Raw genomic sequence first — 144179 nt, forward strand, 5'->3', positions numbered from 1 at the left:
GGCACGGCTGGGCGAAATGTTATGCAATTCCCGCTGCTCGCCAGTGCAGATCACCGTCGGGCTCCCGCAATCGTGGCTGACAGACACTGAGAACAGAGACCTGTGTGTGTAAACAGCTTCCGGTTCTCTGAGGGGAGAACAGCTCGCCTGTTCAGCGATCTGTCATCTCCCCTACACAGTCCCCTCCCCCCTTCAGTTAGAATCACCTCCCAGGGAACACAATTAACCCCTTGATCACCCCCTAGTGTTAACCCCTTCCCTGCCACATTGTTTACAGTAATACATGCATTTTCATAGCACTGATTGCTGTATAAATGCCAATGGTCCCATAAATGTGTCAAAATTGTCTGATGTGTCCACCATAATGTCTCAGTCCCGATATAAATATATATATATTTTTTTTATAATAAAAATGCCATAAAAACTACCCCCCTATCCTCTTATTTTGTAGATGCTATAACTTTTGCACAAACCAAACGCTTATTGCGATTTTTACCAAAAATATGTAGAAGAATACATATTGGCCTAAACTGAGGGAATTTTTTTTAATACATTTTTGGGGGCTATTATAGCAAAAAGTAAAAAATACCGCAAAAAAGAAAGCTCCATTTGTGGAAAAAAAAACCCCCAAAAAAAGTCAAATTCTGTTTGGGTGCAACGTCACACGACCGCACAACTGTCAGTTAAAGCGACGCAGTGCCAAATCGCAAAAAGTGCTCTGGTCAGGAAGGGGATTAAATCTTCCGGGGCTGAAGTGGTTAAACCAATTAAGGATGCAAGAACAAGCCTGAATATTCAATAAATTAAAAAAAAAAAATGCATAAAGTACAGTTAAATATATTTTTTTATTTTAGGAAGGACAATTTCAAAGGAAACAAAAAAAAAAAAAAACTCCTTCTGCAAAATCTAACCATGAATGGTGAAAACATCTGTAACTAGTGGCTCTGCTTTGTACCACCAATATGTAATAAATCACTGCATGGAAAGCATGACTACATCCTCTCACTTGTAAAACAAGAGAAAAATAAAATAAAAATATCCATCTTCACTGAAAATATTTTAGTTTGTTAGATTCACACAAATCATTTTCAAAAAAAAAAAAAAAAAAAAAAAAAAAAAAGGATTTCTGATGAACCCAATTTATTTTTATTTCCTAGTGTAATTTTGATGTGGAACCCAAAACAAAAGTTTATATATATTTATATATATATTTACACATATTAACAGAACAAGATTAGATCCATTATCTATACACAACAGGGAAAATTAACTTTCGATAAAGAAGGGGTTTTACTTTCAACAAGAAAAGGAAAAACTTCAACCTTTAGGATCGTAGATAAGCAGGGTCTTCCCCACTGAAGATTTGTTGAGCAGTCGTTCCCTGCGTGTGTTAGGAAGTCAGCGGGGATACTCCAAGCCTGCGCTCATCAGTGGAAAGGATTTTCATGTTACATTTTAGAGAGGGCATTGTGTATAGCTCACCACCCCTCGCCTCCTCTTTACACTGCCTGAGCCCTCGCTTAAAAAAAAAAAAAAAAAAAAAAAAGAGAGAAGGGCTCCTCAGCATTGAGAGCATACAGCATGACCTCCTTATGTGACCATGCTCAGGGCTAAAGCGTCAGTTACTAGACCAGTGATGGTGAACCTTGACACTCCAGATGTTTTAGAACTACATTTCCCATGATGCTCACCAAACTGCAGAGGAGCATCATGGGAAATGTAGTTCCAAGGTTCACCATCACTGCACTAGACCCGAGCTTGATCACATGGAGGGTGCCATGCTGTCATCTGTCTAAACCAGCCAGTCTCAACCTTTTCAACACACAGGAACCCTTGAAATAGTTCTCCGGTGTCAGGGAATCCCTTCTAAAAATTAGAAATTTACAACTCATGATACATTAGTGTGATGGTCAGTGGGAAGAATGGTCCTTACACCTGTGGTCATTGGGAAGAATTACCTCCTTACAGGTAGCTAAAAAGATCAATGGTGTCGGTGGGAACTTATCTGAGAGGCAGAAATTGCCCAATGCTGAGGGAACCCCTAGCAACCTCTGGAGGAACCCTGGTTGAGAATCACTGGTCTAAACCATCACCCAAGCTTAGACAGACGGGGATGCTGAAGTAGGGAGGCAGCGAGGGAACATGCCTAGATAAGCCAACATGCCTGGTGCTGGCCCAAAATAGGTAATGCGTCTCTAAATGTGGCACCCCTAGGAGATGTCTGGCACCTTTCTAGTTAGCCAATTAAATTAGATTTTATAAACCCCCAAATTTTTATACCTATGATTTACGGGTCTCCTTTTCTGCTGTAAAACACAAAGGCCAATTTATGAAAATTTTGGTTATTACGCATGGCGTCCAATCACCTGGTAACAAGTTCCACTTGGGTTTCAGTTTTCACAAGTCATAATCTGTAGAGATACCTTGAATCCAAAAAGACTTTGGTTCGGTTCACACTGGAACCAGCTGCGGATCGCTGTGCGGCCCTGTTCCCACGTTTCAGGGACAAATCTATGCCTGAATTCGGCCCTGAAACTGAGCCAAAGACGCACAGCCTTTCTGTGCAGTGCGTTCTGCAGCCGCAATGGAGATATGTGAACCAGCTTCATAGGGAGCCAGTCACATTCTCCTGCTAGGCAAATTGGATGCGGAGAAACCTGCATCTAATCCGCATAAGTGTGAACACGGCCTAAGAGCTGAATTGCCATACACAAAGGTCCTCCAATTCCATATAGCCATGGCCAGTCATGTATCTTGATTACAGGCTCGCTATTATTAAAGTGTTCCCAAACCCAGGACTTGGCTTTCACTGCCGTATACCTGGTCTCCCACAGTACACAGAACATGGAAATGCAATTATTTAAATTAAATATAAAACCGCTAAATACCTTTTCACACCAGCATATAGCAGTCTTGTGACCCATCAGTGTCTGGTTAAAGCTTGCAGGAGTTTTCATTCTACTCTGACTGTCCTATGAGGCTGCAGGAAAAACCCTGAGCTGGACAGTGCCGATTGGCCCTGTGCTGATCACATGCACCCTCCCAGGGGGGGTGGAGAAACCTCCAATACACAATCGGAGCATGTGCAGTGACTACAAAGGCTTTGTCTTATCAGAAGGTGAGTGGGGGAGAGTGGAAGGGGAAAAACAGAGCAGACAGGATCAAACAGCCTTTTTACACAATGCACAGGATTAACCCCTTAGGTTCCACAGTGAGTATAACAAGCATGCTTTACTGCATATAGACCGATTTTAATGTTGAGGGTTTAGTAACACTTTAATGTTCAGCTTCACCCAAAACTTTATTTTTATTTTTTATGGTATCTGTACTGCAAGTCATCTCAAAGTGACTCCACTGACAAAATACCAGAGAATTCCCATTTCAACAGACCTGCTGCAGTCATATAGGTCAGACATTGGTGGCAGTTATGTTGGCCAAAAGAAGCCATCTTGAATTAAGCATGCCACCTTTTGTTTTTCATATAAGTGTTTAATAGAGCCCACATGGTTGGGGGTAAAATAAATACATGGGAAATTAAAATTTCAAGACCTGGGGGGGTGGGGGTTAGGGGGCAGAAAGGGCATAAACCAAAATTTCTTGCGTATATTTTAATGCTGGATGCTGTCGGATTGCTTTTGTTCCAATGTAGGGTCAATAGGGTGATGCCTATAATGACCCCAGAAGCTCCCCAACTTAAGTTATTTAAGACAGAATCTGCATTGATGATTTGAGGGAGCTGCAGACTTCCATATGCAGACCAATACCGGAACATTTTAAAGGCTTATGGTCTCTACTAAGAACTTTTGGTTTATAGCTTTAGCTCTTCCCTACGCTCAAAATTTAAGAGCCTAGAACAGATAGGATATGTGAATCCTTTGTTTTAGTACATCTCTACTTAATTCTAGGATCAAAAAGGAACCAGGACTACAATTGGACCTAGAGCAGAAAAATCAATCAAGTGGTCAAAGATAACAGGGCATCCTGTTATGCAAATATTGGAGAATTTGAGCAAAATCAGTTTGCAGCCCCTCCACACATGAACAGAAGAGGAGTACCCTACAAATGCAGCTTCTAGAACCTGGATGAAGAGCAGACATCTCCAGGTTCCAAGGTGAGATCTGCATTTGTTGCACAACCATGGCTTGACTATGGCTGCAAGAACTCCTTTAAATATAATCCTCAATAGCCATAATGGATATAAAACGTCAGTGTACACCAAATACCTTTGCATAACCAGATACTACTTTGTTAAAGTAGCAGTGATATCATCCTTAGGCTACACACAGCCTGAGCTGTTAGAGGGTGGATCTTCTGGGTCATCCAACATGGGGGTGGATACAAGACCAGTCATCCTGCACAAGGCGGCAGCAGGGACTGGCATTCAATACAGAAAACTGCAGGAGTTCCATCATGTTGGATTATTGCACAAGTCTGGTGAGAATAAACAAAGGATACCATAATTCATGTTTGTTTAGCCTCGATTTTATCTTTAAACCTTTCCTGCCGACCCACGGGTTCTTTAAAAAAAAACAAAAAAAAACGGGGAGGTAGCCATTTGGGTTGTGACTGCTGTGATCTCCGATCGCTAGTATGCATCAGGGGCTTTCTGGTAGCCACCGGCTACAGTGCTGGGAGCATGCTTTCAGTACGGCAAGTGGCTTACACAGGGCTGCAAACATGTGACTGGTCGGCATTAAGGTCCACACACCGAGGGGCCGCATATGTGTGTGCAGTCAGAGTGAAGAGGTTAAAAGACTTTAGCCTACTAAGCACCGTAGGCGACAACAGAACAAGGTGCCCCAGTGTTCTATACACTGGGACTCTAGAAGGCCAGAACCTGAGTGTTAGGGTGACAAATAAGGAAAACTAGAAAAGAGCTCAACATATACACCATAAATTAATTCTGTAGAACACACAGCTCACCTCCTTATGAAGCCAGTACAATTCAGTCAACTGCCATATTGTGTTGTTGCCCCCTCCCTCCCCCCGCAGGCACAGCTTGGCCATTCTAACTATACAAAAAAGAAAAAAAGCATAATGTAGACCCATTTACTATGCTTACATTATATCATGCCCTAGAAAGAGAATAACCGTGCTCATGTACTGGTACTGCAAGTACAACAAGCAGAATAAATTTAACGATAAACACTGCAGAAAAAAAAAAAAAAAAAAAAACCCATACATAACATTTTTCCCACTGCGAAACATAGGAGCCGGAGACTACAGCGCCTTCATGATTAAATACTGAACTATGCACTTGCAGAACAGATAGGCTTGACAGAAAGAACGCCAGGTTGAAACGATTTCCTTGGATTTTGCGGCTCCTAAAGCACTCCTTTTAGTGGCAATATTTAAAGGATTGTTTCGATAAAGTGCATCTGACATTTTGTAGCAGACATGCCATAAAAAGTGGGCAATGATTGCCGCCTTCTTTTCCCTGCTCTAAATGTTTTCCACTATGGAAGTATAAAGCGTAATGCTTTCAAAAGACCAGGGGAGATGGCATGGTTCAACCCCCTCCAGGTTTCTACTTTAGGTCCAGAAAGTCAGCGGGGGTAATCCTTCAGACCCCCCCGCCCCCCCGTGCGAGTTTAGCTTTTTGGTGGTCCAGCATTCTCACCCATTGACTACTGGGTGCAGGACACATGTTGCATTATCTCTCTTCAGAGGAATACAGTATCTCAGGCTAGGGGCAACAGTAGTTAAACTGAAAAAGCTAAGATAAGATGATCACATTAGTGGGGGTAAATCCTTCATCCCATGGATGAATTTAGCTTTTTGGTTGCCCAGCATAGACCTGGATTCTCACCCATTTAACTAGTGGGTGCAGGGCATATGTTGCATCATCTCTAGTGGATTCTTCAGAGGAATACAGGATCTCAAGCTAGGGGCAACAGAAGCTTAGTTGAAAAAGCCAAGATAAGACTATTACTGCAATGTCGACAGCCCAACCAGCTGAATATACTTGCCTTCACTACCCTACTACTTTGTTCTACCGCCAGAAGCAAAAGGAAAAAATACTCACTTCCCTTCCTCCCATGTGACAGCACTGGTGCTTGATCACTGGCAGATCCAGCACCACCACATGGATGGTGAAGACGGGCCTTGGCCCTGTAAAAAGATCCATGACCAATCTTTTGGCTTTTTCTGCATTTCTAGCTGGTGAAAAGATCAACAGGAGAGAGAAAGGAAATTATATGCAGTAGCTGGGTCCACCGTTACCGTAAATGTATTGCTTTGCATTGCAACAGCAAAGCCAGGAATCCACAAGATTACTAAAACGAAGTTCTCCGACTTCCTTTCTGCTGCTTAAATTTCTCCTTTCAAGGTGACCCTTGGGAATAACAGCTATGCACACAACCCAAGCTAAACCTGAACTTTGACTTCCTGCACAGAAGGGTACATCCCACACGGGCAGGAGCAATGCCTATTGTCTAGCATTTATCCCTCACGGGGTGTGATGTCAATAAGGCAGTTGTGTCAGGCCAACTTTAGCTTCTCACATACGAACTCCCCAGGGCTGCTAAAAGGAACTAGAATAAGGTTTTATTTTCAATAGGACACAATCAGACCATGGACTTGGTGCTTCTAAATACAGACCAACATCTTCACAACAGCAGCAGCCAGGGACAGGATCGGTCTTCCCTACCACTCCTTTATAGCATTCGGTCCACTGCTAAATGACAGGTGCTCTTTTATGACTCTATTACCCATCTTACAGATGTAGAAATGAACTCAACAGCACATTTCTGCACTCTACTGAAAAAGTAAAAAAAAAAAAAAGAAAAAAAAAAAAAAAAAGAGCCAACAAAATGAATGACTGTTTAGGACAACAAAAAGAATTTACAAAAGAAGGGGAAAAAAATATAAAACAAAAAACACAATTGATACAAGCCTCATTACTACATTCGAGTACGATTCTAGCCTGTTATCAGTCAGTATTAACATTTTGCTCATTTCATGTTGAGCAAAATTTTAAGCCTCCCTCCCGCACAGCAGTGTGTGTGTCCACAGCACATGCAGTCCACATGCTACTCAAGGATCTGCGGTGCCGGAGGCCTCGATTCCTTTTTTTTTGGAGCGGTTTCCTTTTCCAGCTCCAGTCTCTTCAAGTTGAACATAGAGCAATTTGCTCCACTTTGCCAAGGTCCATAAGAAGCTGTTTGATCCGGTGTTTAAGCTGAGGAAGCCTTGCGAGAGGTTCTGGGGGCTCCAATTCCCCGGTGTAATCCAAGAAGCTTTCTAGGACTGTAAAGAAGTAAAGAGCATGCTGGTCAGACAAGCGTTTAACACTTACACAGCCATTTTTATTTTACATTTTTCTTAGACATGTTAAAATGCACATTTTAGGCCTGATGATTAAAAGGATAAATTCACCTCTTTTTTTTTCCCCCCAAAACAAATAAACGCACATTTTTTGCAGGTTTAAAAAAATAAATAAATATATTATATATAAGCAATATTCTGAGTCTGTAGACTCTTTAGAATTACTGTCTGCACATACATCGAACGGGCAGGCATGCAGCTACTTGAGAGCACGAAGAATCAATGAGCTACCTAGAGCACTCACCAGTGACCTTACGAACTACAAGCAGTCAGCCGTAATGGCTGGCCTTACTTATAGGCATTCATTCACAGGAAACTGAACGAATGACATGCTGCATATTTAACAAGATTGAAAATGTAAATAGAATATTAAAATGTAATTTTAGTGATTGCGTTTTCATCTCCAGTAATCTTTACCAAACTACGTAGAGTCGTTTTTCTATTTGCCTAGATAACCGATTAAATTGCGACTTACAATTTGAGCATGTGATTGGAGCCTAGCTTCTTACCATCAAGTTCTTTCTCTATTAGATCCATTCTGTGTGTGACTTCATCCTGCAGCGATTCTAGATGAGACAAGAGATTGAGCTGCCACTGCAGCTGTGAACTAACTGTAGCATCTCCATTGTCCATGGGCTGTGTGTGAGGAGATTCTTGGGGTGGATTCCTCTTTGATAAGCATTCTCTGACCTAAAAAGAAAAAAAAATTAGACTATACTTGTCCATATTTCCAAACAAAGAACCTTGTTAAAACTTAAAGACGACATTTGGTTACTCTGCAACATAATCTAGCTGTAGAGATGATTACATTGTGGGTTTAAAGGGGTTGTAAAGTTATTTATAAAAACACACACACCAAACATGTTATACTTACCTCCACTGTGCAGCTCGTTTTGCACAGAGTGGCCCCGAACCTGGTCTTCTGGGGTCTCTCGGCTCCCTCCCACAAGTACTTCTCACATTCATGCGAGCTCCCTCGCATGGTGAGGAGTACTTGTGGGCGTGCTCCCGTGACACAGCTGGCGGCTATAGCCGTTCACTGTATCACTTGCACCCCCCCCCCCCGGTCATTGGATGTGATTGAAAGCAGCGGGAGCCAATGGCTGCGCTGCTTTCAAACTATCCACTCTAGCCAATCAGCGGCCAGGCTGAGCGGCGAAGAGGACGTCAGGGGCGAGCGCGGGACTTTCGAAGGGTCAGGCAAGTATAAAAACGGGGGGACAGGGGGCGCCGGCACTGTGAGATGTTTTTTCACCTTAATGCATTAAAGGTGAAAAAATATTTACCTGTACAACCCCTTTAAAGGGAAACCACCTTTCTCAGGCTAAGTGTCACATATATACATACATATATATATATATATATATATATACATATACACACACACACATACCATATTTTAGCAGTCTATTTGGATATCAACCAGATCAGAATTTTAGTTTAAACCCTTCATGACGGAGGGCAAAACAAACCTAATGGCCATATCAAAATTTAGACAAGCGTTCGTAAAACCGTACATATGATCGCAACTGTATCCAGGTAGATTATACTGTGTTTTTAGGACAAATTGGGCTTTCAACTGATGGTAAATGATAATGGATAGGAACACTGGCCCAATATATATATATATATATATATATACACACACACATATATATACACTATATACACACACACACATTATATATATATATATATATATATATATATATATATATATATATATATATATATATATATATATATATATATATATATATATATATATATATACACACACACACACACACACACACACACACACACACATACATACATATATATACACACACACACACACACACATATACACATACATACACAATTTTTTTTTTATATTACAGTAAAACCTTGGATTGTGAGCATAATTCTTTCCAGAAACATGATTATAGTAATGTGGCCAGGTTGTGTAACCATAAAATGTCCATCCACAAGGGGATTAGAAACAAAATCCAGCAGGGGCTACAGAGTATAAAAGAGAAGAGAGGTGCCTCTAAGTGTAGCAATATGTTGCTAAATGTACTTTCATTAAATGTAACCATATTGCTACACTTATGCCACTTACACACGACCAGACTTTCTGCCAGAAAAGGTCAGATGGAATAATTTCAACGGATATTCGATTGTGTGTGGGCTCCAGCAGACTTTCAAAAATTCTGATGGACCTAGAAATATAAAGTAACACGTTCACACCCCCCCGTGCACACCTATGAGCACACGAGCATCATTAGCTAAATCGTCTAGCATCACCAAATCGGGGGGCCAATTAGACATTTTAGGTCCTCCGGGAACAACACCAATTTTGTCTGCATCTGCTCCTTCACTTCCCTTAATTAGAGGGGATGAGAGCATCACTGAGCCAATTTTTCGCAAGGCCCCGATCTTCACACAAACCCTTCACGATGGGAAGAAAGCATTGGATCCCAATCTCACTCAGCCCAAATCTCTCAAGAGCACTTCGAAGTAGTTAATTTATCCTCTTATTCACTAACCGAAGCAGTTATCAGTTTTAAGTTTGGGCCTGACCTTTTGTCCGACCCAGGTCACTGATGAATTTGAGTTGGTTAAAGATATCAACTTGTTTGCACGAAAACTTATGTTCCGGGTTCTTTGCGACAAACCTCAATTAGAGATTGATGCTCATAAACTTGCCAATCCGCAGTGGCAGGGAATGAGCCTTAATGACATAAAAGCCATGGAGGAGCTTATGGAGCTATGGGAGGAAGGACACATTGACGAGACTGACTTATTGGAGGCAGAGGCTCTATCTGCCTCCTCTTTGCCTGTTCGTCCGCCTGTCCCTCCTCCCTTGGCTCCTGTGGCTAAAACATACAAACCCAAATCTACTAATTTTCCGGCCCTGCGGGGGAATCCCAACATTTGGGCTTTCACCCAGCAGGTGATCGGTGAAATTAGAAAGACTCATTGGCATAAACCTGGTATATCCAACCTTACGGTTGAACAAAAAGAAGCTCTCCGTTCCTTACAATCACAAACACAAATCACTATTAAGCCGTCGGACAAGGGGGGCAATTTGGTGGTTTTGGACAACCGGCAATATGAAGATATGGTGATTCAATTATCATCTAACAGGGTGTGGTACAAAAAAATTCCTGACAGTCATGTCAAATATACCACTGATAGATTTAGGCAGCTATTAAATTCAACTTATCAAGGACTGATCACTAAATAGACCTGGGAATTTTTGAGTCCCAGAGAACCCAAAACTCCCACTCTTTACGCATTGCCAAAGATTCATAAGCATGCCACCAGACCGCCTGGACGCCCTATTGTGTCTGGCAATGACTGCTTGACCGAGAAGGCCAGTGAGCTCGTGGACGATTTTCTTCGCCCTCATGTTGAGCGACTGGCCTCCTATTTACAAGATACGTTAGACTTACTGAAAGCCTTGGATGGGATATCAGTTCCTCAGGGTACATGGCTTGTTGCCCTCGATGTTGAAGCCCTCTACAACTCTATACCCCACGAGTTGGGGATGCGAGTTGTGGAGGGCTTCATTTCCGAGGGTGGCAACTGCACTCCTGAATAATCTAATTTTGTTTTGAGTCTCCTTAAATTTATTTTGGAGAACAACATCTTTATGTTTGGTGGCTCCCACTACCTCCAGGTGCAGGGGGTTGCGATGGGGACTAAATGTGCCCCATCTTATGCCAACCTGTACCTGGGGGGGTGGGAGCGACACCTTTTAGCACAGGAGAATCTACAGGGTGCCTTTGACCAGGTCCCGATTTGGAGGCGCTACATAGATTTTTTTTTTGTTTGGACGGGATCTGAGGAGGACCTTCTGGCCTTCTTCGAGAATTTAAAGATTAACGAGTTTAATCTAAAATTCACGTTGGAGAAGAGCCAAACTTATCTCACCTTTTTAGATCTTCAAATTTTTGTTAATACCGATGGCAGTCTGGGGTCTATGCTCTTTCGTAAGCCCTCAGCGGCAAATACGGTATTACATGCCACCAGTTCTCATCCTCCACCTCTGGTCTCTAGCATACCCTACAGTCAGTACCTCCGATTGAGGAACTGTAGTGATGATGTATTCTTTGAAAAGGAAGCAAAGTTACTAAAGGAGCGTTTGCGACAACGTGGCTACAGCCATAGGTGCCTCAAGCGCTCTTATCTTCGAGCCAAAAAGCAGGACAGACTTACTCTGATTCATGGTAATAAGATCCCTAAGGAGGATTTCTTTACCAGAGTAATTACTTGTTTTTCGGGACAGCACCAGCAGATACTTGGTATTTTGAACAAATATTGGTATCTGCTACTTGCAGATCCCAAAATATCCAAGTTTGTAGGTGATTGCCCATCAATTACGTATAGACGGTCTCAATTGCTCCGTGACAAATTGGTCCGTAGTCATTATGCCCCGGCAGTTAAAACAAAGATCAAAGAAACCGGCAATAAACCTTGTCATAGGTGCAACTTTTGTCGCTTTCTCTTTGCATCTAGGCATATTTTGTTACCTAATGGCCAAACATAGACCCAAATTCTTGGCAACATGTCAGTCTATTGGAATAGTCTATATAATGATATGCAACTGTGGGGCCTATTATATAGGGAAGACCAAGTGTCCCTTTTTTTGCTGCATCAGGGATCATGTATCCCTGGTGCGAGCTAAAAAAATGGAGACACCAATAAGTAGACATATGGACCTCTTTCATGCTTTTGATGAGACCTGTATGCATTTTTTTGCACTAGAATCAAATCCTCCAGGTGAGAGAGGCGGGAACTATGATCGTATATTTTTACAGAAAGAGGCACGATGGATTTACACTCTAAGAGCTACATGTGCTCCTGGGTTAAATGATTCAATGAGTTATAAACCTTTTCTCTGATGTTTTTTTTATTTTCTCAATAAATAAGCACTATGTTATTTTGTATATATCTTATTTACAAAATGGTCGAGGGATCGAGGGGCTGAAATATCCACCAATACTTGCTATACCAGTTTTGTATTTGTTTAATTCCAAAAAAAACCTTTTTTTTCAATTCATTTTGAAGAGCCTCTTTAACCACTTTCAGACCGGACCATTTTGCTGGTAAATGACCAGAGGTCTTTTTACAATTTGGCACTGCGCTGCTTTAACTGGTAATAGCGCGGTCATGCAATGTTGTACCCAAACAAAATTTGCGTCCTTTTCTTCCCACAAATAGAGCTTTCTTTTGATGGTATTTGATTGCCTCTGCGATTTTTATTTTTTGCGATATAAATGGAAAAAGACTGCAAATTTTGAAAAAAAAATGATATTTTCTACTTTTTGTTATTAGAAAAATCCAATAAATTCAATTTTAGTCATACATTTAGGCCAAAATGTATTCAGCCACATGTCTTTGGTAAAAAAAAAAGTCAATAACTGTATATTTATTGGTTTGCGCAAAAGTTGTCACATCTACAAACTAAGGTACGTTTTCTGGAATTTACGCAGCTTTTAGTTTACGACTGCCTATCTCAGTTCTTGAGGTGCTAAAATGGCAGGGCAGTACAAAACCCCCCCAAATGACCCCATTTTGGAAAGTAGACCCCCTAAGGAAATTGATAAGTGGCATGTTGAGCCCATCGAATATTTTATTTTTTTGCCTCAAGCGATTGAATGACAAAAAAATAATTTTTTTTATTTTTTTTATACAAAGTTGTCACTAAATGATATATTGCTCACACATGCTATGGGCATATGTGAAATGACACCCCAAAATAAATTCTGCTGCTTCTCCTGAGTACGGGGATACCACACGTGTGGGATTTTTTGGGAGCCTAGCCGCGTACGGGGCCCCGAAAGCCAAGAACCGCCTTCAGGTTTTCTAAGGGCGTAAATATTTGACTTCACTCCTCACTACCTATTACAGTTTTGAAGGCCATAAAATGCCAAGATGGCACAAAACCTCCACAAATTACCCCATTTTAGAAAGTAGACACCCCAAGCTATTTGCTGAGAGGCATTTTGAGTCCATGGAATATTTTATATTTTGCCACAAGTTGCGGGAAAATTACAAACTTTAATTTTTTTTTATTTTTTTTTCACAAAGTTGTCACTAAATGATATATTGCTCACACATGCCATGGGCATATGTGAAATGACACCCCAAAATAAATTCTGCTGCTTCTCCTGAGTACGGGGATACCACATATGTGGGACTTTTTGGGAGCCTAGCCACGTACGGGGCCCCGAAAACCAAGAACCGCCTTCAGGTTTTCTAAGGGCGTAAATATTTTACTTCACTCCTCACTACCTATTACAGTTTTGAAGGCCATAAAATGCCAAGATGGCACAAAACCCCCACAAATGACCCCATTTTAGAAAGTAGACACCCCAAGCTATTTGCTGAGAGGCATGTTGAGTCCATGAAATATTTTATATTTTGCCACAAGTTGCGGGAAAATTACAAACTTTTTTTTTTTTTTTCCACAAAGTTGTCACTAAATGATATATTGCTCACGCATGCCATGGGCATATGTGAAATGACACCCCAAAATAAATTCTGCTGCTTCTCCTGAGTACGGGGATACCACATATGTGGGACTTTTTGGGAGCCTAGCCGCGTACGGGGCCCCGAAAACCAAGCACCGCCTTCAGGCTTTCTAAGGGCGTTACAGTTTTGAAGGCCATAAAATGCCAAGATAGCCCCCACTAAAGGGGGCTAACCCTAACTGCCCTAACAGTTATTACAGTCACAAATGACACCAATGCAAAAAAAAATAAAAAAATAAAAAGCAATTGGTGTCACTGTGACTGGGGGGGCAGGGGTAATTGGGGGATGATCGGGGGGTAAAGGGGGGGTGTGAGTGTGCCTGGCATGTTCTACTGTATGTGTGGTGTGTTGGTGCAACTCACCGAACCTCTCTCCTCGGTGCCAGAACGAAAAATACCGACACGGAGGAGAGAATACATCACTTCCTCTCCTGTGTTTACATTACAGGAGAGGAAGTGATGTCACGGAGGATTTCCATTCGTCGAGAGCGATCGCGAGGGGGTGGCCATGAATGAATGGCCGCTCCCTCATCCCGGATCGCTCTCGAAGGAATGCCGACCGCCGCAGGCACCGGGGGGGGGCCCGATCGGGCCCCCCACCCGCGGGCAGGCAGGGACTTATATATACGCCCATATGCCTGCCCGTGCCATTCTGCCGACGTATATCGTCGTGCGGCGGTCGGCAAGTGGTTAAATTATAGAGCAAAATGGTTTTTTGCCTTTTTTCTTCTCTGTTACTTATTATTATTATGGGGCACCTCTGGACCAAGCGTGCATGGGCCCTTGGGGCTTTAATATGATTTCGCATTATCTAATCAATTTCTGCGTAGTTGTATTTATGCAAGTCCCTCCCTTTTCCCCGGCATCCGATTGGCCTATAACGCCATATAATTAGGATTTTCTCACCTTCACCTCGGAGCGCCAAATACGCTCTTCGGTGAAGGTAGACTTGATCCTTTTCTAAGTGTGTTCTGGGTTGAGGTTTGTCCTCAGGCATTCATCTCGCCCGCCAGGTTCGCCTTGCTGGTTAGATGTAATGCAATCTTTATGCCTGTCTCCTCCCCTCCTTTTTTTCCATTCCCAGCCCACACACAGTATATTGTGGGCTTTCCCTCAGTTAATATGGCGTTTTCTATGCTGTTCTATCATCTAACGCAGGAGTTGTAATATTGGAATCCTCCTCTTTGCCATCACTGTGGATGGCCGTAGGACTTTCCAAAATGGCCGCCGTGCGCGGGTGACGACGGTCTACGTCACGACGCGCATGCGCGGAATGCTCCTCGGTCCCTTCCGAGATCGAATGTCGGGGCACTTCCACCTGCCATCCGGCGGCGTTCCCAGACGCCGCTGTGATGAGGGAGACATTTATAAGGCAGTGCTCCAGTGCCTTTTACTCTCTCTGTGGAGGACTTGGTGCACAGAAGGTCCATATGTCTGCATTAGTAAGGTAGGCAGCTGACTGTCTCCGTTGTAAACAGCTTGGCTATTGATTCTAATGGATTTATTCATTAAGGTATTACCAGAGCTAACTTTTTGTTTTTGCTTCTGGTCTGTTTTCCGTTTTTTACTTTTATTAGATCAGATATGTCTTTTGCACTGTGAAGTGAATCTGATTCTGGGTCTGAGCGGCTGGGGAATATCTTTTTCTCCTTACGAAGCCGCAGATTAGCTACGGTTGCCCCTGACCCCTTCTTTTGGGTTTATCTATTCAATTGATTCTATTAGGTAATAATTATTTTGCATATATTCTGGTAAATCGCTAAATCTGTGATTTTAAACAGGAGTACTATCCTTTATAAATTATAGGTTTTTTCTTTTTTGATTTTGTATCTAGACTGATACTATGAAGAGTTTCCCTGCAAGCATTTTTGGCCCGGATGTTTCCCCATTTATTTATCACTGAGGCTCTCCATTTTGGCTATTATTTTATTCGGCTATTTTTGATCGAATTACTCTGTGTATGTACAGTAGTTGAGTATGTGATCTTCCAGCCCTTTTGATCCTGAACGACCTAGATGCCCCATTTGATATGCATGTATGTGTATATATATATATATATATATGTATATATATATATATATATGTATATATATATATATGTGTATATATATATATATATATATGTATATATATGTGTATATATATATGTGTGTGTGTGTGTGTGTGTGTGTGTGTGTGTGTGTGTGTGTGTGTGTGTGTGTGTGTGTGTGTGTGTGTGTGTGTGTGTATATATATATATATATATATATATATATATATATATATATATATATATATATATTTTTTGTAGTAATTATATCTATTTTTGGTTTCTCTTTGAAACCATGGATTATGATATGGTATATGCACCTTATATCTAATAATTCTTATGTGTCTATCCATACAGTATTACATTTGTCAATGATATTTAAAGCTCCTGAAGAAACTCGTCTATGAGTGAAACATGTTGAACATCATATCACACTGACAGTTCGAAAATGATTCTTCAAAATCTTCATGTACTGTATGGATTTGTATCTGTGCTGGTGTTTTAGCAAAATCTGTTATTTTTGTTTATAATAAATTTCTAAGAATTTTTTATTCAAAGCTCATTCTGAGTGATTACTATGCGATTTTCTTTATTACATGTAATTTTCGATACCGTTAAAATTCCCGTGAGGTTGGTTACCTCTTCCCATGTTCTATACTTCTTAAATATTTGGGATGTGGTATCGTTACGTTTCGGTGTCTTCACTTCATTATTTAAACACGTTTTAAATCTTTCCGCCAGACAGTCTGTATGCTGGTCCGTTGGACCAAAAACGATGCAAGGGCAGCTATTGAGCCTTCCTTTTTCTAATCCCGTTGTACGTCTTCACGTTCTAAACGAGTGGACTTTGGTGTGATCTTGTGTAGGCAAGTCTGTTTCAGCGCAAAACTCCTAGGAAAGTCCATCAGAGTTTGTTCTGACGGAAAAGCCGGTCCTGTGTACGAGGCACCTCTCTTCTCTTATACTCAGTTGTAATGTGACGCTACTTGTATATCAAGACAACATGTATTCAAAAAAAAAAAAAAAAGTTGCTGGTCTTGCAAAATGCTCTCAAACCAAGTTACTCTCAAACCAAGGTTTTACTGTATTTCTTGTCTAGTGCACCAAACTTAAAATTTTGGTGCAGAAAATTCAGGATGCACTTGGCCGAAACTGACAGTTTAGAATATAAGATATAAAAGAGTTTTCAATTCGACTTTTTAATTAATATCACAAATTTAAATTGATGTGAATTTGTCGCCCATTATCAGCCCAAGAAAAATTAAAACGAAAAACCTTTAAAATTTTTATTATACAGGCTTTATATAGTACCAACAGTTTATGCAGCGCTTTGAGTTCTATGTATGTTTTCACACTGGTCTGCTTCTATTGTGTTAAAAATCTTGCGTGCTGCATTTGTGATCAGAAAAAAAAAAAAAAAAAAAAAACGCACCTCCCCATTAGCGGCACTTTTTTCTCTATTGACAATATGCCCAAAACACCAATTTCGGCCACCAAAATTTCGGTGCATCTCAAATTATTATTATTTTTTTTTAAGTTCAACTGTATATTTTTTGTGAACATCCCAAAACATACATACTGGTATCACTGCGATCATCGGGAGAAAGGGGAATTGTTTGTTGTACGTACCCGTAAATAGGGCCCAATAACTTTAGGTAGGATACAAAAAGCAAAATGCGCACTATAAACACACAGACACCAATTTAAAAAAAATACCTTTAAAATCCTACCTAAAAATATATTAAAGCGGGATTTCACTGTGGAAAAAAAATTAAAAGCCAGCAGCTACAAATACTGCAGCTGCTGACTTAATAAATGGACACTCACCTGTCCCGGGGTCCAGCGCTGCGGCTTCACTTCCCGGTTCCCTACTGCGCATTCGCGAGTCGCGCAGCGCAATAGGAATTGTCCGAGCTGTCTCTGGGACCCGTGTGTGTCCCAGCAGACAGCGCGCAGGGACAGGAAGAGGCATAGACTCCCGTGGGAGTCTATGCCCAGAAGTGGGTGTAAATACCTGTCTTTGACAGGTATCTGCACCCCCCTCCCCCCTGAAAGGTGCCAATTGTGACACCGGAGGGGGGGGGGGGGGGGGGGTTCCAATCAGCGGAAGTTCCACTTTAGGGTGGAACCCCCGCTTTAACCTTTGAGCCTGACCTCGATCGAAAAAACCCTGATCTAGCTCTTTTTTGCACCCACTTGCTTGTTTACATATTTCTCCCCTGCAAGGAGAGAAAGATACAAATTTCTCTCACTCCGTTCTGAGAAAGAAAACACATGGGCAGGCTACACCGTGACAGCCAATCAGAGGTCATCACAGCGATCAGGTGACCAGGAACCAGAAGGGGTTAAAATGGATTGAAGATTTGCTTTAAAACACAAGTGTTCATAGGAAAGCCTATATCATTTGATAAACACCCCCCCCCCCCCCCCGCCAATTGCCCCCACTTTATCCATCGGGAGTCACAGCATGTGGTGCCAGGTACAATATAGTCTCACCTTACAATAATTATGTTTGGATTCGCTCTCCGATTTCAACAGTTCTCTGTCCAATTCCCACCCGAGTCTCTCTGCTATGGAGTCTTCCCTGCTCTGCCGTATCCGGTCCACCCCTCCGTCCAAGGACGAGCTTCTTGTTTCTACAACCAGTCTCTGTTCCACTGCAGGGTAATAGGTCCGAGGTTTTTGATAACAGTGCTCACTGGTGATATAAGACTCCTCCACGGAAGGAATGGGAGGAGGTTTATCTGCGGCACCATTGTAAGTCCTGTAGTTCATGGAATCTTCTTTACACGAGTTCTCCTCTACATTACGTCTGATGTAACATTTATCGCTCACCATGTGCTGTTTCCATGGTTGGCCCCAAAACTTTAAGTCCGGGTGTTCCTTGCTCCTGTTTTAAGTGAGAGAATTATTCAGTTACGAGACTACTTCTTAGTAACAAAGCTGTCGTGAAGGTTATATTACATACTCACTCCCCTACCGGTACTACTGCAGTCCAGTTAATACAGAACACCATCGCTTTAGCTTTAAGCATGAACTCTGGCAGCAAACATTTACATTTTAAGTGTTATGAAACCCAGGACCCTGCATTCACTATATCTCGTCTCCCACAGTACACAGAACATGAAAATGCAATAGTTTTAGTAAATATGAATTGCTAAATACCCTTTCTCATCAGCAGTAAATAGCAGTCTTGTGACTTCTATCAGTGTCTGGTTAAAGCTTGTTGGAGGAGTTTTCATTCTTCCCCGACTGTCCTATGAGGATGCAGGAGCCCTGTCCCGATAGTGCCAATTGGCCCTGTGCTGATCACATGCACCCTCCCAAGAAAAAAAAAAAAAAACCTCTCTAGCAACACACACCTAACCGAGCATGTTCAGCTTGTCCCCTAGCCTCTTGTACTATCCGGAGATGGTTTGGGGACTGTGGAAGAAGAGGAGGAGAAGACAGGCTCAAAACAGCCTTTTTACACAATGCATCGGATTAACCCCTGAAGTTCCACAGTGCGTATAACAAGCATGCTTTACTGCATATACAGACAGATATTACCGTTGTGGGTTTAGTAACACTTTAAGACTCTTACACTGAGAACCGAGCAATCAAACATTGCGGATCGCTCAGTTCTCACAGCTCCATGAACAGAGAGCTGGCGACTGAGTCACCATCGCTCTGCTCCCCCCACGCTCACTGGAGTGCTGGGCTGTGGAGGGGATAGGAGCGACCATCTCAGGCTCTAAGCAGCTCGCTGAGAGGCTGAGCCTGGTGCCGGTCCAGGGATGTGGGCGGATCCAGACCATATGGTCGCTATCTTACACGAGCCTGGAGCAGCTCTGACAGACAGCGGACTTCAGCCCGCTGTCTGCTGCAAAACGGGTCACAGGTGTGAAGATCCACAGAAGTACAGCCAAATGAGCTTTGGCTGTACTTCTCCTTTAATGATTTGATGGCTAGCCTCACGTCTGGAATAAAGTATTGCTTTTCTGACACTTAAATGACACTTCTTTTCACTATTAATATTATGGATCCTGCAAGGAACAGTAACTTGCCATAACTGGTGTAATTCAAGTTAGAGGTCCTGAGCGCTGTGTGTCTTTTGATTTACAGAAACTTGACCATAGACCCCAGGGACATAAAGAGGCACACACACAAAACCCTGATGAAATGATTTCATACGTATTGGGTCGGATCATGTGAGGATACTCACTGTAATATACTCATTTTCAGTTGCAAACCATGCAAAACCTCAATTACTCGCTGCACATCTCCCAAGAGCTGGTGGGTGGCCACGATTTTCTTTGCATTCTGATGAGAATAATTTTCTTCTAAAAAGGACAAGCCAGGCATGTGGCCCTCGTTTAACCAATCCTTATCGTACCAGTACTTCAGACTCAAACGCTGGCCTGTAAGGAAGCAATCATTCGTCAATTCACCTACTTATTAAAAACACAAAGTACAAATCTTAAAAAACACAGCACACAAGAGATCGTTTGACATATCTATGGAGACTCACTTTATGGCATTCACAATTATGTTTTTTCAACTCAGACTAACAAATTGATTTGCTACTACACTAGTGCAAAAAGAAATTCAGACATGTTTGTGCTCAAAAGAAAAGAAAATAGATATCGTCATTATGAGAACTTGAACAAAAACTATCAGGTGCAGTCAAACATTGCTTTACCTGGAGGATCCTGGCAAATATAGCAGGTATATTTCTCAGGAACGCTGTCTTCTAACAAGCCCATACAGACACCATGCTGCCAGCACAAGCACTGTTCACACTGAAAAAGAAAAAACAACATCCATGTAAACATTACATAATCCCTGGTCCCCTTCCCACGCCCATCTGTTATATTTATACCTGAATCATGAAATCATTTTCCTCCTGCACCTCACACATGCAGCGCACAATTGCACAGTCACCATCCTCCTCGTCATCGATATCATCATCCGCATGCGTGACATCAATTTCTTCGTTGTAGTCCTCATCACTCCAAAGTAAGCTTTCCGTGCAAGAGTCGCTGAGCGTCTCCTCGTCTGCTCAGAAGAAAACCAGAAATGAAAACCTTAGACATGTACATTCTGCTTTATACCAGCACTAACACACATTTGGTAAACGAAGCTGGATGACTTTTGTATTTATCATTCTGCACCCTTGAATCCGTCCCCGTTTTAGGTTTTATGCTCAAAGTCAGCAAAAATATCCTATAGTTGCTAGTCTGGGAGATGCAAGATAACAGAAACTAGCAGACAATTAAATGCTCTTCAAAAAGAAAGAGAAGGGACAATCAGGTATAAGCCATGATACACTGGGCCCCAAGCTACCCACCCACCACCCAAAAGATAAACAAAATATGTGGTGTGATCCATCTCCTCCCCGCTGCTATAGCTGTAATATTACTAATGAGAAAAATCCTGTAATCTCCTCATACAGGTAGCTAGAACGTGCAGTATTTAAATCATTCTGCAAAATGCCTGATTTACAGCACCGCCTGGCACTCACGTGACCTCCTGCAGCTCTCCTGGCTGTCAGCGGCAAATCTCAGCCCCTCCCGCTGTATCGCTTGGATCGGGAAAGGAAAGCGCCAGCAGGTCACGCGAGTGCCCAGCGACGCTGTAAATTAAAGGTATTTTATGGAAGATTTTTTTTTTTAAAAAACACTGATACTGCACATTATATCGTCCTGTAAGAGGTGTATTCCAGAATTTCTCAGTAGTGACTTTACAACCTCTTTAAGCAGGCTTTAGACCAGTGATGGGGAACCTTGGCAACCCAGATGTTTTGCAACTACATTTCCCATTATGATGCTCAGGCACTCTGCAGTGTAGTTGAGCATCATGGAAAATGTAGTTCCAAAACATCTGGAGTGCCAAGGTTCACCCTCACTGCCATAGACTGTTCAAATCTGGGTCGTTTCAGCAGGGACCTGCGGATATTCAACCCATGTATAGGCAGGCGGATTGTACTTTAGTTGATGGATCGATCAACTTGGGTACAACCACCCTGTCAGATTTTTCATGCAAATCTTCCAGCCGCTAGCAAAAATCCCTGTGTGCCTCCTGGCTAAGAAAACTTCCCCCGGTGAACAAAATAGCTCAGTGGAAGGGATTCCCCCATCAATACGGACTGTGTTGACGGGAGAATCAAGCGATTTTCCTCCATGCAGCCATGGGTTGCAGGAAATAAAACTGCTCCATTTATGACCGACTTAAGTGGTTCTGCAATGCTTACAACCTGCCAATAGGATTATTAGTGAATATGAATAGGAAGAACAGAAGAAATACAACACAAAGCCATCTAACCAACAAGATAGGATTACTAATAGTATAAAACAAGGACAAAATAAGTATTAAAAAAAACCAAACACACACACGTACCACTTAGTCTTGTATCTGGTCGGCGGCCATGATCGCTGCTTTTACCGGAACACGGGACCTTATAATCACTGACAAGCTTTAAAGGTATTTTTTTGGGCGAGAGCTCCTTAGAAATCTCTATGCTCTCTTCACTGCCAGACAGCTCTGTTAGTAAAAACACATCACAGGTTATTCTTTTGGACTTACAACAATAAATTTAGAAGTCTTTAAAAGCAAAAAGGAAATTCTGATAAAGACATCTGCCATGTCTTGTTATACCAAGTCAGGGATAGTAAACCTGGTTCTAGGAATACACATTCCAGATCCTGCCAGAGTCTGGATTTACCTAAACATAATGGCAAAATGACTAATAACTGTTCTACAGGATCTTTGATTATATAGTGAGAATATCATTTTGGGGGACTTTAGTAAATTTTTTCATACAAGTCACATGTGCATGAAAAAAAGAAATAAAAATAAAAAAAGAAGGCCTTGCAGCAAAATTAGACTGGAATAGAAGCAAATAAGGAAGTAGAATTTCAGCAGCCATTTTTTCCCCAATAGTTATCAGATAGCAAGTATAATATCCAATTTAGGACACACAACCAAGATGCTGAAAATAGGATTTTTGCTTGCAGCTTTTCTTTAAGACCAGGTTAATGGATACCGATTTTTAAACCAGAACCACAATTTTCTGCACAGCACTATCAATAGAATTGTAGTAAAGTTTTGAATGTTAAATGGACCTCCAACAGAACAGGGTGACAGAGCCATGGAACACAATACTGGATCCTGCAAGTAGCATGGGGGCTGTACTGTACAGGAAGGATTTGTTTTCTTTGAATATTACCTGACTTTGCTTTCTTTTTCTTCTTTTTCTTTGACTTCAGACTCAAGAAATCTTTGAACTTCTCTCTTACTTTTTCTTTAGCTATGGAAAAAAAAAATGAATAACAGTTTTTCTTTAAACTCTAGTCCAAGTTTAAAGTAGTTGTAAATGCAGATTTATCTTGATGTATACTATGCATGAAGATTGAAAAAAAAAAAAAACACACACACACCTTTGAGCAGCCCCCCCCCCCCTCATACTTACCAAAGCCCCATCTCAAATAGAGAGATGTTGCACTAGTGACTCGGCTGTCTGGTACTCTCCCTCCTGATTGGCTGAGACACACAGTGGGCACCATTGGCTCCCGCTGCTGTCAAAGACAGTGAGTCAAGGAGGAGAGCGAGGGGGGCAGAGTAGTGGCTCGGCTGCCCCCATAGCAAGCTTGGCGGGAGGGAGGGGCCAGGAGAGCCAATGAGGGACCCGAAAAGAGGCTTGGGGTTGCTCTGCGCAAAACCACTACACAGAGCAAGTATAACAAGACTGTAGTATCACTTTAAAACAGGGGTTGACAAATTTGCTTGGAATCTAGGAGCCAGCTTAAAAAGTTAGGAGCCAGGTCCGTGACGGCGATCCGGACCTGTCCCTGGCCTGACATGGAGACGAGTGAGGGGAAGATAGCAGCGCCGTCGCTAACCCCCCCACCCCCCCCCCCCCCATCTCCAAGTCATTGCCCATAGCTCTTAGAGGGACATTTTATTTTTTTCAAATGACAATTTTTTTTCAATTGCATTTTAGTGTAAATATGAGATCCGAGGTCTCTCTGACCCCAGATCTCATATTTAAGAGGACCTGTCATGCTTTTTCTATTACAAGGGATTTTTACATTCCTTGTAATAAGAATAAAAGTGACACATTTTTTTTAAAAGAACAGTGGAAAAAAAAAAAAGTTAAAATAAGCAGAAAAAATAATAATTTTTAAACGCGCCCTGTCCTGCCCGCATATAAAATCGGTGTTCGAACCACACATAGGAGGTAGCGCCGTGATCGGTAGAGCGAGAGCAATAATTCTAGCCCCAGACCTCCTCTGTAACTCAAAACGTGCAACCTGTAGAATTTTTTTTAAACGTCGCCTATGGAGATTTTAAAGGGTAAAAGTTTGTCGCCATTCCATGAGCGGGTGCAATTTTGAAGCGTGACATGTTGGGTATCAATTTACTCGGCGTAACAATATCTTTCACAATATAAAAAATAATTGGGCTAACTTTACTGTTGTCTTATTTTTTTATTAACTAAATTATTTTTCCCAACAAAAGTGCGCTTGTAAGTCCGCTGCACAAATACGGTGTGACAGACAGTATTGCAACAACCACCATTTTATTCTCTAGGGTGTTAGAATAAAAAATATATATAATGTTTAGGGGGTTCTAAATAAAGGGAAGAAAAGGCAGGTAATATAAAACAGGCAGAGGAAACTTCATTAACATTGCTGGTTTGTCATACCAACGGCGACCACAAGAGGGCGCCAGATTCCATAAGGAATCATAGGACCGCAGAAGGCCTCAAAGCCGCGGCCTAAATTTTCGGCCGCCGGCGGAACGGCCCGACGCGATCACGCTGGGGGGGTCCACAGAGACAGGATACCCCCAGCTGTGCTGCCCCAGGCGCGAGGTCGCTATTTCTAGTCGCCAATGCGACCTGGCGCCCGGGTTTTGTCGAGCCCTGCTTTAAAAGAAAAGTACTGTTTTCTAAAATACAGACTGCATGTCTGTGTCCATCTAATTGTCATCCAATCCGCTGGCTAGATGGCGAACATTTCGCCATACGTCTATTTTCAGTGGATTTTGTCAGATCGGATGCCAGGTATGTGTCAGCAAGCACATGCCTGCTGACATCCACCTCCCCATGATGGCCGATCGCGCCCGCCTGAAAAAGGGCGGACAGGTGCAAAAGAACTACCCAGACAATGACTGGGAGAGCCTTCAGATCGATCTCATGACCCTACAACCAGTGTGTTTAGAAGTGGCTAGATCCCTCAACAGCCAAGACCTCTCCTAAAGCAAAAAAAAGACACAAATGTAACTAGTATTTTCATTGCATTTATTTACTACACTAAAATTGGCTAACTGCAAGTAGCTTGCTTTTCCAGTAAATCTCCGTCCCACTTCCTATTTACAGCTGAGGAAGCCTTCAGAACAAGATCAAAGAAAAGTTTTGGCTATGCACACAAACAATATACAAGTATGGGCCTCTGCTGGGAAGCTGACAGCACCTTGTTAAACGCTATTACCATTACTCTTTGATGTTTTTGTGATGATACAATATGACCGACTACCTTAATCATATTATTCCTGTTGGTTTTACAGCAAAGCAGTGACAAAAAAAAAGAAAGAAAGAAAGAGAAAGAAATAGAATTCTTGGTTAATACTTTTAAATAAATATTACCACTTTCAGACAGCTTGTCTGGCTTGCGATGAGACTTCTGGATTAAGTTTTCCTTGCTTTTGTCTTTAAGGGAAGGTCGGTGGGAATTTGAACTGTTTGTGGCTGGGCTGGAATGACGCCTCTTTTCACACAATCTATCCCTGCCGTCATGGGGTGCGCTTCTTAGGGAAATCTGAAGTGGAGTATCTAAAAGATAAAATAAATAATAGGTTCGCATGTGGACAGTTGTCTTCACTCAAATGGAGGGAATGCAGACCAACATTAAAGTAATACTAAAGTTGCAATTAAAGCGGTTGTAAACTCTTTTATATACTCAGTGAAGTGACTGGCCTCAGATTATACACAGATGAAAAAAAATTCTCCTACATAAACTATTTTCAAAAGTATTGGGCCACCTGCCTTTACATGCATTTTAATAGGCATCCCAGTATTAGTCCGTAGGGTTCAATATTGAGTTGGCCCACCCTCTGCAGATATACAACAGCTTCAACTCTTCTGGGAAGGCCGTCCACAAGGTTTAAGATTGTGTCTATGGGAATGTTTGACCATTCTTCCAGAAGCCCATTGGTGAGGTCAGGCACCAACGTTGGATGAGAAGGCCTGGCTTGCAGTTTCCCCTCCAATTCATCCCAAAGGTGTTCTAGCAGGTTGAGGTCAGGACTCTGTACAGGCCAGTCAAGTTCCCCCACCCCAAACTCGCTCATCCATGTCTTTATGAATCTTGATTTGTGCACTGGTGTGCAGTCATGTTGGAACAGGAAGGGGCCATCCCCAAACTGTTCCCACAAAGTTGGGAGAATGAAATAGTCCAAAATGTCTTGGTATGCCGACTCCTTTAGAGTTGACTTCACTGGAACTAAGGGGCCAAACACAACCCCTGAAAAACAACCTCACACCATAATCCCCCCTCCACCAAATGATTTGGACCAGTGCGCAAATGAAGGTCCATAAAAGACATGGATGATCGAGTTTGGGGTGGAGGAACGTGACTGCCCTGCACAGAGTCCTGACTTCAACCTGATAGAACACCTTTGGGATGGATTAGAACACAGACCGTGAGCCAGGCCTTCTGATCCAACATCAGTGGCTGACCTCACAAACGCACTTCTGGAAGAATGGTCAAACATTCCCATAGACAAAATAGAAAGAAAGAAAAAAAAAAAAAAAAAAATGAATATATTACTGTGCTACCAAAATATATTAAAAAATACCTGCCAACACTGCAATCTGACAATGAACAGTAAAAAAATGCAGCACTAAAAAGGTAAAGCATGTGTGGGTGTGAACCAATAAAAGGGCATCTATGCAAAATGAATGCACAGTGAATAAATAGTGTTAAATGGTATTGGCTTGCACCAATAGAATATACATACGCTACTGCAATTGGTGCAAGCCAATACCATTTAACACTTTTTTCACTGTGCATTACTTTTGCATAGATGCACTTTTATTGGCTCACACCCACACATGCTTTACCTTTAGGGCCAACTCAATAACTGAACCCTACGGACTAAGACTCATGTGCGTGTAAAGTCAGGCGTCCCAATACTTTTGACAATATAGTGTATATTGTACCCATCTGCAGATGATCCAAGTGCACAATTTACAAAGCATCTCTCAGCTCCGAAAAGCAGGGGGCAGAGAACTGAAGTTACACCAGGTAAGGAGAGCTCTGAGAGCTGATTGGAGGGAAGGGACACGATGCAACTGTCATTGTGCTGGAAAGGCAGTTATGTATACTTGGAGTGTGATCAAAAATAATGATTCAATAAGATGCAGTTAACTGGGTGGTCACCACACGATATATAAGCGGTCAGCAGTACGGAATATAGTTTTTATGCACTTGCAAGTATTATAAGCAGATGAGCTCTTGCGATTTATACCCGTTTTGTGGGTTTGCAGTAAATAAACTGGATTGGAATCACCTGTCAGCCTGAAATGATTTAACGCAGGCTGAAGAACGCTGTGAAATGCGTACCACGTAAACAATATGTATGAAATTAGAGACGCACCGAAGTTTTCCGCATTCCGCCAATAGAGATTAAGGTGCCGAAAATGCACGCAATTTTACCATGATTTTACTGTGCATATGGTGCATTTTTTAAAGGCCATGCAACTCAAAAAAGCACATAAAAAATGGTGCTTTATGGATGCGTTCTTGCTGCGTTTTGAATGCATTTCAAGCGTTTTGTTTTTTTTACCAAAAATGCAGCAAGAATTTTAACATCACAAGGGAAGCGCAATAAACGAGTGTATAGACATACATAGAATTGAAAGAGATGCATTTTTCTTCCGCGAGTGTGTCGATAATGGCCAACAAATTCATATTCATTCTATTAAATTCAAAAGTAATTATACACATACATATAAACACACACACACACGCCATTTTCAATTTTGGCCAAGTGCATCCTGATTTTTCGGCACCAACATTTTTATTTGGTGCACCTTTAGAAATTATAACATGTACCCCCACTCAAATATTTAAATTAATGTTATAAACCTGTGGTGATAGAGGGAAAAAAAAAAAAAAAAATTATAATAAATACATTTCCCATTTAAGACAGACCCCAGATGCTGACAACCTTCAGTCTCATCTTTTAGAAGAAAAAATAAATATCAAGCCAGTAAAACTACAGGCAAAACCTATTGGACAGGTATGGCAATTAAAACCTGACACGATTTTTAAGCTTTTTGGATATCATAAAGGGTTAACACCCCTGTAATGTTTTTTCTATTGTCTGTACCCCTGTTCAGAAGATTTCACCTCACTGTCTATCCTAATGACCACTGGATTTTGAAAATTTTGGGTTGTTGTGGAAACAAGCCATAGTGATCAAGCATCAGTGAAGGTACCTTTTCCCCCATAATAACTTACAGGAGTGAATTTCCCTTCCTAGGGGTAGATTTCCTCTCACTTCCTGTTGTCTCCCTCTGTAAGAAGGAGTCGTTTGCATGTCAGATGTTTGTAACCAGGGGACCGCCTGTATATCTTTTAAATAGTCTGGGGAGTTTCCTGGCCATGGACACAATTTTCATGCTTTATCTTCCAAGCTAGTCATCACTTTTGCCTTATGGCAAGGTATTGTTCTTCAAACTGTTCTTGGATGGTTGGGAGAAGTTGCTCTCAGAGGATGTTTTTGTACCATTATTTATGGCTGTGTTCTTATGCAAAATTGTGAGTGATCCCACTCCCTTGGCTGAGAGAAGCAACGTCACACAAATGGTTTCAGGATGCTTTACTGTTGGCATGACACAGGGCTGATGGTAGCTCACCTTTTCTTCTCCGGATAAGTTTTATTGACTTTACCTCAGCAGTCCAATCCCTGTACCTTTTGCATTATTATCAGTCTGTCCCTGATATTTTTCCTGGAGAGAAGTGGCTTCTTTGCTGCCCTTGTTGACACCAGGCCATCCTCCAATAATCTTCTCCTCACTGTGCCTACAGATGCCCTCACACCTGCCTGCTGCCATTCCTGAGCAAGCTCTGCACTGGTGGTGCCCCGATCCCGTAGCTGAATCAAATGTAGGAGACGGTCCTGGCGCTTGCTGGACTTCCCTGGGCACCCTGAAGGCTTCTTCACAAATGAAGTGAAAATGTTTATGGGATTAAAGTTCATTTTCATGGCAAAGAAGGACTTTGCAATTAATTGCAATTCATCTGATGACTTCATAACATTCTGAAGTATATGCAAAATTGCCATCACACATTGACACTAAATTATATATATGTGTGTCATTCTCAAAACTTTTGGCCATGGCTGTAGTTTTTCAGGGTACTGCTAGCATTTTTCAGCTGTACCACATAGGAAGACAACCTTTTACTTTGAGTTCAGGTTCACTTTAGGAAATGGAGGTGACAGAATTCTGGGAAGACGTGCACCTAGAAGTGTACAATACACACACACACACACACACACGCGGCATTTATGAACATTTATGAACATTTAGGGCAATAAAGAAGAAGTTCTGACAAACTAGGAGGCTGAAGCCGTTCACCATAACAGACACAGGCTGAGCTGGTATCCGGTGGTTGGGATGTTTTCACCTGAATCTGTGTGAATCACAAAACTGGATGAACACAGTAATAGCATAGGTCAGTGATGGCGAACCTTGGCACCCCAGATGTTTTGGAACTACATTTCCCATGATGCTCAGGCAGTCTGCAGTGTAGTTGAGCATCATGGGAAATGTAGTTCCAAAACATCTGGGGTGCCAAGGTTCGCCATCACTGGCATAGGTAGTAAAACCGTGTCCAGTTGTCTGGACTTAGGCAAGACATGATCTCATAGCACCAAAGGAATGCCTACTTGTGAGATGGTTTTGTTGACAGTCCAGGAGAGGTGCCAAGACTAATGCCGCGTACACACGACCGGACTTTCTGGCAGACTAGGTCCGACGGTCTTCCCGATGGACTTTCGGCAGAGTTCCGACGAACTTTCCAAACGAACGGACTTGGCCACACACAATCACACCAAACTCCAACGGATTCGAACGTGATGACGTACGACCGGACTAAAATAAGGAATTTCATAGCCAGTAGCTGCCCTAGCGTCGGTTTTCATCAGACAGATTCATTCTGTCGGAACTTTGCTGACAAAAAGTTTGGTCGTGTGCATGCAAGTATTAGAAAACCAAAGCATTACACTAAGCAGACCACCTTAGTAATGCTGACCAGACAGAAGTGAAAACAGTCACTTGCCACAAATAACTTGAGCAGACATGTGACAGTGCCACCATGCATGGGGCTCTACCTCATCACTGCTGTAGAAGAAACATGCTGGCTCCTTGGATACGCATGTCAGTTGTGCAAACTGCACAATTATAAGGCTCCATTTACACTTGTGCGATTTGTAAAGTGACTTTGGACAAAGTCACATGATAAGTCGCACCCTAATCTTTCCAATGGCACCTGTTCAAACGGGTGCAACTTTAAAAAAAGGTGCCTGCACTATTTTGGGCTTTTCCCCTTTATTTTCCCAATTTTTTGGCAATCCTGCAACATTTGCTCATGCAATTCATTGCATCTATGCAAGGAGCCATAGCGATCACACTAGTTGTCTCCTGATTTGGACTGCAAGCACATTAAGCGCTCTTCACTGCCTTTACATTGGAGACAATGGAGGGCAATTGGCAGTTTGCAGATGTGGGAAAATTATTTGATCCCCTGCAGATTTTGTAAGTTTGCCAACTTACAAAGAAATGAAGGGTCTATAATTTTTTATCAGAGGTGTATTTTAAATGCGAGAGAAAATATCAATCGTGATCAAATGATTTCCCCCACTATAAGACCCCTTTCCCATTACGGGCGTTTTTCAGGCGCTACAGCTCTAAAAATAGCGCCTGAAAAAAGTCCAGAGCCAGAGGGCTTTCACATTGGAGCGGTGCGCTGGCAGGGCGTCACAAAAAGTCCTGCCAGCAGCTTCTTTGGAGCGGTGAACTTGCCTCTCCTCCCTACTGAAATCAATGGGGCAGCGCTGCGATACTGCTGGGAAAATGCCGATCCGGCGGCTTTTTGCGGGTGGATTTAAACCCTTTTCAGCTGCTATCGGGGGTTAAAACCACCCCGCTAGCAGCTGAATAGCGCTGCTAAGACAACAGTAAAGAGGCGCTAAAAATAGCGCCACTTTACCGCTGGCCCCCTAGGCGGCTCAGTGTGGAAGGGGGTAGCTTAGAAGACAGATAACCTTTTGCAAGGTTAACTTCACAGGACAGTAGGAAGACACTGCATTTCTGGCTAGATCAACAGGCATTTTCTACACTAGCTTAGCGTTGTAGCCTGTAAAAATAAATGCAGCTGCCAATATAGAGGCAAAAGTGTAATGGGCTCTTCATCGAATCCACAGAATCACCAGTGTCTCAACCATGATCTGGATACCAGTCTACGGCCACACTACTACAATCTACTTCTACACACATCCACAAGACACAAAGGCAAATAGTCTTACGCAGAGAACCGGATGTGGTGCGTCTTCTCTTTGAGCTTTGCTGAATGGCCTTTTCGTGAGCTAAAGAGCCTCTTGTCTGCATATGCCTCGTGACAGGACTCTGATCCTGCTCTGACTTGTCAACGCCATGGAAATACTTCATATGGTAATGCAGCAATTTGGCTTTGCGAAAAGATTTGGAGCAATCCAAAATCTTGCATTTAAACTTGTTGGGTTCCAGTTCCAAGGTAACAGCTTTGGTAGCTGGATCATCAAGTTTCTTCAAAGTATTTGTTACTGCAATCACATAAAATAAAACAAGAAACAAAAAAATAATACAATGCAACTAAAATCATAAGGAAAGCAAAAATAAAAACAAAAAAAATAAAAAATAAAACTTTAAAAAGGAAATCTGGTTTGTCTGTCTCTCTCATCACATTAAAGAGAATCTGTCACCAAGAAAAGACCACTTTTATGTACAGCAGTTCAGTCTTCATATTAACATTTCCACCAAGTCGGCCGCTGCCAATAAATGCAGTACAATTCTTCTCTTGGTGTGGATATTTTGAAAATTTCCAGTAAAGAGCAACAGACTAGAATCAACTGACTCTCCTATGGCATGGAGTTCATTATGTAGAAAATGTTTTCTATATTGTTTGACTGCCATACAAACACTCTGATCTTGCCTAGCAGTTGACAGATGCCCTTTAATAGCGCATTATGTGGATGTTAAAATGCAATAAATTGCATTCTCCAAGACACCACAGATAGTTAGAATTACTTTACATTACATACAACCAGCCGTGTTAGAAAACTTAGTGAAGCTTCAGCACATAATAAATGCATTGGTTTAGGAGGTTACTTTTTCCCCTTTTAAAGCCAAATTTCCCCAACATGAAAGAAGTCTATATTTCCCAATGTGTATTCCTCAAACCAGTTCAATTCCAGTCAAAGGCATCTAATAAGCTCACAGGAAGCAAGTTCTGGCAAAAGGATGGCCATAGACAGACATCAGACAGCCATTCAAAGTTAGAATGAGCCGGCAGTCCTCATTAGGGATGAGCTCAGGCGTGTTCGCATGGTCCACGTGCCGAGCCCGCCAGGAAGTTGGCGCTGCGCTAATTACAGGCAGGGAGACAGTGCCCGATCTCTGCAGCCAAGCATCGGGGCAATGCCTCACTGCCTGTGATTAGCGCTGTGCTGGCTTCCTGGCGGGCTCTGCACATGGAGCATGCGAACATGCCGGAGCTCATCCTTAGTCCTCATGCATAAGACCCCTTTCACACTGGGGCGGTGGGTGCATCGGCAGTCAAACTGCATTATTTTTTTTCTTTTTGGCCGCTAGCGGGGCACTTTTACCACCTAGCTGGTGGCCGAGAAAGGGTTAGAACCACCGCAAAGCGCTGCTGCAGTAGCGGTAGAGCTGCGCTGCCCCACTGATTTTAATGGGCAGGAGCGGAGTATAAACGGCTCCTTCCCCGCTCCAAAGATGTTGCTAGCAGGACTTTTTTTTTAGCTCCCTGCCAACGCACCACTCCGGTGTAAAAGCCTCCGGGGGCTTTCACATTGGAGAGACAGCAGTGGCTCTTTCAAGGCGCTTTGCAAAGCACCCCAGTGTGAAAGGGGGCTTATACAAGCTGCACACTCACTACTTTACATTGTAGCAAAGTGTCATTTCTTCAGTGTTGTCACATGAAAAGATAATAAAATATAAAAAAAAAATAAAAATAAAAAATGTGAGGGGTGTACTCACTTTTGTGAGATACTGTACATGGTGTGACAATTTCTTTTCCTGCTGCAGTGATTATGGCTAGGGTGGGCAGGAGCAGTGTATACACCACTCCCAAGATGCTGCCAGCAGGTTTTTTTTTTTTTGCATCCTGCCAGCGCACTGCTCCAGTGTGAAAGCCCTCGGGGCTTTCAAATTGGAGACACAGCTGCGGCTCTTTCAGGGCGCTTTGCAACCACTGGCTTTTTACCACCGGCGCACCCACCGCCCTAGTGTGAAAGGGCCCTTAGACTGCACAGCTGTGTGCAATGCTGCAAGTTTAATTAAGGCTGGTGCTCTGTCGAGAAGTGCCCGGTATGTCCTGCGCATGCACCATAAGGCACAGCCCAAAAGCTGATTTGCTGATCAGCTGGGCTGACATAACCAGGGCGCATGCGCACATGATAGGCGGTATCTCTCAATGTGAAATACCATTTCACAGACACAATTTAAACCTATACAAACAGTGGGGGAGACCGTAGTTCTCAGATTGTACATCGCTGCAGCTGGAGGGCGGCTAGTGGCTGTGATGAAGAGCTGGTTTTGTCTGTGTTGCAACCCGAACTTTCACACAGGCAAAACCAGACGTTCAACACAGCAAACCCACCCTGCAACACAGACAAAACTGGATCAGCACACTGTAAAGTCGCCCTGCAACAGTCTAGCACAATGTGAGAACTACGGTTTTCCCCCCGCTGTTTGTACAGGTTTCAATTGTGGCATCTTCCATCGAGAGATGTCTCCTATGATGTGCGCTTGCGCCCTGGTCACGTCACTCCAGCTGATCATCAAATCAGCTGACGTGCGGCTCTGTCCTGCGCATGCACGGGCACTATTCGATGGTGGGCACTTCGACTGAACACGGTCCATATACGGTTCAAATCTCGTGTGGGCAGGTTGAATGTACCAAGTTGCTCGATCAACTTGGTTACAGCCAGCCTGTAGTATTCACTTACGATTATCGCTAGCGGCTGCTATAGTCGCTAGCAATAATCACTGTTGTCTCCCAGTGGGGAAGGCTTCCTCTGCCTGCCCACCAGGAGCAGATAATGGCTAGGCAGGAGGGATTCCCCTGTCAGCACTGTCTGTTGATGGGGGGGGGGGGGAAGGGTGCAAATATCTATTGCAACCACAGGTGAAATTTGCAACGTCTATGGCCTGCCTAAGCTTGCATAGTAGTGTCATGGAGAAGAAGGTGAAGGCGGGAGCAAAGAAGCTGTCACATCTAACCCGTCTGTCTAATCAACCTAGTATGGTTGACCATAAAAAGCAGATTAGACAAGCAGGGCTCATTCACAGCTGGAGCAATGGAATTGAAGTGCGTCTTGAGCGTAGTTGTTAGCTTTTATGTGCAGGACCCTCTTGTATTTTATTATTTTGTATTGAAACTGTACTGTCTTCCTGTATATTGTAAACCGCTGTGTAAACTGTTGGCACTATACAGTATAAATCCTGAATAATAGTTGGCAAAGGTCCTAACAGGATGCTTACCACTGCATCACACATAGCACAGCCAAATCTCTGCTTGTTCCAGTGCAATGTCAACAAAGTGCATTGCATACAAAAACATTTAGATTTAACGAGAAACAAAATCAAGCACACTGTCTAGATCAGGGAAAGGCAATCTTTGAAAGGTGAAGATCTGAGCAACAGGAACGGGATCCCCAGGGTTCGGCACATGTTGATTCTGCTTGTGTCCCTCCTCCTGAGTGTAAACGGACCACGCTAGCATGGCTGCCGATCTATGCTAGAGTGGTCAGTTTATGTCTTGTCATCTCCTATGGGGTTGGGGGGTGAATTGTGCGCTAGGTGTTAGACATCAACCAGCTTTGCCTGATATTGAAAAACATAGGTTCCCGTAAAAAGCAAGAAGGCCCCTATGTGAAAGATGCCTAGCCATATAAAGATTCGCCATTACTTCTTCTCACTACAAATAGTGTAAAAACATACAACTGCAACGCAGACATGGAAAAAAATAAATAAATACTTTTAGGGAAAGCGAGAAAACTATTTGGAACCCCTGCCACCCAACAAACTCATATCACACACCTTCCTATTCACCAACCTGAACATGTACACATGATCCAAAAAATCTGACAAAAAAATTAAAAATACCGCTATCAACCCAATCGTACAATAATCGGATCGTTAGCACAGAGCTTTCGTGAGCTGATCACAACAATTCATCCGATATTATTCGGACAAGCACGAAAATTTTCCTTGTACGATACCAGATTGTATGATTTTCGTTTAGTTAGTACAGTTGACGTCTGAAGATACAATACAAATATATTACAAAATGACATCACTTCTGATTTTTTTTTTTATGTCGTACAAGAATTTGTGACTTTAGTAACCCATTTAATTTCTACTTGCGACTATTAAGCGAAAAAAGTCGATCTATCGTCTGATTTCCGGATCGTGTGTGCGGGCCATTCGTTCTGACACTGCCTCCCAATGAGCTGCCTATGGATGATTTGAGGGTTTAGAGCAGGACTGGAACAAAATGGTCACCACCTTCCAGTGATCCATATTTCATATATAAAAGTGAAATGAAACAGAAGCCTGATTTCACCAATTTATATATGCAAAGCCGAAAACCATTTCACTATAGATAAGCCACTCTTAAAAAATCTAATCTTTTCAAATCATTGCAAGACGTAGCTGCTCAGACAGAGCAAAGCAAAAGGATTTAGAAGCCATTTAAGAAGTAAAATGCATGTAAACAATGAACTCTTTGCTTGCTTCCTTTGGTCAGTAACAAATACCATTAAAAGGGTTTTGCTATACCTGTTCAATAAGAGCAAAAGATACCTGCAGATCAGGTTAGAAATTCACAGCTGTTCTGTGCTCACTGTCTGTGTTTCTATTCTATGCATAGAGATAAAAAAACCTGTGTGTAGCAGCCCCCCCCTTATACTTGCCCGAGCCCCATCCCAATTCAGAGATGTTGCACGAGAGACATTTTCCTGTCCAAGGATCCAGTGTCATCCTCACCTGGGTCAGTTCTACACCGGTATTCATGTTCCTGGTGCGGCCACATTCATGAGCACGAGCTGCGCTTCGTGAATAGTCCCGCAGCCTCTTGGGACCTGTGACATGTCCCAGAAGGTTACAGGCAAAGGCGATCGAAGTGTAAATGGGAGCAGGTACCTTTAAAAACCAGGTACCAGCTCTTCCACCTCCCCCCTACCCAAAGTGATGGGGGGGGGGGGAATGGAGGCCATGAAGTGAATTTCATTGGGAACCAGCCAAATTTTCCTTTGTGGGTGACCCTGTTGTCACCTGCCTGCTTAAAATACTTTTATTGAAAAGCTTAATGAGCCAGACAGAAAATTGATAGTTGAGCAGCGATTGCATCAAATCAGATGCTGTTCAGGTATTCTGCCAACCTCTGGTACTGGTTGTCAAAATACAACAGCCGGCACTGTAGATTTCATCAACCGCACTGTAAAGCCAGTATAACTTGGGACTACAGAACGATTAGCCTGTATGAAGATGGGAACGTTAAGGGGATCCAAATATGGTGGCGGGGGGGGGAGAACGGGCAGGACTGCTGTGCTGTCAGCCCACAACAAGAATTAGGATCTGATAGCAATGCTGACAGATCAACCATTTGTCTCTACCTGCTATATTTTTAGAGAGACAGGCCAAAATAGAGGGGAGGAAAGCATTTACAATACAGTTTCTATGCAACACTTGCATGCTTTCCTCATGTTCTGACACTTTAACCACTTCCCGACCGCCGCACGACGATGTACGTCGACAGCATGGCACGGGCAGGCATATGGGCGTACATGTACGTCCCTGCCTTCCCGCGGGTCGGGGGCCCCCGCCCGGTGCCTGCGGCGGTCGGTATTCGTGCGGGAGCGATCCCGGACGAGGGGGCGGCCATTCGTTCATGGCCACCCCCTCGCGATCGCTCCCGACGAATAGGAATCGTTCGTGACATCACTTCCTCTCCTGTAATGTAAACACAGGAGAGGAAGTGATGTATTCTCTCCTCCGTGTCGGTATTTTTCGTTCCGACACCGAGGAGAGAGGATCGGTGAGTTGCACCAACACGACACTTCACAGTAGAACATGCCAGGCACACTCACACCCCCCCAATTACCCCTGCCCCCCAGTCACAGTGACACCAATGTCATTTTTTTTTTTTTTTTTGCATTGGTGTCATTTGTGACTGTAATAACTGTTAGGGCAGTTAGGGTTAGCCCCCTTTAGTTCTAATGTACCCCCCTAACCCCCCCCCAATAAAGGTTTAACCCCGTGATCACCCCCCGTCGCCAGTGTCACTAAGGCTGGGTTCACATTGCAGCGGTTTATGAGAACGAATGTGATTCGCACCGCACTGCAGTGCAAATCACATCCGATCTCTGTGCGATTCGAGTTCAGCCATTCGCCGCACCCGCCGCAAATTCGCACGGGACCCTTTTTTTGGCCCGCAGCAGAATCGGATCGCATGGGTGTTCACACCATGCGATCCGAGTTTGCAGATCGCACTGCGATATGCGAACTGATCTGGGGGTGTCATTAACATTTCACTGACACTCCCAGCAGTTCGCATAGGGCAGTGTGAACTGCCGCCGGGAGGCATGCGATGCGGGAACCCCGCCGCGGATTCGTGGCGTTCCCGCATCGCTCCAGTGTGAACCCAGCCTAATAAGCGATCATTTTTCTGATCGCCGTATTAGTGTCACAGGTGACGCTAGTTAGGCAGGTAGGTATTTAGGTTCGCCGCAGCTTTTTATAGCGCCAGGGACCCCCATATACTACCGCATAAAGCCCCCTGATTGCCCCCTAGTTAACCCTTTCACCAGTGATCACCATATAACTGTTACAGGTGACGCTGGTTGGTTAGTTATTTTTTTTATAGTTTCAGGGCACCCGCCATTTATTACCTAATAAAGGTTTAACCCCCTGATCACCCGGCGGGTGTCATTTGTGACTGTAATAACTGTTAGGGCAGTTAGGGTTAGCCCCCTTTAGTTCTAAGGTACCCCCCTAACCCCCCCAATAAAGGTTTAACCCCGTGATCACCCCCCGTCGCCAGTGTCACTAAAGCTGGGTTCACATTGCAGCGGTTTATGAGAACGAATGTGATTCGCACCGCACTGCAAATCACATCCGATCTCTGTGCGATTCGAGTTCAGCTATACAGACAGTATGGCTGTATTCGTGTCGCACCCGCCGCAAACTCGCACGGGACCCTTTTTTTGGTCCGCAGCAGAATCGGATCGCATGGGTGTTCACACCATGCGATCCAAGTTTGCAGATCGCACTGCGATATGCGAACTGATCTGGGGGTGTCATTAACATTTCACTGACACTCCCAGCAGTTCGCATAGGGCAGTGTGAACTGCCGCCGGGAGGCATGCGATGCGGGAACCCGCCGCGGATTCGTGGCGTTCCTGCATCGCTCCAGTGTGAACCCAGCCTAATAAGCAATCATTTTTCTGATCGCCGTATTAGTGTCACAGGTGACGCTAGTTAGGCAGGTAGGTATTTAGGTTCGCCGCAGCTTTTTATAGCGCCAGGGACCCCCATATACTACCGCATAAAGCCCCCTGATTGCCCCCTAGTTAACCCTTTCACCAGTGATCACCATATAACTGTTACAGGTGACGCTGGTTGGTTAGTTATTTTTTTATAGTTTCAGGGCACCCGCCATTTATTACCTAATAAAGGTTTAACCCCCTGATCACCCGGCGGGTGTCATTTGTGACTGTAATAACTGTTAGGGCAGTTAGGGTTAGCCCCCTTTAGTTCTAAGGTACCCCCCTAACCCCCCCAATAAAGGTTTAACCCCGTGATCACCCCCCGTCGCCAGTGTCACTAAAGCTGGGTTCACATTGCAGCGGTTTATGAGAACGAATGTGATTCGCACCGCACTGCAAATCACATCCGATCTCTGTGCGATTCGAGTTCAGCTATACAGACAGTATGGCTGAATTCGTGTCGCACCCGCCGCAAACTCGCACGGGACCCTTTTTTTGGTCCGCAGCAGAATCGGATCGCATGGGTGTTCACACCATGCGATCCAAGTTTGCAGATCGCACTGCGATATGCGAACTGATCTGGGGGTGTCATTAACATTTCACTGACACTCCCAGCAGTTCGCATAGGGCAGTGTGAACTGCCGCCGGGAGGCATGCGATGCGGGAACCCGCCGCGCATTCGTGGCGTTCCTGCATCGCTCCAGTGTGAACCCAGCCTAATAAGCGATCGTTTTTCTGATCGCTGTATTAGTGTCACAGGTGACGCTAGTTAGGCAGGTAGGTATTTAGGTTCGCCGCAGCTTTTTATAGCGCCAGGGACCCCCATATACTACCGCATAAAGCCCCCTGATTGCCCCCTAGTTAACCCTTTCACCAGTGATCACTATATAACGGTTACAGGTGACGCTGGTTGGTTAGTTATTTTTTTATAGTTTCAGGGCACCCGCCATTTATTACCTAGTCTCACTAGTGTACCCCTAAATTTAGGGGTGTCTACTTTCCAAAATGGGGTCATTTGGGGGGGGGGTTTGTGCCATCTTGGCATTTTATGGCCTTCAAAACTGTAACGCCCTTAGAAAGCCTGAAGGCGGTGCTTGGTTTTCGGGGCCCCGTACGCGGCTAGGCTCCCAAAAAGTCCCACATGTGGTATCCCCGTACTCAGGAGAAGCAGCAGAATTTATTTTGGGGTGTCATTTCACATATGCCCATTGCATGCATGAGCAATATATCATTTAGTGACAACTTTGTGAAAAAAAAAAAAAAAATAAAAAAAAAAGTTTGTAATTTTCCCGCAACTTGTGGCAAAATATAAAATATTCCATGAACTCAACATGCCTCTCAGCAAATAGCTTGGGGTGTCTACTTTCTAAAATGGGGTCATTTGTGGGGGTTTTGTGCCATCTTGGCATTTTATGGCCTTCAAAACTGTAATAGGTAGTGAGAAGTGAACTCAAAAATTTACGCCCTTAGAAAGCCTGAAGGCGGTGCTTGGATTTCGGGGCCCCGTACGCGGCTAGGCTCCCAAAAAGTCCCACATATGTGGTATCCCCGTACTCAGGAGAAGCAGCAGAATTTATTTTGAGGTGTCATTTTACATATGCCCATAGCATGTGTGAGCAATATATCATTTAGTGACAACTTTGTGTAAAAAAAAAATATATATATATTTTTTTTGTCATTATTCAATCGCTTGAGGCAAAAAAATAAAATATTCAATGGGCTCAACATGCCTCTTATCAATTTCCTTAGGGAGTCTACTTTCCAAAATGGGGTCATTTGGGGGGGTTTTGTACTGCCCTGCCATTTTAGCACCTCAAGAAATGAGATAGGCAGTCGTAAACTAAAAGCTGCGTAAATTCCAGAAAACGTACCTTAGTTTGTAGATGTGACAACTTTTGCGCAAACCAATAAATATACAATTATTGACTTTTTTTTTTACCAAAGACATGTGGCTGAATACATTTTGGCCTAAATGTATGACTAAAATTGAGTTTATTGGATTTTTCTAATAACAAAAAGTAGAAAATATAATTTTTTTTCAAAATTTGTGGTCTTTTTACGTTTATATCGCAAAAAATAAAAATCGCAGAGGCAATCAAATACCATCAAAAGAAAGCTCTATTTGTGGGAAGAAAAGGACGCAAATTTTGTTTGGGTACAACATTGCATGACCGCGCAATTACCAGTTAAAGCAGCGCAGTGCCAAAGTGTAAAAAGACCTCTGGTCATTTACCAGCAAAATGGTCCGGTCTGAAAGTGGTTAAAGCCCAACTCCAGCTCTCTCCAACTTGAAAATAGTTTTCCTGGACCAAGCTGATTCATACAAACTATTATCTGCAATGATGGATGTGACCGCTGTATAAACTGAGCTCTGTCAGTTCCAGAACTTTCTGACCACCTCCCGGAATAAAATAAAGACGGGGTGAACACTGCTCAGCTATTTTACAGGAAGCTTTGTATTTTCTGAATGAACACAAGGCTCCCCCTGAATGACTGATTTGGACATTGACATAAGCCCACCTCTCCACCCCAGCCATTCAGAAGAAGCTTTGTATTCATTCATAGGAAACAAATCTTCCTCTGAATGGCTGCGTAGCGCCCAGCGAGATTTACATTTTTTTTTCCAGGAGAAGACCTTGATATTCCTGTCATTTTTGTTTTTATTTTGATTATAATGGCTCAAAACCATGCTGAAAATGATTATTTCACTCCTCTATTTGGCCCCTTCACACTACCCTGTGGCTGCGCACCATACATGCACATTAGCCTAATGCACCTCAGAAAGATGCTTGTTATGGCTTTCATGCAAGGAAAAAAAAATAAAAATGTGTGTGTATATATATATATATATATATATATATGTCATTTTAGACCCTTTTTGGGGTAAAAGGGCCGGGGGTGCAATTTTGTGTCATTTTAGACCCATTTTGGGGTAAAAAGGGCCGGGGGTGCGATTTTGGACCCATTTTGGGATAAAAGGGCCGGGGGTGCAATTTTGGACCCATTTTGGACCCTTTTTGGGATAAAAGGTCCGGGGGTTAAATTTTGGTCATTTTAGACCCTTTTTGGGGTAAAAGGGCCAGGGGTGCAATTTTGGACCCATTCTTGAGTAAAAGGTCCGGGGGTGCAATTTTGGTCATTTTAGACCCTTTTTGGGATAAAAGGGCCGGGGGTGCGATTTTGTGTCATTCTGGACCCATTTTGGGGTAAAAGGGCCGGGGGTGCGATTTTGTGTCATTTTGGACCCATTCTTGAGTAAAGGGTCCGGGGGTGCGATTTTGTGTCATTTTGGACCCATTCTTGAGTAAAGGGTCCGGGGGTGCAATTTTGGTCATTTTAGACCCTTTTTGGGGTAAAAGGGCCGGGGGTGCGATTTTGTGTCATTTTGGACCCATTTTGGGATAAAAGGGCCGGGGGTGTGATTTTGTGTCATTTTGGACCCATTTTGGGATAAAAGGGCCGGGGGTGTGATTTTGTGTCATTTTGGACCCATTTTGGGATAAAAGGGCTGGGGGTGCAATTTTGGTCATTTTAGACCCTTTTTGGATAAAAGGGCCGGGGGGTGCGATTTTGTGTCATTTTGGACCCATTTTTGAGTAAAAGGTCTGGGGGTGCAATTTTGGTTGTTTTAGACCCCTTTTGGGATAAAAGGGCCGGGGGTGCAATTTTGGTCATTTTGGACCCATTTTGGGATCTCTCGGGTGGAGGCACCGCTATCGTCGGTAAGGAAACCAGGAAGTGAAGCATTGCGGACATGACGTAGATACCTGCGGATAATGCAGCCATCTATGCCCAGAATTTGGAGCAAACACCTCGATTAGACAGGTATCTGCTCCCCCTAACCCCAAATGGGGGGGTTCCGAAAAGTAGAAATTCCATTATTGGTTGGAACTCCGCTCTAAGTGCACAGCGGTCCAATAACCACATGTCAATGGTTTTTATACATCCCCTGTCTCTTTAGCACGTGCCTGGATTATATCCTGCAAAGCTGCCATTATGGAGTAAAGGGAAATGGACACATTGATATGCTAGAAGTGGCTTCGAGAGGTGAAAGCTGCAGTCGAGCTCTAGCAAAGCACAAAGTTCCTTTTTTCATGGAAAAGTAAAAAAATAAATAAAACTAAAATAAAAAAGCTTGCAGCTTTGGTGTCAAGGAAAGGCAAGTTGTGGGGTTAGTTCATAACAAAGCAGCATCAAAAAGTCCACATTAGTAAATAGCCAACAACATTGTGCTATATAGAAAAGATTTCAAAGTTGTAACAACGCAACATTTCCAACAAGAAGAGTTCTCTACAACACATCCACTCTACGGGTTTCAACACATAACAGGTTCCCAACAACCAGATCTTAATGCTTCACTTTCACACAAGGAGAACAAAAACATCAATTACAAAGCTTTGGGTAGCAAGCGGCTTGCAAGGTTCAGTGAAATATTGCAGGTTTAAAGATTTCTCTAAGCAGAAAGGGGATTTACAGAAGACAGGGAATATTACAGAGAAAGCTCAACAGCACTAATTTGCTATTGCAAGATTGCAATATCAAAACTAGGCGCACTCTTGACGGACAAAGGAAGGTAAAGCATACAATAAAAGTGTCTTACAAGGTTCTCTACTGTATTTAGAAGAACTGTCAGACCGTCGGTTCAGCTTCATAGGAGCTAGAGGGAAAACCCAGACAAGGTTATTTAAGAAGTGTACAGATAAAAAGAAGGTTTCCAGTTTTTATACCACTTGAATTTTCTAAATAAAAAGGCCAACTCCACCAAAATCGTATTTCTTCATTGTACCCCTCTGACTTCAGTGACAAGATAGACCCACAAAATTTCACTGACTGTTACAAGGCCAATAGTGGTCACATTACAATGGTTTCTCCAAAGGTAGAATAAACAATGAAAGAGAGAGAGAGCGAGAGAGCAGAAAGAGCGAGCGAGCAGAAAGAGAGAGCAGAAAGAGCGAGCGAGCAGAAAGAGAGAGCAGAAAGAGCGAGCGAGCAGAAAGAGCGAGCGGAAAGAGAGAGCGAGCGAGCGGAAAGAGAGAGCGAGCGAGCGGAAAGAGAGAGAGAGCGAGCGAGCGGAAAGAGAGAGAGAGCGAGCGAGCGGAAAGAGAGAGAGAGCGAGCGAGCGGAAAGAGAGAGAGAGCGAGCGAGCGGAAAGAGAGAGAGAGCGAGCGAGCGGAAAGAGAGAGAGAGCGAGCGAGCGGAAAGAGAGAGAGAGCGAGCGAGCGGAAAGAGAGAGAGAGCGAGCGAGCGGAAAGAGAGAGAGAGCGAGCGAGCGGAAAGAGAGAGAGAGCGAGCGAGCGGAAAGAGAGAGAGAGCGAGCGAGCGGAAAGAGAGAGAGAGCGAGCGAGCGGAAAGAGAGAGAGAGCGAGCGAGCGGAAAGAGAGAGAGAGCGAGCGAGCGGAAAGAGAGAGAGAGCGAGCGAGCGGAAAGAGAGAGAGAGCGAGCGGAAAGAGAGAGAGAGCGAGCGAGCGAGCGAGCGGAAAGAGAGAGAGAGCGAGCGAGCGAGCGAGCGGAAAGAGAGAGCGAGCGAGCGGAAAGAGAGAGCGAGCGAGCGGAAAGAGAGAGAGAGCGAGCGAGCGGAAAGAGAGAGCGAGCGAGCGAGCGGAAAGAGAGAGCGAGCGAGCGAGCGGAAAGAGAGAGCGAGCGAGCGAGCGGAAAGAGAGAGCGAGCGAGTGAGCGGAAAGAGAGAGCGAGCGAGCGAGCGGAAAGAGAGAGCGAGCGAGCGGAAAGAGAGAGCGAGCGAGCGGAAAGAGAGAGCGAGCGAGCGGAAAGAGAGAGCGAGCGAGCGGAAAGAGAGAGAGAGCGAGCGGAAAGAGAGAGAGAGCGAGCGGAAAGAGAGAGAGAGCGAGCGGAAAGAGAGAGAGAGCGAGCGGAAAGAGAGAGAGCGCGAGCGGAAAGAGAGAGAGAGCGAGCGGAAAGAGAGAGAGAGCGAGCGGAAAGAGAGAGAGAGCGAGCGAGCGGAAAGAGAGAGAGAGCGAGCGAGCGGAAAGAGAGAGAGAGCGAGCGAGCGGAAAGAGAGAGAGAGCGAGCGAGCGGAAAGAGAGAGAGAGCGAGCGAGCGGAAAGAGAGCGAGCGAGCGGAAAGAGAGCGAGCGAGCGGAAAGAGAGCGAGCGAGCGGAAAGAGAGCGAGCGAGCGGAAAGAGAGCGAGCGAGTGAGCAGAAAGAGAGAGAGCGAGTGAGCAGAGAGAGCGAGTGAGCAGAAAGAGCAAAATAAAACCAAACACAAACTTGTAGACATGACCCAGTACAAGGAAATCTCGCCATCCGTGTCTAAACAGAAGCAACCAGAGGGAGGTTCAATGGACCCGAAAATTATGTCTTGGGCATAGTTGACCATTACAAAAAAAAAATAGCTAAAACTAGAGTAAAAAAATAAAAAACACCATCTCCAGAATCTGACCCCCTCTTCCAGAACCCCAAATACATACCCTAACTTTAGACATCTTCAGGTTGCCCCGGTAACATTAGCCCCTCATTTTGATCCAGTGGTGGTCCTTACTACAGCAGGGAAGGCTGCTCATGTAATGCTGTATGAACTACGTTCAGTGCTGTGTGCCCAAGCCAGCATGATCGTAGACAGTTCATAAGGGCCTTGACTCACAGCCATTTGAATGATGCTGGCCATCACAGAGATTCATTTCTACATTAGGACAGTTTCGCATCAGAGGAGAGGACGGCAGCGTTGACAGTTTTCAAATATTTTTCATTACTTTAATTCTGCTTTACAGCAGTGTATACATATTTCCCAAATTCTAATACCAATTTATTAAGCTAGGACTGTGTGTGTGTGTATATATATATATATATATATATATATATATATATATATATATATAAAAATTTTTTATAAAAAGTGACCATTTCTGAATAATCCATTTCAGTAAGAGATGGTTACAGGTCACCCTCTTCACCAACCATTTTCATCGCTTGTGTGGCAACACATAACAGCACAGTGCTTCCTAGCCAGTCTCCAGCAAGAGCGCTAGGAAGCACACAGAGCAAGAATGACTGCCTGCAATTTCCCTACTCATTTTTAACCACTTGGGATCCGCGCTATTGCCAAATGACGGCATTAGCGCGGACCTACATTTCCGGGACTACGTCCATTGACGTCGTCCCGTGTACGAGCGGCCTGCGCGCCCCCCTGAGGGGAGCGCGCGGCGGCGCTCTGTGATCGGCGAGTCCATGAGACTCGCGTGATCACCGATCCGTGCAAGGGGTCGATCCCGACCCCTTATCACGTGATCAGCTGTCAGCCAATGACAGCTGATCATGTGATAGAACGGAGCCGGTAATCGGCTATTATTCCTCCTCACGCTGACAGCGCGAGGAGAAAAAAAAAAAAGCCAATCACCGGCGGCCGTGATCGGGACATCAGTCCCGATCACGGCCAGCAATACAAGGGACCACCTGCCACCTGCCAGTGCCCACCTGCCTCCCGCAGTGCCATCCTGAATAAAGCCACCCACAGTGCCACCCCACAGTGCCACCCACAATCTGCCTCAAAGGTGCTGCACCCCAGTGCCGCCCATCAGAGCCACCTATCAGAGCCACCTATCAGAGCCACCTATCAGAGCCACCTATCAGAGCCACCTATCAGAGCCACCTATCAGAGCCACCTATCAGAGCCACCTATCAGAGCCACCTATCAGAGCCACCTATCAGAGCCACCTATCAGTGCCCATCAGTCCCATCTATCTGTGGTACCTATCAGTGCCCATCGGTGCCGCCTTATCTGTGCCTATCAGTGCCCACCAATGCAGCCCATCAGTGCCCACCAATGCAGCCCATCAGTGCCCACCAATGCAGCCCATCAGTGCCCACCAATGCAGCCCATCAGTGCCCACCAATGCAGCCCATCAGTGCCCACCAATGCAGCCCATCAGTGCCCACCAATGCAGCCCATCAGTGCCCACCAATGCAGCCCATCAGTGCCCACCAATGCAGCCCATCAGTGCCCACCAATGCAGCCCATCAGTGCCCACCAATGCAGCCCATCAGTGCCCACCAATGCAGCCCATCAGTGCCCACCAATGCAGCCCATCAGTGCCCACCAATGCAGCCCATCAGTGCCCACCAATGCAGCCCATCAGTGCCCACCAATGCAGCCCATCAGTGCCGCCTAATCAGCGCACTTCAATGAAGGAGAAAAATTACCCGTTTGCAAAATTTTATAACAAACTAACTATTAAAACATGATTTTTTTTTTGCATCTTTTTTTGTTTGTTTAGCAAAAAATAAAACTCCGAGCTGTAACTAAATACCACCAAAAGAAAGCTCTATTTGTGGGAAAAAAATTATAAAAATTTCATTTGGGTACAGTGTTGTATGCCCGCGCAATTGTCATTCAAAGTGCATCAGCGCTGAAAGCTGAAAATTGGTCTGGGACTGAGGGGGGGGGGGGGGGTTTAAGTGCCCAGTAAGCAAGTGGTTAAACAAAACGTGCATGCTTGTTACCTTTGCAGTGGTAAATACTGTCCAGGGTTCAGACTGCATATCCCCTTGACCTCCATTTACCCCCCCTGCATGACAAGGCCACTTTTTGCAATTAAGGCACAGAGTTGCTTTAACTGACAATTGCACAGTCGTGCAACACTGTACCCAAATAATATTTATGTAATTTTTTTCCCCACAAATAGAGCTCTCTTTTAGTGGTATTTAAATCACAATTTTTTTGTGCTATAAAAAAAAAAAAAAGAAAAAAAAAAAGACCAATATGTATTCCGCTACGTTTTTGGTAGGGTGAAAAATAAATAAATGTCAATACGTGTATACTGATTGGTTTACGCGAACATTATAGCGTCTACAAACGATGGGATATATACTGGAATTTTTATTTATTTTATACTAGTAATGGCAGCAATCAGTGGCTTATAGCGGAACTGTGATATAGCGGCGGACAGACACTGACACTTTTTGGGAACCAGCGACACTAATACAGCGATCAATGCTAAAAACATACACTGTCACTGTACTATTGACACTGGCTGTGAAGGGGTTAAACATCTAGGTTGATCAAAGGGTTAAAATGTGTGCTACTTTCACCAGGGGAAGAGATGGATTCTAGTCCCTGCTTTGCAGGAACACAAAATCCACCTCTTACCCTATCAGAACAGCCATCTGCCTTTACACAGGCAGATGCCCGTGCTGTTTTATTTACAGAGCAACGGGTGCTGGAGGACATTGTGTGCCCGGCACACATTATGTGTATATATATATATATATTTTAGGGCGGTCAGCAAGGGGTTAAGCTGCACACTAAAATAATGGCTCTCGCTGCAGAATGCATAACCTTATGAGAATTGCAGAATCTACTTGGCTGAAGAGCAATCTTTACCAAGGGCCTCCTCCCTAGACTGCCAGAGGGATCAAGAAAACACTAGATCTGACACAGCCAGAATGATCATTTCCTGCACAAAGACAGACCCTGCACAATAAATGAGGTACCATTACAAAGAGTTGCATTGTCCAGATTAAACAATGTCATCAGAATTCTAATTTGCAAGTCATTCTGTCGATTTTCTAAAGTCATTAAAGCAGAACTTCACTTTCACTCAACGCTGACAATTTTTAAGCCTTATGCTGCCAAGCATTAAATAGATATACTTTTTCCTAACATTTACCTCTTACCACCGGCTGTTCACATATAAGTGACCTCTTGGAGGCTGGGCTTTAATGCCAAGAGGCCGCATATATGCGCCCCTGTGTAAACACAAAACTGTGCTGAGAGGGTGCATCCTGCATGCTCCCACCACAGTCACAGACGGGGACCAGAAAGCTCCTGATAAATACTTGCAATCGGAAACTTTACGATCATATGACTGCTGTAACAGCCAACAGCAGCAGTCACATGATCCGAACGCTCAGCCCCCTGGCATCTAGAAGTTCTTAAAGGGGTTAAACTTATTTCTTCAGTTACTTCTTGGTTTCCAGGAGTCTTCAGAAGGGGATGAGGGGTTATCTCAGCTCAGCACAATCTCCTGCCTGTGTGTTTGGTTTTTGAGTTTTGTTTCTCCCCCCCCCCCCTTTTTTTTTTTTTTTTCTCTGATGTAGATGTGGATGCAGATGTGGATGCAGATATCTGGGGATATTCCCTTTATATGCACACAAATCATGTACATGACATCTTCATACCACATATGTGGGCCTATATATATAAAATAAAAATATATATGTCTAATTCCGATTATGTTGGGATTTCCATCACAGGCGTGGCTTACCATACGGGCAGGCTGCCTACGTTTGCACCTACTTCCTACAACCTTTGTGGGGCATAGGGTTTTTGTCGTGTGACCGCTCGTGAGCCGCGCCTCTGGGCTTCCGACCCTCACCCCACTGCTGGACTCTGTGGCGAGATGTATGGACCATGTACCTTCTTTAATTTGTGAGGGACGTCTAAGCATGAACCTGGGTAAACTCCACCATTAAGCATTATAATTTACGTGAACCTCTCAGCAATACTATATTGGGTAACTACACTAACAAATTTAGAATATGTTTAATATTAATACTATTCGATAGATTTATTAAGTTTTATCTTGTCTCTCTATCAACAGACCATCTCTGAAGAAGACCCTAGTGGTTGAAACGCGTTAGAACTATAATTTTTTTGCTGTTACTAATTTTATACAGTATATTTATAGTTAGGTCTGCTTAGTGTATGCCCATTGATGTTATTGTATTTTTTGTATACAAAAGCTTGGTTCTATCTATTTTTTGTTTTAAATACCTGGGTGAAGCTCATGTTTTTACCATACAATAAAATAATCTTTTTTTATATTATGCTACGCTTATTGTTTATTGCTGCCTAAAAACCTCGTTGGTGGGGGAATTTGTTTTATTTTTTCGATTTATAGGGGTGAGCAGCACCCTTCTTGCTCTTGTCAGCAGTGTGTTCTTTCCAATATCAGCTCAGCACAATCTCCTGCCTACATGCCTAAGCTAAGGGGTGGATGGATTCCAGGAAGTTAATGCTACACAATCATCTGCACTTATTCAAGAGGGCTACAGCCAGAAATGCTGGGAAGTGTTTTTTCAAAAGTAATTTTATATTATATATATATATATATATATATATATATATACACACACACACACACATACACACACACACACACACACACATATACATACATGCATGCATACACACACACACACACACACACACACACACAGGCCATGTCCACATGAGTGTGGACTGCAGGAAGGAGTTTAATCGCACACCTTCCCTCACCTGCAGAAAACAACATATATATGACTGCTTAGGAGATGCGTGGTGGTACCATTAATCCTAAGGGCTCCTCCATGCACTGGGAACTGCACTAACATTAATCCAAAAACCTGGCACACACCAGCGGGTTGCACAAAATAAAAGCAGTTAGCTCTGGTCAGGGCCGCTGTACTAACCATGCAAGGTTAGTTCCCCGATCTCCCCCACTGAGTTTGTGTTCTGACAGAGGGGACAGGCCTCCTGCCAGAACACTCCGATTAGCGCTCTGTGTCATTGGCTAAGAGCTCTGATCTAGAGTAGATCAGCCACTGGTTTTCCAGCATGTACGCCCGCCATACACATGGCAGAACGTCGGCTGTTTTTTGTAAACCTGCAAATGTCTCAACATTCTGCCCGTGTATGGGGCTTAAGGGCACAGTCACACACTGGGAACTGCAGCTTCCCTGCGGTAACATTTTCTGAAAAAAATGAAGGGACCTTTTCCCTACATTTTCTGGGGGGGGGGGTCAGGAACAACCGCCCATTCAAATGCAGCCCCAGGGAAACTTAATAGATGAGAACAAAGTCTCAAAATATTCCCTGCCCTTTTCACCCCTGATGCCTGCATATGTTTTATAACAAATCACAATGCAAATATCTTTAGCACTTTTCCCTATGCAGTCACATAACTGCAACTCATGGAGCCAGTGGAAAGGAGCGCTCTACCCCTTCCACTATTGCTAGTGAAGTAGAGGTCAGCAGCCGACATTGCTTTTCTATGGAATGGCCCACCATGTTACACAGAGGAGCCAGAAGCTCTGCGCTCACGTGACCACATAGAACAAAAAGCAATAAAAATAAAGTAATGCACATTGCGATTTGGTATAACATACGCAGGGACTGGGCCATGGGGAGAAAGGACATTCTTCCAGGTAGTGCTGTAATGCAGGCAAAATAAAGTACACCGACAAAAACCCACTGGAGTATGAACCTTCTACAGCCCCAACCCAAAATGTACCAGATAGAACATTCAGGGGATTCATGGCAGAGGAATAGGGAGCAGAAAGGTGTGTCAGGTTAAAGCTGCAGACAGATAAAAGCCAACCATGTAAATCAGTTAGGGCTTCCCTAAAAGAAAATAAATGTTTCTAAATACAGCTAGTACAAGTATCTAGCTTGTATGTATACTGCCTTTTAGTACTCTCCAAAGTACTCTGGCAGAGGGAGGGACAGTACTGTCAGCCGATCAAACTTCAGAGCACTGCACAGTGATTTCAGTCTAACATTGGGAGTCTGCTTACAGGAAGATCACAGAACAACAATCGCATTAGTATGGCACTGCTCTCTCATTTCCCAATCAACAGGCAGAAGGCTTTTTCTTAAGTAGATATACTGCTTAAAAGCGGAGGTCCACCCTAAAATGGACCTTCCGCTCATCGGATTCCTCCCCCCCTCCGGCGCCACAATTGGCACCTTTCAGGGGGGAGGGGGGTGCAGTTACCTGGATAAAACCTGGAAGAGTTCTGCACATTAAGGTTTACAAAAATGCCCAAAAAAAAAAAGGTAATTTCCTACTTTCTGGAAAGGCTCACTGACCATCTCAGAAGTCTACACCAAGATACTCTAAGGCTTTTCTACTATAGAGACGCAGCTGCTTTCCCCAGAACACTGAGAAATATAATGAAGGCTGACCCTTTTATTCAAAAATGTGTCTGGAAAACACATTGGGGTTATTTACTAAAACCGGAGAGGGCAAAATCTGCTGCAGCTCTGCATAAAAAGTTTCCATGTTTGATTGCCAAAACTTAATAGAACCGGCTGAATATAGAAGCCGATTGGCTGCCCTGACCAGCTGTGCCAGATTCTGAGTGCTCCAGTTTTAGTAAATGTTCCCCACTGTGAAACAAAACAGCTATTTCATCAGAACACAAAGGGTAACACTCTGCAACCAAGTTTGTTAAAATCCTTAGAACTCACAATTTCCCTCAACTAAAGTGCAGTTATATTTTTAACAGAGTTAATGGCCTTTCTTTCTCCCATGTAGCCCAAAGACTGGATCCTGGGAGAAGGGAAGGTCACAAGCTCCTCTATACTCAAATATATCCAGTATTTCTGAGGTTTCCAGACAGTGAGGGAGCATAGGGAAGGAAAATATCAGTGCCATAGCAAAGAGTCTGTTTTTTGGCCTGAATGGACAAAGATAATTTTCTCTTGGGAAGGGCATTTCAGATCCATCCTAAAGTTCTAAAGCCCCGTACACACGAGCGGACCTTTCAACATCCAAAGTCCGACGGAATGATTCCGTCAGACTTTTCGATCGTGTGTGGGCTGCAACGGACTTTTGATTCGCAAAAGTCTGACGGACTTTAGAAAATGGAACATGCTTCAAATTTTTCCGACGGAACTCCGCCGGACCCAGTTCCTACCGAAAAATTTGCTCGTGTGTATGCTATTCCGATGGACTAAAACCGACGCTAGGGCAGCTATTGGCTACTGGCTATGAACTTCCTTATTCTAGTCCAGTCGTACGTCATCACGTTCGAATCCGTCGGAGTTTGGTGTGATTGTGTGTGGCCAAGTCCGTTCATTCGAAAAGTCCGTCAGAACTCTGTCGGAACTCCGGCAGAACTCCTTCGGAAGTCTGTCGGACTTAATCCCTCGAAAAGTCCGCTCGTGTGTATGCGGCATAACAGTTTACCACATACAGAGACACTATATGTATGGGAGGTTAGCCGAAAACCAATTGGTGGGGCCTGAAAATAGGTTTGTATAGCCCGGCTTTACGAAGAGCGCTTTGTATCTGGTCCACCTCATCTGATAACCCTTATGCACCAGTTTGGTTCTATAGAGCTTGCACCCACAAAAACCCGACCCAGCACTGGCTGCTCCAATATTTTAATCTGATTAGTTTCTTTTAAAACCAAAAACATTAGTGTCCGCTCAGATACTTAAGATAAGTTCAGCACATTCCTGTAGCTGCATGATCTCCAACTCTACGGACACCAAAATAAAGCCACCAAAGATGTCACATGACACAAGCCACCTATTACCAGGTAGGAACAATGAAATGGATCGCTGTGCTAGGCGAGAATGATAATCCACTAGAAAGGAAGGGCCGAGTGCTAGCTGCGTCTCGAAACTGTGAACATGTAGACAAAAATATGAAAAAATTTGTTGTATACCAACTTTCGTCCAACAGGTTGATTGAAATAGTCCTCGTGGAAGTCTTTCAATAAACCCGCTGGACAAATGTTGGACTGCAGCAAATGTTTCTATCTACCAGATAAAGCAAGGGTTCAAGTGTTTTTCTATAGGGAAACCAAAATGGCACTTCATCTGTGTAAGAAGTATTCACCTGTTGCTGCAGGGACAGCCGGGACCTCTTCAGCATCTTCTTGTACAGGAGGGACTTTCTCTTCATCGTCTGGTTTGACCTCTGGAATACCATTCACAACATTGGTTTCAACAGGCTCTACTGACTCTTCTACTGATGGTGGCTCCTTGACTTCAGGAGTTTCAGGCTCAGCCAGGGCACACTCCTCTGGCTTAACTTTAAACAAATTAAAAAGTAAAGTGTCATTAAACCCAGACTATGAAATACAGGTCTACAACAGAGCGATCATACTCACAAAACCACTAAAAGCATTGGTTTAGTGTAGAGTGAAACATACCTGGTTGATCTTTCCTTCAATTGTCCCTCCCCATCTTCTGTGTCCCCACTGCAGGCTGTGATTGTGTACACCAGCTGGTGTCCTCTACTGAGCATGCTCATATTTCAGTTCACCTCCAAGCCCTTCATTTTTCCCCTTTTTCTTATGTGTGCATCCCATGCGATTAGTCACACATATGGGCGTATACCCCAAGGGGTTTGGCATTCTGGGGAGGCAGGGCAGGGCTTGCGACCACCATGATTGGCAGTCACCTGAATGGAAAACTCCTGATCGTAAGAAACGATCAGGAGCTTTTCATGAGCCGCCGTTCCCTGTGTCGGGAGCATGCACCATCGGCGCTAATGCACACAAATATGCGCCCCCTCTGCGCAAAGGCCCACTTATTTGCACGTGGTCAACACCTAGTGGTTAATTTCTATTGCAATAAATATATTAAATCGAATATCTAAAAAAAATATATAAAAAAAATATATAAAAAAAGGAAAAAGCCTTGGATGCAGATGCACTTCGAACAAAGTGAGAGCTAGTGTCAGTCATCTTTGGCTCCGCCTATGCCATTAAGCACAAAATTTTTTTTTTTTAAATTAATAAAAGATTCATTGGGAGCTATAAAACAATTACTTGATATTTAGAATTTAAGATTTGAATTGCTCTTTTGAAACTTGTTTTGTTTTTTTAGTCATGTGACTGGCACAGCACCAATCAGAGCTGGCCAGACACAGACTCACCCTGTAGAGAGTAATAGAAGCCCCTCTTAAGGATCTTTCCCTGCAGGTGTCAAAGAACAGGGCAATATCATGTGAGCACACAACGCTGCAGGAATAAGGTACTGAAAGCGGAGTTCCACCCCTTTTTCATTTTACTTTTCATTTTATTAAAAGTCAGCAGCTACAAAAAGCATAGCTGCCGACTTAATAAATCAACACATCGATGTGGCCTCCTGGAGGCTAGATCCTCTCCCCCGCCTCTCCTCAATAATGGCAACTGTGGGCACCTGGCCGTGACAGCTTCACGGCCGGGCGCGCACTGCGCATGTGCGAGTTGCGCTGTGCTCTCCTTGGCCAGCCGATCTTCTGGGACCCGAGTTGTGTGCCAGAAGATGGATGGCAGGGACGGGCCGCCTAGAGCGAGAGGAGTCGTCAGCTAGGCGGCCAAAGATAGGAAACAGGAAGTGGGACAGGATTTCCCACGAAAAAAAGGGTACATACTCCCCTCCCCCAAAAAAATGACATTCCAAATGTGGCATGTCAGGGAACGGAGGAGTGCTTAAAGCAGAAGTTCCAATTTTGTGTGGAACTCCACTTTAAGACTTAAAAAAAAACAAAAATACATACAGTGGCATAATATACACTTAGAGGTCACTCTATTTAGGTACACCAGTTCAATTGCTTGGTAACACAAATTGCTAATCAGCCAATCACATGGCAACAGCTCAATGCATTTAGGCATCTAGATGTGGTCAAGACAACTTGCTGAAGTTCAAACCGAACCATCAGAATGGGGGGGGGGGGGGAGTGATTTAACTGACTTTAAACGTGGTATGACTGTTGGTGCCAGACGGGCTGGTCCAAATATTTCAAAATCTGCTGATCTACTAGGATTTTCAAGCACAACCATCTCTTGGGTTTACAGAGAATGGTCAGAAAAAGAGAAAATATCCAGTGAGCGGCAGATCTGTGGCTGAAAATGCCTTGTTAATCCTTCCATAATAATTTTTGAACAAGAAAATGCCTTGTTGATGTCAAAGACGAATGGGCAGATAATTTGAGATGATAGAAATGCAACGGTAACTCCAATAACCACTCGTTACAACCAAGGTATGCAGAATACCATCTCTGAAAGCATAACACATCGAGCTTTGAAGCAGATGGGCTACAGCAGCAAAGACCACACTGGGTGCCACCCGTGTCAGTTAAGAACAGGAAACGGAGGCTACAATTAGCACAGGCTCACCAAAATTGGACAATAAAAGATTGGAAAAACGTTGCCTGGTCTGAGTCCTCCGGATTTCAGGTGCGACGTTAAGATGGGTCAGAATTTGGCGTAAACATGAAAGCATGGATTCATCCTGCGTTGTATCAATGATTCAGGCTGGTGGTGGTATAAAGGGTGGGTGGGGGATATTGTCTTGGCACCCTTTGGGGTCCTTAGTACCAATTGAGCACCGCTTATATGCCACAGCCTACCCGAGTATTGTTGCAGACCATGTCCACCACTTTATGACTACAGTGTACTCATCTTCTGATGGGTTCTTCCAGCAGGATAATGCTCCATGTCACAAAGCTCAAATCATCTCAAACATGACAATGAGGTCACTTGTACTCCAGTGTCACCAGATTTCAATCCAAATAGAGCACCTTTGGGATGTGGTGAAATGAGAAATTTGCAGCCAACAAATCTGCAGCAACTGTGTGATGCCATCATGTCACTATGGACCAAAAACCCTGAGGAATGTTTCCAACACCTTGTGGAATCTATACCATAAAGAATTAAAGCGGGAGTAAACCCAGTTTAAAAAAAAAAAAAAAACAAACACTTAAATTCCCGGCATGCCGGAAATGCTAACTTTCACATTGGTTGTGCTCTCAAACAAACTTTCAAACCATCCAATGGCTGGTTTCATAACTGATCACATGTGCAGAATTATGGCAGTTGAAGAATCAGATGCCAAGATGGCAGCTTCCTTGACCGAAAACAAAGTGGAAGTAAACCCTTCTAAAGGCAGTTTCTGAAGGCAAGAGATGGTCCAACCCGGTACTAGCAAGGTGTACCTAATAAAGTGGTCGGAGAGTTTATATGAGGTGAATGAATTATGGCAATTAAAGAGGAAGTAAACCTGATGAGTTTACTTCCGCTTTCATTCCCTGCAAAGGCAAAGCATAATGGACTACTATGCATCGCATAGTAGTCCATTATGTGTCACTTACCTGACACAGGAGCCAGCGATGTCACCGCTGTCCCCTGAAGTCCGGCGCATCCATCTTTTCGGTGGGGTCTCGCAGCTCCGCCGCTGTCATTCGGCAGAGCCGCGATGACGTCACTCCCGCGCATGCACACGGGAGCCGACACGCGCGGCAACTCCATTGATGGAAATGGCGCGCTCAGTGCGCCTGCGCGCCGCTGTCTGCAGGCAAATATCTCCTAAACCGTATAGGTTTAGGAGATATTTCTTGGACCTACAGGTAAGCCTTAATCTAGGCTTACCTGTAGGTCAAAAGTGGTTTGTAAGGATTTACAACCACTTTAAACACTACTCTATTTAGCATCACTTTAAATACTACAAATAACGATGAAGTCCTCTGTTAGACAAACAAACAGATTACCTTCTTGTTCCTCTGGTGAAGCACACTCCTGTGACGATTCTGTCTCGACAGACGTGGTAACCTCCATAGCACTTTGGTCCTCTGGACTCTCATTTGAAGAGGGCTTGCTATCCTTTTCCTCCTCAGCTTCTTCTTCAGGAGGTTGCGTTTCCTCGTCAGACCCATTTTCCTTTTTTGAAGGTGCATCTACAGTAACATTTTTTTCTGCAAATGACAGCCAAATTCAATAAGCACACTGAATTACAAATGAGAATTTTGCCAACTCTCCACCATCTTAGAATTAAAGGATAAGGTCACCTTTTGGGACATGTTAAATGCTCCATCTGTATTTAGGGTGGAACATGTAACATGTTCCAGCAGCTGCAGTTTCTTCCCCTCCTCCCCAGTGACAGCAATCGGGCATCTTCACTAGGTGCCCGTTGTCAGTGGTTGAAAAAACACGTGGCCTTGTGGGGGTCGGACCGTCCGGCCACGTCATTCATCTAGAGCCCTCTGTGGATGGGAGACTACAAGTCCCTTGCAGCTGTCAGTTCATAGTTTCAATGAACTATTGTGGCCCTGTTGGGTGCTCTGCCAGTCGATTGTTCCTTCCCGTCATTGAGTACCCGTCAGCCCGTACAAGGGGACAGATACACTGAGAAGTGTGCAGGAGGACCTGCTGATCGAGGGTGCATTGCTTTCCAGGCTCCAAATAAAACATAAATAAATCTACTTTTTATTACCTTTAAGTATTTCCCCAACATCAAAAATCACACACTGGATGACTGCAAAACCATTAGCTGCAAACTGTACAAACAAAATCTACATTTTACAATGGGGTGTCAAAAAATTCTTGAAATGATTCTGGCCAATACAAGGAAAACAACTTCAATTTACAGAAGTTATTCAAGGGCAGGTCATACTTGCTTTTCCATACTCGCTGTCACTGCATTGTCAATAAAAACAGTGCCAGATAGTTTGGAGGCATAGGAAACATGGGTCCTTGCCCAAAATTCAGCTTTCGCTAGCCAGGACTAAGCGCTATTGCATGTTTCGTGTACATTGCCCTTATACATTTCAACTTACTGAGCAATTCAAAAAAAAAAAAATAAAAAAAAAAAGCTGATGGTGGATTGGGGTACCGTTCGAACCCTCTCTCCAGCAGAAAGAACCTTCACAAATACAAAAGCCAAGAGACACCCACCACATCAAATGGCCAAATTCTTAAAGAGCTAATGAATTGCTTTCTGTTGTCCCAGAAAAGACATTGTGGCAAAGAGTGCAGTGTTAGAGATGTTATGCTCAAAATAGGGTTTCAGCCCACAAAAAAAAAAAAGTGTAAATTTGAGGCCTACAAAACTAAGCATTGGGACCCCCAAGAGCCCCAAAAAGTCCTATGCAACTTTGGTTTAGAAAACTAAAAAACTGTGCACGTCCTGATCACCTTCCGCAATGCCTGTGGTGCTTTTCAATGCGTCACTGTAGCATGCACAGTGTTGTAAGATTTGGGGTCTATTGTATACCTAAAGTAAAGGGTCTTGAGATAACCAAATACAAAATGTACCTACTTTCCTTTCAGCCCCTGTTCACAATTGTGTAGTTTCTCCAGTGTCTGCCATCGCGCTGCCATGCACCACAACGGAAATCACATTCTCTATAGTGCCCCTTTACATCAACATGGTGCAGCGTGATTTTTCTCTGTAAGGTGCAGCATTATTGCACTTTTTTTTGCCCCATAAACTTCAAAAGGTACCGTATAAAAAAAGCACAAGAAAAAAAAAAATACACACTATATAAATATTTTTCCCTGGATCTAAAGAATTTATCAGCAGTGCTTTGTGGAATTTTACTAGTAACAGTATTTTCATCTATGGCACCATTAAGACCACATTTGCTTCAATAATCAAACTCTAAAACACGCACAACAATTTTTTATAACTCGGTGACAAAAAAAAGCATGTAAACATGTATGGTTTTTAAGATGCTAAAATGACAAAGGGTTAGGTTTACTTTTCTCTAGGCGTGGACGCTTAGGACGAATTTCAGAGCCAACAGAGATTTTTCTCCTCCTCAGTTCCAATGTTACTGGTTGAAGGGTCTGTGAAGAAGAATCTGTCATGATAAAAAATAAATTTTAGGAGTAAAGTCCTTACTAACCACTCTACAATAAACGTATTTCAAATAAGCTGCCATGTTCTCCCATGTGCATGCTCAGAATTAGAACTTGGCTGCCAGTAGTATTTTAAGGATCCAGAGATTACATCACGGATATGTAGGATTCCCGATCCCCAATTCCGGATGTGATTATTTATACAGCGGCTTGTTGTACAAATCTCAGGAATGGATGAACAGAAATACAAATTCTTTAACAGATAAAACAAATGCCACATACATACATTTCGTTTGTGCATACAGTTTGCCTGGGGGGCCAGCTTAAAACAAAAACAGGGCCAAAATATACAGTTAGCGCACCCATCTTAAAAGTTCACTTTAAAAAAAATAAAAGCACTTTATTTGCAGGTGAAATAAAATTAGCATTTACTCTTTTTTTTTTGGAGCCTGTAAGGCAGGTGTGCCCAACCAGTGGCCAAATGTGGACCGCGGAGCCCTCCGATGTGGCCCATGACCTCCTGCTCTGGGATGTTAGGTATTGTTGTGAATGAAGCTGGTGGTAGAGGAAGCAAGAGGTTGCAGAGCCACATAAGCCAATGCTTCCTGTATAGCTCCTGTCACAGGTGGCGTAATATCCAATGCACTCTGCCTGGGACAGCAACAGCCAGCGATACCTTAACCACTTCCCGACCAGCGCACTACGATGTACGTCGACAGAATGGCACGGGCAGGCATATTGGCGTACAGGTACGTCCAATATTCAATGCCGCTCCCTGCCATCGGGAGCACGCCGCCGGCGGCGCGCTCCCGCGCTGGTCGGGACCCCCGTGAGTCCGGTCGCGGGACCCGCGGACTCTATCGCCGCGGGTATCCCCGCGATCGTCTCACGGAGCGGCCGAATGGAGGAAATGCTGTGTAAACAGCATTTCTCCATTCTGCCTAGCAACTAGTGACGCTGATCTCTGCTCCATGTGATTGGAGCAGAGATCAGTGTTCACTAAATGAAAGCCCAACCCCCCCACAGTTAGTAACACACCCCTAGGAACACTTAACCCCTACACTGCCACCCACTGGTTAACCCCTTCACTGCCAGTGTCATTTACACAGGAATCACTGCATTTATATAGCAGTGATTACTGTATAAATGACAATGGTCCCAAAAATGTGTCAAAAATGTCCGATGGGTCCCCCACAATGTCGCAGTCACAATAAAAAATAAATAAATAATAAAAAAAAATAAAAAAAAAATAAAAGCTGATCGCCGCCATTACTAGTTAAAAAAAAAAAAAAAAATTATTAATAAAAATGCTATAAAACTATCCCCATTTTGTAAACGCTATAACTTTTGCGCAAACCAATCAATAATCGCTTATTGCGATTTTTTTGTTACCAAAAATATGTAGAAGAATATGTATCGGCCTAAACTGAGGAAAAAAAAATGTTTTTTTTTATATATTTTTGGGGGATATTTATTATAACAAAAAGTAAAAAATAATGTGTTTTTTTCAAAATTGTCGCTCCATTTTTGTTTATAGCGCAAAAAATAAAAACCGCAGGGGTGATCAAATACCACCAAAAGAAAGCTCTATTTGTGGGAAAAAAAGGACGTCAATTTTGTTTGGGAGCCACGTCGCACGACCGCGCAATTGTCAGTAATCGCAAAAAGTGGTCTGGTCTTTGACCAGCAAACTGGTCCGGTCTGCAAGTGGTTAAAGAGGGATTCCACCAAAAAAAAAAAAAAAAATATTAAAAGCCAGCAGCTATAAATACTACAGCTGCTGACTTTTAATAAATGGACACTCACCTGTCCCGGGTTCCAGCGATGCCGGCAGCCGAGGCCGATCGATCGCTCGGCCCTCGGCTGCTGCCGCCGCCATTCTAGGTGAGGGAATCAGGAAGTGAAGCGAATCGGCTTCACTTCCCGGTTCCCTACTGCGCATGCGCGAGTAGCGCAGCGCAATAGGAATTCTCCGCGCTGTCACTGGGACCCGTGTGTGTCCCTGCAGACAGCGCGGCAGGACAGGAAATGGCGTAGACTCCCGAGTCTATGCCCGGAAGTGGGTGTAAATATCTGTCTTTGACAGGTATCTCCACCCCCCTCCCCCCTGAAAGGTGCCAATTGTGACACCGGAGGGGGGGAGGGATCCGATCAGCGGAGGTTCCACTTTAGGGTGGAACCCCGCTTTAATGGAAGACTTAAAGGCAAGTTTATTACTAAAATCACAGTATATATGGGCATATCTGTTCTGCAGTGGTTACTGGGCTGCTTTCAAACCGATTTGTAGGTGCAGCACAGTGCACCTGCAGGTTACCTGCACTGAGCCATAGACTTCTATTATCTGTGGGTTAGATGCACCATACAACAGAAGTCTATGGCAAAGTGCAACGAACCCGCAAAGCCACAGGAGCACTGCACAGGTGGTGTAGGTAAACTACAGCACAGAAGTGTAAAAGCAGCCTGTCACACGATCAGTCCAACCCAATCGTACTCCATTCACCCTATATGGCCTTGTCTGCTTACACCATCCTACCTTCAATGCGATCCGAATATAAAAAAAATAAAAAATAAAAAAAAAGGGAATTACAAGCAGACATCCACAAAGGACATTGGGGGCATTCACAAACACAGCCACGCTAATTTCAAAAAGTGACAGCTAGTACAGGGGAACTGCTGTCACTGGGAAGGGAAAAAAAGAGGGGGGGGGGGGGAGCACCTACAGCAGTAGGAACATGTTCCATCCTCAAAATATTAAAAAACTTATCCAACAAGCCTCAATCAAAAGACTGCATTGACCACTACAGATTCTGCCAAATCACTTCCTAATCTATATTCCATTTGCAATCGTTTAGAACTGGTTAGTAATTTTAGAATCTCTAGTACACCAATTGGGAGCAATATTGGCCATTCACATTGAGTACAAGAAAGCAAGTCAGCTTGGCTGTCGCCTACCAGATGGCAGAGAAGATGAACGTTCCCGTTTCCTCCTCCGCTCTCCGTTTTCATGTGATGCTTTAAGGTTGTCATTCTGTCCGCCCTTCTCCTCCGCACGGGAATCTGCAGAGGATTCCCTCTCATTCTCCGATATGTTTTCTTTGTCCTCCTTCTCATTTTTCACAAAGCTTTTCTCAGGGAGCTTGCCTTTTTCAGTGGCAATCGGCTTCTTGTCTTTTTCTGGCTGGGATGGCTTCTTATCTGTGCTTTGAGGTTTCTCTTTCTCTACGGTGGCATTCTCGGAAGATTTTTTCTGTTCTCTAAATTTTCCCCTGTGCTTATCAGAAGACGAAGGGCTTTCTACAGTTTTCTCCTTTGGCTTTGAACGAGACTCAATCGCCTGAAAGGACAATGCTGGTCAAAGAGTGCTCCAAAAACTCCATACACACAAAGTACTAAGCTACCATACTATACATAAAAAGGTGTTGTCTTACAGTAATCTCAAAAGGGGGGGGGGGGGGAAAAAAAAAAAAAAAAAAAAAGGAGGGAGTGGGAAGGTCAGGTTACTGCAGTAATGCATCAGCTGTTTAGGTTGGGTTCACACTTATTAGAATTAGAGGAGTATTCGGTGTACAAGGCCGCACCAGGTCACATGCTGTGAGTCGTGGCTACTGCATGTGTGAACCCAGCCTTAAATTGTTTAAGAAGAGAACTTTGCTATTTTGGATAGGGCATCAAGGGATAAGAAAGAAAGAAAGAAAGAAAGAAAGAAAGAAAGAAAGAAAGAAAGAAAGAAAGAAAGAAAGAAAGAAAGAAAGAAAGAAAGAAAGAAAGAAAGAAAGAAAGAAAGAAAGAAAGAAAGAAAGAAAGAAAGAAAGAAAGAAAGAAAGAAAGAAAGAAAGAAAGAAAGAAAGAAAGAAAGAAAGAAAGAAAGAAAGAAAGAAAGAAAGAAAGAAAGAAAGAAAGAAAGAAAGAAAGAAAGAAAGAAAGAAAGAAAGAAAGAAAGAAAGGACATTTTGGCCTAAAATTTATGAGAAAAAAAAAAAGTTTTTTGCAAAACTTTATAACAGAAATGAAGAACAAAAGCTATTCTAAAATCGGAAACCCCCTGGTATTTCAAAGTACCACTTTACACTCATGTTCTAACAGCTTAGAAACAGACAATGGCTAAAATATGGGTCTCAGAGACCCAATACATGCAAGACATTAAATCCAGAAAACAATTAGTTAATGAGACATTAACAGCTAACCTGCAAGGCTCCTTTCCCAAGTTGCACCAGGTCTGGGAACAGTGGGTTACTATTTACCTGCTGACTTTGATCTTCTTGAATTAGGACTGTTGGCTATCCCTACAAACAATAGAGCTGAGGATCCTCCCAGGCCAAACCCCTTTTTTCTACCTATTGTACCTAATCCCTTCCCTATTGTTTCTATATTCTTCCCAAGCTTTCTCCCCGAACACCCTCTTCTCTGCCACTTTTCAGTGGCAGGGAGAAGTCTGTGGTCCTCATGTCTTGGTCAGTAGAGTATGTAGAAGTAGAGTAATGGAAGGATCCTACCCATTTGGCTCTGAAGATGTGCAATGCTAGACGGCAGCTCTTTGGCTTTAGAACACACTGTGCCACAAGCTAGTGGCTTGATGTGCTGTGAACCTACATGGGTATATTATATATATATATATATATATATATATATATATATATATATATATATATATATATATATATATATATATTTTTTTTTTTTTTTTTTTTTTTTTTTTTATTGACTTGCAATAAAGCATCTGCAAGAATGCACTAGGCCAGTGCGCCCTTTGTCTTGTATTTCCACTATGGTTGCACCTCATATTAAGAAACATCTGTACTGTTTCCTACTTGAAAATTAACAAAAAATATTAAAGGAAAAATAAAAAATGGACTTTAAAAAAGTAGACAACTGTTGCAGTCACTGTATTAAAAAGGGAAGCCATAGATGGTGTGACTTTCTTTCATGATTTGCAGGAAAGGAAAAAATTGCTTTATTCCCCCAGAGCTATTGGGGGGGATATGCGGGGAGCCAGCCCCTGCCAAGAAAACGGCGATATTTCTAGCGGCTACAGCCACTGGCAATAACAGCATGCTGAGAGTCTGACATGTATCAATTGGGTACATTCCCAAGGGGAAAGGGGAAAAAAATAAAATAAAAACAAACACACACACACACACACACACTTACCTGATCCTTGGAAAAGGCCTTTACGTGAATATTTTTGACTGTTTGAACAACACCATCAAAAAATTTAACAGTGTAGGTGCCTAAAACCAAGAAGAATAAAAAAGTGCAGTTGAGTGAAAACATTTGGTTTAAAGAGAGACGTCAGAATAGTTGGAAAGGATCAGGTTTTTAATAACCTGCAGCAATTTTTACAAATACATTTTGTGTCCTCAGGTCCTACACCCTCTAAACATCAAGATGCCAAGAAAATGTAAAAATAAATTCAGGTGTTTATTCTGAAAACCGTTTTGTAGTAACTACTACTAGGACTTTAATGGTACCAATCTGGTCAATTTAAAGCAAAGTTCCCACAGTTTTTTTTTTTTAGGATGCATACATTTTGTTTCTAATGCTTAGAGCACTCAGGTTTGTGTAAGTAAATCGGCACTCAATTGCCGATTTCATAGAGGAATATACATTTTATATTCTTCTTTCCTGGCAGTTTCCATAGTTCTTGTGGGCATGGGAAGCCCACAAGCACCATCTTCTGTGCTCTGGTGCAGCTGAGCGACCAGCATGCACCGCCCGGCGCCACGTCTGATGTTGCCATCGCAACGGGCAGCATCGTAGGAAGTGCTTGAGGACATCTCCCAGGAGCACTAGCAAGCACGGTCGCCGAGGGAAAAAGACATCAGGCGCCCTGGAGAGGAAGAGGCAGATTACGAGGGACCCCTAACAGACCTGAAAAGGTGGGGGGGGGGGGGGGGGGTTGTATATTTAATGCAGCTGAACAATGAAAAAAAAAAAAAAAAGTTATGACTGGAATACGCATATATACATACACACACAGGGGGTTTTAAGTAATATTCTAGCAAAAAGCACAGACTTAACTTGTTAACAACAAAATGTCTGAAATAGGCCTGGTTCCCAAGTGGTTGAAGCATGACAGGTTTGGTATCCATTTACTCAGCTTAAATCTTAAACATTTTACCCAAAAAATTTGGTATTGTAATGTGTTTTTTTGCATAAAAAAAAAAAAAGAAGTATATTTTACTTAAAAAAATAAAAAAAATTGATGTTTCAAAAACCGCTGGGCACCGTAGAAAAAAAAAAAAAAATCCACCAATTTGTTCTCTAGGGCCTCTGTTTTAAATAAATGTTTGGGGGTTCCAAGAAAAAAAATACTGCAAAAATACTGATCGTTACAGGTAAACAAAGTGCAAAAAAATAAAAAATAAAATAAAAAAAAAACCTTATTTTCAAGTGGTAAAGCGATATAGAATCCATAAAGAAACATTGCCCTTACCATCCTTGTTTACAGATGTTATTTTTGCTGGGTAGAATCGGCAGTCAGACCAACAGGCCAAGACTTGTTCATTCACGCGAAACGCCTAAACAAACAAAAAAAAGGACATAGTAATTTAGTCATTTTTGATTGGAACCCTACAAATTGGGGAGGGGCTTGACGTCCACATCCCTATTTTAATGTTTTAGAGAACGTAGTAAAACAATACAATAATTAAAGATGGGCGTTCCAAAAAACCACAGTTGTCGCCCCGAATGTAAACTGAATTTACATTTAAAGGGTAACTCCACTTTCCTGAGAAAAAAAAAATAGCAAATGAAGAAAAAAAAATATAGCACATAATTGCGACACGAATTACATATTGTAATTTAATATTATTAAAAATTACCTTTCCAATCTGTAGCCACTGTAATTTTCTGAAAATGCATTGCAATATGGCTACCTGGAGTTGCTCTGTACTAGAGCTGCCACGACGAGTCGACATGATAGATTACACTACAAAAATACGTTGACGTGCGTGCAGGGCGTCGATGCCTCACAGTGGCAGTGCTTAGTATCTACCGCTGCCCTCCGTGCCGCCATCCCCCTCTCTTCTCCCCCTCGGTGCAGCCATCCCCCCTCTCTTCTCCCCCTCGGTGCAGCCATCCCCCTCTCTTCTCCCCCTCGGTGCAGCCGTCCCTAGGGGTGCAACGGATCACCCCGCTCGGAGAGGCCGCGGTCTAGCTCTGAAGCGGTGGCCATCTTTCTACACCCAGGCGTTTACAATGCGATTGCTCCGACGGAGCGATCACTTGTAAACAAACCGGCGTCATGACATGACGCCTGTTTCTCTCCCCTCTCTGTACTGATCTGTGCAGTGGAGGGGAGAGGTCGGATGGAAACTGCCAGCCCCACACTCTGCAATACAATACTCTCAAGGTTATCCAAAGGATTAATTAGCTAATCAAAAATAAATAAATAAATAAAAAATAATCGGATAGTCGTTGACTAATCGAAAAAATAAATCGATAGATTAGTCGACAGACAAATTAATCGTTAGTTGCAGCTCTACTCTGTACACAGAGGGTGTACTGACCACTCCCAGAAATATTTCCTGCTTGTGTGATTGGGTCACCAATTATCCCAGAAGTCTGCCTGAGAAACAAATCGGATTTCAGGCATCCCCTGCAACAATGTCATTTTTGGAGAGATACTTCAATAAGACCCCTTTCACACTGGGGCGCTTTAGCATTAAAAAATAAATTAAAAAAAGCGCTTGAAAGAAGTCTCACCTGCAATCCCAAAAGCCCAAGTGCTTTAAGAGCCCTTTCACACTGCCAGCGCCCGAAAAACGCTCATAAAGCACCGCTTAAATTAGTGGCGCTTTACCAGCGTTTTTCCGAGTGCTAGTGGGGCGATTTTAACCCCTGCTAGTGGCCAAATTAAGGGTTAAAAGTGCCACTGCCAAAAGCGTTTTGCAGGCCCTGCCCATAGATTTCAATGGGAAGGGGCGCTTTAGGAGCGGTGTATTCACCGCTCCAATAATGCTGCAAAGAAGCTGCTTGCGGGACTTTTTTTGATGCCCTGCCAGCGCAGTACCTCAGTGTGAAAGCACTCGGGCTTTCACATTGGGATTGCAGTTTCGACTTCTTTCAGGCATATTTTTTATTTTATTTTTTTAAGCTAAAGCACCTGGAAAACACCCCAGTGTGAAAGGGATCTCGGTGTGAAAGCACTCGGGCTTTCACATTGGGATTGCAGATGAGGCTTCTTTCAAGTGCTTTACAGGTGCTTTTTTTTAACGCTAAAGCGCCTGAAAAACGCTCCAGTGTGAAAGGGGACTAAGAGCACACCTAAAGGGATGCAGATCCACAGATTTCCTCATTAGTGCCCTGCAGCTGCACACCTGACCATTAATTATGACACCACTCCCATTAGACCCACATAGTACAGAGGCACAGACACACAGGGATTTCTTCTGAATAGAAAAAAAGGTAAGCGTCTGCAATAAATGTTATAATCCTTGCAATATACACAGATCACCCAGAGGGAATTTTTCTTCTCAACAAAGTGGAGTTACTCTTTAAAGCAGGGCTATTAAAATTCATGAAGGTCCAGTCAGTAAAAATTTTCTTCCAGCCGAGGTCCGAATCATGTTTGACGCTCAATGGCAGCTCTGCACATTGGCAAATGTGGTGCCTTTTTTGCGAGTGCCACACTGCATGGCGCCACAGTACCATGCAGCTTGGTCCTGCGCGATATAAAAAATAAAAAAGTAGTCAAGGCAGGGACTCATTTATCTGCGTTTTTGCTTATAATGGCAGCCCACTACAATAAAGGGGGCCACCTACATGCAAGTACGCAATAATGTGAAGCTAGCCAGAGGTCCTTCACATCACAATCCTTTCCATGACATCAGCGTTCTCAGTCCACCTGCACATTACAATCCTTGGCACCCCCCCTTTCACAGTCTTGTCTGCGGTCCCCCTTTATATCACCCTGTACTTTAAATTGCAGTTCCCAGACCCTCTTCGCATTCCTGTCCTCAACCCCTTGATAGCAGCCCCCCCCCCCCCCCCTCCTCGCATTCCTGTCCTCAGACCACTTATAGCAGCCCACTTCGTATTTCTGTGCTCCCGCCCCCTTTATAGCACACCCCCATTCACACCCCCCCCCTTAACACTGCAATCCCGGCCCTCCTTCACATTCCTGTCCTCACCCCCTTTATATAATTTCTTTCACATTCCTGTCCTCATCTCCCCCCCCCCCCTTTATAGAACCCCCATTCACACAACTGTCCTCATCCCCTTAATAGCGCACCTCCCCCCCCCCTCACACCACAATCCCCATGCTCCTTCACATTCCTGTCATCACCCCCTTTATAGAACCCCATACCCCTTCCTACATATTCCTGCCCCCTTTTTATATCACCCCCTCCTTCATTAGTTTATCTTTTCCCTTCCCCCCCCCCCCACCCCCTCCATCCTTCATAACAGTGCCCTCTTCTCTGTCTCACCTTACAGAGGGCACAGCAGCTTACATCGGAAGTACAGCAAAGGGATAGACGGAGGGCGAGATCTTCCCCATTCTAACAACCGATTGGTTGTTAGAATGCAGGGTCTTTCCAGCAACCAGTTAACTGGGCCAGCCCCCCCCGACCCGTGCATCGCTCTGCTTCTCTACAGACGTCAGCTCTGTAAAGACAGAGCCAGCGGTGGCTGAAGACCCAAAAAATAAATAAAAAAAAAGATCTTAACTGGCACGATTGCAGCGGGGCCGGACAGAGCATTGCTGCGGTCCTCCATTTAGTGATGCCCAATTTAAAGTAAATAAATGAATTACCACAGGGGGGTCCTCTTCTATTAGGCCTTCCCTTCTTAGCTGTATCTTCTCTAAGGGACGGAGGTATGGGCTGTCCCAGCAAAACCATTCATCGTATCTGTGATTCCATCGTTTAAAATGGATCAGAACTTTACCTTCTTCATAGTCTATTTCTTCAATATGGGCGGCATACCTACAAAGGTAACAGTTAGGCTATTAGGAAGGGATTAAGGTAGATTTTTACTTTTGCAGCAAAAACACCACTTTATATTTGTTACATGTTCCCATTCACATAGCATAACCAAGCCAAACCTTTTAATCTTGCTTTACCCCTTCATGAGGAGGGTAATGCCAAAACATTGTTTTGCAACTTTGACATGCGCTAGTAAAAAAACTTTACACAATTATAAGACCCCTTTCACACCGCCGAGCCTATAGCGTCGGCGATAAAACACAGCCATTTCTAGCGGCGTTTTACCATTGGATTGGCAGCGCATTTCGGCCGATAGCGGGGCGCTTTTACCCCCGCTAGTGGCCGAAAAAGGGTTAAAACCGCCCGCAATAGCGGCGTTTTGCCGGCGGTAATACAGCGCTGCCCCATTGATTTCAATGGGGAGCAGCGGTAAACACACCGCTCCTTCACCGCTCCAAAGAAGCTGCTGGCAGGACTTTCCTGACGTCCTGCCAGAGCAACGCTCCTGGAGCAGCAGTTTGAGGGCGGATTACAGGCGCTATTTCTAACGCTATAGCGCCTGCAAAATGCCATCGGTGTGAAAGGCGTCTCATAGCCATTTAGTGTATCCAGGTGAATACCACCTTCCCCCCCCCCAGGACAAACTGTGCTTTCATTTGATAGCAATTGGATATCTTTTTTTAAAGACTAATACCAAAAAGGAAAACCAGCACAAAAAACAAAAAACGGGCAAACGGTCCATTTTTGCATTGTTAGGAGCCGGCACCCACAAGCCTCCTAAAAACTGATGACTCATCAGCAGAATCAGTTCCCCAGCTGAATGTAAAAACAATTGTCGGCAATTAAAAATTCTGCAGGGGTGACCCCAGGGGGGGGGGGGGGAGAGAAGAGGGGCGTAGTGTTTTCAAAACCATCCGATCCTCAAATTGTGAGGGAAGGCCTGGACCTAGAAATTGATTTAAAGAATCTAGCTATAGTGGGATTTTCCAAGAGAGAAAATTGGAGAAAAACACTGATAGCTGCAGCCTGTACCTATAAAAGGTCCTAACTGAAAGACCGTTGACACCCTCTTTAAAAAAAAAAAAAAATTCAAAATTGAAGAATCATGAGTTCATCTTTGGTTTTCAGATAAGCAAAATTTTTTCCAGACCTTGGAATATATGGCTCTAGTGACCAGTTTCCTGCAATTTACCAGGGTCTTGACTACTTTGTCAGAGAACCCCTGGGCGCTTAGTATCCATTCTTCAGATACCAGGCTGTCAAGTTTAACCTCTTCCCATCCCACGTATAGTCAAATGACAACGTCCTCAGCTTCCCGGCCCATCTCACTCGGAAGCCGATGCACGTGCCTGGCGGCCGCAATGTCCACCGTTCATAGAGCAGGGACGTGGATCTGTGCCTGTAAACACACAGATCCACATCCTGTCAGGAGAGAGATTGTGTGTTCCCAGTATAGAGGAACACCAATCGGCCACATCTCCCAGTCGGTCCCCTCCTCCCCAGTTAGAATCACTCCCTTGGTAACACATTTACCCCCATGATCGCCCCCCTAGTGTTAACCCCTTCCCTGCCATTGACATTTATACAGTAATCAGTGCATTTTTATAGCACTGTTCTCTGTACAAATGTGAATGGCCCCAAAATATTGTCAAAAAATTGTCCGATCTGTCCGCCGCAATACCGCAGTCCTGATTAAAAAAAAAAAAAAAAAAAAAAAAAAAACGCAGATCGCCGCCATTACTAGTAAAAACTACCCAAACGGTTTAAAGACGGGGGGTTGGTTGGTTCCGGATAAGCCGATATTTCCTGATGGTTTTCCGATGACAAATATGGGAATAAAATCCCTTGCCCTAATCTGACCGGGGAACCAGGATCAGGACCTTTTGAGCTATCAAGTCTCCAATTTGGAGACCCAGGGCCCTCGCTTTTACCCAGTCTTGAGGAGGGAAGGCGACCAATAAATCGCTCTAGTTGCTGGCAACATTCCAGCCTGTACCCATTGGTCACTAGATCCAGGATGAACAGACTTGAGGTGACTGCTGCCCACTGTGGGATTAAAGCCCTCAATCTTCCTCCCACTGGGAGACACGAGTCACTGTGGCTTGTTGAGGATGGTTAAACAAGATGCCCACTTTACCTCTGCCCTTGTGCCAATTGTCTCTTTCTCTAGGACCTTGCTGCCTACTATGGCTGCAAATAAAACTCTGGCTGTGGGCTTTTTCTTGTTCTCTGGAAAGGTCTTTTTTCTATTGGCCTGTGCGTTCCAACGCCTCTTGCAGACCTGGGCCAAAAAGATGATCGCCTTTTAAGGGAAGACAACATAGGTGTAACTTTGAGGCAGCGTCGCCTGACCAGATTTTAAGCCATGAGCTTCTCCTGGCTGAATTCACCAAGGCCGAGGTCCTATCTGACATTCTTACTGACTCTATGGAAGAATCAGCCAAAAACCCCACTGCATGAAAGAGGAAAGGGAAAGATTTCAGAATCTGTTCTCTAGAGGAACCTGCCAACAAGTGTCAACTATAAGTCTAAATTTCTGGCTACACAAGTGGAGATCAGGGATGGTTTAAGATTCCCAATGGCTGAGTCCCAGGCTCTGCGTAGAAAGATCTCTCCTTTTATCCATCGGATCCCCAAGCGTGCCCATATCGTCAAACGCTAGGTCCGAGTTTTTTGAAACTTTTGAAAGAGGTGCGTCTAACTTAGGATTTTTGTTCCATGGCTGCGCTGTGTCCTCTACAAATGGAAACCTTTTTAGGTTCTCGGAAAATAAAAGGTTTTCTCTCTGGATTTTCCCACGCCAGCTTGATAGTATCAAGAAGGGAACTATGCACAGGAAAAACTCTAGCCTTTTTCTTATGCAAACCTTTTTACATAAGATCATGTTTAGATGATTGTACATTCTCCTCTTCTATATAAAGTGTCGTATAGATAGCCTTTAATAAGTCATCTACATCTTCCAATTATACCTTGAGCCCCTTGTGGATTCTCTATGCCTGGGCCTTGTATCTGCCCCCGATTCTTCCGGAGAAGACTGGGCAGATCCAGGTTTAGCCCCAGAGTCTTTACTCTGCTGTGGAGCGCTAGGACCGGTTGAAGTCCGAACTGGAGATTGACCACCCTCTGAGGGGACTTGAATCTTATCAGTTTTAAACAAGCTAAAAATGTAGATGTAAGCCCATCTCTAACAGAAGTCAGCGTTTTCTGACAGGAGACTACCGGGTTATCCTTAACTAGGCTGTCTATAAAAAGAAAACCAACGCAGCCATCATATTGAAGACTTGGTAAACATAAAAAAAAAAAAAAAAAAAAGAAAGTTTACTTTTGAGTTTAATAACACTTTAAAAAATGAATGCAGATATAAAAAACAAGGACCAACAAAAGCGTACCATTTCTTCAGTCTATCACGTGCTTCCAGTTGTGCTCCAACTTCAAAAGTGATCCCTCTCCGGTTTGGTGGGTGCTTAGTCATTCTATACGCTGACCTTTATCCCGAGCCATTCAAGCCTGAAAGATAGAAAATTGCAGTTAACAGAACACATCTTCTCGTGAATACACAAGAGCTTTATAATCTTCTATAACCATTTGCTGTTAAAACATGCACATGGGTCGGGGTGCTAAAAGCGCAGCTCAACTGTGGCATTCTACCACCCTCCAACCTCACATGTGAGCTCACACAGTTTTAGAGGCTACCAGGAGCAAGGCTGGGTGGTGAGGAGCTGTGCTTTGCTGACTACTAAATATTGGCACATCATGCACTGGGGCTAAATGCTTAAAGTAGAGTTCCACTCAAAAAAAGAACTTCCGCTGTCCATATTCCACCCCCCTCTGCAGTGTTGCATTTGGCACCTTTCAGGGGGGAGCAGATACCTGTCTAATAAGGTATATGTTCCCACTTCTGGTGAAAGATCACTGCAGAACCCGCAGCGATCTATGCCATGTCTGCCCCCCCCCCCCCCCGCTGTCCTCTGGGAGACACAGGTCCCAGAAGACAGCAGAGACCACTCAATGCAAGGCACGACTCGCTCATGTTCAGTTGCAAGGCTTCACTTCCTGACTCCCTTACTGAAGATGCCGGCGCCTCCACCTGGGAGTCAAGGGACTGGTCGGCTTCGGGTGAGGACACCGCAGGCACCCTGTACAATCAAGTGTCCTAACTTTAAAATGTCAGCAGCTGCAGTATTTGTAGATGCTGACTTTTTATTTTTATACAGCAGAACTCCACTTCAAATGGTTGTAGAGGCTCAAGGTATTTTAGCCTTCTGAGCAGCAGCTCCCGCATCCCCTCGGCTCTCCATAAACTCACTCCCTGCTGAAACAATGGCTTCGGCTAATAACAGCCAGTGTGCCAATGAGGAGGGGGGTGGGGCCAAGCTACGTCTGTGTGAGAGTGGACATGTAGAGCAGCAGCTCAGGAACAAGCCTTCTTTGGTGCCCCCATAACAAGTTGCTTGCTCTGGGGGCACTCCGCAGGAAGGAGGGGCCAGTAGCACCAGCAGGGAACCTGAAGAGGAGGATCAGGGGCTGCTCTGTAAAAAAAAAAAAAAAAAAAAAAACACACACTACACAGAGCAGGTAAGTATAACAAGTTTTTTACTTAAAAAATAAATAAAAAGATAAATGCCTTTAATATCACTTTCATAGTTAGTAAGGTTGAATAGACACCAGTCCATCCAGTTCAACCTGAGTGTCTACAATTGTCCCTATCCCTGTACATTGCACACTCACATCGGTCCCTACGCTCAAGGAGCCCACAATCCAAGGTCCCCATTCATATACTAGGGTCAATTTTGGACAGAAGCCAATTAACCTACCTGCATGTCTTTGGAGTGTGGGAGGAAACCGGAATACCCGGAGGAAACCCACGCAGGCACAGGGAGAACATGCAAACTCCAGGCAGGTAGTGTCGTGGTTGGGATACGAACCAGCGACCCTTCTTACTGCTAGGTGAGAGTGCCAACCCCTTGTGCCGCCCAAGAAAAGGTTTTATGCTTTATAAGATTATATTGACTTGGGGTGACCGCATTGGAATATCTTTGCTCCATTGTTGCACTGGTAACAACGTTTTTGATTTTCCCATCACTTCCTGTGTTTGTGAACACAGTCAGTCATCAGGGACACCAAAAGTACATCTCACAAGGGGTTTAACCCTTTGCCCAGCCTATCCAGCATAGGGAAATACAATATTTGAGGGCATGACGTTTGTGCAGTGTGCCAATACACACAAGTAATGCAATGGTCTTTCAAACACCAAAAATCTGTGGTCACAAAAAATTCTCGCAGCAACACACAATAGAGGAGAGTTGCCTTGATTGCTATTCAGTGAAAGGCACTGCAATGTGTAACGTATGTAACGTGCGTTGCCAGAAAGTAAAGATTTATCAGGACCTTGATGTGAAATTTACAACAAGAATTACTTTCCAGTAAAAGACTGCAGAAACATATACAAACACTAGAAACACCCTCCTCTCCCTGTCTTAGCAGCTGGGAAAATTTTAGCATGATGCCCGCTGAATACAAATTAGGCCCCTTTCACAGTTGTGCAACTTGGGATGGCAAAGCCACATGACAAGTTGTTCCTCACATTTTCCAATGAGTACCATTCATATTTGTGTGACTTCAAAGTAGTCCCTGCCCTACTTTGGTCCAACTTTAACGACTAGAGATCCGCGATATAGCCGAATGACGTCTATTGACGTCGTCCCGTGCACGAGCGGGCTGCGCTCCCCCTGAGGGGCGCGCGCGGCGCGCTCTGTGATCAGCGAGTCTATGAGACTCGCCTGATCACGGATCGGAGCAAGGGGTCGATCCCGACCCCTTACCACGTGATCAGCATTCAGCCAATGACAGCTCGTCATGTGACACAACACAGCCGGTAATTGGCTATTTTTCCTCCTTGCGCTGACAGTGCGAGAAAAAAAAAAAAAAAAAAAGCCGATCACCGGCAGCCGTGATCGGGACATCAGTCCCGATCACCGGCAGCCGTGATCGGGACATCAGTCCCGATCACGGCCAGCTTATCAGTGCCTACCTGCCCCCTAAATAAAAAAGTGCTACCTATCAGTGCCCACAATCTGCCTCAACAGCAGTGCTGCACCCCAGTGCCACATATCCGTGCACATCAGTGTCATCTACCAGAGCCACCCATCAGTGCCATCTTATCTGTGCCCATCAGTACTGCCGCCTTAACTGTGCAGCCCATCAGTGCCCACTAGTGCCACCTCATCAGCGCATTTCAATGAAGGAGAAAAATTACCTGTTTGCAAAATTTTATAACAAACTATGAAACATGATTTATTTTTTTGCATCTTTTTTTGTTTGTTTAGCAAAAAATAAAACTCCCAGCTGTAATTAAATAGCACCAAAAGAAAGCTTTTATTTGTGGGAAAAAAAAAATGATAAAAATGTCATTTGGGTACAGTGTTGTATGGCCGCGCAATTGTCATTCAAAGTGCATCAGCGCTGAAAGCTGAAAATTGGTCTGGGCAGGAGGGGGGTTTAAGTGCCCAGTAAGCAAGTGGCTAAAGTGATTTGTGGTCCATAGACCACATAATTACACAGGCATTGCTTAAAGTGGTTGTATACTCTTTTTTTACTTTTACCTACAGGAAAGCCTATAATAAGGCTTACCTGTAGGTAAAAAAAAAAATATCTCCTAAACCTGTACGGTTTAGGAGATATTCCCCCTCGGTATGCGCCGCTGACTGCAGCTGCGCATGCGCACAAGGGGATTCTCGGCCTGAAAATCCGGGGTCTTGTCATATAACGTCCTCCATCCGATAGTGTCCGCTGCGTACTGCGCAGTACACAGCAACACAGATTATGAAAATTGCCGAGGATGAACGGCGCCTGCGCCGTGAGTCCAGGTTCTAGCCCCACCATCCAAGTGGACATAGATTAGGAATAAAAAAGAGCCGAGCGGAGCGAGGCCGAGCCCGAAGCGTGGCGAGCGAAGCTCGTCCGCGAGGGGCCCTCTAATATTCACAACCCTATGTCCGCTTGGATGGTGGGGCTACCACCTCCACTCACGGCGCAGGCGCCGTTCAGCTTCAGAGATTTTCCGAAGCTTCATCTGCTCCGTACTGCGCATGCGCAGTACGGGGCGGACACAATACGGCATAACACCGGCAGTGGCCGACCGGCCGGAATGAAATCTCCCGCGCGCATGCGCGGGAGTGACGATATTGCGGCTCCGGCCACTCACAGCGCCGGAGCCGCGATACCCTGAAGAAACGCAGAGGGAGCATGTCAGCTCCCTCGGCGTGGATCGGGCCAGATGTCGGGCCTCGTTCTAAGGTAAGTATTTCATAATGAGCTAGTATGCTCATTATGCCTTTTGCTTTGCAGGTGTTAAAAAAATAAAATTAGCGGGTTTACTACCGCTTTAAAGTCGCCTCAAAAAATTGCACGACTTTCAGGTCGTATAATTATGAAAGGGGCCTTAGAGCACCTGACAGCTACAGCGGTAGGGGCCAAGAAACCACCGCAGACGTCAGTCGAGAAGGAGTGGCAGGGAAAGGTGGTCGGTCACGTGAGTGCCGTACAAAAAATAAAACCACCCACCCCGGTATAATAAAAATGTAATATTATATATATATATATATATATATATATATATATATATATATATATATATATACATATACATATATACATATACATACACACACATATATACACACAAAGTTTAAAGGTAACTTTGGTGCACTACCTGGTTGAGTCACTTTAACCTCTACAGCTCTGGAAGGTTTTACCCCCTTAATGACCTCTCTGAATAGCACAGTGGGCCACACAGCATTAGGAGACAGAGGATACTATAAGGCATGTCATTTCAGTAGCAGGAGGGGAGGGGCAGGCGCTGTCTCTAGTTGACAGGCAGGGAAGGGAGAGAGGACGGTGGAGAGGACTGAGGAGAGACATGACAGCGGAGGATAACGGAGGCACATAAACTGACCACGGTGTCAGGGCTCTGCATCCATGATAGATTGTGGTCAGTTTACAGGAGGAGGGCAGAACCAGGTAGGATCAGCCAAGTATTTCAGGTGAAATGCACAAGCACTGTGCTGTTATCCATGCTTTAAAAGCAGGGACCATTTATTTTTTTAGGGTAACAAACCATTTAAGGCTTTAGAACCACTTTAAATGCTTGTTATGTCTAGGGACAGAGGATTACTAAGAAAATACCTTAGGCCCATTTGACACTGATGCACTTTGACCGCACAGTGTGTATAACGCAAAATACACACGTGTTTGGTGCGTGTTAGCTGCATTTTTCTACAAGTTCTATTATGTCCGGAGGTTTTGCTGCACTCTCAGAATAGAACTCCATGGGAAAGCGTAGCTAACCTGCGGGCACACCAGCAGTACAATCAATCTGCAATGCATCAGTGTTAAAGGGTCATTATGCCTCGCTCCAGCAGGGCTCCTCCAGCCTACTGCTCTGTAAACTGCAACCGGCTGCGGTCACACATCAGTCCCCGAAGCATACAGGGCAGGGCTGGCCATACATTATACCAATTTTCCTTTAGATTTACCAAAACCATATAACAGGTCAAACCTAAACACTTTCAAATTGTATGCAATCCAATCTGGCAGGCCCTTACACTTCATAGTTGAAGGTAAACCTAAAGGAAATTGAACATGAAAATTGAATAATGTATGGCCAGTTTTAATGATCCCTGTATTGTAGGCGACGACAGTGAGGCTCAGCCCACAGATATAAGATTCGGGAGGAACAAAGTTTCAGTCAACCAGAGCGAATAGAAGGCAAGTTATACAGCCTGTTGGGAAAGCCCCTAGACATAACAAGCAATTAACCCTTGCAATGCGAGGGCACTACAAGGGTGAATATTTTTTTTCTCTCTTTTTTGGGCTTTAACGTCACACAATCTGCTTGCTAGGTTCTTCTAGAGATGTGGTGTAAAACATTCTGACCACCTCCCAGCATAGCCGGCCTCCTACACAACCATCAATGACACCACTTCCTGGTCACACAGATCATTGTAATAACAGGTTCTATGGATTTCTTTTTTTTTTACTGCAAGTGTTGACATTAAGGTTTTATCTTGTGGTCACCGACTCCCATCAGCTGACATCAGTAATCTTCCAGTGGATTCTCATTCCCAACACATTAACATTCCACCAATTCTTGAAGGTCGCTAGTATTGCAGCTAGATGAATTGGGGGCTGTGTGTCGGGTGCGACTTGACTGAAACCAACGGGAAAGAGCAGATACCAATCAGAAAGCCACGCATGTCAAGATATTTGCCAGCCCTGTCCATCTATACCTCTTTTTGAGCTTCAATTAGCTTTAAACAAACAAAAGTGGTGGCACTTTCTTCCTTCTTTAAATTTGTATTTATTTTTTATTAAAAGTTATGTAAAAAAAAAAAAAATATATATATATGTCATATTTGGTCCTCTGTGCAGTTGGTTTTGCAGAGTGGCCCAATCCTCCCCTTCTGGGGTCCCTCAGAGGCACAGACAGCAGGACTCGGCCCTGCACCCCCACAAATTTGATTGACAGCAGTGGGAGCAAATGGCTGTGCTGCTATCTATCTACCCAATCAGGCTCTGCGACACCGGCTGGAGCTGCTGTGCTCGTCCCAGTCGCTGGAAAGACCAGGTTCAGGGGGCTGCTGCATCACTGGAGGTTTTGCAACCCATTTAATTATACTTACCCTAGGTGGATACAGCATCAGTCCGACTCCAGTGTGGGGTACACACTATAACATCAAGCAAACAATCGTCTGATTTTCTGCGTTTCACAGCAAATCAGAACCGATGAACGTAAATTCTTGCATAACAAAGTGCGATTTTTCTTGTACGAAAACCGGCACACATTAACCACTTAACCGCTTGCCGATCGTCTCATGCCGATATACGTTGGCAGAAGGGCACGTAATGGCAGATTAACGTACTTGTACATTGCTCTTTAAGAAGTGGTTTGCGGGCGCCCACCGGGACCTCCATGAGTGTGATCGCGGGTCCACGAGGATACCCACGATCGTCTCACGGATAACTGCTAATGTAAACAAGCATTTTCCCATTCTGCCTAGTGATAGGACACTGATCACCGCTCCCTGTAATCGGGAGCGGTGATCAGTGTCGTGCCACACATAGCTCCTCCCCACAGTTATGCCGCGTACACACGATCAAACAATACGGTGGAAAAGTCCGGCGGACAATCCCCCCTGTGTGTAGGCTCCGGCTGACTTTTTTCTTTTTTTACCCAAAAGTCTGGCGGACTTAGAAAGTAGTTTTGCATTCCAATCTTTCTGCCGGACTCGCATTTCGGCGGACAATTCGGCCGTGTGTGTGCGCCAGTCCGCCGTACTTTTGAAATGAACAGACTTTTCCCGCCCGGATAGAAAAGTCCACTCATTTTGAGCGTGTCTCCAGGTAGCCAGGGACAGCGAAGGAGGCGTCGCTGGCCCAGTCACCTGGTTGGGACTTAAAGGGGAACCCCTAAGCCGAAAAATCGTCGTGGCCACCCCCCCCCCCCAGTCCACATCAGACCCTTATCCGAACACGCTACCCGGCCGGCCAGGAAAGGGGGGACAAGCAAGTGCCCGCCCCCCTCCTGAACCGTACCAGGCCGCGTGCCCTCAACATGGGGGGGTGCCCTGGGGAAGGGGGGGCCCCAAAAAACACACAACACACAAGGGTTAAAATAATTTATTGCTCGCTTGTCCCCACCCCTTTTCCTGGCCGGCCGGGTAGCGTGCTTGGACAAGGGTCTGATGTGGATCTGGGGGGGGGGGGGGGGGCCCCTCACGCCGATTTTTTTGGCGTAGGGATTCCCCTTTAAGTCCATACCAGGTGACGGGGCCAGCGACGCCTCCTTCGCTGGCCCTGGCTACCTGGATACGCGCTCAAAATTAGCAGACTTTCCTCCGCGTGTGTGGGCGAGTCCGTTCATTTCAAAAGTACGGCGGATAGTCCGGCGGACTTAGTACGCTGTATTAGTCCGCTGAAAAAGTGCCGTGTGGGTAAGTAGCTCATTCGGAAAGTTCGGCGGACAGTCCGGCGGGAAGTCCGTCAGACTAAGTCCACCGGATAGTTGGCTACGTGTGTACGTGGCATTAAAATCACTCCCTAGGATACACAACCTCTACAATGCCACCTAGCGTTTAACCCCTTCCCTGCCAGTCACATTTACACAGTAATCAATGCATTTTAACTGCACTGATCGCTGTATAAATGATCCCAAAATCACACCAAAAGTGTCCAATCTGTCCGCCATAATAAAGACAAATATCCCTGCGCCAACCAAATTAATAAAGAGCCATGGAAAAAATGGCCCCCGAATGGATCTTTACATTTCTTCGGCCAAATACCTTCCAAAAAGATGGCCGCTAGTAGACTTCCGGCGACTGGGGATATCCGAAAATGGCCGTGAGTATTTCTGGTGACCAGAATTCCAGGAAAATGGCCATCACATATACTTACCCATACATATATAAAGGACACTTCCATTATCCCCTGATGAAGTCACGTGACATACACGCGTTGGGAAACAAGATACCGGAAGTGATGTGCACGAGCCCGCGGCTTGTTTCCGTTTTGCCTGTGTACTACTGCTCAAATGTGAGTACCTGTCTTTTAGCTGTTACCAATAAATAATTAAAAAAACTACTACACCACTGAGCATCCCTCTTGCCCTATTTGTGAGGTTCACCCGCTCCAGCGATGGGGGGGGACGCTGGATGCTATTAGGACCAACATCACCTGTGAGACCATATTGGGGACGTTTTCCAGGGGACACACAGCTGTTTCATTACAAAACCTTTTCACATATGCCATTACCTTAAAGCAGTAAAGTAAGGGGGGGGACACCCATTTATTTAGCTTCACAGAAGGGCAGAAGCCACCCATCACCAGCACTGCACCGCAGAAATGTTTACCAGCACTTTATATGTTTACATTTTTATTGATTTTATTGGCTATTCAGTCACCATAAGTTGCACCTTATTTTTGAAAAGAGAAACTGGTGCATGGACATTGATCTAATTTTTTTATTATTCTATTTTTTTGGCTTTATATTTTTTTTGGATCTACTTTTTAATATACTGCGATTCATTATATATACCAATTTTTTTACAAACGTTTACTAGCACCAGCACTTTATATGTTTCTTTTTGGATCAATACTGAGTCACTATAAATTTTGCACTCCATTCTGGAAAAGGGTCTTTCACGGTCATTCTTTGTGGGATGTACTGTGACTTTTATTTTTATTTTCCATTTGCATTGAAGATAGGTTTATTTATGTATTGTGTCTATTGCACTCCATCTAAAGCTTTTATGCATACTATTGCCTCCTGTTAGTGTGGTTCAACACCTTTTCCACTTCTGCACTTTATTTGTACAGCGCACTATTCTATTCTATCAGCCCTAATGTCGCAGTCATGCAAAAAAAATAAAATAAAAAAAAAAAGCCACAAAACTATCCCCTATTTTGTTGGCACTATAACGTTTGCGTAAACCAAATCAATAAACAAACACTTACTGCGATTTTTTTAACCAAAAATATGTAGAATACATAGAATTTTGTCACGCTTCAAAATTGCGACAAACTTTAACCCTTAAAAATCTCCATGGGCGATGTTAAAAAAAATTTCTACAGGTCACCAGTTTTGAGTTAGAGGAAGTTTAGGGCTAGAATTATTGCTCTCGCTCTAATGATCATGGCGTTACCTCACGTATGGTTTGATCACCGTTTTCGTGTGCGGGCGCTACTCACGTGTGGGGGTGCTTTTATTTTTTCTTATTTTGACAGTTTTTTTTTGGCTTCACTTCCTACTACAAGGAATGTAAACATTCCTTGTAATAGGAAAAAATAAAATAAAAAAAATGAATAAAACGCATGACAGGACCTCTTAAATGGGGACAAAAAGACCTCAGATTTACATTGAAATGAAAAAAAAAAAAAAAAAAATGCCATGGAGCCAAACAAGGGCCATCTTCCCCTCATTCAGCAGCCAGGCATCCACGGAAGAGGAGGCGGAGTAGACAAGACCAGGGCAAGAGGGGCGCCCCTCCCGCTGCCAATAAAAATGATCTTGTGGCGAATCCCCTGCGGAGACCACTTTTATCTAAAAGAGAAACGTACGTCGTTGCCGAAAATACCGGGGGCCATTTATGGCAGAGTGTATGAGCCTAAAGGCAGAGAATAGAGCTTTACATGGGTGACCTTTTGACCTGTACAAAAATCGCTGTAAAACCCCAAGGTAATTTTTCTGGGGCAACTCAAAATTGGGAGATTTGTTTTTACTGGTCAATGATAAACAGGACAAATAGAGAGGATGACTCTCCCTAACAGGGGCAGACAGCAATAAAAACCGACAGGGGGTTCTAAGCCAACTTCCTTTATCCAAAGTGATAAAAAAAAGTTTTGCCTTTAGTTATACTTTAAAGGGGTTGTAATCCCTCGTGTTTTTTCACCTTAATGCATCCTATGCATTAAAGAGGAAGTATATCCCGATTGGTTTTACTTCCTCTTTGTTTCCCTGCAAAAGGTAAAGCATAATGGGCTACTATGCATTGCAGCCTATTATGTGTCACTTACCTGACACGGAAGCCTGCGATATCACTGCTGTCCCCTCTTTCATGAAGCGTGTAGGTAAAAAGAATATCTCCTAAACCTGTACGTTTAGGAGGAGATATTCCCCTCGCTATGATCCGCTGACTTCAGTGGCGCATGCGCTCCGGGGATTCTCGGCTGAAAGTCCGGCAGACACCAGACCCTGCCGGGAAGAAAAACTCCTGCGTGCATGCATACTAGCTCATTATGCCTTTTCCCTTACAGATGTAGAAAAAATAAAAAATCAATAAAAGTCAGCGGGTTTACTCCCGCTTTAAGGCCCCTTTCACACTGGGGCAGAAGCGGCGTCGGTGGCAAAGCGTTGCTATTTTTAGCACCGTTTTAGCGGCAGTATGCGGCCACTAGCGAAGCGGTTTCAACCCCCGCTCGCGGCCGAAAAAGGGTTAAAACCGGTCGGCAGTATAGCTGCGCTGTCCCATTGATTTCAATGGGTAGGAGCGGTGAATACACCGTTCCTTCACATGCGGCTAGCAGGACTTTTTTCACCGTCCTGCTAGCGCACCGCTCCAGTGTGAAAGCCCTCCGGCTTTCACACTGGAGTGAAAGGAGCCAGATTTTTTCAGGCACTATTTTAAGTGCTATGGCTCCCGAAAAAACGCCCCAGTGTGAAAGGGGCCTAACTGAACCCTGAAACTTCACCTGGTGGAGACGCGCTCTTACTTTGCCCGTGGTTCTCAGCTCGATTGTATTGATTGCAGTGCAGCCATTGGCTCCCACTGCAGTCAATCAAATCCAATGACATGGGAGCTGGGGCCAAGTCCGGCATTCGTGTCTATGGATGCAAATACTGGACTCGGGAGCACGCCCGCAAGGGGTAACCCCCCCCCCCCCCCCGAAGAGCGTTTCTTCTAGGGGGGGGTTATCTGATGAGAGGAGCTGCAAGAGCCACCGAGGGACCTCAGAAGGGGATGTTCGGGGCCACTCTGCAAAACGAACTGCACAGTGGAGGCAATATGATAGGTTATGAAAAAAATAAAAATAAGAACCTTTACAATCACGTTATGTACAATAAAAAGATCGCAATGTCTGCATATGGAATGCGAGACATAACATTTTCATAACATGTCCAGAGTTTGGGGGTCCTGCAATACTCTGAAAATAATCCAAGATGTGAGCACCAGAAGGTGCCGGCTCTATAGCAGAAACACATAACATATGGCAAGCACGTGCACAACTCCATCAGCATAGAGCTATCAAATGTAGTTCTCCGACATTCACTGTACAATCACTATGAACTGCTGCAGACTGGCAATTCCTTCCGCCCCAGGCTCATCAATTCATCATCTGCCACTAGGATCTGACTAATGTAAAAGATGCCACTAAACTGGAGGCCCCGGGAGAGCAGTAAAGGGCATGAAGAGGTTTGTTATGTGTGTGCAGAAGAAGATAGAAGAAGACGTGCGAGCCCTAAATGCACACATTAAGAGAGGTTTCCCAAGCAACTGTCACTAGAATATGCTGACCTCATAAATGCAATGGGTCACCGAGTGACGACCCCCCCACAACAGCTAAACAAGCGAGTCCGATGCTGACCTAAGCTGGACTGATAAGACAAGGGTTCCTCCCCATGTTCTCTGAAGAAGCCTACTACAACCAACAGCAATGTTAGCGATTTATGGAATATTAAAATTATCTGTAAAGCCCAACCCTGGCCCTCTCACTGCAGCATCCCCAATTTTTTGTCAATTTCTTTTTTTGGTCCGTTATGCAAGGTCCTGGGGTTCTCCTGTAGGGGTGGTCCTTAAAGTGATATTAAGCCCAGGTTTACAATAAGAGACCCCACATGCAATTCGCACAGGAATCGCCGCACATTCCTGTCCGAATTACATGCTGTGTCTCTGGGGTGCGATTTGAGCCTTGGATTTGTACGGCTCAAACTGCACCGCATTCACACCAAACTCATGCATGACTCAATTTTTGTCCGTGGCAGAATCCGATTGCATGGGTGTCCACACCCACGTGATCCGATTCTGAAAAATTGCACTACGTTTTGCAAACTAATTTTGGGGTGTTGTTAAAATTAACACAAAGTCCGCAATCAGTTCACATGAACAGGTTGCAATTTTGATGCTTGCAGAATCTGCTCTGAATTCACACCGCATCTACTGTGAGCTGAGGCTTAAGAATCGTGTCTATGGACACAAATTCTGGACTCGGGGGTGTGCCCGCAAGGTAACCCCCCCCCCCCAAAAGAGCTCTTCTTCTAGGCAAGTGATGGTGAACCTTGGCACCCCAGATTTTATGGAACTACATTTCCCATGATAATCATGCACTCTGCAGTGTAGCTGAGCATCATGGGAAATGTAGTTCCAAAACATCTGGGGTGCCAAGGTTCACCATCACCGTCCTAGGCGGTTATCTGATGCAGGGAGGAGCCGGGAGAGCTGCCGGGGGATCCCAGAAGAGGAGGTTTGGGGCCACTCTGCAAAACGAGTGGAGGAAAGTATGATAATTTTTTTTTTCTTAAACAAAGGGTTTACAATCACTTTAAAAGGTAACTTTGGTGCACTACCTGGTTGAGTCACTTTAACCTCTGAAGCTCTGGAAGGTTTTACCCCCTTAATGACCAGGCCATTTTTTGTGATACGGCACTGCGCCACTTTGACAATTGTGCGGTCGTGAGTAGCTGTACCCCAAATAAAATGTATGTCTCCCCCCCCCCCCCCCCCCCCCCCAACAAATAGAGCTTTCTTTGTATTTGGTCACCTCTGCGTTTTATTAATGGCACTATAAACAAAAACATTTTTTCGTCAAAAAATAAAAATGCCATAAATCTATCCCCCACCTTTGTAGACTCGATAACTTTTGCGCAAACTAATCAATATACTGTATAGGGTTTTTTTTTTTACCAAAACTATGCTCTAACTGCTGATAAGAAATATATTTAGCAGTTTATATTTACTAAAATGATTGCGTTTCCGGGGTGGGAGACCAGATATAGTGAATGCAAGCTCCTGGGTTTAGTAACATTTTAAAATATGTATCAGAAAAAAAATATATAAAATAAAAACAAACCTTTGGCCCTCTAGATAGGATCTACCAGTGCTAGGATGGTTTGTACATGCCACTGCAGCTGGTGTGTCGGTACACAGAACTGTAGACCCATACAGGAGTGCATTGATGAGGGCGACGATGCTGTGCCTGGCAGACGACCCTGTTGTAACGCTGTAACCAGGAGTGACTGGGGGAGGGGGGGTAAGATAAGCTAATTTGGAATGTAAAGAGGCTGGATGGCAGCAATCCAAGAATACAAGATATGCTACGGAATGATTTTATGCTGCTTGGAATTAGCTACACCTTGACTGCCAGTGATCTACAACAGCGTTTCTCAGGCTCAGTTTCCAAAAGTGCGACTTGTCATGCGACTTTTGGACACATGTCAAGTCACAGTCCATCGATTTCAATGGCACTCGTTTCAATCCACGTGATATGAAGTTGCAGTGAAAAGATTCATGCACTACTCCCATGCGACTTTCTTGCTACCCAAGTGCCACTGAGTGTAAAAGACAGTCCGAGTTGCAATGGAGCATTTTTTCAGCTGTGCCACACTTTAATAAAAAAGTATGTTCAATTATTGGCACCCCATTTTAAAAATGTTTCTCATTATTGGGAAACACGATCCTGGGACAATACATACAACCACCTTGAGAAAATTAACTTCACATCAGAGGTCCCTGATCAATTGTGTGCCCCCCCCCATTCCACTTGGGGGACATAGAAGGGGTACCTCTGATATAATTGGGATGGGGGAGGAGGAGATGGAGGCATGTATCCAGCCATCCACAAATCCTGCGGTGTCTTCACCGCAGCCAATTTTTCAATCAGCTCTCGGGTTCTGCCGCCACCATGTCCACTAAGACCCCTTTCACACCACACCGCCCATTGCTAAAAATAGCTGCGTTTTACAGCCGGATTTGCGGCGCATTTCGGCCGCTAGCGGGGTGCTTTTACCCCCCGCTAACAGCCGCGAAAGGATTAAAACCGTCGGCAATACGCCGCAATAGCGGCGTTTTGCCGGTGGTATTACAGCGCTGCCCCATTGATTTCAATGGGGAGCAGCGGTGAACACACCGCTCCAAAGAAGCTGCTGGCAGGACTTTTTTTCTGACGTCCTGCCAGCGCACCGCTGTAGTGTGAAAACCCTCGGGGCTTTCACACTACAAACAATGGTGCAGCTTCTTTAGGGCGGATTGCAGGTGCCATTTCTAACGCTATAGCGCCTGCAAAATGCCCTGGTGTGAAAGGGGTGTAAGGGAAGCTGAACTACCTGCTGAAAATCAGCCTGCAGTGGGAGCGGGTACCCATCAAAACCCATATACCTGCTCTCCCCTCCCCCTCGACGCTGCATTTACAACAAAGTGTTTTTCATGCTTTTTACAGAAAACGCAGGACTTTAACATGGGTTCCTATGGAACGTGTTCACATCAATGAACTTTTGTGCCTCTGACCCTCTGTGTGGACAGTGCCGATTGGCCCTGTGCTGATCACATGCACCCTCCCAGGAAAGGGAAAAAAAAAAAACCCCACACACACAACTCTTGCAATACACACCAAACTACTGAGCATGTGCAGAGTGCCCTCAAGGGTTCTAAGAGGAAATGGATCAGGGACAATGTAAGGGGAGGAGCAAACATGCTTTTTTTTTATAGAGGATTAACCCCTTAGGATCCGTACTGAGCATAAACACACACAATATAAATATATAATATATATATATATATATATATATATATATATATATATATATATATATATATATATATATATATATATATATATATATATATATATATTTTTTTTTTTTTTTTAGAGAGAAAAAAAAAAATGTATATATATATTTTTTTTTATGGTCGTGGGTTTAGTGTTTCTAACCCCTCTGCTCATGGAGCGCCCCCCAGAGGTTGAACCCAGACTGCCCCCCTGGATGGCAATCTACAAAATATCCAAAGCAGAGCGGACTTCACAGGCCTGATGTGATGAGGATTGGAGGATGGAGACATTTCCCTGCAAGTAAAGGCAGATATCCATCACAGTATTCCCACTACACTACTGCTACTGTCCCCGCTACAACCCCCACCTCCCCCGTCATCATAGGAGAGAGGGAGGGAGAAGTACCGATCAGATCCGGGTGATGGGAGGATCGCAGGACTTACCCGGTACATTCATCACACCCGGTGCGACACCTCGGAGAGAAGCGGTGCGGATGGTGTAAACCGGATCTCCCCTCCTCCACACACCGATCCCGGAGATCGAATTCCCTCCTCCTCTTCCTGCGCACTGCGACCCACGTGGAGGAGATCCAGGGCGTGTGACCGGCCCGATCACCGCTGGGGGAGGAGGGAGGGGGAACCCGGAGGGTCTCACTACGATCGCTGCACAGAGAGGCCACGGGAGGGACGGCGGAGATCACCGGGGCTCCGGACACCGCACGGCGGGCTGACGCAGAGCAGAACACCGCCTCCTACTGGTCACATCCCCGCTGATCAGGAGGAGGGAGAGAGCCGGAGATCAATGGAGGAGATCCACCGACATCCATCACCCCCATCACCTGTACACCGCCCGGGAGACAGCCAATCGCAGCATGGAAACAAAGTTACCGGGTGATCTGCAGTGTGATCTATTGTTCACCCCGAGATCCGACACAGCCAATGGGAGCTCATCATACACCAGTCTACAGTATATAAAAGTGTGTAATATATATATATATATATATATATCTCATTTTTCAAAAATGGGATTGCTGCACAAACTATTAGAAAAAAAATTAATCAAAAATACATCAACATGACTTTTTCTGTCAGTAAATTTTGTAACCAAGTACATTTTTTTGCTTGCACTGATGAGGCAGCACCAATATACTGCACTTATGGGCACTGATGAGGAGGCATTAATATTCTACACTTAGGGGCACTAATAGGCGGTACAGATGGGTGGCACTGATAGGCATGGCTAATGGACACCGATTTGTGGCACAGATTGCTGATGATCAGTGCCCCAATTACATCCCTAGAGGTCCTCCTGTGAGGAGATGCCACTGATCGGCTCTCCTCACTGTTGGTGAGGAGTGAGCCTAACACCGGCATCTCCTTGTTTACATGTGACCGGCTGGGATTGGACACAGCCGATCACATGGTTAAAGAGCCGCAGAAGTGGGTCTTTACACAGATTGGGGGGCGCGCCATGTCCTAGCAACACAGCGCCGTCATATGACGCCATCCCAGAACAAGAACCGCTCATTTGACAGTGTGCAGACAGCAAGCATTTAATGAAAAAAAAAAAAAAAAAAAAAAAACAAACACACAAACCACCAACCAGTAAAGTTAGCCCCTTTTTTTGTATAATGTGAAAGATTTTACAGTGCGAGAATCGTGATCTTTTTATCCTAAGGAAACAAAAAAAAAAAAAAAAAAATTGCGATTCTCATTTTGGCCCAAATTGTGCAGCTCTACTATGTACTAGTAAACTATAGTAATATGGGAAAAAAAAAAAAAAAAAATCTTTTACCATTACTTTAATTTTTATTTTTTTGGAATGTTGAATTTTAAAAGCAGCGGCGAGTCTGCTGATCTTGATAATTGAAAAGAGATTTCAAAATACAGAATTTTACTATACAAGCTCCATTTACACACACTCGTCCCCGTTATGTGTCTCCAGCTCAAGATTGCTTATGGCCTGCAGTCATCGCAACCGTCGGCCACCCCCGTGCAGCGGGCACGCACACACCTGCTATTCGGGCCCCACGAGCCAATGTATAGTGACGTGGTTTCGCGCAGGGGAGCCAACCTGCTGCAGTAAAACTGCGACAGCTGGTCCAGAATCGGTTAAAAAGGGACATGAAACCTTGACATCAGCTTTAAGGCCCCTTTCACAGCAATGGACCAACCATAGCTCTCTAGGGAGGCGCAGACACCTGCCAGCATCCGATCAACTAAAAGCAGACTGATGGGGACCCCCCCCCCGCTCCCCCCCAATCATTCCAGTGGATCGGATGACAGTCAAATGGAAAAATGGACAAGAAGTCACTTCCCATCCAACTGCCCCATAGAGAAGAGCGGCTCAGTCCATGTCCACTCTGCATAGCGCAGTGCACAGGGACCTCTCATCTGCATGCCCAGCAGGGATCAGCAGAGAGAGATCACTCGTTGACCAGGCGGATCCGCATAGCGGAGTCCAACCCGTCTGCAAGAGGCCTTAATGTTCATGGAGGAGACACATTTATACCTTCTAAGACACTGGGCATTACTCTATTCACACCTTTCTCATCACCCCCACAGCTTCTCACTTAAAGAGGAAGTAAACCCTGATGAGTTTACTTCCTCTTTCATTCCCTGCAAAGGTAAAGCATAATGGACTACTATGCATCAAATAGTAGTCCATTATGTGTCACTTACCTGACACAGGAGCCAGCAAAGTCACTGCTGTCCCCTGTAGTCCGGCGCATCCATCTTCTCGGTGGGACTCGCCGCTCATTCGGCGAAGCCGCGATGACGTCACTCCCGCGCATGCGCATGGGAGCCACCACCCACAGCATAATGCCGTAGACAGTGGTGCCTGTCTTTCGCTAAATATCTCCTAAACCGTATTTCTTGGACCTACAGGTAAGCCTTAATCTAGGCTTACCTGTAGGTCAAAGTGTGTTGTAAGGGTTTACAACCACTTTAAAACGACCCAGCACCAGACCAAAAAAAAAAAAAAAACAATTGGATCACCTATAATCCAGTGCAGCTGAAAAACCGAAAAGGAGAATGATCGCCTGCTTAGAAAACCGTTCCTGGTTCACTTGCTGAATGAGGCCTTTTGGGATTTATATAAAAACTGCAACTGCAGCTTTCAGAGCATCCTTGCTATAGACAAGTAACCGGATGAATCCAGGATATCAGCTTTCTATTGTGAATGTCTGCGCAGAACTGTCCGATCTGCAGATAATCGTGCAATTCAAGAATCCAGACAAAATCAGGGTTCAGGAGCTGCACAATACACAGAAGACAAAGCTAATATGCATGAGAATTAAAGTGGAACTTTAGGTTAGTGATCAGTGACATCACCCCGCCACCATCCATAGCTGTACAGTGTCAGCCAGGAGAGAGCCTACAACCAGCAGCCGCAACAGCACCGGATGAGTCGGCACTTTAGATTGTAGTCCCGGGATCTCGGGAACACACAGAGGAGGGAGGCAACATTAGCACATACAGCGCGACTGTGTACACAAGACAGCCCCACTCTCAGTGACAGCTTTTTAACCATTTTAATACCCAGCATTTTCACCCCCTTCCTGCCCAGGCCAAATTTCAGCTTTCAGAGCTGTCACACTTTGAATGACACTTTGTGACATTGTACCCAAAATAAAATTTTGATCTTTTTTTACCCCCACAAATAGAGCTTTCTTTGGGTGGTATTTGATCACCTCTGCGTTTATTTTTGCTCAAAAAAAAAAAAAAAAAAACCAAGCGACAATTTTTTTTCTCAAAAACAATATTTATACATTTTTGCTATAATAAATATCCTTTTTTTTCCTCTCCTCAGTTTAGGCCAATACGCAATTGACATTTTTGAGATAGAGATAGATATAAATATATATATATATATATATATATATATATCCCCAACAAGCGTATACTAATTGGTTTGAGCAAAAGTTATAGCTTCTACTAAATAGGGGATCGTTTCATGGTGTTTTTTTTTTTTTACTAAAAGGCAGCGATCTGCGATTTTTATCGTGACTGAGACTGTGGTGGACAGAGCGGACATTTAACACTATTTTGGGACCATTCACATTTATAAAGCGATCGGTGCTATCAATTAAAAAAAATAAAAATAAAATGCACCAGTTCCTGTATAAATGTGACTGTCAGGGAAGGGGTTAACACTAGGGGGCACTGAGGGGGTTAAATGTGTGTCCTAGGGAGTGATTGTAACTGTGGGGGGAGGGGACCGATCAGTGTTCCTCTGTACAAGGAACATATGATCAGTTCTCCTCTCCCCTGACAGGACGTGGATCCGTTTGCCGTGAACAGTGGCTCCCTCCAGTCAGAGCCCGCGTCCCCGGAAGCAAGACGGGTAGAGATGGAAGTGGTTGCACCGTTGACATAGCGGTGCTATAACAGCTTTGTGTTAAGGTAAGTTTTACACAAATATGCTAGTATGTAGGGCTGAAATGAATCGATTATGAAATCAATTAATCGGCCAGTAACATAATGGGGTTAAAAAAATAAAAATAAAAACCCCACACCGCTAAGAGCCTTTACAGTACAAAAAGAGCAAATAATCGCTACTGCAATTATTACTTTCACAGTTCTACAGAAAAACGAACCCCTTACAGTAATGATTATCTGCTTTTTTTGTACTATAAAAGGGCTAATTTTAGTTTTTTTTTTTAACCCCATTATGTTAAACATCTTAGACCTGGTTTCGTGGTGGTTTTTGCAGAAACGCACTACAGTTCATTTATCATGGTTTCCTATGGGACACGTTCACATCTATGCTTTTTTTCAGCCGCTGCGTGTTTGGAAAAGGGTTTTTTTTTTTAAATTTTTTTTTTTTAAATGCAAAAAAAAAAAAACTGTGCTGTTTTGGTTCAATAGGAGAAGCTGCAGAAAAAAAAACATGTAATGCGTTTTTGCAGCAATTTGTGTTTTTTAATCTGCCCAACATCAAATTGGCCAAAAAAAATAAATAAACCACGTACTGCAGTAACAGATCAAAAGCAAACTGCATAGGTGTGTAGCAAGCCTTATGCTGGCCTCACGGATCAATTTTCAGAAGAGAATATTTAGACGCAAAATCTTTGTACATTCGCTGAATGAAAGAACGTTGTTTGAAATTCACTTGTTTTTTTAACATTTGGTTTTTAAAATTAGATGTAATTGCTGAACGAAAACCACAAACACAGTCTGAAGAAAATTCCTTTGACCAAGAAATTTTTTTCTATTTCCAGATTTTCCCGTCACTGTGGTTTAAAATGATCATCGATTTGACCCCACTAATGATTAGAAAATGCAACAAACGTTTATAAAATTACATTTTTATTTTTTATTTTTTTGAAGGAAGACATATTTTTTTTTTTATTTAAAAAAAATAATAATATAATCTAATATATTGATCGGAGTCTGATATTTACCAGATTCACCCTTTAAGGCCCGATTCACCCCTAGGCATTTTTTGTGCTACTATAATGTATATTTTCTCTACAGCCCATTTAACATGGTTTCCTATGGAACACTATCTGTAGAGCAAATCTGCAAAATGCAAAAAGCACTAAAAATGCATAGGTGTGAATCCAGCCCAATAGTAGATCTCTCCTCTAATAGTACATACAGTATATCTCTTCTGTCTGTTATTCTCAGAGTGGATTCGAAAATTTTGCTCCCTAACCATATAGTTGGTTATTTATATTTGACCATTTAGAGATATTTAAGAATAAATTGGCTTTTATTTATTTACGTTACACATTAACTAAATTATGCATCACACTTTAAAAAGGGTTATTAACTGATTAATTGAAAAAATAAATGGCCAACTAATCGATTATGAAAATAATAGTTGCAGCCCTACTAGTATGCAATGCATACTAGCACATTATGACTTTACCTTGCGGAGTGGGGGTCAGCAATATACCATTTTAAAGGCTAGGTTTTTTTCTTTCTACATTCCAGCACCCCCATGTACCAATATAGCATGAACGTACTTATTTCGCAAAGATAAAACAGCTTTCCATTAATGCTACACATGTTTACCTCACTACTCTTCATAGCCATTTAAACAAACTGCTCCATTACTTCCTGGACAGGCTTTAGGTCATTTCAACTGGAAGGAGTTGTTGACCAGCGGATCTCATTAGCGCACAACCCCACACCCTGCATCATCCACCCTCAGCTGGTTATCTCCTTCCTGTGTCATGACCTAAAAACTGACCAGGAAGTAAGGCAGAAGGAATGGCGCAGTGTGTTTAACCACTTCGATACCAGGCACTTAGACACCTTCCAATTTTCAGCGCTGTAGCAATTTGAATGAAAATTGCACAGTCATGCAACACTGTACCCAGATTTTTTTTTATCATTTTGTTCCCATAAATAGAGCTTTCTTTTGGTATTATTTGATCGCCTCTGCGATTTTTTCTTTTTGCCCAAAAAATAAAAACAGAAATTTTTGGAAAAACCAAGTTTCATCTTTGTTTCTGTTAAATTTTTGTAAATAAGCAAGTTTTCTTCTGCACTGATATGGCTGCACTGATATTTTCTACATGATGGTAGCAGTCAGTGCCCATTTGTGGCCATTGATTTGTACATATGGATGGCCATGGGTTACATACCTGGCCATCCACGTTGCCCACATCCCTGGTGGTCCTGGGGGCTTCCCTGGTGGTCCAGTGTGGGCACTGCGCTGATAAACAATCAGCTAAAGGGATAGATCGGCTTCAGGTGCCGACATCACGGGCGCCCTGGACAGGTAAGTGTCCATATTTTAAAAGTCAGTAGCTGCAGTATATGTAGCTGCTGACTTTTTTTTTTTTTTTTTTTTTTAAGACGGAACTCCTCTTTAAGCTTACTGATGGAGACTGAAAGATGGTTATTTCAGATAGTTAGTGAATAGCACATATTGGCTTTTGATTATTCCTATGCAGGGTAAAAATGTTGACCAATCGCCCACAGCCTAGACAGCAAATACCATTTCCCTAGAGAAGCTTGTAAAACTAATCATGTATCTGACCTCACAGCTTCCCCATCTGAAATCAATTTCCAGAACATTGTGCTGTACAGAGGAAGCATCCCAACCCAGATCACAGTATAGTCCGTGGACAAAATGGAAACCAACGCTTGTTACAATTAAACAATTCACTATATTTTATTTTCTAAAATCAACCAGAATCAATGTCACTACTACCGTAACAGAAGGAAGGCGCCCCCCCATCCATTACAGTAAACCATTGCGCCCAGGGCAAGCGTCCCTCTCACCCACCCCTTGTCCCGGCCCTACTGGTAACTCCCCTCCATGTTAGGCCCCTTTCACACTGCTGCAATTTGAGGGAATGCCTGTGTAAACTTGAGGTCTATGGCGCTCAACTTGCATAAAAGTACACGGACTACTTTGAAGAAGTCGGTGTGACTGAGTCGCACAGTTATGAATGGTTATAAGGTACGATTTGTCATGCGACTCGGATGTCCAAAGTCGCAGGAAAAGTTGCACAAGTATGAAAGGGGCCTTAGGCAATGGATTAATGCACACTATGGCTTTTTCAGGCTTATGCTCTTGTAGACAGAAAAAAAAAAAAAAAAACACTAACACACACACACAGAACAAAAGCACAAGCTTCTAGCTGAAATGAAAAGCCCAAATGCAGCTTTTTTTTTTTGAGCTGCAGTGTGCATGAGCCCTAAGCCCTTGTACACACGGTCAGAGAATCCGTCGGAATGTGTCCTATCGGACCGTGTCTGGTATGCATCGGACTGTTTCCGTCGGACCCAATTTTCCAACAAGTTAGAAATATTTCCCGACCAACTGGGCCGGTCGGACATACTCCGATCATGTGTAGCGAATTTTGATCAGATCAAATTCCTACATCAAAGCTATTGGCTACTAGCCTGAATGTAGTCCCATCGTAATGAAATTACGTCATCACGTTCTGAAAGATCAGATTTTTCGACAACTTAGTCCGACCGTGTGTATGCAACAGTTTTGGACACAATCCGTCGGACAAAATCCGACGGATTTGGTTGGCAGAATCTCCGACCGTGTGTACAGGGGGCTAAGAGTATGTCAGGAGCCTGTTCCGTCACCTTCACAGTGCCGAATGACATCAGAGCCGTGCCAGGCTCTGAAAGGTTCCCGACAACGTCGGGATCCACCTAGATGCCTGGAAGCTGGCACAGCCAGACGTTTCTGCCTCCTCCCTAGCGCAGTGTTCCAGCAAGTGCTGGAGGAGCAGAGACTGACCATTATTGCTCTTGTCAGAGTGGATTGAGAACTGAGCGAGCAGCAGTCATGCGATTGCTCAGCTCTGTGTTCAAGCTGGCAGGGGGAAGCTGCAAGATCACAGTGATGAGTATATTTTTTTACATTTCCAAACTTCTCCTTTAAGCTTCCCAACCCCCAATACCAACATAATCCCTAAGCTATACATAACAAAACAAACAGTTGCGCTTCCCAACTAACTACCAATAAGTCCTTAAAGTGGAGTTGCACCCAAAAAATAAAAATAAACCCCCACTTGGAATTTTTTTTTGTTTTTAACTCACCTCTTAATGGCTGTTGCTAGGGGGTCCCTCGTAGTCTAACTCCTTCAGTGCCTGGGTTTGTGATATCACTTCCCCTTGGCGCAGGAAGGGCTCAGCTCTGCCACCTCCCTCTTCTCAATCATCTGGGACACGCGACAGGTCCCAGATAATTGCATGGCCAATCACGGCATGCGACACCGCTCACACATGTGCAGTGGGTGCCAGGCTGTGAAGCCACAGACGGGCGCCCCCAGTTACAATGCCGGCACCACCGAACGGAGGGGGGGGCGAGCAAGGCTTCGATCCCCCGCATCGCTGGACCCTGGGACATGTAAGTGTCCGATTATTTAAAGTCAGCAGCTGCAGTAATTGTAACTGCTGAATTTTTTTATTTTTATTTTTTAAATGGCAACACCACTTTAAATAAGAATAAATGATTAACTTGCAATGTAGCAAGATACTGAGTGCACAATCAAATATTCATGTTCCTTGACTGGGAATAGTGAACAATATACAATAATAAAATATATGTGTTCCCTAAATGGGAGTAGTGAACAATAGACAAGATAAAGTCCACCCCCCCCCCCCCTCCCCCCCCCAAAAAAAAAAAAAAAAAAAAAAAAAGAAGAAGAAAAATAAGAGTCCAAATGCACAAATATAATCCTCAGTCTTCTGTACAAAAACGCACAACACACCACTAGTACATAAACGTTGAAAATGTAAGTGCTCTCCTCCACCTCAATATCCTAGCCGCTCAGGTCACGTTCTGACACGTTTCACCAGAAGATCATAAAAAGCAGGTTCCCTCTCAGGGATACAGACTGATCAGCTGGTCATGGAACTCCTATTGCATCCATGCTGCCTCCAGCTGATTGGCTGGATACCAGCCAGTACAAGTTCCCTCAATGCGGTCCGGTGCACATAGGAATAGAAAAGGCAAAATCTAGTGCTCTCTGTATATCAAAAGTTTATTTCCTCATTAAAACGTTACTCTTAAAACACAGCACTTAAAGCAGGAGTCGGATGTTTTTTTTTTTTTTTTTAAAGCCAGCAGCTACAAATACTGCAGCTGCTGACTTAAAATAATGACACTTACCCGCCCAGCGCGCCCGCCATGTCGGCACCCAAAGCCGATCTCTCGATAGTCTCCCGGGTGCTGCCGCCGTCTTGGGTATGGGAATCAGGAAGTGGACACTTTCGGCTTCATTTCCCTCCCTACTGCGCGAGTGGCGCTGCGCAATAAGGATGGTCCCCGCTGTCTCTGGGATCCATGCGTTTCCCAGCAGGCAGCGGGGGACCTTCGGAAAGGGGCATACCTTCTGCAGAATCTACGCCGGAAGTGGGTGCAGATACCTGTACAGGTACCTGCACCCCCCTCCCCCCTGAAAGGTGCCAATTGTGGCGCCGGAGGGGGGAGGGTTCCAATGAGCGGAAGGTCCACTTTAGGGTGGACCTCCGCTTTAAGCAGTGCAGGCTCAGGATGCATAGTTAAGACAAGATGCTCGTGGGATGACGCTGCCACTGACTCCTCCCTATGCGCGTTGCGTCAAATGGGCCACTACACCACCGTGACTTCACGGTGGTGTAATAGCCCATTTGATGCAATGCGCATAGGGAGGAGTCACAGTGGCAGCGTCATCCCACGAGCATCTTGTTTCTATGTATCCTGAGCATCCTCAACCCCCATCACTGACCAGAACCATAGTCATCAGTTCAAGCTCCATCTGCATAGAATTTGCATGTTCTCCCTCTGCTAGCAAGTACCTTTTTCTGACAGGTGCGCAATTCCCCACCTAGGCAAGTACAAGGGTAGGTTCACACCCATGAGTTTTGATTTTTGCATATGCTCTACAGTCCATTTAACATGATTTCCTATGGGGCAGGTTCACATCTATGCATTTTCAACTGATTTTTGGAAGGGCAGGGACTTTTCCGTTTTTTTTTTTTTTTAGGTTTTTGCTGGTTTCTCCCGCCAACTACAGACATCCCAAAAATACATCAAATGGACATGCAAAAAAATGCATCAACCACAATAGGTGTGAACCAAGTCTTATGTAAGCTTTGATTGGCCTGCCCGCACCACGTGTACCAGGAGGCTGCGACTAGTCTGACAGCACAATCTTGTACATGAAACAGCAGCCACATTTGGCTCCCATATCCAAGATGGTGGCATCGGGGATCCAGAGAGCAGCCTGGGTGAAAACAATGCTGGGCTGGAAGGGTTTTAAGGATCAGGTCAGCAGCTCTAGTATCTGTAGGTGCCGACTTATTTAAAAATGACTGGAGTTCCTCTTCAAGAGTACATATGGCACACAGCTCAGCCACGTTTTTACTAACCACTTCCACAACTGCAGGAGTACATGAAGACTTAAGTTGGCCACAGATCAAAAATTAACTTCCCACCCAGCAAATGTACATTAACAGCTGGGTGGGCACGCTCTCCTGAGTGGACATTCAAGAACGTCCTTCAGAAGGAGAGGGGAGGGGGTTGGGTCGCACAGGAGGGCTCCGATTGGCCCTACTGATCACATGACTGCCGTGTCCAATCACAACTGTCATGTGATGTAAACACAGAGCCAGCTGCTAGGGGGGGGGGATCGGCTCTCCTCATACAAGTTGTTTTGTTGGGGGGGGGGGGGGGGGGGGGGGGGAGGGAGATCGCTGCAGCCGGCTGGTATGTGCTGTTTTTTTTATTTACATCTTTTTACTCACTGATCACCAACCTAGTGTCACACATCCCCAAAACACCTGTCCCCCCCAATATATGTCCCAATGATTATCTGCACACATATGTCCATGATCACGTGGACCAATAATACATTTAATGGAAGTTTTTTGACTAAAAACTACATAGCAGAATACATTTTGGCTTAAATTTATGACAAAATTCGATTTTATTGGATTTCTTTTAAAACAGAAAGAAGAATAGTTTGTTTTTTTCCCCAAAATTTCTGCTCTTTTACTTATATCGCAAAAAAAAAAAAATGGAGTCGTGAATAATCACCAAAAGAAAGCTCTATTTGTGCAAACAAAATGATAAAAAAATGTGTTTGGGTACAGTGTAGCATGACCGCGCAATTGTCATTGAAAGTGCGAGAGCGCTGAAAGCTGAAAATTGGTGTGGGAAGGAAGAGGGTGAAAGTGCCCTGTATTGACCTAGTTAATCAATAGCCACCCCTGCTTGAAAGGAGTCAACCAAGTGATCAGCTCCTGATCGGGGCTGCTGGTAAAACGATTGTTCAATCAGCACTTACACTTAGCGCAGCAGAGCATTGGCTGCATCCCCACAGTGGAGTCATCCTGCTGTTATAATACAGTTGGGAGGATTCCCCCTTCCACACAATCACCACATGACAAGGTTACCCTTCGCTGTGATGTGGTTCACTGCACATGCATGGGTTGGTCTCTCAAAAACTAAACACAAATAGATTTCTTTAGCAAACTTAAAAAGGCAAACAGTCCTTAGTCCCAGTATATTTAAGACCAAAATAAACAGCTTGCCGCCATTATAGCAGTCCCACACTTGGGGTTTTAGGGTTCCCATCTGTTTTGGGGTACAAGACAAGCTGCAGGAGCTCAGCAGAGTCTCATCGCCAACACTATCTCACAGACGTGGACCACTCCATCTCATAACACAACACAGACTTCTTCCTGCCCCTTCCCAGGCTTCCCGTGCAGGTGGGTTAACCCTTCAGGACCAAAGTCACTATCATTAGGGATGGAGGCTCTTTCCTACCCAATGTCTCTCTAAAGACATACCAATCCTGAGGGAGCTAGCAGCCAGTCTTCTCCAACCAGACTACCCCAGGACCCCTCACCTTGGATAGGTAAGACACCCCCCCCAGTAAAAAAAAATGCCCTTTGAATTTTTCTTTTTTTGGAAGAAAAGGGGACCACAATACATAGAGGGGAACCATTGGTTCCAAAGATGAGCTCCGGCGTGTTCGCACAGCCCACCAGGAAGTTGGCACTGCACCAATCACAGGCAGCCATGCATCGGGACATGTCTCAATGCCTGTGATTAGCGCCGTGCCGACTTCCTGGCGGGCTATGCGAACACGCCAGAGCTCATCCTTAATTGGTTCTACGGTCAATCAAATCCTGTAAATGAGGCAGCAGGAGGTGGGGCCAAGCCATCACGCTGCGTGTGTCAATAGACACACAGCCCCGCTCTGGTGGGATTGAGCCCACACAAGTGCCCTCATAGCAAGTGGATTGTTATGAGGGAGGAGGCACTTGGAAGGCAGGAGGGGCCAGGAGTGCCAGTGGGGAAGGAGGAGGATCCGGGCAGCTCTGTGCAAAACTATTACAAAGAGCAGGCAAGCGTAAATATATAGATATATATATATAAAAAAAAAATTATATATTTATTTAATGGACCCTCTTTTGCTTTCATTCTTTGTGACATAGCTACAAGGTGTTGGAAACATTCCTCAGATATTTTGCTCCATAGTGACATGATGGCATCACACAATTGCTCCAGATTGGCCAGCTGCACATCCATGATACGAGTCTCCTGTTCCACCACATCCCAAAGGTGCTCTATTGGATGAGATGTGATGACTGTGGAGGCCATTGGAGTACAGTGACCTCATTGTCCAGTGGTGAGATGATTGGAGCATTATCCTTCTGGAAGGAGCCATCAGAAGATGGGGACACTGTAGTCATAAAGGGGTGGACATGGTCAGCAATACTCAGGTAGGACGTGGTGTTTAAACGATGCTCAATTGGTACTATGGGGCCCAAAGTGTGCCAAGAGAATACCCCCCCCCCCCCCCCCCCCCCCCCCAACATTACACCACCACCAGCCTGAAACATTTATACAAGGCAGGATGGATCCATGCTTTTATATTTTTTACGCCAAATTCTGACCCTACCATCTGAATGTCACAGCTGAAATCGGCTCGGACCAGGCAACGTTTTTCTAATCTTCTATTGTCCAATTTTGGTGATCCTGTGCAAATTGTAGCCTCAGTTTCCTGTTCTTAGCTGACAGGAGCGATTGCCGGTGTGGTCTTCTGCTTTAGCCCATCTGCTTCAAGGTTCAATGCATACCTCCCAACTTTGAGATGGAAATGAGGGACACCGATCAACAAAAGTAGGCAGGTATAGGACACACCCTGCCACACCCCCTTAAAAAAGGAGAAAAAAAAAAAAAAAAAAAAAAAAAAACCACACACCCACCCCCCAAGATTGGTTAAACCTACAGGTGCTTTTTACCTCTACTATTCTTTTATATTGGCTTTTGTAATTTACAAACACGGAAATTTAGAAATCAGATGAAAGGTTTAGCACTGGAAAAACACTTTTTGATAAAGAGTGCATTTTATATACATCGGGACAAATGAGGGACAGAGCTCCAAATCAGCGACAGTTGGGAGCTATGAGCATGCGTTGTGCATTCAGAGATGGTATTCCGCACACCTTGGTGGTATCAAGTGGTTATTGGCGTTACTGTTGCCTTTCTATCATTTTGAACCAGTCTGCTCAGTCTCATCTGGCATCAACAAGGCATTTTCTTCCACACAACTGCCACTCACTGGATATTTTCTCTTTTTCGGACCAGTCTCTGTAAACCTGAGAGATGGTTGTGTAATGGAACATCCCACACTCCACTTGAGCGCTTCCATCACATACAGCTTCCTCCAGTCCAAACAGATATCATAGCCGCATATTACAACCAAGAACTAAGCAGGACTCGTTTGGCTGCAAAGCTGGAACAAGAACAGAGGCTTTTTATGCCCCTGTCCTGGCTAAGCCGCCCCGTAGGTTGTGTGTGAAAATCCCTGTAGATCAGCAGGTCTTGAATTACTCAGACCAACTCGTCTGGCGCCAACAACCATGCCACGTTCTAAGTCACTTAAAGAGGGATTCCACCAAAAAAAAAAAAAATATTAAAAGCCAGCAGCTATAAATACTACAGCTGCTGACTTTTAATAAATGGACACTCACCTGTCCCGGGTTTCAGCAATGCCGGCAGCCGAGGCCGATCGATCGCTCGGCTGCTGCCGCCATTCTAGGTGAGGGAATCAGGAAGTGAAGCGAATCGGCTTCACTTCCCGTTCCCTACTGCGCATGCGCGAGTCGCGCAGCGCAATAGGAATTCTCCACGCTGTCTCTGAGACCCGTGTGTGTCCCAGCAGACAGCGCGGCAGGACAGGAAATGGCGTAGACTCCCACGGGAGTCTATGCCCGGAAGTGGGTGTAAAAAACCTGTCTTTGACAGGTATCTCCACCCCCCTCCCCCCTGAAAGGTGCCAATTGTGACACCGGAGGGGGGGGGGGATCCGATCAGCGGAGGTTCCACTTTAGGGTGGAACCCCGCTTTAAATCCCCTTTCTGATGCTCAGTTTGAACTTCGGCAAGTCGTCTTCACCGTGTTGCCATGCGATTGGTTGGTTAGCAATTTGTGTTACCAAGCAATTGGACAGGTGCACCTAATAAAGTGGCCGGTGAAAGATATATAAATATATATACACACACACACACACAATATAGTTTAACATACACGCCTTAACAATGACTAGCAGGCTTTCAGCTGTTTGGTGCCCATAGGCACACAGGGAGTCTGACAGATCCAATCCACAGATCCCCCAAATACTAGTCGCCCCTTATTTCTGGGGTACCCAGCCCCCCCGGATGTTCTCTCCCATCACAAAACGTGTCCCGGCTTCACACACTGCACCTTTAAATGGACGCAGTACACCCGCCGCAAGCTCCGCCCTTCTCCCGCTATTGGCCAACCAACCTGACAATCTCGGGCGCGCCTCACCGGATTGGCTCCCCCGGCTCTCCATCACCACCTGGCAGCGCGAGGCCGGCCCCCGGAGCCCCCAACACCCCGCCGCACTGACCGGTCACCGGAGAGAGGCGGAGGGGAGCTACAAGAGAGCACAGGCCGCTCCCCCCACACCCTCCATCTCAGCCATGGATACTCCCAGCAACGTCGTGGTCAGCCAGCAAACATGGTGGTGCTGATGTTACCTGCGCTGTCCAGGCCGGCGACACCGTCTGTCTCTCCTCTCCGGCCGGGACTCGTCCCCTTCTCCTCCCCCGGTCACTGATAAATCTCTCCTCGCCGTCCCTGCATCACATCCAGCGACACCTTCTTTTTAACACTGCGCGGCATGGCCAGGGCGCGCTCACGAGCCAAGAGGAGGAAAAAAAAAATAGCCTCGGCTGTGGAGAGGAAGGCGGGGGCGCGCTTTCGCAAGGCGGCGGGCACGGGAGGAGGGTAAAGGGGCGTGGTCCAGAGCAGAATTTCGCGGCAGATTGGCGGCGCGCGCACGGGGGGTGGGGTTTGGTGGGGGGTTGCTGCCTGCGGGGAGGGGAGGTCATGTGACCCGGGCTTTGGCGCGCCTTTTTTTTTTTTTTTTCCTCTTCCTTGCTGGTGGTGAGGAGTGTGCTGAGTCACGGCGTGTGCACGGGAACGGTTCATCCCGGAGACCGGGACCGCTCACCCACCACAATCCATCCAATATGTTTACCAGGCTAACCTTAGCTGCTCTGAGGAGGAAAATCCTGTGCTGAGTGTTGTAAACCTCAGGGTGCGTTTACACTAGGGTCACATTTTTCTTATCTTTTTTTTAACCAGTTTTTGGTCCTGAGTGTTTTAATATGCCATTTGTGAGCTTTGGCATTTTTATTTTTCATAGGCTATTCAGAAAAATATCACTTTTTATCATTTGTTGCTATGGTTTATTATTCCCCTTTTTTTATTTAAAAAAAAAATAATAAAGCTTTACCCCCTTAATGACCAGGCCATTTTTTTTTTTGCGATGTGGCACTGCATCCCTTTAATTGACAATTGCACAGTCGTGCAACTTTTTACCCACTTAAACTTTGTGTCCCCCCACAAATTGCGCTTTCTTTTGGTGGCATTTGATCACCTGTGTTTTTTTTTTGTTTTTTTTTTTATTCTATAAACAAAAGAGCAATGCAGACCAATTTGACAACCTCAGGATATGACGCTGAGCACGTGCACTCAACTTCTTTGGTGGACCAGGGCAAGGCCTGTTCTGAGTGGAACCGTCCTGTTAAAGCGCTGTATGGTCTTGGCACCCCAGCTGTTTTGGAACTACATTTCCCATGATGCACTGCAGAATGCATGAGAATCGTAGGAAATGTAGTTCCAAAACATCTGGGGTGCCAAGGTTCCCCATCACTGGTCTAGGTCATCTTTATGTAGAGCAATTCTTTTTTTTTTTCAGATCCTTAGAGTTCTTTGCCATGAGGTGCCATGTTGAACTTCCAGTGACCAGTATTAGGCCCCTTTCACACTGGGGCGGGAGCGGTGACTGCACTATGCAGCTGCTAGCGGGGCGGTTTTAACTCCCACTAGCGGCTGGAAAAGGGTTAAAACTGCCCACGCTTTGCCGGCGGTATAGCCGCGCTGCCCCATTGATTTATGAATACACCGCTCAAAAGATGCGGCTAGCAGGACTTTTTTCACCGCCCTGTTAGCGCACCACTCCAGAGTGAAAGCCCTCCGGCTTTCACACTGAAGTAAAAGGGGCCAGATTTTTTTTCAGGCGCTATTTTTAGCGCTGTAGCGCCTGAAAAATGCCCCAGTGTGAAAGGGGCGTGAGAGCGATGACACCAAGTTTAGCACACCTGCTCCCCATACACACCCTAGACCAGTGATGGCGAACCTTGGCACTCCAGATGTTTTGGAACTACATTTCCCATGATGCTCAACTGCACTGCAGAGTGCTTGAGCATCATGGGAAATGTAGTTCCAAAACATCAGGGGTGCCAAGGTTCGCCATCACTGCCCTAGACCTTGTAACACCAATGACTCACATGACACCGGGGAGGGAAAATGGCTAATTGGGCCTAATTTGGACATTTTCACTTAGGGGTGTACTCACTTTTGTTGCCAGTGGTTTAGACATTAATGGCTGTGTGTTGAGTTATTTTGAGGGGACAGCAAATTTACACTGTTGGGCCCCTTTCACACTGGGGCGGAGGGTGCATCGGCGGTGAAACGCCGCTATTTTTAGCGGCAATTTACCGTCAATTTTGCGACGCTATACAGCTGCTAGCGGGCCGCTTTTACCCTCCTGCTAGCAGCTGAGAAAGGGTTAAAACCACTGCAATGCGCTGCTGCAGCAGCGGTATAGCCGCACTGCCCCATTGATTTCAATGGGCAGGCGCGGTGTATATACACCGCTCTTTCACAGCTCCAAAGATGCTGTTAGCAGGACTTTTTTTAGCATCCTGCCAGCGCACCGCTCCAGTGTGAAAGCCCTTGGGGCTTTCAGATTGGAGCGACAGCAGCCACTCTTTCAGGGCGTTTTGCTGGCACTATTTTTAGCACCTGCAAAGCACCCCAGTGTGAAAGGGGTCTTATACAAGCTGTACACTCGCTACCTTACATTGTAGCAAAGTGTCATTTCTTTAGTGTTGTCACTGAAAGATAGCATAAAATATTTACAAAAATGTGAGGGGTGTGCTTACTTTTGTGAGATACTGTACATGGTGTGACACAATTTATTTTCCTGCTGCAGGGATTAGGGTTAGGGCAAGTGTTAGGGTTATGGCTTGGGTTATCTTAGAGTTAGGTTATGTCTAAGTTGCGGTTATTTTTAGTTTAGGGCTATGGCTAGGTTAGGGTTCTGGCTAGGGTTAGAGCTCATTTCTCTTTGCAGAAGGGACACCAGGAACAGAGATGAATTGACAATTTGCTTAGGAGGGGCTTCTCTGCAGAAGGAATGGGCTGGGATAAAGGTTAGGAGTTTCACACAACTCACATGTATGTTACGCAGATGCAACTTTTTATATCCTGCAGGTTTGGTGCACTTTCTGAAAGCGCAATATAATAGAAGTCTATGTCAAAAAAGCGTAGCTAGCCCAGGAAAGTTGCAGGTACACTGCACTACAACCATGATGCGTGTAAACCGCAGCACGTCAGTGTAAATGCAGCCTTATAGTGGGCTCAGAACAGTAACGGCTCGTTTGGGGGGGGTGGTAAAACCTTTTAGTTACGATGTATTTTTATCTCCTCTGCCCCAACCGAACCCCTTTGCTGCAGTGGCCAGGGGTGTACACATGTCGCAGCCAGGGTAGGAGTTATATGCCCTGTCAAGGTTGGTGGGTGAAGCACCTGCCAAACCTGACCCATTCAAGTGAATGAGGCCACTCTTGCAAGTGCCCTGCAACCTTCTACATTACAACAAACAAGGGGGTTTAAGCAGGCAGCGTTGTGTTGCTTTCTCACCACTCCTTGGACCGAACCCAGAAGCATGCAGTTGCGGGGTGCTTGCAGAGTGGCCCCATTCACTTGAATGGGTCACAATTGGCAGGCGGCCAAAAGCAACAGGGGGCTTAATCTATGCTGCGGCATGTGTATACCTCAGCAGCAAAAGGGGGTAGGGAGCGGGGGCAGTGAAACCACGACTCACTTGCAGGCTTTTACCACCCCCCAACTTTTTGTGTGAATGAGCGCTAAGGGTGCTGCTGTGGAATGCAACGAAAGGGCTTGTTCACAAGTGCAGCATGCACTGCTGCTCCTCTGAAATGTGATCCTAGTGTGTTTGAGAGGTGATGAGGAGGCTATAGGTTACCTCCTCACCGCCTGACTTAATCCCATGATTTCCGTTCAATGAGCACAATTGTGACACAATAGTACAGCAATTCAAGGTTTAAATCAGGTGTGAGGGGGTGACACTGTGCCTGGTGATCTTTGACGTTTCCCATGTTCAGGTAGATCTCCACCTCTTTAACCACTTGAGATCCGCGCTATAGCCGAATGACGGCTACAGCGCGGATCTCCTTTTCCGGGACTACGTCTATTGACGTAGTCCCACGCACGAGCGTCCTGCGCGCCCTACGAGACTCGCCTGATCACCGATCCGTGCAAGGGGTCGATCCCAACCCCTTATCACGTGATCAGCTGTCAGCCAATGACAGCTGATCATGTGATAGAACGGAGCCGGTAATCGGCTATTATTCCTCCTCGCGCTGACAGCACGAGGAGAAAAAAAAAAGACGATCACCGGCGGCCGTGATCGGGACATCAGTCCCGATCACGGCCAGCCCTGCCAGTGCCCACCTGCCCCCCCTGTCAGTGCCACCCAGCAGTGCCCACAGTGCCACCCAGCAGTGCCCACAGTCTGCCTCAACAAAGGTGCTGCACCCCAGTGCCACATATCCGTGCCCAGCAGTGCCGCCCATCAGAGCCACCTATCAGTGCCCATCAGTCCCATCTATCAGTGGTACCTATCAGTGCCCCTTAGTGCCACCCATCCGTGCCATCTTATCTGTGCCCGTCTTTGCCCATCGGTGCCGCCTTATCTGTGCCTATTAGTGCCGCCTTAACTATGCCTATCAGTGCCCACCAGTGCAGCCTATCAGTGCCCACCAGTGCAGCCTATCAGTGCCGCCTCATCAGCGCACTTCAATGAAGGAGAAAAATGACCTGTTTGCAAAATTTTATAACAAACTATTAAACATGATTTTTTTTTTTTTGCATCTTTTTTTGTTTGTTTAGCAAAAAATAAAACTCCCAGCTGTGATTAAATACCACCAAAAGAAAGCTCTATTTGTGGGAAAAAAATGATAAAAATTTCATTTGGGTACAGTGTTGTATGACCGCGCAATTGTCATTCAAAGTGCATCAGCGCTGAATGAAGAAAATTGGTCTGGGACTGAGGGGGGGTTTATGTGCCCAGTAAGCAAGTGGTTAAAGTTGCCTACCCCTGGTTTACAACTTTCAGTGCTGCTGTCCTAAACTTCTGTTCTTCACAGGCAAGAGTTAACAGTGGACAGTGCAGTCTCCAGCCAGTCTGTTAACTTGGAGGAGGGAGTATGGGGCTGTGTGTTACTACTGATGCACACAGTGGAGAGAGCCACAACTCTAGTCCCTGCAAGGGTGACTCAATAGGATGCTGCAAGAGAAAGCAGCCCCCCAGCTGCCCCATTATACTTTCCTTTTGAAGATGTCTTCTGAATGGTCATGTGATGGGCTCCATAGTGATCCCCCCTCAGGGAAAGGGTCCATGACACGCTCCACTTACAAGCTCCCCTTGGTCTTTTGCATTGGAGACGCCCAGGATCATGCAACCCAGAAGACTGATTGACGGATTGATGTTGAGCATTGCAGCTCAAGCTAGTTCTTTAACCTCTTAGTGCCAGCCATTTAAGAGATTTATGACACCAGGAGGCAGGGCTTAAGACCAAGTAACCGCCATGATTGGCTGTCATGGCGGTCATGTGACCTGAAAACTCCCAATCGCAAGGACCAATCAGGAGCTTTCGGTAAGGCGACGGTAACTGTGCCAGGAGAGTGCAGCACGCGCGCGCCCATCCCAGGTGTATTTGGGGCAATTCACGCAAATATGCGGCCCCTCTGCGCTAAGGACCAGTCACCTAGAGGCTGCATATATGGGTATGGCCAAGGGGTTAATATTAGCACATTTTGGGAGACTTTTTTTATTCAACCACTTGACCTCTGGAAGGTTTTACCCCCTTCACGACCGAACCAATTTATGCTATTTAGCACTGCACTACTTTAACCACTTGACCCGTGGAAGATTTACCCCCTTCCTGACCAGACCATTTTTTTGCGACACAGCACTGCCGTACTTTAACTGACAACCGTGTGGTCATGCAACGCTGTGTCCAAATAAACGTCATTTTTATCACACAAATAGAGCTTTTCGTTTGATCACCTCAGCATTTTTAATTTTTTACGCTATAACCAAAAAAAGACCAACAATTTTGAAAAAAAAAAATAAATCTAGTTTTTAGTTTCCACTATAAAACACATCCAATAATCCATTAAAAAATTAAAAAAAACAAAATTCTTGATGAATTTAGGCCGATATGTACAGTATTATGCTACAAAAAAAATCCCATTAGGCTTATATTGATTGATTTTTTGCGTAAAGGTTATAGCGTCTTCAAACTATGGGCTATATACTGGGATTTTTATTTATTTTTACTACTAATGGTGATCAGTGACTATAGTGGGACTACGATATTGTGGTGGGCATTCGGGCACTGACGTTTTGTGGGAACCAGTAACACTAATACAGCGATCAGTGCTAAAAATATGCACTGCCACTGTACTAATGACACTGGCTGGAAAGGGGTAAACATCTGGGGCAATCAAAGGGTTAATTGTGTGCTTAGCCAGTATCTTGGTGTAATGTGTTAGGTGCTTTTACTAGGGTTGGATTACCAGCCACCTGAGGTGGTATATATAAAGCAGGACTGGATCAAGAGATTGCTCTTGGCTTGGAACTCAGGAAGCCAAAACCTGAGAGAGCTACTGATGTGAAATTTGCTTTTTGAGAGACAGAAAAAGTTTGCATTATCTTTGATTTGTGGGTGACTGGGAGAAGCCCTTCACCTGTGAGTTAGGAACCTGAAATGTTTAGTGCCTGGTTTGAAAGGATTTATTTTCTGTTTTGTTAGTTTGATTTTCATGCAACCTTTTAAATAAAAATGGCTACAAGTTTGATTTTAAGAAAACCTGCCATCTGACTACTTTTTTTTCCCAGGGGAGGTGATTCCCATTGCGCTAACCCCCTTCATATGGTGGAGAATGCAGGCAACTTCCAGGAAACCAACCGCCACCAGCAGGAACTCGATTGACAGTTTGCAGAGGCCCTGGTAGAGTTAAAGAAGGGGTCTGCAGGACCTTTGCTGGTGGAACATAAAATGGTACGTGCCAGCTATCACCTGCAGAAGCAGGGGCGTAACTATAGGGGGTGCAGCAGTCGCGACCGCAACCGGGCCCTGTGATGCAGGGGGCCCATGCAGCCCCCTCTACATATGGCCGGCAACAGCATAGGCAGCTAGGGGTACCAGTGCACCATGCACACGGGTGGCTGGAGGGGGAGGGTGACTAGCAGAGCTCCATGCTCCACTATCGCACTGGCTGCTCATTAGTTGTGCATTCCCCGCATGACCTGTGTCCTCGGCCGGCTCCTCAGAGTACCCCTTTCCTGCTCCATGCATTACCGCTTAGTCCGATGTCTGTTCTCCCCAGCCAGAGTCCACCCCCCCCGAGTCCGGCCCACACTGCACTGCATACTTCTCCCGGGTAAACAAACTTTAAGCACACAGATGCAGTGCAGTCCTATGAGAGCCCCCCGGAGGACACTGCAGGCTTGTCTGCCAGCCCCCCTCCTCCCCCGTCATGCACAGATGATGAAAGGTCTTTCTGGGAGATATGCTGATCACCCGTCCAGCACACTGGATGGAGCCCAGGCCAACATGGATGAGTGCGCGGCCTGCAGCTTGGTCATATTGAGTGAGAGGACCCCATCCCCCACACACCATTACATACCCCCTCCATCTCCCTCTGGGGACAGGGACCCCCACCTCCCCTGGGGACAGGGACCCCCACCTCCCCTGGGGACAGGGACCCCTTCTCACCTGGGGGCAGTAACTTCATCTGCCCTGGAGAAAAGGACCTCATCTCTTCTGGGGACGGGGACCCCATCCTACCTAGGGACAGTCCCCCAATGGGGCACCTAAAAAAAATTAAATTAAAACTACTGATACCAGTGGTGGAACTACAGGGCTCACAAAGGTCATACCTGTGACCACGCCCTGGAGTTCCACCGCCAGACTCGGAGGGAAGGGCCCTGGCTGTGGTTCAGGGGGGCCCTTCATGGTTTCTTGCATCAGGGCCCTGAAGGTTCTAGTTACGCCACTGTGCAGAAGATGACACCGTCAGATGATGTGGGAGCTTACCTCACAGTATTTGAAAGTGTTGCCATTCGGGAATAATGGCAAAAAGGGCCTGGAACCAGATGCTGCTCAGGATTATGAGACGCTGAAGGTTGAGATGCTGGCACGCCTGGGCATCACAATTGCAGTCTGGGCTCAATGGATGCATCGGTGGTCATAGAGTGCTGCCAAGCCATCCCACTCCCAGATGTTTGACTTGATACACCTCACCAAGAAGTGGCTGCAGCCAGAGACTTTATGAGGGCCTACAATTGTGGCACATGTGGTCATGGGCCGCTATTTATGCACGCTTCCTAACACTTAAGGAGGTGGGTCAGCCATGGGGACCCTAAAACTGCAAACCAGCTGGTGGAGAGATATAATGCTGCCGAGGACTTGTTAAACCGATCCGTACCCCACCCCAATGTCTCTAGGGGTGAAAAATCACCTGGAGTATCCGGTAAGAATGTTCCAGGGTTCAAGAGATCGGGGGAAAAATTGCAAGACTGTTGTTACCGATAAAGAGACTATGGGCTCAGGACCTGGAGATTGGTCAAACAGGTCAGGAAGGTGTCTGAGACCCTTTAGAGGACTGGGTACAGAACACCTAAAATGTTATTGTTGCCATGCGTTAGATCATCTTGCTGCTAACTGGTCCCTAAATGATGAACCAATGCAATGTGGTAATGCGTATTTGAAAAAACGCATTTCTATTTTGGCACAGGTGGGGCGTGTCCTGCATCATGTCAGGCACACATTGAAAAACAAATGTGTGATTTCAATTGATGGAAAGCCAGTCGCTGCTCTGCTAGAATCTGGCAGTGTTTTGACATTAGTCCAAGATGATTTTTTAAAATCCTGCAGTTACACCCTAGCGCTATGGGGGTTATTTGCATACACGTGACTACCAGACTGCTGTGTTTGAGGTTGATACCCTTTGGGTCACTGTGACACATTCAGTGGAGGTGGTACCCCCACGGCTTTATGAATCCCTAGTGGGGAGAGATTCTACACACTTTTGGAGTTTGTGGGAATACAAAAGGAGTCAGGAGGACAGAGCTCCCCCTGCTGAGAAAACACCGGAACTTACTCTGCACTGTTTTGATTACAAAGTTGAAAGGAAAACTGTCGGTGTGTCCAAGGAAGGGGTAGATCCTTCTTCTGTAATGGCTGAGGAGCTGGAATCTAGCCCCCAGCTTGAGGATAATGAACAAGAAATTATCTCTGACTCTAATAATGAGAGTGGGCAGAATGTGGTACCTGACTTAGAAGTCAGGAAAGATGATTTTTGTACGGAACAACTACACTCAATAGAGCCAGAGAAAATATTAAAATGATTCATGGGGAACCTGTTCAACCTAATGTAGGGGTGTCTTTTCCCTACATGGCTCTTAAAAATAACTCACTGTATTAAGTGGTAAAGGGAGGGGGAGGTAGATCAGCTAATGGTTCCCAAACCCTATCACCGGATGGTATTCGATTTAGCCCATGGTCATATAATTGGTGGACACCTGGGTATAAGGAAAACTAGGAGAGAATAACCCAGAGATTATTTTGGCTGGGGTTATATGCAGATGTCAAAGAATATTGTGAGTCATGGCCAGCAGGTGGTATAAATAAAGCAGGACTGGAGCAAGAATTTGCTCTTGGCCTGGGACTCAGGAAGCCAAAACCTAAGCGAGCTACTGATGTGAAGTTTGCTTTGTGAGAGACAGAAAAAAGTTTAGCATTTTCTTTGTTTTGTGGGTGACTGGGAGAAGACCTTCACCTGTGAGTTGGGAACCTCCAATCTTTAGTTAATGCCATGATGGCAAGGATTTGTTTTCTGTTTTGTTTGTTTGATCTTTATGCAAAACTGGCTACAAGAGAGATTTTACGAGAACCTGCCATCTGGAGTACCCTTTTCCCAGGGAAGGTGATCCCCATTGAGCTAACAGCTTTAACTCTTCTGGGAAGGCCGTCCACAAGGATTAGGAGTGTGTTCTATGGGAATGTTTGACCATTCTTCAAGGAGGGGATTTGTGATCTCAGGCACTGATGGTGGACATGAGGGCCTGGCTTGCAGTCTCCACTCTTATTCATCCCAAAGGTGTTCTGTCGGGTTGAGGTCAGAACGCTGTGCAGGCCAGTCATGTTCCTCCACCCCAAACTCGCTCATCCATGTCTTTATGGACCTTGGTTTGTGCACTGGTGCGCAGTCATGTTGGAACAGGAAGAGGCCGTCCCCAAACTGTTCCCACAAAGTTGGGAGCATCAAATTGTTCACAATGGCTTGGTATGCTGATGCCTTAAGAGTTCCCTTCACTGGAACTAAGGGGCCAAGCCCAATCCCTGATAAGCAACCCCACACCATAATCCCCTCCCCAACAAATGATTTGGTGGTGATACTAGAATTATTGCTCTCAACCTGACATTCGTGGTGATATCTTACATAAAAAATGTTATCGCTGTTTACGTACTGATGTGGAACCGACGTGCATGCGCCTTGCAGGGTGACAGGACTCTTTAAAAACAAATAATATTTTTATAATTTTTTTACACTGTACCTTTTTTTTTTTTTTTTTTTATTGTGCTCACAAGGAATGTAAATATCCCTTGTGATAATGCAATAGGCAGTGACACTTCTGCTGAATGCTGCCCACTGCGGAGGTAAAGGAGCATGTTTGAAAGTCCTGCCCACAACTATAGTCATTAAGTCTAACATCAGCCTGTTCTGCAAAATAACATGGTGCCACAGCACCCTGAATTTTGGTGCATGTGATTACACACATCTCAGCCAATGCATGAGGGTGTCATTAACAATTAATGGCACTGCTGTGTATCTGCTAAAGGGCAGCATGTATTTGTGGTATCAGGAAAGCGATTTTGCATGTATTCCGGACACACACAAATGTGAACGCAGGCTTAATGTCTCAGGTTACATTGGTTGTCAATCCTTTCATTCACACTAGTGGCCAGTTGGAAGGTCCCCCTTACATTGGTGGTCAGTGTAAATCCCTGTTTACATTGGTGGGTACTGTGAATGCTCCTATTACATTAGTGGTCAGTGTAAATCCCCATTACATTGGTGGCCAGTGTAGAAAGTCCTCTTTATATTGGTAATTGTTAAAAAAAATCCAAACTTGCATTTGTGGTCAATTTTGAATCCTCCCTTTCATTAGTGGTCCATGTAGAAACCCCCTTTAAATTGGTGGTGAGTGTAAATCCCCCTTGCATTGGTGGCCAGTGTGGAAATCCCCCTTTATTGGCTGTTGATGTAAAATCCCCCATTATATTGGCTGTCAGCGTAAATTCTTCATAACACTGGTGATCAGTGTACATTTCCCTTTATATTAGTGGTAAGTGCAGAATTGCCCTTACACTGGTGGTCAGTGTAAATGCCCCCTTAACACTGGTGAACGGTGTAGAAGTGTCACCTTACATTGTTGGTCAGTACAAATCTCCTTGACAATGGTTGTCATATATTCCCCCTTACATGGAGGTCATTGTATAATCCCCATTACACTGGTGGTTGGTGTAAATGCTATTATTACATTGGTGTCAGTGTAGAAAACCCTCTTTTCTATTGGTGTGTGGCGTAAAATCCCCCTGTTGCATGGTGGTCAGTGCAAATTCCCCCTCACATTGGTGGTCATTGTAAATTCCCAATTACATTGGTATAATCCCCCACTATATACTTCCCAAAGATTTCCAGCTACATGATTCAGGATTTGCCACAGTCTACTGCCTCCTAACTAATCCCATCCCCCCACTACTGCCACTGATCCCATCAACCCCCCAGCATTGTCACTGATCCTAGGATTCCTACGAGTTTTCTGTCTATTGATGGGTCCTCTCACCTCCCCAGTCCATTGTGTGCAGGCAGTGAGGAGATGATGTGCTGTAACCTTTAGCAACCAATCAGTGAGCAGTAAGGCTGTGCACTAACCTTGCAACCAATTATTGAGCAGTAAGGATACGCAGTAACCTCTAGGAACTAATCAATGAGCAGTAATAATGTGCAGTAACCTCTAACAACCTATTAGTGGGTGGTATAGATGTCCAGTAACCTCTAGCAATTAGTGAGCAGTATTGAATGTACAGTAACCTCTAGCAACCAATCAACAAGCAGAAGTCATGTGCTGCAAATAAACCGTGAGCCATAATGTGTGCTGTAACCTCTAGCAGCCAGTCAGTGAGCAATAATGTTACACTTTAACCTCTGGCAACCAATCGCTGCCAGATCTGATTCAGTAAACTGATTTTGAGTCTAGCTGCTATTTATTGTATGTCTCAAAGCATGTGGAGAGCAAAATTACATGGAAAAGGGGGCCCAAGAAAATGTTTGCCCAGGGTCCAATCAATATTAAAGATGTCCCTGCCTGGGACACCTTTGGGTGCCCTAAGGAGAGTAGTAATGTGGTGTATATAGCGTGCCACAGCAAACAGTGGCTGTGGCCAAATTGCTCTTGCTGGTGTTATGGCCCTGCCCCCCCCCCCCCCGTGATGCCAAACCTGCCCCCAGACTGCCGCCCGCAGCTCCCGGTCAGCAACAGATTTGTGTGTGACTATCTTGGTTACTTGGGGAGCCACAGTCTGGTCTGAATAATGTGTCCGGTTTTCAGTCTGGCTGAAACCCAGACACATGATTCAAAACCTGGACTGTCCAGGTGAATCCTACACAGGTGGCAACGCTACAATAACACACCACAATTGATCATTGTGAATGGGCCCTAACCATTAGATCATCATAACAGCCACACGTAGTAGAAGTAGAATTTGCACACAATGTCAGCCTCTCTAATTCTCTAAGCACAGATTTCCTTTAAAAATTATGAAAATATTAAAATAAAAGTTAAGTAACTATAGTGTAACTATACTGTTACAGTATGTTGGCTCTTTTTAAAAATCTTGTACCCACTAGATATGTCCTGAAGGTGGCAGTGTTTCTCTGTTTTAAAATTCTTCAACTATTAGAACTGGATGGTTGTACTTTGTATTTAAAAAAAAAAAAAAAAAAAAAAAAAAAAAAAAATATATATATATATATATATATATATATATATATATATATATATATTAATATTTATCCACTTATGCCCCGAACCATTTGGCTGGCCAAAAAAACAGAGCATTTTTTGCGATTCGGCACTTCGTCACTTTAACTGACAATTGCGCGGTTGTGTGACTATAAACAAAAACAAAAAATATCGACAATTTTGAAAAAAATGCATTATTTTTTACTATTTGCTACAATAAATATTCAAAAAAAATATATAAAAAACATTTTTTTTCTTCAGTTAAGGCCGATATGTATTCTTCTGCATATTTTTGGTAAAAAAAAAATCTCAATAAGTGTATATTGATTGGTTTGCGCAAAAGTTATAGGGGATAGTTTTATGGCATTTTTATTAAGTTTTTTTTATTAGTATTGGTAGCGATCAGCGATTTTTATCGTGACTGCGACATTATGGCGGACAAATTGATCACTTTTGACGCGAGTTTGGGACCATTCACATTTATACAGCAATCAGTGCAATTAGAAAATGCATTGATTACTGTGTAAATGTGACTGGCAGTGAAAGGGTTAACCACTAGGGGTTAAGTGTGTCCTAGGGAGTGATTCTAATTGTGGGGGGGAGGGGCTGTGTGTGACACGACTCTGATCATCGCTCCCGATTACAGGGAGAGTTGATCAGTGATGGTGTCATGAGGCAGAGCGGGCAGATGCTTGTTTACTGTAACATTTCCCCCGTTCTTCCTCTCCGTGAGACGATTGCGGGTATCCCCGCGGACATCTGCGATCGTGCTCACGAAGCTCCCAGTGGGCGTGCAACCCGCCTCTTAGAGGGCAATGTACAGGTACGTGATTCTGCCTGTACGTGCCCTTCTGCCGACATATATCTGTGTGAGGCGGTCAGAAAGCAGTTAAAGCGAACCTTTCCCCACTTTTCCTTTAAATTAAAATCAGTATTCATCTTTGCATGCAGGTGTGAAACTGCCTAATATGTTTTATTAAAAATAAAATTTAATATATTTTTTTATTTACTTTGTATCGTGTGTTATGAACTGTACTCTCAGACTTGATTACTTATGTTTGTATCTTGTGTTCTTGTGTTATTCACAATAAAAAATGTGAAACCTAAAAATATATTTTTTAATTTACTTACCTTTTTGTCTTATACCTTGGGATAGGCAATGTCACCATTATCTTTAGGAAAATCTCATACCTAAATGATCTCCCAGTAATATCATTCTGCACATGCGTGAGTGGAAGCTCATGTGCCATATTTCCCTAATGCGTTATACAAAATTGCATTCATTCGCTGGGGGGGGGGAGCTTCTCCCCGAGATCTCACATTTGGCCACTAGATGACGCTAAGTATCATAAGAATTTCCATGTATCGTATCGTAAGAATACTTATCGCCATCTAGTGGAAAAAAAGTAGGATTTTCTGGTTTAAACCAATGAAAAATAGTCAAACAGCACAAGGAATAACCTAATAACATACCCTTTTTGCCCCATTTGCACAGAACAAATGTACCTGCACTTTCACTGGGTGAATTGCTATGTAATTTTTTTTTTTAGAAATTCCCCCCCCGGACTGCCTCTGTGAAAATGGTCACTAGAATAAACAGAGAGAATTATGTGGCCACCATGTTCAAAAAGTTACAGCCATACATAGAGAGTTAAATGCTGTATTTTATATTGCCATGGCCGGTGACAGGTTTATTTAACCACTTGACCTCCAGAAGATTTACCCCCCATACCCCCGCCCACAACCAGGCCATTTTGTGCGATAAGGCAAAACTTACTTTAACGTACAATTGGGCGGTCATGTAACACTGTACATAAATAAAATTTATATAATTTTTTCCCCAGAAATAGAGCTTCCTTCTTGTGGTATTTGATCACCACTGTTTTTTTTTTCTTTTTTGCGCTATAAAAAAAAAAATAAAAAACATATCCAATAAAAAAAAAATATTAAAATTCAAATTTCTTCAATATGTATTCTGCTACACATTTTTCTGTTAAAAAAAATATCCCAATTAGCGTATATTGATTGGTTTGCGCAAAAGTTATAGCGTCTACAAACTATGGCATACATACTGGCATTTTTATACTTTATATATATTTTATACTAGTAATCACTGCAATCAGCGACTTATAGCGGGACTGTGATATTGCAGCGGACAATCTGACACACTTCTGACACTTTGTTGGAACCAGTGACACTAATACAGTGATCAGTGCTAAAAATATGCACTGTTACTGTACTAATCACACTAGTGGGGAAAGGGTAAACATCTAGAGCAATCAAAGGGTTAAATGTGTGCCTAACCAGTGTTTTTGTGTACACAGTGTTGTGCTTTCACTAAGGGATGTGCCGGATTTTATTCTCCTGCTTTGCAGGGAAACAAAATCCAGCACCTCCCCACTGACAGGACAGAGCTCTGCATTGATTACATATGCAGAGCCCCGTGTTGTCTCTCCCCTCGCCAATCACCTGTGCCGGAGCACATCCATTGGCCAGCAGCCGCTGATCAGCTCCTGCTGTTACTAATCACAGCAGAAGCGGGGCGACCCCTACCAGGAAGTGCAGAATCACATATATACTATATATATATATATATATATATATATATATATCTCTATAGAGATATACAGTATTTCAAAAATCTTTTCATGTGACAACACTGAAGAAATGACACTTTGCTACAATGTAAAGTAGTGAGTGTACAGCTTGTATAACAGTGTAAATTTTCTGTCCTTTCAAAATAACTCAACACGCAGCCATTCATCTCTAAACTGCTGGCAACAAAAGTGAGTACACCCCTAAGTGAAAATGTCCAAATTGGGCCCAAAGTGTCAATATTTTGTGTGGCCACCATTATTTTCCAGCACTGCTTTAACCCTCTTAGGCATGGAGTTCACCAGAGCTTCACAGGTTTCCACTGGAGTCCTCTTCCCCTCCTCCATGAGAACATAACGGAGCTGGTGGATGTTAGTGACCTTGCGCTCCTCCACCTTCCATTTGAGGATGCCCCACAGAGGCTCAATAGGGTTTAGGTCTGGAGACATGCTTGGCCAGTCCTTCCTTCCCAGACCACTTTTCAGCTTTCAGCGCTCTCGCACTTTCAATGAAAATAATAGAGCTTTCTTTTGGTGGTATTCATTCATGACTCTGTGTTTTATTTTTTGCGATATAAGCAAAAAAAGAGCAGAAATTTGAAAAAAACAAACAATATTTTCTACTTTCTATTTTAAAAGAAATCCAATAAAATCTAATTTTGTCATAAATTTAAGCCAAAATGTATTCTGCTACATGTTTTTGGTAAAAAAAAAATCCCATTAAGTATATAATAATTGGTTTGTGTGATCGCAGACATATGTATGCAAATGATTATGTACATATGTGCGCAGGTGATCATTGGGACATGTGATTTTACTGTTATATATGTGTTTTGGGGATCATTACTATGTGGGGACATGTGTTTTGGGGACATGTGTGTTTTACACGTGTGGGGACGCTAGACTGGTGAGTAAAAAGCTGTAAAAAACAGCTCATACTTACTGATCACCAGCCGGCTGCAGAGATCCGCTCTCCTCTCCTCACCATCAACTTCCATGTGAGGAGAGGAGAGCCAATCGCCTAGCATCTGGCTCTCTGTTTACATCACATGACGGCTGTGATTGGACACGGCCTTCATGTGATCAGGAGGGCCAATGATAGAGCCCTCCTGCCGATCTGAGATGCGCCGTGTCCGGATGACACAAGGGCATCGCGCGAACCCCCTCCTTCTGAGGGACGTTCCTGAACATCCACTCAGAAGGAGAGAGTGTCCACCCGGCCGTACATATGCCATTAATCAAGTGAGACAGTAATCCTTTAGGAATTCCCGTGAGGTAGTGGTTGGTAAGGACAGGATGACTAAAAGTGGTAGCTCCAAACAAGCATCCTCTGACAGTAGAAAAGGGAATAGGTGTCTGCATGCAGTGTCCTTACTGTGTTAAGAAGGACATTTTGGGTTTTCACCCCCTCACCAATCCTCTGTGCAATGACACAATGGAAATTCCAAATGCTGGTTCAGGCTCCTAGCAATGTTGTAAGGCACCAGATCACCTCCTGTCGGCCGATCAGAATGGCTGGTAGCTAAACTGGCAAGGTGACCGGACAGTGGCCGACTGAACACCAGGATGGATATTGCGATCCCTGAAGAAGTGTGAATTGTCTCTGCTGGGCAGCACTGGGTTGCTGAGCAGGGTGCCTGGGCTGAACGGTGGCGAACCATGTAGTTGTCACTGTTCCTGGCTCCCCTCAGTCTCCTGTCAGCACTCTCACAGTAGTCTCAGGAAAAGCAAGGCTAGCAGGTGCCGCTAGACGGTGTGGCTCTCTCTTCTTCTTTCAGATAGGTGAACGCACAGTCCAGTCACCTCTCCTCCACTCTCTCTTCTTCTGCTGCCAGCACTTTCTCTGTAGTTCTGTGTGGAAAACCTGTCTGTCTCCTCTTCAATCACCTCAGCACTTCCTTCTCTTCCATCACTTTAACACTTCCTGAAAACTCCCCTTTTTTTCCCCCAGTGTGCTCTGTGTCTCTCAATTTTCTAGAAGGACAAGTCAGTCAGGAGAAATTGCGTTACAACATGCCTGCTGCATATGAAAATGAAAAAAATCCAGAAATTGTTTTCCGTATACTTTTACATTATTTACACAAACTCACAGTATCCATGGCAGAGAGTTGCAAGCATTAAAGTGGAGGTCCACCCTAAAATGGACCTTCCGCTCATCGGAATCCTCCCCCCCTCCGGCGCCACAATTGGCACCTTTCAGGGGGAGGGGGGTGCAGTTACCTGGATAATCCAGGTAACTGCACCCACTTCCGGGATAGCTCTCTGCGGAAAGGGGCGTAGATTACGCCCTTTCCGCAAGTGCCCGCCCCCTTCCGCAAGTGCCCCGCTGCCTGCTGGGAAACACACAGATCCCAGAGGCAGCGGGGACCGTCCTTATTGCGCAGCACACCTCGCGCATGCGCAGTAGGGAACCGGGAAATGAAGCCGAAAGGCTCCATTTCCTGATTCCCATACCCAAGATGGCGGCGGCAGCACCCGAGTGACGATCTAAAGATCGGCTTCAGGTGCCGACATCGCGGGCGCACTGGACAGGTAAGTGTCACTATTTTAAAAGTCAGCAGCTGCAGTATTTGTAGCTGCTGGCTTTAAAAAAAAAAAAAAAACGCGGAGTCCCGGCGGACTCCCGCTTTAACAACATATTTTTTTGTTGTTTTTTTTTTTTATCCAATGTTGAAGTCCCAAAACAGGAAACTGCAAGGAGGTAAAAGAAAAATACAAAATCTCTTGTGACAAAAAAAAAAAAGTCTTCTTCTTTTTCATGGCAGGTTTGAACTGCTTGCAGACCCCCCACTCACATACAGTCGCTTGCAAAAGTATTCACCCCCCTTGGCATTTTTTGTGTTTTGTTGCCTCACAACCTGGAATTAACATGGATTGTTTGAGGATTTGCATCATTTAATTTACAGAACATGCCCACATCTTTAAATTAAAAGAAGGGGGTTGGGTGGGACTTTGTATGAAGCATGGCTAGATAATAAGGTGTGCAATCACATGATGGTAATTTCAAAGAAATATACATTGTATAATTGAAAATAACATGATAAACAATAGTAACATCTTAACAGTTTATTGAACATAATTCACAGTAATAATAATAATAATAAATAGATTCATGCATAGTAATTAAAAGTTCCAATTCATAATAAAGATAATGTGATGTTAATAATGATAATAATTGATGATAAAATTCATGTTATTACATCTCAGAATAACATGATTGCAATGGTGTAGCATAAGGCTGGGGCTCTACGCGTTTTGTAGAAATGTCCACTCATCAGGAGCAACAGCAATCAGGATAGATCTAAAGCAGGGGTGCTCAACCTGTGGCTCTCCAGCTGTTGCGGAACTACAAGTCCCACGAGGCATAGCAAGACTCCGACAGCCACAAGCATGACACCCAGAGGCAGAGGCATGATGGGACTTGTAGTTTTGCAACAGCTGGAGAGCCACAGGTTGAGCACCCCTGATCTAAAGTATAACAGAAAGGCAGAATGAACAGGTGTTTGAGTCATGCATTACATTATTACTCGCTATATATCCAATTCATATACAGGTAAGAGTATTGGGAATTTCTATCCCTCCTCTGCCCTGTGTTTCCCATGTGTCACACACCTTCCTCCATACATTTTGGGAGTCTCCCACATGCCTTTTCTCAAACTCAAAACGTGCCATTTTGTTTCTTGCTGAAAGTAATGGCTTCTTCTGGCCACTCTGCCATAAAGCCCAACTCTATGAAGCGTACGGCTTATTGTCCTCCTATGTACAGATACTCCAGTCTCTGCTGTGGAACTCTGTAGCTCCTCCAGGGTTACCTTAGGTCTCTGTACTGCCTCTCTGATTAATGCCCTCCTTGCCCGCTCCGTGAGTTTTGGTGTGTGGCCGTCTCTTGGCAGGATTGCTGTTGTGCCATTTTCTTTACATTTGGTTATGATAGATTTGATGGTTCTCCTGGGGATCATCAAAGATTTGGATATTTTTTTATAACCTGACCCTGACTTGTACTTCTCAACAACATTGTCCCTTGTTTGGAGAGTTCCTTGGTCTTCATGGCAGTGTTTGGTTAGTGGTGCCTCTTGCTTAGGTGTTGCAGCCTCTGGGGCCTTTCATAAAGGTGTGTATATGCAAGGACAGATTATGTGACACTTAGATTGCACAAGGTGGACATCATTTCACTAATTATGTGACTTCTGAAGGTAATTGGTTACACCAGAGCTTTTTATGGAATTCATAACAAAGGGGGTGAATACATACGCACATGCCAATTATCAGTTTTTTTATTTCTGAAAAATAGTTTTATGTATATATTTTTCTAATTTTACTTCACCAACTTAGACTATTGTGTTCTGATCCATCACAAATAATTCAGATTAAAAAAAACATTGAACTAAAGGCTGTAAAGTCTTGGAAAGTTGGGAGGTATGAGTTAACCCCTTTTTTGCCAGTGTCATTAATACAGTGACAGTGCATATTTTTTTAGCACTGATCACTATATTAGTATCACTGATCCCCAAAAAAGTGTCAGTTAGCTGTCCGGTTTGTCCGCCGCAATATCGCAGTCCCACTATAAGTCGATGATCGTCACCATTACTAGTAAAAAAATTATAAAATCCCATAGTTTGTAGATGCTATAACTTTTGCATAAACCAACCAATATATGCTTACTGGGATTTATTTTATTTTTTTTTAACAAAAATATGTATCAGAATACAAATTGACCTAAATTGATGATTAAATTAGATTTTTTACTGGGTATTATATATGTATATGTGTGTGTGTATATATATATATATATATATATATATATATATATATATATATATATATATAGGGTATTTTTATATATATATATATATATATATATATATATATATATTTTTTTTTTTTTTTTTTTTTTTTTTTTTCAAAATTATAGGTCTCTTTTTTTATTTTTTTTTTACTGCAGAGGCAATCAAATAACACCAAAAGAAAGCTCTATTTGTGGGGGGGGGGGGGGACAAATATTTTATTTGGGGACAGCGTCGCACAACTGCGCAATTGTCAATTAAAGTACGGCAGTGCCATATAGCAAAAAATGACCTGGTAATTAAGGGGGTAAATCTTCCGGGGCTGAAGTGGTTCGTTTTGTGCACATCGCAATTGGCACACGCGCAGTACACTGTACACCTCCGACTCGTTCTCTGTGTCCCCTGGGATTTTTACGGCGCAGGGATTGGGAAGGGAAGGTGGGTCTTCAGCCCAAAGTTAGTATTTAATATTTCTCAGAAAGTCTGAACACAAGGCACCACCATCAAACGTTTTCCTTTTTACAATGCGAAAGGCCGTCAGATTTTCCACGAAGTCATTGTTCAAGCAGTTGGAGGTCAGCCCGTCTCGGAGGTAATAAGACACTGCAATACGATGATTAGATAATAATGTGAGGAAAAGCACAGCACATGTACTGCTAATAACAGAAGAGTGATTTAAAGGGATCTGTCAATATAAAGTTTTGCAGATTACACAGATGTGGTTTTTAGGCCTCCCTCCGTACAGGAAGAGGTTTACATCATCCCAGAGGCTGCATGCATATAGCAAAAGGGAGATTCTGCACTGAGCCCACCTTTGCCTATTCATAGTGAAGCTGAGTACGTGGAGCTTCACTAAACCTATCAAGCACAGGTATCTGTTACTGTATAATTGCGAAATTACATACTGATGGCTTATGCAACTATGATGACATGACAGTGGTTTTATACTCAGAATGGAGTGGAGGGCCTGAGCTCCTTAACACCTGATTGGTTGGAGATTGTTTTACCAGTACATCTAAGGGCTAGTAGATCCACTAATATCCAGCCCTAGGAAAAGAACCATATAGACTGTAGTTTCCCTTTGCCAGCTGTTTAAGTTGATGCTAATGCCGGGAGGTGAAGGCAGCTTCCTGACCATGTGATTGCTATGATTGGCTGTCACAGTGATCACATGATCTACAGCAGGGATGCCCAACCTTTTGAAGAGCGAGGGCCACTTAAGTGACAACACATGATATCAGGACACAGCACAGGACTAAAGTTCAAGGGACGAGGGAATTTAAACTGGGATAGTTGGCAAAATAACTCAACACCCAGCCATTAATGTCTAAACCACTGGCAACAAAAGTAAATACACCCCTAAGTGAAAATGGCCAAATTGGGCCCAATTAGCCACTTTCCCTCCCCGATGTCATGTGACTTGTTAGTTACAAGGTCTCAGGTGTGAATGGGGAGTAGGTGTGTTAAATTTGCTATTATGGCTCTCACTCTCTCATACTGGTCACTGGAAGTTCAACATGGCACCTCATGAGGATCTGAAAAAAAATTGTTGCTCTACATAAAGATGGTCTAGGCCAGTGATGGCGAACCTTGGCACTCCAGATGTTTTGGAACTACATTTCCCATGATGCTCCGCTACAGAGCAGAGTGCATGAGCATCATGGGAAATGTAGTTCCAAAACATCTGGGGTGCCAAGGTTCGCCATCACTGGTCTAGGCTATAAGACCCAAGACCCTGAAACTGAGCTGCAGCACAGTGGCCAAGACCATACAGCGGTTTAACAGGACAGGTTCCACTCAGAACAAGCCTCACCATGGTCAACCCAAGAAGTTGAGTGCACGTGCTCAGCGTCATATCCAGAGGTTGTCTTTGGGAAATAGACATTTGAGTGCTGCCAGCAATGCTGCAGAGGTTGAAGGATTGGGGTGTCACCCTGTCAGTGCTCAGACCATACGCCACACACCGCATCAAATTGGTCTGCATGGCTGTCGTCCCAGAAGGAAGCCTCTTCTAAAGTTGATGCACAAGAAAGCCTGCAAACAGTTTGCTGAAGACAGGCATACTAAGGACATGGATTACTGGAAGAAAATCAGGCTGAAATCAGACCTAAAACAGTGAACCAGGAGGCACCCCACCCCTGCTGTGAGCCGCATGCAGCTCATATGTAAACACATGCTGAAAGTGCAGCAAACCAGCTCATCAGAGTTTTGTTTTTCTTCTTTCACTGACTTGCCACACCACAACCACTAATCAACTGTGGTCACAGCGCAGAGGAGCTTCAATATCTTCTATTTTAACAGCGTCTGAGGCCACCACCACTTAAGGAGCTGTTTGGTTTTCTGTAGTGTGGTGCATCATACATGCAGAAATCCAATGCCTCGCAAGGCAGGTCAAGACCTGTACTTGCTACCTGGCCTCAGAGGAAATCAAAATCAATGGAATTCTGAGGTTTCACTATGAAAAAACACACACACTTCTGGCAATACAAGGAGGCATTAGGGGACAGTTGTTTCCCAGACGCACTTCAGTGCTCCGCTAACCCAGATTTCACAATGCAACACCAGTGACCTGAATCCAGTAAATTGGAGTTGTTTGGACTGACTCTACACAACAGCTTTTAAAGAGGAAGTAAACTCTCCCACCCTGATGCTTCTTTTCATTTAGTCCATTATAATAAGTAATTATCAGACTATAGCCACTGTAATCCAGCCCAAATTGCATATTACTTACTGTTTAAAGAAACTTTAAAAAACTTGTTTCCAGGGGTTAGGTAGCGCCATCTTAAGTATTGTTTTCTGAGTACACAGTGGAGTGTATTTCCGCCCTTACATTGAGCACTTCCTGTACTGTTAACCAAGCCTCCTTCTCAATCCAACGTTTCTATGGCAACCCTGCTTCCCTGTTCATAGCTTACTTGTTTATTTCAGAGTATTTACTTGTGCCGATGTCTAATGTTTGCCTTTGTCAGACTTATCAGCTTCAGCTGATAAGACTGCAGTAATGACCAAGTTTAGACTGTATGTGAGGTCACATGGTGTGTAGGAGGAAGCTCTGAGTGATTAGCAGAGTTCAGTGCTGTGCAGTAGGAAGTCCTGATAACAGATAGATAAGCACATAGAAAGTGTGCCGTAAATCAGGGGAGATCTGGGCATGCTCAGTGACTTCATTCTACAGAACAACAAGGATTACAACAATACTAATCAAGTAAGGAGATATCTACAGGCAGTGTTCATTAGGGTTTTTTATGCTGATTTACATGGGACAAAGTTGTGGGGGAGGGTTTACAACCACTTTAAGACCATGGAGGAACAGTGGTGTCTGTAATAATCTTAAAATAATCCAAATCTGAGATACCTGAATTAGAACAGGTAGTATTCAGACCTCTCCCTCCCTTCCCTTCATCCCAGAGCTGCAGACTCCACCAGTCTCTTTGGCAATTGACCTTTGAGGGAGTGTTGGGTGCCTGTGTCCCCCACTACATGCTGTGGTTCCTTCTTCTGACCCCTATGTCAGTACAGGACACAGCAATAATGTAGGGGTCAGAGAGCAGAGCCTTGGCACGTGGTGGTGGACCAGAGATTTGATCAAAAAAACAGGATTCTCCCATTCCCATCTGCTATGGAAATGCATTTCTAATGGCAGGATTCCTCCGCAGAATACACTGATCAGCAGCTGCAGCTAGCTGATCTGGAAGCATTTTTTAACAGTCTCGTCTGGGTCTAGCCCACTTGACCTGTGGATATAAATTGGGACATTGGTCCGGTTCAGGGGGAGAATCCAAGTGGAACCTAGTGAGGACAGTACAGCCTTGGGTTGTGAGACCTGTAGGGGATGGAGACTGAAGAAGAGTTCCACAAGAGTAGGAGAATGCCTCGTGTTATGGCCTGCAACAGAGACTTTTGACTTGCGGGTCACCCTGAAGACACCAGCACTGGAGTATTCCTACAAAGAACTTACACTTGCATGAAAGAGAGTCTGTGAAGGATTACGTACATTGTCACGGGGAACCAAGAGTTGACTCAAAAACAGTTACAGTGCCAATGTACATGGCATACGTTCATCGTTAAAAGTAGAGGTCCACCTTAAGGTTGAGTATTCTCCCACAGCAGCTTCAGCCTTGTCCCTAGCGATTGATGGAAACAGCACAAAGACAAAGGTACCCCATGTGGGTAGCGGAGTGACCCTGTACAAAGTGCCTAACATAGCCCAGAAGAACCCAATTCGGGTAGGCCTCACATGTAATCCACCACTTGGTGCCCAACGAGTTAATACGAAACATAGAGAACGTGACTAGTAACCACCCATCTACCCCTGTATGCCCAGGCCCCTCCTGCATAGCACTGCACTAGGCCTACAGGCAGGTGCTGTCTTTATTCTCCACTGCAAGTGCAACTGTAGCTGCAATGCAGATGGGGGAGGAAGTCAAGAGATCTCGGTTCTTCTATGGTTTCTTCGGTCACGAGGAGGTAGCTATCTCATTGAATAGGGGTGCCCCATGTGATTTTGGCAGCCATCTTGGGTCAGCCAGAGTCTATTTAACACCCTGGCTCCCAGGCCCCAGAAGAATACATATCAGCATAAACTGAGGAAAAAATTAACTTTTTAAAAAAAAATTGGGGCTATTTATTACAGTAAAAAGTACAAAATATTGTGTTTTTTTCAAAATTGTCGCTATTTTATTGTTTATAGCACAAAAAATAGAAACTGCAGAGATGATCAAATACCCCCAAAAGAAAGAAAAAACAAAACAATTGTCAGTTAAAGTGATGCAGTGCCGTATCGCAAAAAATTACCTGTTCATTGAGCAGCCAAATTTTCCAGGGCTGAAGTGATTAAGCTGACCATACATTTAGCAAAGTTCGGTCAGTTCAACAGGATCTGTGTATCCGTCTCTTTTCAACCAAAGCCGGTGGTTAGACTGGCTTCTGTTGAATGATCCTGCTGGAAAATCGGCATTTGATCAGCGCATGCAGCCAAAAAGCTGCAGCGCTGATCAGTGTTCTAATTACGGGGGGAGTCCTGCTGTCAGAATAAGGTGAGGCAATGGGGAGGATTTCCCCATCACCCTCACATGTATGGATATGTAAACCAGTTCAGTTTTTTTCCTTCAGACAGCTTATGCCGTGTACACACGATCGGACAATTCGATCGTGTGTGGGCTCCAGCAGACTTTTTCCTCCCAAAAGTCCGGCGGACTTAGAAATAAGACTTGCTTCAAAATTGTTCGTCGGACGCGGCTTTCAGCGGACAATCCGTTCGTCTGTGTGCTAGTCTGGCGGACTAAAACCGACGCTAGACCAGCTATTGGCTACTGGCTATGAACTTCCTTATTCTACGTCATCACGTTCGAATCCGCCAGACTTTTGGAGTGATTGTGTGTGGCCAAGTCCGTTCGATTGAAAGTCGGGCGGACCTCCGCTGCAAAGCCCAGCGGACAATCCACCGGACTAAGTCTGCCGGATAGTCCGATCGTGTGTATGCGGCATAACTGAATGGAAAAAATGTACTCATATATCTTACTACGATCGATGAGTCATTGGTGTAAACATTTCCTATGTAATGTGTATGTAAATATATTGTGTAAAACACCACTATGTACAGCACCATATGTGTGATGTATTATCTACTTTTTCTGGCATGGAGAGAAATGTGTATTATTTTGGATGCCTCATGAAGGCTTTTTATGAAGCCAATGCAAATATACCGAGCTAATCCATTTTCCTGGAAGGTAACATGCGTGGCTGATTGGAAAGTAATGAAAGACAATACAGCGAGGTAATGTTTCCGAGCTGGTGTTGTTATTTTTTTTCTCTTTCCTTGTTTCATTTCCAGGTGGTTTTCACATTTGGAACATTTTATATCACTCAATGTTTTTTTTTTTTTTTTTTTGATTTAGCTAAACAGTTTATTCCATCTCAAAGATTTGCAGTTTTCCAATTTCTTGTTGTAATCTGGGCATATATCCTGTTCTATTTTTTACTCGGTTGCAATTTATTAAAAAAAAAAATAGTGAGATCTTTGTATTTCCATAAACTAATCTCCAGACTTCGTCTCTACTTAACTACCTCTGTAAAACTTTGTGTTGCCTGTCAAAATGAGAACCATTTGGGTTACTTAAAGTGGACCTGAACTCAAAAGGTGAAGATTTGCTTTCTTATAAGCCGCAGCGGCCCATCCATTAGGGGCACACGGGCACCGCCCCCCATCTATGCATCCGGCCCCTTAATCTACACGCAGGGCGCCGGATGCATGGATTCTAAAGGGGGGGGGGGGTGATTTTTTTCGAAGCACGTGATTAGAGCCAGAAGCTCTAATAGGTTTTTAAAAAGGGTGGCCTTGGGGCACAGAGCACTGCGCTCCGAGCGCACTCAGTTGTTGGACAATAGCAAAAGGATTTTCGCTATTGCCACACTGATCCTCCTCCTGGCCAATCAGGAAGCAATTGGCTGAAAGGACAGATGCAGGGTGAAAGCCGCCGTGATGCAGAGGAGGAGAAGACACAATGGAAGCCACCGCCCGTAGGAACGCTGCCCGCCCGCAACCTAGATAGTGTAAGTGTGGGTGGGGCTGGATGGCAAACTACTGACACCGCCCGCTGGGGGGGGGTGGATAGTGCAGGTGACCCAACCCACTGACAGGGGGAAGCGGGTTGGTCAGTTGTTGGCCGCCCCCCCAAAGAAAAAAAAACCACCAGCCGCCACTGCTAATAAGGAACATCTAGGGATTTTAATTGTGCCTAATCATTGCCCAAAAGAATCTACCTTTTGCATTGAAATCCTCCTGAAAAGTAGCATTGCACTTCCTCTACCTAGGCTCTCCTGTTCTGCATAGCCTCATAGCTATATACCTGCAGTGTGAGATCATCTAAGGTGTTGCTGCCTCTGACTGTTATGCCCCGTACACACAAGCATAAATTCCACCAGCAAAAGTCAGATGAGAGCTTTTGGTCTGAAAAAGCGACCGTGTGTATGCTCCACTGGACTTTTGCTGGCGGAATTCCAGCCAGCAAAAGATTGAGAGCATGTTCTCAATTTTTGGGTCATAAAAAGTTCCGATCGGAAATTCCGATCGTCTGTACAAATACCGACGCGCAAAATTTCTACGCATGCTCGGAAACAATTTGACGCATGCTCAGAAGCATTGAACTTCATTTTCTCGGTTTGTCGTAGTGTTGTACGTCACCGCGTTCTTGGCGGTCGAAAGTTCAGCAAACTTTTGTGTGATCGTTTGTATGCAAGCCAAGCTTGAGCAGAATTCCATCCAAGATTTTGCCAACGGAAATTCAGCTCGTGTGTATGCGGCATTAGTTTCACCAGATTTGGAGTGAGGTCACTACTATGCTATCCGTTACTTTTCTTGCTGGAGAGGGAGCTGTACCTGAGGACTTACAGTGCAAATATCTCCCTGCCTCTGCTTCATTGATTCTGTAGATCTGCAATTTCCCCATCTCTCCTGCTGCTGCCTTATTATTATCCCCCCCCCATCCCCTCAGTCATTAGCTCACCAGTCTTTAGGGGGCAGGTTGTAATTGGGTGGAGTTGGGGGGGTTTCCCTTTTAGTAAGACTCATCCTCTAGTGATGTGGAGTGTGGGAGTCCCTACTAGGTGGGTGGTAGGGAGGTTTTGGAGTTCAGTTCGGGCCTGGGACAAGAAGAGAAGGGAATCATAGCAGGTCACATTCTCCCTCATCAAGAAAGCTGGAGAAAGAGAGAGCCCCTGTGAGGCCTAGCTGTGTACATGGGACATTCCTGGACTTTGTTGGGTTTCCCAAGGGATACAGTGAGAGCGAAGGTAAAAAGGTCTTCACACCCTGGCCTATGTGCAGCTGTCTTTCCCCCATGTTGGCCAAGCATCAACTACCAGGCTATTGATTGTAATTGTCCAATAGCCATTGTTTTTGCTGAGCTGTGACTTTCTTTATACTGACTGCACTTCATCATGCCAATGCCCAGTAAATAAGTTGTGTCAGGAGTCTGGCTTCTTTGTGAATTTGTCCACATCTTATTGTAGTCCTTTGGAGAGGGCTTGTCGGTGTCAACCTGGCTGTCGAGGCTGAGGAAGAATAGGACCAATATCAGGTTACATCTGGGAGTGAGAAGGGAGAGAGCCATACAGTCAAGAGCGTGGAGAGGGGGTCCAGTCTCCACCCACACATCGGGAAGAGTCATAGGGCAAAGTGATTGCCCAGAAGATCAGTATGAGTTAGTGACCCAGTCGCCCGCTTTGGCCACAAGCGAGGCAGCCTGACGCACGCTAACAACCTGAGGAAGCAATGCCTTGATTCTCTACCAAGATGGCCACCTTTGCACAGAAACACGGTGCAGAACAAGGCATGGTAAGTTAGTAAATGGGAACAGATCAGCTGAAGGGAGCCTAAAGAAGACATTAGTGACTACATTTTGCCCTGTGCTTGCCTTTTTTGTGCACAGCTTTCAGAGTTAAAGCGGAGTTCCAGGTAGTTGTTTATTTTTTTTAAAACACCCACATGATAGTCGCGACTAATCCTATACATAATAGTATTAGTAATAAATGTATGTTTTATCATCCTTTTTCTTTTTAATAAAACTCACTCAGCTGTTCCCAGCGAGCATAGTTCCATCTTCAGTGTGGGTATCTGAAGCCCAGTCGTTCCTCCTTCTAGGATACGGTGCTGGTGGCTACACCGCATGCACCTCCCGATCTTGGGCATGTGCATTGCGTACAAAGCGCGGCTTTGGAAATACCGCGGAGGCTGCCCATTGACTCCTGGGGTTGATGACACTCATATCCCAGGAGCCAATACATGGGCGGAAATGACGTACTTCACCGCGGCAAGGTACACCAGAAGCGGAGCTTTTGCCTTTAAGAAAAAGGTACATAGATTACAGGGGAAAAAAGTGTCCAATGGGAAATGGTACAGTGATCACGAACGTGGGGATGTAAAATGTGGGTGGAACTCCGCTTTAAGGTCCTCTTTAAAGGAAGTCTATGATGTGTTTTCTGTAGGTAGTTTTAAGGGGCGTTATGCTTATGGGCATCTATCTGTATACTCCATTTGTATCTCGTTTTTACAAAAACAGTAAATATATTGAAAAGGAACATTGACAATAGTACAGTAAAATAGCAAAAGCAAATAATATAGACAGAATTATTCCACTGCCTTGCTTTACAACATTTGTTAGGGTGGGTGTAGTTACATTTCAACTGATCCAGACAGTTCTATAAGGTGTTACATGGAACAGCATTGTCTGCCACTCATAAATCTACCCCCCCCCCCCCCCCCCGTCATTGTGGAGTGAGCAAAACAAAAATGGAAGAATTGTAACCACACGGCTATAATACATCCACTTTATTTTTTATTGTATATCGTGCTTTTTTCTCCTCATTACTTTTTTTAGTGGACAGCAAATTGCAATTGGCTATGAAAATCCACAAATGGAGCTATCTACTCCATTTTATTGGTTAGCCTATAAAAAAACAGAGCCAGACATTGCACATACATATATAGCTCAGCAATGCATCACTTTGGAGCCCATGAAAACCGCATCCAGCTGCTTTTTTTTATTTTCATGACCCCTTTAGTGTGAAATCACAAATGGAAAATGTAATACTGTGCAATGTACAGAAATGGAAAATGAACAAATATCACACACATTTGCTTTCATTATTACATTTGAGCAAACAGAGCTGCAATCGTTTACGTTGATCGCTCTCCTGCCAGGTTTAATAAAACCCTTTGTTGATCCTGGCATACCCAATATATCACACAAGCCCTATGTATACATTTAAATTGTGTGTGTGTGCGTGTGTATAAATATATAGTGATATGGGGTGATTAGACTCAGAATGGCAGATGCATTTTAGTGAGACATATCAATCCAAACTTGTGCCTTATAAAGAGGAGCTCCGGTCTGTAAAAAAAAAGTAAAGTCAGCAGCTACAAATACTGTAGCTGCTGACTTTTAATATAAGGACACTTATCTGTCCAGGGATCCTGCAATGTAGGCATCCGAGCCGATTCGTCAGTCGACTTCGGGTGCAGGCATTGCAAGTAAGGGAAACCAGCAGTGGAGCCTTCAAGTTTCACAGCCGCTTTCCTACTGCGCATTGCGGAAGTCACGCTGGACTTTCTGAATGGTCCCGCCATATTCTGGGACCTGTATGTGTCCCAGAAGGCGGGGGGCTGGGGAGAGGCTGAAAATGTCATAGATCACCAATCGGCGATCTTACCTGGAAGTGGGAGAAGTTACCTGTCGAAACCAGGTACCCACTCCCACCCAAAAAGTGCCAAATTTGGCAGTGGAGGGGGAGAGGGTGCGAACAAGTGAGGCTTCCCCTTTTGGGTGGAGCTCTGCTTTAAGGGTCTGGTAGCCCACTTTTATTAAAACAACACGTACAGTCTTAACAACGGTTCAGGGCCATTTTTTAGGCAGGGCAAAAGGAGCAGCTGCCCTGGGCCCTGTCATTGTTGTGGGGCCCAAAGCAGCTGTCTCATACTTGCCAACTATCCTGGTTTAAATTCCCTTGTGGTTTTAGTCCTGCGCTGTGTCCCGATATCTCAGTGTGAAGCGCTGCTACTAATCCTGCCCAGCTCTGCCCTATTGTTATGTACAGATGACTCCCTGGCAGACCCTGTGTTTACATGTAAATTACCAGCATTCATATGTAAATAGCGGCAGCATTCGTATGTAAATAGCAGCGGCCGGCGGCATTGACATGCCCCCCTGAGGTCGTATCCACAGTAATCTCTAGCAACCAATCAACAAGCAGAAATCATGTGCTGTAACCTCTAGCAACTAAACAGCGAGCTGTAATGTGTGGTGCAACCTCTAGCAACCAGTCAGTGAGTGGTAATGATACACTGTAACCTCTGTAAACCAATCGCAATAGCTGCCTGATTTGATTCAGTAAACTTATTTTGAGTCTAGCTGCTATTTATTGTATGTCTCAGAGCAGGAGGAGAGCAAAACTGTATGGGGCCCCAAGAAAAGTTTTGCCCAGGGTTCAATCAATATTAAAGACGGCCCTGCAACGGGTGAATCATCTTCTACAGTAAAATAATCAACTGAAAATACAGAGCCACCTGGATATACTTCAGCAGCACCGCGGCTCTCTCTAGTTTCCCAGACCATGGGCTCTTAGGCTCACTTAGCCTATACTTGCAGCACTTCACTGCATGGACCCACTCTTGGCCTCCAGATAGGGCTCTCCTAGCATCCCAGGCTCTCCCACTCTTGAGACTTACAGATCTCCCTCCTGGACCCTCTAATTGTCTCAGCTCTCTCGGTTCTGTGCCGACCCACTTTTAGGCAGGTTGCCTACTGTGTGTGTTTAGTTAGCACCCAGTTGCCCAGATCAGGGGGAAAGGGATAAGGTTTTGCTGCCTTTTCCTGGCGTGTTTGCAGGCTTTTGCTGGGGTGCTTCCTCCCTCCCGTATTCTAGAAAAGGGAAGAGGTCCAGATCCTTGGGAAGGGCTCTGGAGAACACTTAGGAAATGCATGGGGAATTTATGCTAAAGACTTGCTGGGATCTATGGTCCGCCTGAAATGCTAAATTGCCGGAAGAAGCCTACTACATGTACTCCTCTACTATTGCCGAGTTTGGACTTTCCTCTAAGAGACTTTACCTGTACAGGTAACCTGGGGCAGCCACAGTTAGGTTTATTTAGGAAGAAGACGTTACAGCATGTTATACATGTTCTGCCAAAAGTTCAGTAAAGCCGTTTCAGCTGCTCAAGGCCTGATCTTACTTCTCAAGGGGTGCATGTGGATGTTTCTGTAAGAAACCAGGGTCTGAAATAGCACACTGGGGTCTCTGAAACATCACTGCAAGTGAGTCTGAGAGGAGAAGAAGTTGCTGTGGGTAACCACAGTAGGCAGCAGCAACCAGTTGTTGGTGTGGTACCTGGTTAGGTGACAGGTCCTCCAGTTGTGAGAGGGTTCAGTGTCTGGCTCCCTCCCTAGCTGTGGCGATTGGTGCTAAAAATTTTGAGGGGGGGGGCGCAAACAAATTGAAAAAAAAATTGAAAAAAACCCATCAAACGCAGCCACTTTGCCATCAAACACAGCCACTGTGCCATCAAACGCTGCCACTGTGCCAAACGCTGCGACTGTGCCCATCAATTGCAGCCACTGTGCCAAACGTTGCCAGTGTGCCAAATGCTGCCAGTGTGACAGTGTGCCCAATCCTGCCAGTGTGCCCCCCAACTGCTCACCTTCTGCCCAGCACCTGTCTTGTGAGGCAGCGGGTGACGGACGACGAGCAGGGTCCTTCATGCGTCTCCTGCACTTCTCCCTTCCTCTCCTCCTGTCAGGCGTCCAATAGCAGCGGCTGTTGTTTTTCCGCCAATCAGGTGACAGGTAACCAGACCTAAGCAACCTGATTGGCTGAGAGGCGGGTCAGTGTTAGGGAAGCTATGTATTCGGTTCCCTAACACACCACTAAGTAATCAGCGAACGCACAGCACTGTGCCCACTGTTTACCCTATTAGAACTCATGGCTCTAATCATTAATCCTATTAGAGCCTATGGCTCTATCAGGCGCTTCCAAAAAAAAACCTGCCGCTGTAATTCATATGCCCGGTGCCCGACAAGGGCCGGACACATGAATAGGGGGCGGGAGAGCGAGTGACAGGAGCGGGGGGGGGGGGCGCTCCTGCACCCTTTATGGATGCCCCAGTAGAACTCCATATTGGACGAAACACGTCGGGCGAGGTACTCTATTCCCCATATTGCTTTTATCACATGTGATTGTTTTTATACGTTTTTTGTACATTGGTTTTTACCTATTAAAAGCCGTCTTTTGACCTGCACTATCAGACCCCCCCCCCCTTTTTTTTCTTCTTTATGTGTACCGATACAAGTGCTGCTGAGCTTTACCATTTGGTTCCAGCACCCTTATTAGGGTTGGTTTTGGTCATTCATTTGCCATCACTGGAGTTCCTGTCCTGGTACCGCCTGCAGTATCCAATATATCCATGATCGATACCGTGTGAAGTTGGAGTAAGGCCAATCCGCGAATTTCTTGACATCGAATATAGTCATCGTGGACCTGTCCTATGGGTGCATTCATGCTCGATTGACTCGTCTTTTGATAGTCGAGTCCAACATCTCTGGTAAGCGTATATGAACCTTGATGTTTATTTTGAAGACGCCTACAGTTTGATGACTCTCAGGGCTGTGTGACATCCGGTGTATACACCTACGTGTCTAGATGAACATTTGGGGTTTCATTTACCGCTATGTGGACTTTTTCTCACTTATTTTTTGTCTGATTAATCTCACTCACAAGTTTGCACTGTTTATATGTTTGGTTTAGCGCTACATATTCACCACTATTACCCTTTATGGACGCACCGCTGCTGCTCCCTAGCTGCCCACTATTGTTGGTCACCGGGAGTGGACTTGTTCTACTGGAGCACACCTCTGTCTGCACACAAAGGTTGTCTCTAAATGGCAGTAACTGTCCTGATCTACTCTCAGTCCTTCATTATAAGGGCTATGTGCACCTGGCTGCAGATTTTCAACAAAACCTGGACACTTGGTTGAAGATTTACTTCCCTGAAAGGAAAGTAAAGATTTTCTGTCAAATCTGTTGGAGTGTAATCATTTATGTTGAGCACTGTGTGTATGTATATATATATATATATATATATATGTGTGTATGTATATATATATATATAGTGGCCATAACCCTTAGCAGGGCGGCCTTAACTTTTGGGCTTACGGTCACCTCCGCTTGGCTGGTTCTTCCACATCTACGGGTTCCCAGAGTTAGTACCCAACAACTTTGGACGCTGACACCATAAAAGTCCTTTAGAAAAGGTTTTTATTTGCAGGGGTAACATCCAACAACACAGTCTTGTATGGGAATAGAGGGAAAGGGTGAAGAAACTCAGGCACCTTGAACTGCTAATGTCAAAGTCTCTAATGCCACTCGCAGCTGGGCGCTTCAAAGCTGAACAAATCTCTAGCCAGAGATTATGGCAGTCAGCACTTTGATCTAGAACCTGTGAAATCTTTGACCTTGAGGAACTGGTAACAGAAGTGAACAGGAACCTTTTTCCTCAGTACCTGGAACGTTCTTGGTCTCCTTGACAGTACTGGAAAAAGCGTGGATCCGTCAATGTCCTTCACAACTCAGCAACCAGGCACTTCTCAGGATGCCAGCTTGTTGGCCCTCCTCTGAAGAGTCCTCCCCCGGTCGCCTACAATAGCTGCAGTGCCCCTCCAAGCCGAGAGCACACCCGGACGCCTTGAATCCTCCCTCAGTTACTGCGCCTCGGACCAGCCAGTTCCGAGATTCGGGAACAGACGGATCCTTACCTCAGACCAGGCGGGTCTATTGTGGTTAGCCAACTAAAGCATGTTGCGGAGCGGCAAACGCTCCCGTGACCGGGACCCCTCGCGGGGCTACCCCGGTCCAGAATCAGGAACAGAACGCTAGGGCCTCATGAACGAACCTAGAACACGTGACTTCAACATCTTAAATACCCTTCCCCAGACTCCTCAGCGAGGCCCGGCGCACCCACTGATTGGCTCCGGGGAAGCCGATACCCAAAACCAGGCCTGGTTCTGAATCTGTCATGTGCACCTCACTGTACACATGACCAGGCAGAACTCTAAGCCCTTGTACACACAGTCGGACATTCGACAACAAAATCCGTCCGATTTTGTCTGAAACTTGTGTTGCATACACATGGTCAGACAAAGTTGTCGGAAAATCTGATCGTTCAGACTGTGATGACGTTATTTCGTTACGACGGGACTACGTTCAGGCTAGTAGCCAATAGCTTTGGTCTAGGAATGTGATCTGAGCATGCGTGGCACTTTGTCTGATTGTGTGTAGAGAATTCCATGTTGTCGGACACAGTCCGATCGGATCATGTTGTCGGAAAGTTTTATAGCCCAGCTCTAAAACTTTGTCCGTCGGATATTCCAACGGAAAAAGTCAGATGAAGCCCACACACAGTCGGATTATCCGACAACACGGTCGGATCAGACATTTTCCGTCAGAATGTCCGACCGTGTGTACAAGGGCTAACACAGCCCAGCCAAAATGACAGACACTTTGTCCAAAGTGTCATCGCTATATATATATATATATATATATATATATATATATATATATATATATATACATACATACACACACACACACACGCTATACAGTAGCTCTGCACTATAGATTCAATTTTTCACTGAAGATATATCAATGGGACTCTCTGGATTACACATTATACAGCTTATTGCCTTCACAAGAATGGACCACAAAGGGAACATTTACTGTAAAACAAAATGACATCTGGAAGCAGCACAAGTCACCCACTGATTACCAGACATTGAGGAATTTACGTGGTACGCTTGTTTCCAAGATATCCTCAATTTACTTCACTTTTCATTTTACAAAGTTATTTACGTCCCTCTGAAAATGTTTTTTTTTTTTAGATTTGAATTGATTTTTGGCCAGTAATCTATTTTTCAGCTTACGAAATTTAATGCAGAAAGGTTTTAATTTTTTTCCTCAAACTCTCTGGAGTATGGTTTTATCCACAGCCAGTCAGACCTATGTAATGTAATAACTACAGCATGAAAATGAAAACATTTTTTACATATTTAAGCTGCATACACACTTTTATTTTTAGTACTCTGTGCTCGAGTCTTGGCACCTAGATTAAGAATGTAAGGGAACAAAAATTGCCATTGTTAAACTATCTGGACAAAGCGCAACCACCCCTTCAGCTGGTGAACTAAAGTCTGAGCTCTCTGTTGGCTTGCAGGGCATGCTGGGAGTTTTAGTGTGTCAGCTGCTGCACAGGATGGATGGAAATGTACTGTATATGTGGTACAGACATGTTCAGGCAGGGATGTTATGGCTTCTTCTGTCCAGCCAAAAGTTCATGTATTAGTTTTGAATAGAGTGGTGAAGGGTCCCCTTTCTTTTTGCCTCCATTCCAGTTGTGGGCAGCCGTCAATAATGCTGAAAGTGCTGTTGATGTCTGCACGGTTTTCTACATCAGAGTGGACCATAATGTCCTACACTCACAGCATGTCCTCAGTCTTTGGGGTTGAAGGATACTGGGCTCCAACCAACCTGGAATACGGAGTACAACTTGTGGTAGAGAAGTGTTACTACAGGGGACTTGCAGTTGCAATCAAGAGTTATTTTTTGGGTGGGGGATTGGGGCAGTGGATACCATAATTTATAAATTGCCGGGGGGCTTTAACCACTTGTCTACCAAGGCATGCTTTGCAGCTACTTGATCATTTTTATGGGGCTCTCAAATGCTGATGGCACCCCGCAGTGGTTCCCAGGCTCTCCTATTCTACCTGAGAGCCACAAACCGCGAAGGGAAACTGCTTTCCTGGTTAAGGCAGGGTCATAGCTGTCATTCCTCAGCTAGTGTAGCTGAGCTTGCAGCTATTCCATCACAATCTGTGCTGAAATAGTTGCATTGGAAGGTAGAGTAGAGATTGGGAGTCTAAAAGACCCCTCAATCAGGGCCGTCTTTAAGGCAGGGCAAAAGGGGCAGCTGCCCTGGGCCTAGTCATTGTTGTGGGGCCCAAAGCAGCTGCCTCATACTTGCAAACTATGCCAGTTTAAATTCCCTCGTCCCTTGAACTTTAGTCCTGTGCTGTGTCCCGATATCTCAGTGTGAATTGCTGGTACTAATGCTGCCCTGCTCTGCCCTATTGTTGTGTACAGATGGCTTCACCTGCAGACTCTGTGTTTACTTGTAAATAACCAGAATTTATAAGTAAATGGCTGTGGCCGGCGGCATTGATATGTAAATAAAGGCGGCATTCATATGTATATCATGCCCCCCTGCAGTGAAGAGATGATGTGCTGTAACCTCTAGCAACCAACCAGTGAGCAGTATTACAGTACAGTAATCTCTAGCAACCAACAAGCAGAAATCATTTACTGTAACCTCTAGCAACTAATCAGTGAGCCGTAATGTATGCTATAAACTCTAGCAACCAATCAGTAAAGATATGCTGTTACTGCTGGCAACCAATCGCAATTGCTGCCTGATCTGATACAGTAAACTGATTTTTAAGTCTAGCTGCAATTTATTGTATGTCTCAGAGGAGGTGGCGAGTGAAATTACATGGGGGGTGGGGGGGCAGAAAAAGGTTTCCCTGGGTCCAATCAATATTAAAGAGGGCCCTGCCCTCAATATATTTATAAAGAGTACCTGCCCATGACACCACATAGGGGGGAGTCTTGTAATAGCAATTAAGTTTAAAAAAATAAAATAAAAAAATAATTATATAAAAAAAAAATGAAAGCACTTCAGGTTACCCCAGCACACACCCCATAAAAAAAATGCAGGATAGGGCAAGCATGTGCATGCAAACATCAATTGTACCACACATGTGAGGTATTGTTGCAAACATCAGTGTGAGAGCAATAATTTTAAGGCCACAGTTCATGGTTGTTTACATAGGTGTGTGCAGTTTTAAGGCTTGACATGTTTGGCATCTATGTACTCAACAGAACCCCAGCTTTTAAATTTTACCCAATAAAATGGGTATAAGATTGTGTTGATTTGCAATAAAAGTTATTTTAGTGTATTTTTCCCTGGAAATATGCATTCAATTACGGCAAAAATATTGTGCAACAAACAAATTGCAACTACCACCATTTTATTCTCCAGGGTCTCCGCTTTTAGAAAACCTATAATTTTGGGAGGTTTGCAGTAAATTCTAGCAAAAAGTGCAGATTTTAATGTGTGCAAAAAGATAAAACAATTGTCCCTGTAGACAAGTGGTTAAAGCATAACCTTCAGTGCAGCTCACAGGAAGTGACAAGGGAATCTTACCTTGACAACACTGCAGCCATCACACCTAATGACTGTAAAGCCGGGTATACACGATTCATTTTTTTTCATTGAACCCAAAAAACTGTCAGCTCTGGTTGGGGCTGCTGTACTAACCATGCAGAATAGTTTGTTCAGTAATCTCCCCTGGTGAGCTGTTGTGGTCTGACAGGGGGACCCCCCCCCCCACCAGAACATTACGATCAGCTCTCTCTGCTAATGGCTGACAGTGCTGATTGGGAGTCAGTCGGATGCTGGTTTTCTGGCATGCACGTCTGTCAGAAGCCGGTTTGGCTTCTTTCGAACAAACTGACATACACGTGGGCCGAATGTCAGACTTTTTTTTTCTGAACCGGCCAATGTCTCCTGACGTTTGGCCCACATGTAACCAACGGAGAATTGTTATATTTTTGTTTTTGGGTTTAGATCAGTGATTCTCAACCAGGCCGCCATTTCGTTTCCTGTGGGGTGCTGCAAGCACGAGACCCCGTTTTCCCTGGATCGAGAGTTGCTCTGGTGAGGGCAGGCCAGCCACCAGCACCATAAGAACCAATGACGCTCTAGGACAACACACACTGCATCATTTGTTGCTATGATGTTGGCGGATGGCCTGTCTGCACCATGGCAGCTCATGAATGATCCAGGGCAGGAAGCATGCAGCCAGCATGCCGCCCACCCTCTGTCAGCATCATGGATGGCAGGTGGAGCTGGTCTGGATGAGCTAGACTTCCATCCTCTCCCTAATACAGGGGCAGCCTCCCCAGCATTCAGTGTTGGATGGAGGCCTGTCTTCTCCAGATCTGCTCCACATCCCAATCTCTGCCAGGCTGCTGGAGCCAAAATGTAGGGCTTGGATGTGAAGCGTGTGACTGGGGAGCTCTGTGATGGGGGATTCTGATGTGATAAGAAGACTTGGTGATGGGGGATCTCCAACATGATAGGTGGGACCTCTCATGATGGACGGTACCACTGATGTAATGGGGGGCTTTTGATGTAAAGTCAATTTTAAGGCGGTTGAATGCATCATCCCAGGCTCAGGTTTCCCATCGGTAAGTGCCATTTTTTTTGGGCATTTTAAACTGGGGTGCCTCTGGATTTAACATACTTTTAAAGGCCTGAAAAAAGGCTGGGAAAACGTTGGTTTAGATATGCTTAAAGCATCCCTGCAGCAAAAGACAAAACTCAACAAGGGCTTTACGCTGTAAAAGAGGTTTTTTTTTATTGTGGTATGCATAATACAAAAGCAGAAAATCTTGCAGTTTAATGCTCATACATCATACAGCAATAGAGCAGTTCCAGTGTACTGTGCAGTCTAGAACAGGATATCAAATGGAAAGATAAACTGCAATTTTATACGAAGGTCAAAAAGATACAAATACGCTCTGTAAACCCAACCACAATCTTTATTATTGCAAAAAACGTCTCACCCAATGGCACAAACGTAAACAGATCGCAATCACACAACATGGCAGTCCAAGTACGGGAAAACATGAACAAGAAAAGAAAGCATTATGTACAAACTAATTTATACACCTCAGCATGAAAGGATTGTGAACGAGTGGTTGGCCGGGGCTCTCACCTTTTCCACTGGACAAAATCGCAACCATTTCTTGGTTACTGTGCCGGCTATGGCCTGTGCTACAAACGGGAGTACATTTGCAGGAAAGCCAACCCTAGGACTTCATATATGGATCTGGGCTAGATATCAGAGAGATGAACCCAACTTTCTCACCAACATGAGAAAGTTGTCCATTTTATGTGTTTCAGGATAAAGTAATTTTCATAGCGTCTGGTAATCATATGGGGTTATTATACCGGTAGTTATTCCAAATGTCATCATTTTATTATTAAAAAATAATAATCAAAGGATTTAAATTTGTAATATTATAGAATAAACTCATTTTTTTGTGTGTGTGTTTTGGTGCCTCAAAAGTCCACCATTTTGTTGAAATGAATTTAGTTATCTTGGATACAGCCTCTAGGTTTACCATAAATCTAGAGTTGTATGGGAATCGAAGGCTAAAGCTGATTTCTTTTGTTTAGCCTAAGGGTTGAACAAAAGGAATCCCAACAGACTATTCCATCCATGCTTAATAGCATTGATGGACAAATCTCCCACTGCCGATCCATGTATTCTGATAGCCGATGTCCTATCATATAAGGTCCTCCAACCGATAGTGTCCGCTGCGTACTGCGCATGCGCAGTACACAGCAACACAGATTCCGAAAATTGCTGAGGATGAACGGCGCCTGCGCCGTGAGTCCAGGTTCTATCCCCATTATCCAAGTGGACATAGAGTAGGAATATAAAAAGAGCCGAGCGCAGCGAGGCCGAGCCCGAAGCGTGGCGAGCTAAGCTTGCCCGCGAGGGGCCCTCTAATATTCACAACCCTATGTCCGCTTGGATGGTGGGGCTACCACCTCCACTCACGGCGCAGGCGCCGTTCAGCTTCGCAGATTTTCCGAAGCTTCGTCTGCTCCGTACTGCGCGGACACTATATGATGGCCGGACACTATATGGCAGAACACCGGCAACACCAGCTGTCCAAATACCCGAACAGTGCCTACATTATATTCTGTGCAGGCACTGTGCAGCCAACAATTTCCCATCTGCCTTTGACAAAAGTAGATCCATGTGTTACCGACAGGGCAACCCATGCAATTAATTTCAGCCAATTCTTTAGGAAGCAGACAAAATGCAAAGTGTGTATGGCCACCTTAAAACAAATTTAATATTTTGACATATACCCACTTGCTAGTAGTCACCTCATTGGCCTATGCTGATGATTTGTAGAAGCTCTGGCATGCTAATGAAATCTCTGGCGATGAATGAGTAGTAGCAATTGTTTACTAAGCAGCTAGTTATGTAGTAAGCTAAACAAGTAGCATCTTGTAGTGATCAATAACATTGCAGTATCTTGCAAGACTAATTGCTATTATATAAAACTGGTATAGCTTATGCCATATTTATGTTATTTGTTCCAATTGCAAGTCTTGGCTTCAATACTTTGGAGACACTAACCTAGAGCAAGGACTTGGGTCCGTTAACACAGAAGTCCAAATTCTTCATACCTGTTCCAGCTCAGTGACAGCAAGGCAGCCAAGCAATTAGTATTTTCAGTAGCAGTTAGAAGCAAGGACATATATGGAGGCCACCATTACTGATAAGGTTTCCTTGAAAGGCTCCAATGGAAAGAGATTATTGACCTATAAGTGGACTAGTTTAGCACTGTCCATTTTTTTTCTGTGATGGCAGTTTCAGCACAATTATAAATCACGAGGCTTCACAATACTCATCACACTGCTAAGCCATGAACATGAAAACATTTAATATTTATAGAAGTATTTAAAAAAAAGTGAAGTAAAAAGGAGACATTTCCCCTTTTTCACAAATGAAACATTGTCTTGAAAAAAAAATAAGAGAACCATTTCTCCTTTTATAAAATGGCCATAGCTCATAATAAAAGGGTGTTATACTGTATTTGTGTACTTTAGTAAACCTTGCTGGTTGGCATGCCAGATACCCCTTATACAGAATAAAACCATTACCAGCGCTTTGTGAAATACTTT

The 144179-nt window shown here is 44.4% G+C and overlaps 2 protein-coding genes across 7 annotated transcripts in view; both read right to left on the reverse strand.

Moving 5' to 3' along the window:
* Positions 1–6817: 6817 nt before the first annotated feature.
* Positions 6818–102945, reverse strand: PHF20 (PHD finger protein 20). 5 transcript variants are annotated; one of them, XM_077458991.1, is made up of 20 exons: positions 102716–102945; positions 72305–72422; positions 68744–68915; positions 65423–65507; positions 64138–64217; positions 61942–62323; positions 58890–58991; positions 56901–57104; positions 53262–53456; positions 43301–43357; positions 31456–31731; positions 25508–25693; positions 23087–23167; positions 22258–22401; positions 20741–20916; positions 20561–20660; positions 20084–20279; positions 18376–18769; positions 7836–8016; positions 6818–7248 (listed from the first exon to the last, which is right to left on the reverse strand). In XM_077458991.1, exons 2-20 carry the CDS (start codon positions 72385–72387, stop codon positions 7109–7111), a joined length of 3234 nt encoding a protein of 1077 aa, XP_077315117.1. In that variant the 5' UTR covers positions 72388–72422; positions 102716–102945; the 3' UTR covers positions 6818–7108. The 5 variants fall into 5 exon arrangements, with proteins under 5 accessions (XP_077315117.1, XP_077315118.1, XP_077315119.1 ...); XM_077458992.1 differs by lacking the exon at positions 102716–102945 and adding an exon at positions 87674–87928; XM_077458993.1 differs by lacking the exon at positions 43301–43357.
* Positions 102946–141802: 38857 nt separating this feature from the next.
* Positions 141803–144179, reverse strand: part of LOC143935266 (rho GTPase-activating protein 39-like) — a 151616-nt gene continuing 149239 nt past the window's right edge. For both annotated transcript variants that reach the window (XM_077458998.1, XM_077458997.1), the window contains one exon: positions 141803–144179. This exon is cut by the window's right edge and continues 6126 nt beyond it. The gene's annotated coding sequence lies outside the window, so the exon portion shown is untranslated.

The sequence above is a fragment of the Lithobates pipiens genome, unplaced genomic scaffold (assembly GCF_037356315.1).
Source record: "Lithobates pipiens isolate NorthernLeopardFrog02 unplaced genomic scaffold, aLitPip1_a1.2 Scaffold_28, whole genome shotgun sequence".
NCBI classification, from domain to species: domain Eukaryota; kingdom Metazoa; phylum Chordata; class Amphibia; order Anura; family Ranidae; genus Lithobates; species Lithobates pipiens.

Bases quoted from the DNA above. Each gene is read 5' to 3' on its own strand.
- PHF20 (XM_077458991.1), bottom strand. From the start codon at position 72,387: ATGACTAAGCACCCACCAAACCGGAGAGGGATCACTTTTGAAGTTGGA. The intron at 57,105-58,889 runs GTAAACCTAACC...TGTCATTTGCAG, and splicing joins GCGTCCACGCCTAGAGAAAA to AAAAAAATGTTACTGTAGAT. The intron at 25,694-31,455 runs GTAAGACTATTT...TTTATCTTTTAG, and splicing joins CACCACATCCGGTTCTCTGC to ATACTCCACTTCAGATTTCC.